The following is a 144,179-nucleotide window of genomic DNA, read 5'->3' on the forward strand; positions in this document are numbered from 1 at the left end:
ACGGGTGGCAGCGATGGCGAAATCCAGCAGACCCAGCCGGAAGCAATAAATAGTCACGGCATACGTGGAGCCAAGAGGACTCTTTTGTTCCCCGGATAAATGAGCTTCTTCTGATCAAACCAAAATATCACAGACATTCGCAAGCCGCTAGCCAACCACGAATCGCTTTGGAAACAAAAGGTGTCCCGTACCCCAGGTCTCATGCCTAAGGGTACTGGTATTGTACATGCAAAGTAAAAAAAAAACCGCAGCAATTCAATGCTTAAATACATACACGGCACACTTGTGCCGGCTTATTTTGAGAATCGCTACCAGACACACGGGCATGAAAGAGCGATATGGTTAGACTGGTACCAGCCTTTATCACCTCAGGTATAGCGTATAGTGCGCCATTCTTGAATTTCGCTTATACCGAGAAACACATGATTGACATAATAATAAGTAAAGTATTAAAACAAACATTACACCTTCCTCCAAGCACAGCAAATGAAAAGCTATCAATACTAGAATTACACAATACACTGGACGAAGTTATAGAAGCGCAGAGAACATCACACTATGAATACCTAACACATACGAAGACAGGATGGACAATGCTAAGCAAGCGCACAATACAATACCAGAGGCGAATTAAAGAAAAGAGAGCTATTCCATCGGACCTCAGGAACACCTTCGTAATCACCCCCCCCCCCCGCCACCATAAAGAACATGCACCCAAACCATAACGCTGAGCGACGGAAAGCAAGAGCTCAGACTCAGCAAAGTGATCAAAGACGCTGAGCATGGTGTCTATGTTGATGCTGCAATATATCCGTCACAACCAGCCATGACCTTGACAGTGACGATGCATGTCAGTGCACGATGCATGATGCAGTGGTTGATGCGTGTGCTAAACCTATTGGAGCCTCTTCGCCTTCTTATGGGTGTTTGGTGCGTACGGAGCTAACTGCTGCGATATCCATTTTTATACCCGTAACAACTGTCAAGGTCATCGCTTGTTGTGACGGGTACAAAAATGGATATCGTAACAGCTAGCTCCGTACGCACTAAACACCCACAAGAAGGCAAAGTGGCTCCAATAGGTTTAGCACACGCATCAACCACCGCATTATGCATCGTCACAAGCTCCAAAGCAGCTGTAAGTAATTTCATTACACCAAAGGACTTATATGACCTCAAGCATACTGAAATCTCATTGGAACACATCCTACCTGCACAAGAACTGCTCGACTGATCTGGATGCCAGGCCATGCAGGGGTAATTGGGAACAATGCTTCGCACTATGCTGCCCGAGCAAGTACCAGCCGGGAGAGCCACTTGCGTCGCCCATCTATCTCCGGACGGCAAATCCTCAAAGAGACCCAAATAGAACTTTGCTCCCCAGAACATAAACCAAGTCAAGAAAGAACAGTTTCCCAATAGAAACAAATGGAAGATGGAATGACTGCTTACGCCCAAATCCTCGAATTCTATCGAAACGATCACTACGAATACCTTCCTCCTGACAAATCATTAAACAGACGCCAATCAACTACATGGACACTTCTACAAAGAAGCACGTTCCCTACACCACTACTCATGCATCGAATACACCCAGAATCATACTCCCTGACACTGTAAAACGTGCGATGCACCACGTGCAGACTTTCATCACAATATATAGGCTGCCCGTCAGTTACAAACAATAGTAGATGCAGCATAAACCATAATTCCAAAATAAAGACCCCTGAGCAGTGGGATGCTACACTGATCAGCGAATGCCCAGAAGAACGGCTCTGGGCTGTCCGGCTGGTGGAGGACACCGCTACGGTTGAAGGCCTGGCCTGGATCTGACGGGAAGGGGAGCTTTGCGGGGCTAGCCGCCCGGTCCCTCCATTCCCCTTTCCAACCCAGCAGGGACTTTTCAAGAAATGTTTTATCTCTCTCTTTTGTGTATATAACGATGCAGGTGTATCATGAACAGTCACCGTTCATCGAGATGCGGCTTTCGTATGCTAGCGCATGCGCATCGTAACGCACAGATGCAACTGAACGCACAAACGGCCGTTGTAATTCGAAAGACAATGTCGCTGTGTAACCTCTTGAATTTTTGGTTTACCAGAGAGAGAGATAGAGAGAGAGAGAAAGAGAACTTTATTCCGGAAATTAAGATTATTGAGGCCGTAGAGTGGGTCCTCAGTTGAGGACTGCAGTGGCCACAGCCACGCACCGGACCTGGTCGAGGAGGCTCAGTTGAGTCTCCAGGTCAATCTAATCGAGGATGGCTGCGCAAGGCTCACGAAAATAATCTTGTGCTAATTGGGGCGAATTTGAATTTTGGGGCCGAAATTTGCACTTTCTTGTAATGTGGGGCAAGGAAGATCCTTGTATTACATTGTATATCTGTTGTGACTCGTATATCGAGCTGGTCTATAAGTATATCTCCGCTTGCAGCTTGTTGCGTTCTTCTGCTCTGAAGTTGCTTCTGGTGATGAGCATTGGCCTTCATTGTTCGAAGTTGGCAGCCATGTTTAGCGGAGTTTGGATACTGAAAGCTGTGTCGTGTGTGTGCGCGCTCCTACGATCCCGCTGCTGAGTCCTGCTGCTTGTCTGTTCGATGCACCGGCAAAAGACATTGCAAGCTGTGGCTTTGTAAATTTTAATGCGATTAATGCACTCTGGGAGCTTCACCGATATTGCATCGTGTGTTATATCTGTGCATATGTAGCCTGTTCCACGTTAATTAGGGCCACTACATTGGTGCAAATTCCGGTGCGTGTGCTACTGGATATGTGCCTGAAAAGGCAACTTGGGAATAGACAGCTTGGGCCTTTGATATGTCAAACTGGGCATGTAAACATTCTCATCCAATGCTCCAGAAAGAGTTTGTGCCACTGGTTAGGTGCACGGATACACAAGTTGAACAAAAGGCAAGCAGTGCAGAAGTCGGAAACAGAAAAAAATGCAGGAAACTACAGAGAAGCAAAAGAGTTGGCATTAGGAATAGCCGAGTGTGGCCAAGGAAGTGAAGTTAATCACATGGGACAAGAGCATGCATTGAGTGATGAGCATTGAGAAGGAAAATAATATCAGCAAAAGAAAATTGAAGAAGTTGGCTACGTGGAAGTGAAGAATTGCAATGCGGTGTGTCCCTACTTTACTTCAATGCTGGTGGCATTGAAGTAAAGTAGGGACACACCGTAGGGGGGATGACACACCGTAAAGTAGGGGGATGAAGACTGCCCGAAGTTTTGTTTACTGAGCTAAGCAGTTTGTCTGTTCAACAATCCGGCAAAAGACTTGGCAAGCGGTGCCTCTGTTGATATATTTCTGCGCTGAGCGATCACGCACACTGTATCCGGCTCTGTCCGTGCTATCTCAAAAGCGTCACATTCGAGCACTTCTGCAAAATAGTCAAACTATGAAAGAAATTCTCGTCATTAGTTGTGTTTATGGCCCTACCTCTCTGACAGAAGGAGAAAGAAAGGGAGGCTGACTAAAACTGTAGCATTAAATAAGATGAAAGTGACGAAGTAAACAGGGAAACACACAACACAATTTTCCTGAGGAGTTAGTGTGTCTTAGACACAGGCATAGCTGTTTTCTTTATTTCAAGACTTTTTCAACTTCACTTGAAGTGAACCGAGTATTCCACATTAAATTAGAACAGCAGGTGCTGGAATTGACTCTTTACGTACAGGTACTCAAGTATTCATACTCAAAATCCGTGCGCGCGCACATTCACCGGAAATGAAGCAAGCCTTTTTTTCCCGATCTTTTCTCCTGGGGAAGAAAACAGTAGGAAACGGACCTGCATGAGAAAGGGCAGGGACAAATTTCAACGACAGTCATTTCGTTTCGTGGCTTGCGTGGCATGGTAAATGCCTTTGACGGGGTTATACCAGCAGAACAACAATGCCTCCATGATCACATGAAGCGTAGGGAGACCGTGATATGCTGTATCGACGGCAATGTCTGTTATGACGAGCATGGTGCCCTTGGGAAAATCAAGTTTACGGGCAACCGATTACAATTAGTGTGAGGCGCCAAAGTTATTTTACTCATTTTTGGGCACTAAACTCGTTGCGACGTTTACTACGCTCGCCATCTACTCGAAAAAATCTGCATTTTATCAGAGTCACATAATACACTATTTGTCAGCAATTTTTCCCGCAGAGCATGTTAGGTACCATGCTTTCTTCTTTTAGGCAGCGTCGGGCTTTATATACTGTTTGCTTATTTTTGGAAGGAGTTGACTTGATGGCAAGAAATAGGAAATGTTTTATATTTATCTATCACTCATTGACTTACACGTCATGCCACATGTGGGCATTATGTCCCTTAATAGTTTGCTTTTTACTTTATTGACTCCATTTTTTTTTCAATGGCGTTTCCCTCACCACTCTTTTGCACAAGCCGAGTAACATCTACGTGGTCAGACAAACGCTGGCGCAGAAATTAGCTTTTTAATAGAAAGCTTTCTCTCTCTCGCTGTCCACCTTCTACTTTTTACTCGACATATATCAAAAATCAAGGAGTGCTTTATCTGCTTGAAAGCTTGAAGTTCTGGTACAAACGCTACACATGAACCTAATACCCATCATGGTACAAACGCTACACATGAACCTAATACCCATCAGTTATCAATGTGTTTGATGTGCACTGCTGCTTAACCGAAACCTGGAGTCGAACAGGTGCACATGGACTTCAGTGTGGTAGCAGTTCTCGTAAACCATGCGCATCGCTCATCGAATTTTAGTCTTATGGTGAATTACCCTGTCCTCTTCATGCAACCACTGACTTCGCATGGGCTAAATCACATTATCGTTTTGTACGAGTAAAGTAAGCTTTGCAGATCTTTCTTCATTATGAAGCAGCAAGTAATTTACAGATATATTTTGTCAAAGCTAGGCTTACTCGCTAGTGCATTGAATGACAAAGCGTATACTGCACTAGGAAGCCTTGACGAAAACAGGTACACTTTATAGTCATGGCTGGCTTGCTCATGCACTCAAGTGAACCTGATCACGGACCAAGCGCTAGTCTTGACATATACGCTGAAATGTCTGTCTTTGTCTATGCCGACATCGCTGAAAACACGTATCCTGTACAAGTGTACAAATAAATTCCCTCGTAGCTTCAAGTACTCTGCACACATTCCATTCACAAACCCGTACACGCTGCCTAGGTGTTAGTGCACAAATCCATTCGACACGTGGTACTGCTGCGCGTCCACAATGACACTGGCATATCCCGGTGCTTGTCTGTTTGAAGCACCGGCAAATGACGTTGCAGGTGGCGCGGGTGTATCATGCCGGTAGGCCATGTGCGCAACCTGTCCACGTTCGCACGAAGGCAGCAAAAAGCGTGCAGCGCTGTCGTAGTCTGCACCCACGAGTCTCTGACCATACAGAGCGAATACATCCACGGGAGGCTCGAGTGCCTCGTAGGCGTCGACGGAAGTCTTGAGCAGGTCACCACTCGGCGATGGTTGACCTTCGACCACTGCACTCTGGTAGCTCGTCGTGGGCTGGAGAGCCACGGCACCGCCCGAGTGGCCGGTGTCTTCTAGCGGGAGCACCACTGGCACAGGCGTTTCGGATCCCGACTTCGTGTTCGCCGCAACGGGAGAACCATCGAACGCACTCCTGCTGGAGCAGGGTGACCTCCTCGTAGAGGACGGCGGCTGGGAAACATGAGGCAGCGCTTGGATACCTTCCAGATCTGATTCTGACAGCGTAGAATCGGAGTGGGTGCTGTAAGGCCTGTGCTGAAAGAGGGATGAGCTCGCGGGGCTGGCGACCAGGTCGTGGGCCGATCCACTACTACGAGAACAGGACGACGACGACAGGGTGCCCTCCTTGACTGCGTAAAGGTCGGCGCATTGCAGTAAGGAACCCGGCCGTGACGAAGATCCATTCAAGCCATTGTCTTCACTCGTGTCTACTCCGAGGGTTCCACTGCAATCTGCATAGCCAGGATAGCTGTCCATGTCCGTTCTAGTCATGTAGCGTTCTTCTGGTATCGTTGCGTAGCCGGAAGTCGTTGCTGATGCGGACCTTGTCGGCTGAGAACAGCAGCCAGTGGTGGCGTCAGCTTGGGGCAAGCCGTACGGAGCTACCCAGCGGTCTTCGGCAAACGGAAGCACGTAGGCTGACAAGAACTCGCCACCATAGGGTGCAGCTGCTGCCGCTTCGTAGCAGGTCTGACTGCCGGGACCTGAAGTGCTACCGCCGTTTGAGCAGGCCTCAGCTGTAGCGACGTTGCAGTAGTAGGGCGACCTCCTACATTTTCCCTTGGAGGATTTTACTTTATTTGGCACAGGTTTGCTAGTAGATGGCGGCACTGATGTTGGAACGACCTCAGTGCTGGAATAGCTGGTGCAGGGTGATGGTTTTGTCCTGGTCTGATGTATCTGTAGTTGAATATCCTGCGCTTGAGGCTCACTGCATAGAGGAAAACAAAAAGTCACCGTTAACTCGGACTATTCTACACTCATACGCCGCGGAAGCTTAGTGGCTATGGAGTTCCGCTGCTGAGCTCGAGATCCTGGGTTCAATCCAATTAGGGCGGAATGCAAGAGCGCTAGTGCACTTTGATTTAAGTAGGCGTTAAGGAATCCCAGGGGCTCGAAATTAATCCGTGCACTATGGCCGACCTCATAATGAGTTTTGGCACGTGAAAATTCATAATTCAATTTATTGTTCTCCATTTCTTCAATATACCATCACAAAGGAACGCTCTGTGTTTTGTTTGGTAAGGTATTCAGAATGCGCCATTACGCGGACGCACTGTAACTATTTAAGGGCGTCACTCGTAAGGTAAAGAGTGAGAGAGAGAGGGAGAGAGAGAGGGGGGAGGGATATGGATATAAGGAAGGCAGGGACGTTAACCACACAAGAGTCCGTTTGGCTAGCCTACGCTAGGAGAACGGAGAAGGGGAAGAGAAAGAAGGGAGAGAGAGGGGTATAGGGACGTGAACAGACATGACTACAGAGTCAAAGGCGCTCGAACAAAGCACACGTTCTCAGAAAGCACAAAAGTGCTGTTACTGCTTTCTGAGCGATGATCGGTAGGAATGTGTTCGGGTATTGTCTGTTCCCTCAGAGGATGGTCATTTAGTTTCCTGAATGCGTTGGACATGGATTGTCTTTGTGCTTCGAATTGAGGACAGCGGCACAATAAGTGGTCAATGTTCTCCTCGCATCCACAAACATCACATGCAGGACCCTCAGCCATTCCAATTATTGCTGAATAAGGTTTTGTGACGGCTATTCCCAGCCACAACCGGCGCAGAAGAGACGCTTCGCGTCGGTGAAGTCCGACCTTAGTTCAGAGTTGCGGCGAAGGGTTGCACGGACTGCACGTCTGTGCAGGCTGTTGCGCTTTGTATTGGGTATTCGACTCAGATAACGACAGTGTGCGTGCTAGAATGTGAAGCTGTCTCGCAGCGTCGGTCCTTGAAAACTGAATGGGAACACAGTGGTCTTCTTGGATTGACGTCCGAGCTACCTTATCTGCGCCATCATTTCCAATGATACCGCAGCGACCTGGAGTCCATTGAAAAGAGATAAGATGGCATTTTCCTCTTAAGTGATGGATGAGTTCTAATATTTTGCATATCAGCTGATCATCAATTCCGTGCCGGAGAAACGACTGTACACGTTGAAAGGCCGGCGTTGAATCGCAGAAGACTGTCCATTTTCCAGGACTCTCTGTATTTATCACAGGAAACGCACCGCGGAGAGTCGCGAGTTTTGCAGCTGTGGACGTAGCGATATGGAAAGTCTTGAACCGTTGGCTTATTCTCATCGTTGGCTCCCGCTGTGGTTGTTTAGTGGCTATGGTGTTGGGGTGCTAAGCGCCAGGTGGCTGGATCGAATCCGCGCCACGGCGGCCGCATATAGACGGAGGCGAAATGCGAAAATAGCCGTGGACTGAGATTTAGGTGCACGTTAAAGACTCCCATGTGGTCAAAATCTCTAGAGTGTGCCACTACGGTGTGCCTCATAATCAGATTGTAGTTTCGGCACGTAAAAGCCCATAATTTCAACAATTTAATTAATTGTTGGTATAACTTCAGCGCCACAACTAAGGCTTAATATGCCAAACTTTCTACTCTATGCAGCTCAACATCACTTTGTTGAGCCGCTACTTAATCAGGGAAATATGCAATGCTATTTTTTGCTGCATTGCGCGACACATTAACCCTTACACGAGCTTTTATCTGCACGCAAGGAATAATGTCATTAACTACCTTAAAAATCATGTCCCGATTCATCAATCTTTATCCTATATTAGGTAGGTGAACTTCGATACATCGATTGTAGAAGTAGATCTTCGACCGAGAGCTGCGCTTAAAGCTGAAAGTGTTTCTGTCTTAATTTTGAATTAGTTGGCATTTTGCTTCACATATGCGGCTTCTATGATCATAACAACGAAGTAGCAATAAATTTAGCATGAAACTCGAGCTATAAAGTGCAGGAATTCTTGTAAAGTGTTCGAAATGGCTCAGGATGCCGGAACTCGTTTGATGTCAGAAGTATAGTAGAAGCAACGTTAAGTGGATGTCGTCTTGTTTGCTGAATGTGAGAGGATAACTCGGTGGTGCTGGGAAAGCAGAAGGGAAGGTCGTTAGCCTCCTGCATGTCTCGGAGATACCGGTCATGTTGTGTGCGAATAAAACGCATCCCGTTTCTCATGTGTAACTTAAAATTTGTATTTCTGACAAGCTGAAGACAATCTTCTTTTCCGCGAATTAATTCGCAACACAGAATTGGACTTTTTTGCGAACTTGAGGCGTTTTGAGTGTGTCTATCTATCCATCTAGCCTTCTACGCTGGTGGGGCTGGCGGTGCCTACCGACTTCAGCTGCTTAATATGTGCTCATGTTCGCGCTGTCGGCGTGGTCGCGGCAACGCCGTCATTCGAGCTCCGTCATTCAACTCTCGCCTTTGATTCTCGCATACAACCTGTGTTGAGCCACCTTGCGCGCGTAAGGAGATAAGGCTGGGCCGGCTGCGGAACACCGGAAGGTGGTTGTCTCCTCACGAGCAGCGATTCAAAGGCAACTTTCCCACCCCGTGCATGCCAACCCTACTCCTGACGCCCACAAAGAAGCTCTTGGAAGTCCGCAGCTTCGTCGAAAAATGCGTCAACTCGGACATTGTACTCCTCGGAGGTTTACTTGAGCAGCTCGAGGATGGTGCACTTCTGAGGCACTACTAGTAGCAGAGGAAGGGGAACGTGTGTTCGCAATAATCGAGCAGCTAGGCAAGCCTACATTCTCTCTGACCCTCAGTATGTTTGAGCTCCACAATGAGGGCCTGCTCGAAGTCATCGAGAGAGTCTAAGAGCAGCTCGACGCGCGCAGCCTCAGGGTCGATGCCATGGCCAGCTACTTGCAAAATTCTCTCAAGAAGTTCGATTCCCACTGTAAGTGGGATCTGAGTTTTTCTTTAAAAAACGGCATAACCATAAAAATTATAAAGAAAATGTCTAACTTCCGTGTAATGTGTTGGCGACACGCAATATACACGATGAATAGTGCGAATTCGAAGTACTGAATGATGGGTGAGTTGATATTCCATACTGACGAAGAATAGCGCCCAAAATAAGGGACAAGACAGACACACGCACAACACGAGCGTCTTTCCTGTTTCTTTTTTGTCCCTTGCTTTATGCGCTATCTGTCAGTATGAATGGTGTGTTGGCTATGAAACATGATAAGCAAAATGAACAAGGTAGTTCTAGACGGACCATTACGGAATTCCACTTGTTGCCTTTTGAAAACAACTGCCCCTATTCATCAAGATACTAGCGAAAGGAGCAAGCAGTACGAAAGAAAACCGTTGTGATAGACTGATGTTATTGCTACTGCACCACATGGATGCGATGGATTTAACTTCATTTAAGCCATTGGCGATGTGGTTTTCTTGAAGCGATACACCACAGCCATAACAACATCACTTATGCTGACAACAGTTGTGGGCCCTCCTCTCTCCATATGTGAACTCATTTGCGTTCATCATCGCTTTTGGCGTCATTTTGAGCTGCCGTTATTATTAGAAGTTATCTGAGCAGCAGGATTTTTTAATGAATCATTTCTCATTTATCTTTAGCTCTTCACATTAACTATGTTCGCTGTCTACAGCAGTAGAGATTTGAGACGCGAGCACACAAAAAGCATTCCCAAACAGGGATGAGGCTGCTACAATTAAAACCCAGCGAAGAAGTGGCGAACATACCTGAGGACGTAGTTGACGCTGACGATGCAGTGAGGCCTTGATGAGCGGCTGTTATGCACAATGGTTGCGTAGCTCTGCATCCATACCCAGCCGCCCTCTTTAGAGAGGAAACGGTAATACTTGGTGGTGACCTGGCCCTTGAGAAGCACTGCGTTTGAGATCAATTGATGGTTACAGTGGCTGCCACGTCAGACGCCTATGAGCATTAATCTGTTCATGGTGTCCACGAAGCAATATTAGTCGCATAAGAAACTCGGTGTATTTCGAAGCAACGGGGTCAATGTTGAACCAGTTGGTACACTACTCGAAAAGTGAAAATGTGAAATTGTACACACGCCGTCCGGGAGCCAGGTGACAACCATCATGACAGGCTTCAGTTGTTAGTTACAGCCTCGTCCCGTCGCCTTCATTTTTGTTTTATGTGGGCTCCCTCACTGGTTTTTACCTCTCAATCGATGGATTTTGAGCTATGGTGTATCCTTTTACAGGTTATTTGCTGCGTGAGTGGGTTCACTATATACGAACAGGAAAGTGCACGGAGGAAGTAGAATGCGCCGAGACCAAAACGGGGGCCAATAAGTTAGAAGCCATGTCATATTTACATAGTACACCGCACAACGTAAAGCACAGCGTAAAGCAACGTAAAGCTACACCGCTCGAGGAAGCCTTTGCAGACGTCTTGCACGAAAAGACAAACGTGCCAAGAGTATCTGTGTCAAGGAGGGAACTATCGCATTGGAAGAACTGTGCAGTGGATGTCAAACATTTGATTTTAATATTTTGTGCCAGTGTCTACGCCAACCGGACAGGCATGAATTAGATGCTGGTTGAGCACAGTAATCTGCTTCTGACGGGTACAGGTGTAAACTTTCTATTGTATTGCAGCAAGTGCAGTGCATCATTAAGGAGTGTGCAATAGAAGTCAGTGGTAACTCCGTTTGGCAGGACACCAGTAAGCTATCGCAGGAGACGAAAGATCTGATCAAGAAACGCCAATGTGTGAAAGCCTCTAAGCCTACAGCTAGAATAGAACTGGCAGAACTTTCGAAGTTAATCAACAAGCGTAAGACAGCTGACATAAGGAAGTATAATATGGATAGAATTTAACATGCTCTCAGGAACGGAGGAAGCCTAAAAGCAGTGAAGAAGAAATTAGGAATTGGCAAGAATCAGATGCATGCGTTAAGAGACAAAGCCGGCAACATCATTACTAATATGGATGAGATAGTTCAAGTGGCTGAGGAGTTCTATAGAGATTTATACAGTACCAGTGGCACCCACGACGATAGTGGAAGAGAGAATAGCCTAGAGGAATTCGAAATCCCACAGGTAACGCCAGAAGAAGTAAAGAAAGCCTTAGGAGCTATGCAAAGGGGGAAGGCAGCTGGGGAGGATCAGGTAACAGCAGAATTGTTGAAGGATGGTGGTCAGATTGTTCTAGAGAAACTGGCCACCCTGTATACGCAATGCCTCATAACCTCGAGCGTACCGGAATCTTGGAAGAACGCTAACATAATCCTGATCCATAAGAAAGGGGACGCCAAAGACTTGAAAAATTATAGACCGATCAGCTTACTGTCCGTTGCCTACAAAGTATTTGCTAAGGTAATTGCAAATAGAATCAGGAACTCCTTAGACTTCCGTCAACCAAAGGACCAGACAGGATTCCGTAAAGGCTACTTAATAATAGACCATATTCACACTATCAATCAGGTGACAGAAAAATGTGCGGAATATAACCAATCTTTATATATAGGTTTCATTGATTACGTGAAAGCATTTGATTCAGTCGATACCTCAGCAGTCATGGAGGCATTGCGGAATCAGGGTGTAGACGAGCCGTATGTAAAAATACTGAAAGATATCTATAGGGGCTCCACAGCCACCGTAGTCCTCCATAAAGAAAGCAGCAAATTCCCAATAAAGAAAGGCGTGAGGCAGGGTGATACTATCTCTCCAATGCTATTCACACCGTGTTTACAGGAGGTATTCAGAGACCTGGATTGGGAAGAATTGGGGATAAGAGTTAATGGAGAATACCTTAGTAACTTGCGATTTGCTGATGATATTGCCTTGCTTAGTAACTCAGGGGACCAACTGCAATGCATGCTCACTGACCTGGAGAGCAAAGCCGAAGGGTGGGTCTAAAAATTAACCTGCAGAAAACTAGAGTAATGTTTTACAGTCTCGGAAGATAACAACAGTTTACGATAGGTAGTGAGGCACTGGAAGTGGTAAGGGAATACATCTACTTAGGACAGGTCGTGACTGCGGATCCGGACCATGAGACTGAAATAATCAGAAGAATAAGAATGGGCAGGGGTGCGTTTGGCAGGCATTCTCAGGTCATGAACAGCAGGTTGCCATTATACCTCAAGAGAAAAGTTTATAACAGCTGTGTCTTACCAGTGCTCACGTACGGGGCAGAAACCTGGAGGCTTACGAAAAGGGTTCTACTTAAATTGAGGACGACGCAACGAGCTATGGAAAGAAGAATGATAGGTGTAATTTTAAGGTATAAGAAAAGAGCAGATTGGGTGAGGGAACAAACGCGAGTTAATGATATCTTTGTTGAAATCAAGAAAAAGAAATGGGGGGCATGGGCAGGACACGTAATGAGGAGGGAAGATAACCGATGGTCATTAAGAGTTACGCAATGAATTCCAAGGGAAGGGAAGCGTAGCAGAGGGCGGCAGAATGTTAGGTGGGCGGATGACATTAAGAAGTTTGCAGGGACAACATGGCCACAATTAGTACATGACCGGGGTAGTTGGAGAAGTATGGGAGAGGCCTTTGCCCTGCAGTGGGCGTAACCAGGATGATGATGATGATGATGATGAAGTGCAGTTGATAACCGAATTTCACGCGCGTGCCGATTCTGTCAAAGGAAGGAGCCAACCGTCGGAGAAAAATTTGTGAAGCCTTTCACGTAAAAAAAAAACTGCAGAATGATTCGCGCGTACCGAATTTCTCAATCCACTCAGAGATAACAAGTTGGTGTTTTTAGATAAACTACTGCAATCACCCTGCTGGTGTGTGGTAGGCTTTCGGTTGCCGAGTTGTTCGGTTGGCGCATGCACTGTAGTGTTGCATTTGTTAATCCGATGATTAAACTGCAGTTGTTTAGACAGGCGTTTGTCTGGCCTATATCTTCTATTTTGTGTTTTCATTTTAGCATTGCTCGTGCCTCCTCGCCTGTATAGTACATGTCACTAACTTTTCTTAACCTAGCTATTATTGTTTCTTATTGTTGTTATTATTCCCGCCTGAAGAAAAACGCTTAAAGCCTTCTTAAAAGTACTTTTATGAAAAGTTTGAACATCCATTTTCAGTTTCACACCATCCGCTACTACAAGCTGAACTTTGTGGGCTTCGTACGAGAAAGTGAATAGCACGTTTTGTACAAACTTATGTTAGCCTGTGAATCTTTGTTTTCAATGCGAATATTACTACCACACTGTATGCAGCCGCTGGAGTTTTTTTAATGCACAACTTCGTTAGGAGTTCCGTGTGCATAGCGTTGCTTTCTCTGTAAGATACGGTGACACGCCAACGTATTTTATATGCCGTGGGCCGACCATACACGACATCAGAATTTGTGAGGCTTTGGCGTCCCTTTTCTGTTTAAGAATTCAGAATTAGTATGTTGCAAAGTCGCGACAAGTGCGATAATAGACTAAGAGCTTTTGCAGGAGAACAAATTTTCGACGTGTCCCTAAGGGCAATGTATATATACATGTATATATATCAGTATATATACATGAATGATATTGTAAACATAGATTGTTCAGCCAAACTTATCGTTTTTGCTGATGATACGAGTGTATTTTTTGCACACGAAGATAGTGACCAGTTTATTCAAACAAAAAATCATTTATGAAAGAAGATATATGACTGGACCTGCTCCAACGAGCTAGTAATTAATGCAGAAAAATATACCAAGGCGGTTATTTTGCTAGCAAGAGGTACGCAACTGCATGTAACTCCTTCTCTATATCTTAAGAAACGAGGTACCCGGTGTCGATAGTCGCTAAAATTGACACGGCAGGAAAAGCGCCATGAAAGAAGATTTGCGAGGCCACAACATTCATACGCAGACAGATTACCAGCGAAGCTGTTTAGACTGCACACATGGGCTGCATAAATTATGAAATCATACATTTTTTTCGCATACGACACCACACTACACCGACACAAGCGCCACCGCAGTCACTGCACCTCGTGTACATCTGCCGCAACCGCTGCTGCAGCCGCGCCGGCACCTCCGCCTCGCGTGACGTCATAACCACAGAGTGCAGTCCACGTGCGCAGGCGCCGTCGCCACATTCTTTTCCCCTCTCCCCCTATCCGTCTCCATTGCTGCAGCACTATCGCCACACTCTTTCCCCCTCTCCCCTACGCTTCTTCATTACAGCATCACTGCCACCTCCAACCGCGGGACGTTATAACCACAGAAGCGCAAGCCACGTGCAGAGGCGCCATCGCCACGCTTTTTGCCCCCCTGCCCCAAATGGTCGACTGCGCGCGCATGCCTGTCCACGAATGTGACGCAAACCGCCCAGGCTACCCCCTCTGGGAACGTATGCGGGGGATGCATACGGGTGCTGCAGCTAAACAACTTCGCTGTAATAGCCTGCATTGACGGAACTTTTCATACGCTCGCGTGCTGCATGATTGGCCATCGCCACGGAGTTGTCACAATTAATCTGGGGCGATGCACTACCGCATCTCTAACAGACCCGGTGTTGCTTTCCCACATTAAGGTCAATCAATCAATCAATCAATCAATCAATCAATCAATCAATCAATCAATCAATCAATCAATGAAAAAAGGCGTCCACACTGGCTCACTCGCACCCATGCACAAGCAGTTTCAGGTTCTCTACACACAGGTAAGACGTGCTAGCGCGGTATGTATTGAGCACATACTATAAAAGCCAACATAAACATGTCAGCGCCACAGATGCTACTGCTAAATTAAGGAACAGCTGAACAGCAGAACATAGAGCATGCAACTGAAATAATCACCGTTAGAATCTTCACTAGTAATGTAGGTCACTTGTGTGAAAAAATACACTACTGGTTTACCTTTGGAGCAAAACTGTTTGCTCATTTTTGTTAATATTTACTTTATTTATTTAGCACTCTTATTTGTTCTTTTCTTCCTTTCTTAATTTCATTACAGTCATCCACACCTTAGTGGCAAGCTCTACAAGTGGTAGCGCTGGCTGTACGCATTAAGGTATGTCGTTCTCTGCTGCCGACGAAGTCGTATTCATTACCAGTAGCAATTGTTATACACTGTCAATAAAAGGAACTTTTTTCTTACGTGTGTGGTGCGAGTAACGTATGTGCAGACAGTCGAAGCCGTGTATGTAGTGGTAGAGTGTCTTTTCGATGAGGTCTTGAGGCTCGTAACCCGTCAATGGTGCCACTCTGTCGTACATGGGAGGATATGTTAAGACGTCAGTATATAATGCTATCGATGGAAACTAATACAGCATGGTATACTTAAGAGCTGACACTAAGAAAAAAAAAGCACGGGCAGCATCTATTAGACAAAATATTTGCCGTGATATAGTGTATTACGTCTGTGCGTTCTAGATTAATATTCAAGTGTGGTTCCTCAGCTCTACCCTGCCGCTACGTTTGTTTTGTTTGATTTTGCTGCTACTGTAGCTACAGCTATCCAGAGCCCTAGAGGACATATTCTCTTCTTATCTTCTGTTTTGTTTTCTCCTTATCTGTTTTATCCCTTTCCCATCAACTAGTACCACAGTACCCAAGTACCCAATCAGATGGTTAGTTAGGTTTACCCCTCTGCTTTTCATCTCTTAATTTCTTTTTCTCTCTCTTCATATACTTCCGGCGACAGGTTATCTTTTCGGCTACTTTAATTTGCGATATCGCCATTGTTTTTAACATTTCAATTCCAACCACAGCTAATTACCCGTGTGCTTTCCTTGGCTTCATTGCCTACGTGCTTTATATGGTCGTAATTAACGAAAATCGAGCCTCTCTGTTTGCTTTCTCCTCGTTCATTCATAGCTAGGGTCTCGAATCTGGCAGCATTGATGCCATCAGGTTGCATACGAGGCTTTATTAGACACATTCCTGCTGTCCTGAGTTCGAGTGTGACGTGACTCTATCGGGCAAAATAGGGTGTTCCACATTCGCCCGCCATGGCTCTGAGTGGCGCTGGCTAACGCTCGCAGGGCTAGATCTAGTACACATAAATACGCAAATTAGTGGATGGCTTGAAGGCTGTCGCAGTAACACAATTGTTAGTGCGTCGCACGCGTTATGCGATGGTTGCGGGTTCGTCTACTTCCATTTCCCCTTTTCTTTCTGCCTTTTCTTTTCAATTACAGCTCATTACCTGTAGGCTTTCCTTGGCGTCATTGCCTGCTTGCTTTATATGGTCTTAACAAAAATACAGTCCCTCTGTTTTCCTTTCCCGAGTGTTTGTGTATATATATATATATATATATATATATATATATATATATATATATATATATATATATATACTGTATTGAATTATGGGGTTTTACGGGCCAAAACCACTTTCTGATTATGAGGCACGCCGTAGTGGAGGACTCCGGAAATTTCGACCACCTGGGGTTCTTTAACGTGCACCTAAATCAAAGTACACGGGTGTTCTCGCATTTCGCCCCCATCGAAATGCTGCCGCCGTGGCCGGGATTCGATCCCGCGACCTTGTGCTCAGCAGCTTAACACCATAGCCACTGAGCAACCACGGCGGGTTATATACTGTATGGTGGGACAAAAGCGAGAAGTTGCATGCAGCGCAGACTTCAAACTGCTGAACTTTGCTTTGACAATTGCAAAATCTCCCCAAAAGTGGATCAGTGTCCAACTATATACGTTTCTTTGAGCACTTACAGATCAGGATCGTTCAAATTGTGAGTTTTCCTAAAGCGCGAATGCTAAAAAATAGCCTTCAAATATCGAATTAAATACAGGATATTATTGATTTCAAAACAAAGTAAAATACATAGCTCGTGTGGAATTCTTTTGGTTAATAAAATATGGTTTATTTAAATTGTTTGGTATATGCACGTAATGCCGCCCCGAAGTACATGACCGGCTAAGTGGGGGGTCTAAATGAGAAACAACAACCTTTTGTTGTCTGCTGCAACAAGACGATGACAGTAATGAAATAAAGGGAACAGCATGTAATCAAACGCGCACAGTGTTCAGCCGGTTGACTGACAGAAATGTGATACGATGGCAATGCAACATTGTTTTTAAAAGCCGTAAATTTGGCAATAAGGTTAAAAAAGAAGTTGTTTTACCTCCATCAAGACAATACCTTTATACTGTGTGTCACAGCTAACGTTAGCCAAGCGGTTCAACGAAAAAAAAAAAGAAGAATGAGAAAACACAATGCAAGGTACAATTATAAGACCTATGATGTTCGGTCATCAGTCTTCTCACAAACGAACACCGTAGGTCTTAACATTGTATCTTGCACCGTGTTTTTTTCTCCCTTTTTTCCGTTGAAGAGCTTGGATAACGACAGCTGGGACACCCCGTATAGGCTGCCTGAAAGATGGGCATTCTGATTGAATGACTGAAAATTGTTCAACAGAATTTATCTGACCCGTGCATTCGCTCAAGAACTGGTGTCTCTGCACGAAGGACCACTGGGCTTGCGCAGAAAATTAGTTCGAACAGTACCGGAAGACCAACTCAAGGCAATCCAGCAGGCCGAAGATGCCGCCAGGGCCCAAGGGCTCGAGGCCGTCATTTAGGTAGAGGCCTAGGTCTCAAATCTGCTGTGCACAAATGAAGTTCATTCCTCTTCCTCCAGCCCTGACTTGTACAGAACTCTCTCCTAGAGACTCTAACACATTTTGTGATTCCTGATATTCCAACAGAAATAACTTTTCGACGATTCCGAAAAGTTAATTCTCGAATTGAATAAGAACGGAATAGCAATTCGCATTCCAATATTCGCATAATTCTTTTAAACTAGATTTACGTGCTGATTTACGCGTTCTGTACGGACGCAAGGTGACAATAATTTTTTTACCTACCCACAAAAAATATCAGAACGCATGAAAAATGAACGTACTTGTTCTGTTGATTCTGTGTTGTGGACTCTATCACGGTGGCTCACGAGTAACAAAGGAAAGAAAGCATCCGAGCACTTCCTTGACCACTGATTATGCAAGCGAAAGAAAGAAGTGAAATTGGCTTCTGGTGGGAAACACGTATAACTTTCGCATACTCTTCCGATTAAATATGTGCGCTAGCAATTTATCTGGGATTAAAAGAACCAATCGGGATTAGGCGTGGGCGAGAGGTTGATCACGTCTGAGGACAACTTTCCGCGGGAATAATTGAAAAGCTACGGACGAAGAACTTGCAAAAAACTGCAAAAAACTGCTCGTGAAAAGAAGAAACGAAAAAAGAAACTGCTACGTTCTCCTTCGTGTTTCTATAGGCTGGAGAAAAGAAAACAAACATTTTGCTTACAACAGCAATAAAGAAAGAAGACGAAATACGACACTGGTTGTTCAGTTTAACCAATTTGTTCTCCTTTTCTCATCTGCGTTTAGGCAAATGCAAAACCACTGCTTGTGGCAGTTACGCTAGTTCAGTAGTTCAGAAACTGAGAACACTCTCACAACTCTCACAACTCTGCTGGGCTACTTTGCGCAGGAGACCTGCCCCTGTAGCTCTCCCTCTATTGTCACAGAAAGTTGTCCGCGAGTATAGCTCTGGGTCCTTTCACTCGCGATTGACAGTGCAGTGACGAGCGGAACCTGGCAACGCATGCGTCTTTTAGCAGCGCGGCTGCGGTACGGCGAGAAGAATAGAGCCAGACCTTGCGTCGAGGAAGATGAGCTTGAGGTCGAGCGACGCGCGGAACATGAACATATTGGCGTACATCTTGATCTCGGTGATGGCGGACGGCGGCAGGGAGTGTCCGACGGCGACGAGGCCGAGGTTCTGGTAGCATCCGTCGTAGGGCGCCGCGTCCATGGAGTAGTGGCGCACCTTGACGTAGCCGCTGCAGTGGATCACCTTGTAGCCGCCCGCCGTGAGACCCGCGTTGCGCTTGGCTAGCACGCACTTCATGCGCACGAAGAAGGAACGGTCCACTTCCAGCTCTGCACGTGGGTGTTTGCGGTGCATTTGAGGGTGAATTGGCAGCGAGAGAGAAAATTAAACAAGAGCGCGTTGATGTAGCACTTTTTGGCACGCGGCTGATCGTTGCAGCCATTCTTATTACACTGCAATGCGCAAGCGATGACATGGAAACACACACAGCGACATGACCGTCATGCGCGGGATCCGCGTCGAACATAGTTGACCTGAGTGAACCTGAGTCGAACATAGTCCTGTACTCGATATGTGCTAATGGTCGCTAAACACGAACAGCGTTCTTGGCAGACACCAATGCAAGCTTTGCTCAAGTCTATTCCAACCGCGCGTTATATCCGGTCAGTTCTTATTTCGTTTACTTCGAACAACCGCGTATGCTGGATACGGCTCCTCCATATTTGCAGGTGGCATGTCCTGTCTAATCTCCATCTGTATCCTACAAATGTAGCTCTACAGTATCCATTGTGCTACAAATGTGCTACCGAATACGTTAGGGTTCCTATTAACAGTTTCGAAAATGCGCCCTTGTAATAGTCCGGGACAAAATTGACTTTCGCGTGCCACCTCATCGAACAGGATCTAAAGGCCAGATAAAGCGTGATAGTTTCGGCCGAAGGCTGAAGCATTGGCCGCGATATGAATGCTTAGCGCTGCGCTTTGCTACCTTGTTTCAGTCCTCTACTCTAGCATTCACCCACAGGGCTGTTTGCACCGCGAAACATGCAAGGCGGTAGAATGAGCATGTGCCATGTAAAGAGGCAGTGCATAGTACAAAATATCCAACGAGAGGCTCCCTGGGTGTCGCCATATTGGTTTGTTGACTGTGGGTAGCTTACACGAGCTTGCTCAGAAGCATATTACAAAGAGTTCCGACAGTTAAGCTTTAAGATTATGCTTTTAAATATAGCATATGTTTTCGCGCACTGGTGGCGGGACGTATACTCGTAGACCGTACCCTGGGCGCTGTGCGGGTGCGGCAGTGCACTTTGTAACGTGAGCACGGCGGTCATTTCGTCGTGGTCGGCCGGGTGGATGTACTCGTAGATGCTGTTGCCCGTCAGTTCCACCTGCACGAACAATGAATGGCCCTTAAAAGGAATAAAGCTATTTCTTGTGCATAAGCTTTCTTAATGGCGCTGGATGAACCGTGGCCCCAAAGGCACCCTGTTCTTTGCCATTGAACGGTTGGACGTTAGTGTACGAGCTGCGCTTGGCGTAATGTTTTCACTCTGCAAGATTGTGCTTTGTTATTTTTTTAGCTGTTTACGTGGCGCTTTAGCAGTCGATTGCATCGCAAACTTGCACAAGTATTCATGTTGCGCAATTCGGAGACTTCTTATACATGCTCTCATTTGTTGTGCGGAAACCAACTGCATATCTTCTTGGAACTGTGTCCATCCATGCCTATAAAAGAACGTCTGCTTATTTTCCCGTTTTTTTTTCCGTGAGTGTACTCTCCTGCTCTTCTGCTGCCTTACGTAAGCTTTTGAGGTTTTGTGTAGCACATCGCCTTCACCGGAAGGGATGTGCGTTGAGCCCTTCGTGCCTGGCTTGGGTGCACAGCAACAAATGCTTGAGCACTTGGTTTTAGAACGGCCAACGTTCGGCATTAGTCGCTTTGTGGTACTGAGCAAGTTCCAGCAACTTGGGTCTTTCTTGAATTGTGCTTCATGAATTCCTATTTACGCAAGGCGTGGCGTGAGTCTCACAATGCTGTGCTAGGATTTTGCTCAACTACAGTACTCTACTCTTGTCACCGGTGCTCGAACTCTATGACGTGATGTGGTACGTGTATTCCCCTGGTATGTTATTTTTCTTTGCTAACTTCGTTCTTCTTTTCTCTCATTTCCAAGCATGGGGGCGTGGTGGCCCTTTCAAGAGACAATAGGCGGTCTGCTTTTCTCTGTTTATGCGTGATGTCGAAGCATATTTACATGGTCAAAATCAATAATATTTATGACCCAACGAAGTTACCCGCGAGCAAGGTTTTGCCTACGTTAGGTTTGTTCAGCATTTATATAAAATTAATTATTTCAATAAACATGACATTTATGGTAGACTATGTAACAATGCTAAATACCATAGAAAATAAATGACTTTACTGTGTTGCGCAACGAAACGTTACAGTGGGAATGTTTCATCACTTGCAAAATATGTGATAGCGTTACTAAAAAAAGTGGTTATCGCCTGGGAAGCGTGCTCACCTGCGAGAGACCAAGGTGCACCGATGCCGTCTCTGAGATGTACATGATCTTGCCATCGGGTGCCACCACGAACACGAAGCCATCAAGGGTCTGCTGCGGCAGCATCACAGATACCAGAACAATCGAGTCAGCATGTGAATGAAGCACACTTAGACGTCTACATCTATCCTGGCTTTTTTCGAAATAGTATATTATCCCGCGTGTACTTATACATTTCTTAAGTTCGTATTTTTATCATTCTGATGAATGTCGTACAACTAGAACAAAGTGTTCGTTTCAATTAGAGTAAGAAATATTGGGCTCCTTGGAAAGCTGTTCTATTAGGTTTCAGTAAGAGTGTCCAAAGCTCTCACAATGTTCCACCAAATTTTCAAACAGAATGCATTTGTTTTCTTCCTCCGTGATCGCTCGCGTGCTCGCCTTTCTTGAAAATTGCGCATTTCACGCCTCGACCTCAAAGCTTCACAGAGGTGTAAATGCCCCTATAATAATAGCCCCTACGATTCAGGTTTTTGAAGCCCAAGAGGATGACAGAAACAGAACTATATTATGCCCCAGCAACGTTGGCCAGGGACGCAGTTCTTGTTAAATATAACAAAAACAATACGGCTGTGCGCAGAAGCCAAATTATGTTGCAACAGAACTGCTTGTTCGACTAGTTGGTGCTTGGTAAAAGACATGTTTTTTGCCACAATTTAACACACACAAAAAGAAGACACACAAAGACGGCCCGTGTTGTCTTTATGTGTCTTCCTTTTGTGTGTGTTCAATTGCGGCAAAAAACATGTCTCTCAGAAGCCGAATGTCACTGCTCAAGAATGTTCCGGACATGCTTAACTTGAATGTTTTATCTAGTGGCTGGTAATGGCTAGTAATAACCGTTACACTTTGATACGTGCACTACAATACTTCGAAGTGACTTTGCTACGATCTTTGCATTTTAGCCTATTTCACTGCCACATTAGCTATTGTTGTGAATCGTGGGGCAAAACATACGCAGCTTACTTCACCACCATTACTCCATTTACAAAGGCCTGCGGTGTGTATGTAAGTGCTACTTCCTCTCCAACCAAGGATTGTTTTGAGCTCTTCCTGATGTACTTTTCATTTTGTCTACTACCCATAGTTCGTCTCCTCCTCCGCCCCTTTTTTTCCTTTCTTCTTGTGGGTGTTTTGTTGTTAATGCAGATGGTTGTTTATGTCGCAGAATATAGCTGGTTACTAATAAGTAGTTATGCATAGCAATTATCTGTATTTATTACCAGTAACAGTGTGTAAAAGCTCGCTAATCATTTGTATATTGGACCAGTGACTAGCTATTTAGGCTATCGGTTCATATATATCTGTATTACCTTTACCTAATTATATAATAATGTACTACTTTTTGATTGAGTGATTGATTGATTTTTCGAATTGTTACTGATATAGGTAAAATTTGCAAAGTTACAAAGCGGGGGAGGGGGGAGGGGAAGGGGTCACCTTTTTGTTCTACTCACGCGATTCTCCCACGTAAAGAAGTGCGCTAGTACAGACCTGAAGCAAATGCGATCCCAGCTCTTTTATGGCCCCCTCACGACTGGAGATGACCGGAGGACACGATCCCCAGCTGTCGCCCAGGCCTGCGAGCGAAAGTGCGCTTTGGCGTCATTCAATGTGCGGGAACTAATAGATGACAGTCTGATTGACTATAAGATGCCTCCAGCCAGAAACGGCTCAATTTCTTCCCCAGTCTTCAACGTAAGAGAAGGCGTCATTGGTATACTGGGAAAAGTGATGTGCAATTCGCATCTCATCGCGTGTGACAAACAAAAATCTATACCGTGAGAAGTAATGAAAGTGCAGAGCTTGAACACGTTACACGCAACACAAATGTGTTGTAGAACGAAATGTCTGTACAGCGCAATAAAACATGAAACTGGTCATGTGCCATATCATAAAATACAAAATCCAAAAAACAAGAACAACACAGGGAGCGTCGAGCACACTCAAAGCATTGCATGGTCCCGGGACTACTCGAAAGCGAGGGCACTGCGCCGCACCAGGTAACACGGTTTTGGTGGGTCTGTACCTGATGCCCTCGGATTTGAAGCCGTGGGCCAGGGCCGGGCCCGGGCCGGTTTACTGATGGGCTTAGGCCAGCTTTTAGAACACACGCAGACGTTAAGCCTGTAGAACCAAGGCATTCAGTACGAAGCTAAAACGACAAGTCGTAAAACCTGCTATGAAATACCTTAGAGTTGCATATACAAAAAGGAATACATTTCTTCGTCTTCTGTTTCTAAAAAAAAAGAAAACTTCCGTTCCTCGAAAGTAAAAAAAGAAACTTATATTAAAAGCCGTTCTTGATTCGTTTGAACTTCTGCCGCTTTCGATACGGTTATGTTATTGCTATTGCGCTATTTTACAGCTTTGAAAAACATTGTAGATTGTTTATTGCTAACCGCGGTGCACATCAATGATTTCCACTTAACTGCGTCAGGAATGTTCTTCGTGGGCCATAAAGGGAAGTGCTTCGTCGTAAGCGCGGCAAGGTAGTGTGGCAGCTTCCGTGCGTGTAACTGTGGGTCATCTTGATAAAGCTTGCTGCTTTTAATTTGAAATCAAAAAGAACAATATGCTTTTGGCTGTAACGTCCTGATTATATTGTGATAGCTTGATAATGAAGTACAAAATGATTTCCTCCTTTATGATTTTATTGCCAAAGTAAGAATTCCCGTGTTTGAAATTTCAGGTGCTTGATGAACAGGTAAATCATACAAATTTAAAATTTTCTTTATGCAAGTACTATTTATCGATCCAAAACAGCTTTACCTATGCTCACTGAACCCAATATTTGTTCAACGAAGTGTACGCAAATGCCTTGCCAGAAACTTCAACAGGACCTTCGCATTTTTAGGCTTTTTCACGATAGCTGTAAAGTTGCTCTCAGGAAAAAAGTTGTTACAATGCCACTGCCGTTTTGTTATAACATATTCTGCTATGGCACCTAAATAATGACGGGTTTATATCATGCGCACATAGAGCGCATTCGACGAGCCAAAGCCAGGTCCGGTCATGCCGGCGTGGGCCTGGGCCGAACGTCTTCACGCAGACGCGGGCCCGGGCCGTTCTCGGGCTCGAGAAGACGGACCTGTACCGGGCACCTGCCGAGAAATCGGGCCATGCATTTCTATGAGCTCTAGCTTTCGTGAAGAGGGGTTTTTAACATATAACTAAAAAAAAGGGCTCCGAGAAAAGCAGGCTGCTGTAGTGAGTGTGAAGCAATCTAAACTTTTTACACTTTTGACATTACAAATCGTGCAAATATTCAAGCTCGCAAACACATCATAGCCTCTCGTTCAGCACACGCCAGCTGTGCGACCTGTCTCCCAAACGCCTTTAGTCCATTTAGCTGAAATGACGGCTGAGAAAAGAAGAGAAAAGTGAGAAGGGAAGGACGTGAAGATTAATCTAGCTAAAGCCCGCTGGCTACTCTGCACTTGAAGGGGGAAAGTGGAATAAAAGATGAAAAGGCGAGGAGGAAAGTTCTCACAACGTCGCTCGCGATCAAGCGTTAATCGCTCAATCATTCTCAAATCGAAATCCTTTTACTTCTTCCTTTATTTGGTTCTTCTTATGCCCGCTTCCCTCTCCCCAACTGTAGGGTAGTAAACCAGGTACAATCTGGTTCACCTCCATGCCTTTTTTTTTATTTGTCTAGGTCTCTCTCAGTCACGAGCGGAAACATATGCTGGGTAAGCTTGAGAAACGCAGCAACGCTTTCATGGGTTGATACGTAGCAGACGCACGCCACCACGTTCAGAAATTGTCCCTTCTGTGACAGACCTGTGGTGTAATTGTCCCAAGGCGGTGGGAACAACAAGTCTGTCATGTTCGCATGATGAACAGTCACACAAATGTTATGGTTTCATCTGGACCGTGCTTTATAATTGACGATGTCGGCCGTTCCAATGTGTAAGGAATAAGGGCTCATAAAAGCAGCGCCTATTTCTGGACAACAGAGTAAGATTTCACGCAGTAGTTAAAAACAGCCGTTATTCCCTGATAAACACTGTAAGCTAAAATTGCATCGCAGTGTTGAATAAGCTGTGAATGTTTCACTGCCGTGTTCCGGAGCATATTCTGAGCAAATGGAGCATGTCTAATTCGTGTGTTTTTTCGAACACATTCTTTTGGCTAATGCAAAAGTATACTTTGGTTTTAGCTGGTCGATTGCTTATCACTTTTTATGTTATATAGTTTTCTATAGCAAGTGATCATTGACGACGGAGTCCCCTAATCTACGGCTTATTTTAGTGTATGTTTTGTGGAAACATGTACACATTACAAAATAAGTAAGGATAATTGTTTTTCAATGAGCAGCCAACGTATATTAAAACTTCATATCTGTGACTTTAAGCATGGGAGTGATCAGTGCATGATGTTAAAACAAAGCATTCAACGACTTAGTTACAGAAAGGTGTTACGTCTTACAACCCTAAAGCGAAGTGCACGGTTTCACATCAACATCAATATGCAAATACAACTGACGGACGTGTTAATGTTCAGTCAGTGTAGGTGCGTGCCTTACTTTTCGAAGAAATATCTCGAACCCATAAGTTTGAACGTAAAAATCAGCTTACTCAAATTTTTGTTTAAAGGACATTTGCGACTAGCTTGAGAATGGCGGCGCCAAAAGAGAGCTAAACATGCCAGATTTCTTTTTGTAAGCACTTTTGTGCGTGAAACGATATGTTCAACTACGTGTAGCACAAACTTTTACGTGTAATTTGCGCAGTAACGTTTTCGTAGGCGTTTCGACTTCTTTCGCTCTTAGCGTACAAAACGCGATTATCGTGTCGTATTATCTGGTATATGCATGTAAACGTGCACACAAAGAAGTCGAGGCAACTCTCCAGGGGCCGAATTCGCTGAATGCTTTGTTCGTAAGAGATTTTTATGACTGGACCAACTATTTTCGCTAATGTATTAAATGCCACGATTGGTGGACACTTGCTATTCCGCCCGGTAATGTCGGAATATGGGCCAAATGTTTTCGCTGACCCATGGAGCCACAGAAAAAGCCTTGTCGTTGGTGAGAAGCAATCACAGAAGTACAGCACGTGAACATGAACACGTACAGAGCAACGAACAACGTAAGTGGCATTGAACAGCAGCACGAATTTCCGAATATTTCAAAGCAGCATTCCACTGCATATCCCATTTATTGCTGGTGCATCTCACAAATCTGCGTTGCTTCACATGGGATAACAAAAGAATTGCGCTTGGATAAAACATAATGCCCGTGTGTAAAACAATTTTGAACGCGCTTAAATCATGCACGTAATGCATTTTTGTCTATTCATGCGATCAGTCTGCTCTTAGCCTTGCCTTTCAGATACACAAATACACGTCAGTTCATTGCTTAATTAACAAAGACGCGATGGATGAATAGCGAAATAGAAAGGCTTATGCGAATGCAGAAGATCGAAAGCGCCTCCCGGAGCGAAAAACAAACATATACAAGTGGGGACGAGTGCTAGATCGCATGCCAAGACAAACGTTTCGTTAGAATGCCGGTCCCCGCTATCGCGAGTTTGTGAAAATGCTTTATCGCAAGCGTTGCTGACGAGTCTCCAAGTTCCCGTCTGAACACCCACGAAAAGGATGCGGACGAGAAGGAGAGAGTGAAACGGTGTTTGAGGCGGGGATTCGTTCCAAAGACGTGAAACGTGCCCGCGCATCGAATGCGACTGTGCGAAACACTCCACAAATGAAGGTTAAAAAAAAGGAAAAAGAAACTACTCAACAGTGAAGAAGCACAAACACTCATTCTAGTTTGAACTCCGCTGAATGCGGGAGGGAAGAATTGAAGGCGGAAAGGTTTCTGGGAGAGAGGGCGGGCACTGTGAATAAGTACTGGGCGGATTAAACGCACTCTAGGCTAACCTCCTCCGCTAAATGATCCATTAGCGCGCCCCCTCTCCAGGACCGTCGCTCGCTCTGCATGGCCGTTGTCACCAAAGCCTGATGAGCAGCGCTACTGTAAAGGGCTCGTTTGAAGCGGACCGGAATCGACGAAAAGCTCGGAGCAGTTGGAGCTCGTCGTAATCCTTGATAATCCTTGTCCAAATGTGTGTTCACCTGCGAACTCATGGACGCTTTCCTTAGTGAGAAATGGCTTAACGGTGCAAGATGTAATGCATATGGCTTTAGCGACCGTAGCAGAAGTCGTAAATGTGCTAGCTGTGCTGCGCGAATGACATTATTCACCGTTAGGGGAAATGCCAACGGCTGAATTAGGTAACACTAATTACGTAATATAAACGAATTGTGCGACAAGGATGTTTAGAAGGTCGGCAAACAGTGGTGAGTATCTAGTGAACTTCGCGAAGAAAAGCTGAAGTCAAGAAAAATTAAAATGCAGATGGTAAGGTACAGTGAGGTAGTCAATCAGCCAGACATAATTTTTTTCCCGTTTTGCTTAATTCTAGCGGATAATGATAAGGGTCGAAGGCCGTGAGCGAGAAGGCTGACGTCTGTGAGCGCAAATTTATTTATTGTTTCGCTTTTGTGAAAACTTGCTGCACTTTCGTTTCTAGTACAACTGCTATATGTACAATTCTATGCAAATGCATCTCATTTACTAACCGATGTTTCTATGCAAATACGAGAAAGCTTCGAGCTTCGTACAATTATTACAAGAGGTAAATCTTTGCCGCACGATCGTAAAGCTAGCATGAGAATGATGCTTAGTGCGCGGATTTGTCTGATATTCGTTCTTGTGGCTTCAAACATTCCTGCGGCTGCACATACTGCGTTTTGTCTGCCTTTCTCGGCCTAAATTACAAAGCAATCACATATTTTTAAATGTGGAAGGCAATAAGACCATGTGAACATGCCGAATTACTGTGAATTGTATACCAGTGTAACGCAATAATATGTTGAAAATGAACAATTAGCAAAACCACGAAGCCGTTTGAAACCAGAAGGACGAAGTTTAGGCAGATGTGTATTAACCATCACTCCCATGCTTGCTAAAGCGCCATGCTTCTGGCTCCCGTAGGTACTAACACCAGTTTTCCGTTTGGTAACTTTGTAGAAAACTCTATAATAGAAGGTCTCCTCAAGCATTATGGCAATGCGGATTTGAGCATCGCGTGCTAAAATTGAGGTTCTGCTGAAATCAAACGTAACGATCTTAACTAATACCACATAATTTAACTTTTCGGCCCTACAAGCATACCCGCGTTCCCGGGGCACGCTTGCGTCCCGAGGAGATTTTGCGGAATGCGGAAGTAGGAGTTGGACCGGTATTTGATGCGAAGTCGTCTCTTATTTTGAATACACTTAACTCCTCCGACAGTCTGTCAAAGCGTGTCTTCTAGTCATTCTTGATACGAATATACCTTTAGTGAAGGCGGCCGAACAGTGGCAAATAGCAATTGCGAGCGAAATGCTTTGTTAATTGAGTTCCAGGATTTCCGACTGCCGTGAACAACATCTTGCAGCGCTCATACGATAAAAGTCTTGAATGTACGTTGGCTGTGACTGCCCATTTATATCGCTGTTGTCGTTATCGGGCCTGTTGATGCCATGAAGGAGGCATTGGTTTGCCAATATGGGCGCGTAAATTGTGCCTACATCAAGCGTAGAGTTTCAGTACGCGCTTCATGAGTGCTTAGGAATTCTATTACAAATAAAATTTCATGATAGCTCATTGCTTGTAAACTGCGTCACACCGGCGCTAGTCCTTCGCGCTACAATTTCTTTGCTGTTCTGTGAAAATGGCTGGAAAACCGGCCGCAAATTAAGGACTATTGCGTCAGCAACTTTTCAATTGAACACTAGTATAACTTATGAAGCATAAAGAAATCTGGAACGATACGTTTCAGTCAACCTTATGTAACCTCCACGAAGATAGCAGCATTCTTTCGAGTCGCAGGGTAAAGCATTATTGACTGCATATTAAAATAATAAGCTCCCTTCGATTCTATCAACATTTTTGTCGCCCGTCACGCCAAGTGGCCGATCCCGGCAATGACGGTTCAACAGCTGTGTGGGAGCCAATCTTGAGGAACGAGAACATTTACTACAAACAACGACCCAAGTTGTTTGTCTTTGATATTGTTTGAACTTATATGCAAGCTCTAATGGATTAAAGCCTTCCTGACTTGACGCGGCAACTGCGAAAGCCCGGCGTTTCACGTACAAGCCTTTCTGTTGTCATCGCGTTAACCTTTGACCGGAAGATACTTTCCGCACGCATGGTATTATTTTCATCGAAATCGTTCTTCTTTGTTTATTTCTGTCCGCGCTTATACAGCATGTCGCCCGCGTATCTTTCAATTCTCGACCGAGTCAGCAGGACGCTCAGCAAACGACCGCTGCCCGGGCGCTGTTATTTATCGGCTTCTCCATTTGGGCCCACTACGGAACTAATAGCTCCGTACCCTGGGCCCGAAGGTAAACAGCGTAACGAGCACCAGACCCGGAGGAATCCTCCCTTATAGCGACGCCATAACGAATGCCGCCAAAGACATGGGGCCGAAATTACTGTATGCGCTTGCCCCCGACGAATGACGAGGATTGTGTCGGTGATGATGGCCGCGCGGCCAGCAGGCGACCGATTCAGCGCGCGCTCGCTCTACGCGTAGCTGCGGTGGGCGCGAGCCAATGCAGGCAAGAACAAAATGGGGAAGCGAAAACGAAAGTAAGAAAGGTACTGAGCCAACTCAAATATATTATGTCCGCGCGCGAAAGCTTTGTTTGCGTTCCTTCTCCACCCCTCCTTCCCCCCAACTTGCTCACCCTCTCGGCATTTCGACGGCGGGATAGAAAAGGCCGATCGGGCCGCCCGGGCGCCGGCGTTGACGCAAAGCCTGAAATATCCGCTGTTTACTGAGAGAGAGGGAGAGAAAGAGAGACAGAGAGGAGAAGAGCGGGGAGGGAAAGTTAGGCGCCTCGCGATCTCGTGCGGCCGATTGCGTATACGAGATGAGCTCCGCTTTGTGCGGACAGACAGAGCTTTCCCGGATACAGTGACCAGATGCTTCGCCTCTGCACGGATTTACAGGATACTTTTTTTTTACGGAGACGCTGTTAAGGGCTAATTCCCCCAAGTTCTCATCCGGCGACCGCGTCAGACGCCACCATGCGTTCGTGCTGCCCAGTACGCGCAGCGATTGACGCGGCCCTACTATGATGAAACGTAATTGTTCCACACGTGGGCCGATCCCGAAGACAATGCGATGCCGGGCCGAACCGCGGCGGAGGTGCAGTTAACCACTAAGGGGCCCTTCGCTGGTCCTCCTTCTTCACACACTGGGAGGGCACTGAGTTTTCTGCATTAACCTTCATGTGCGGTATTAAATCCAAAGCTTTATTTTTTGGCTATCATTCCATGTTTTCGCCTTGGTCGGTTGGTCGCTGGTTGGGTTCTTGCAGAGTAGATTCGCATTTGCTTAAATATACAAAACAATAAAAGAAAAACAGTAGATTCGCATTTACTTAAAAAAAGAACACTAACAAAGTGTGTCCCACAGGATTCCACGCTCTGGCCCGTTGCTCTCATTATTAGGCCAAATCTGTATGTACGCTCTTGTGCAAACACCAACGAGCTGTTTACGATGATCCACCCGCGTTGCTAATTATGACTCCCATACTACGGTGCATAACCACAACGTGGTATGGGCCAAGAAAGGCGTGCGTTGGATCTGCCTCTGCAATGTGCGTTTGATCAACATAATTTGTCTTTGTGAATGTATGTCTGGGAATAAATCCACGTGCCGAATATAGAAATTGCTGTCAAAATGTCATCGTCGTCATTCTCGTTGTCGTCATCATCGTCATCACCATCATCCTCATTATTACCACCACCACCACCTATTAAGATATAGATGCTGCCTAGTGATATTCCCAAGAAGATGCAAGTGACACTACGAGACACGCTTAGAGAATGGCAGTGAGAGCTTCGCTGGGAGACTGGCTGATATCAGAAGTGTTTATTGCTTAAGAACGAATAGGCAAAGGACAGAGTTCCTCAACGATAAAATTATGATTTTGTGAATGCGCTCGTCGACCCCTACGTTAGACATCCCCAGCAGAGAACGGACATGCCTTCGTGACCTTCATGTGCATGGTACCATTTTATTATCTTTTCACTTGAATTTGGGAAGTAATTTGTCATAAGAAGTGGTTGCAAAAAAATATAATAATAATGAGAGGGAAGAAAAAAGAAGGAAGAAAATAGCAAGTGACGTAATGTGCGTCGTAGCCGTTGTGATCTGGTGCGATCGCAGCATTTGTTTTATATATGAAACTAAATGTTTTGTCGCGCGTCTCACCGGATGAAGAAGAAAACCACACTTCCGCGCGGCGAAACTCCGGCGATATTTTTTCAAGGACGTTGAGATAAGATAAGGTCCGCTCTCACGACACCCTCATCCGCGCTCAAAATGGCCGACGCATTATTGGCCGTGCATGCCCGCAATACTAGAATGCCACGCTAAGCGGCGTTCATGTGCGCGCGCTGGCCCCCATTGTCAACGCGCGTTTCCCGAAAATCTCGGTCGGCCTGCCGTATTTTTCTGCATACACAAACGCGATCGCCGCAGCCCTCAGATGAGGATGGAAGGGAGACCGTACGAAGGAAAGTCGGAGCAGTCGAAGGGAATTGGTTCTCCGTCGTGGCGCCGTCGGGAGAGGGACAGGGGGAGATGGTAAACGATGAGCAGAAAGGAGGGGGGGGGGGAGGCGGTGAGTGAGCTCGCGAGGGTGGATCGTCGGGACTCCATGGTCGGCGCACGCGGTCTGTTTGCGCTGCCAATTTGATGGGCTCCCGATGCAAATGAATCGCGCTCGCGGCGCTTCCATCTGGGCGCTGCCCCTTTTCTGGCGCGTCGGGGTTCGCCATCGGAGAACTCGGGACGGAGGGCAGCGCTCTGCCCGTTCGAGCACGGGATTCCTTTCCGCTGCGCGCACGCTCTATTCTCCGCGATGGCCAGTGAGATTCGGTGTATATACATGTCCTTGTTCAAAGCTGCCCCAATTTCTGCTGTGATAAATTTAAGTGATCGACGAATAAGCGTTATGAATTTGCTAGGAATAACAATTTCAATATTCTATTCGCTTTTAATTCTAGCATTACCCAGAAAAATACCGCTTACGGCTAGGTAGGTGGCCAAGAACTATTCTTATAGAGCCTACGTCGATAACAAAATAATAAAACGTTACTATACTATATTTTAATGCTAGTTTCTTACTGATTTCAAACAGAAAAAAGAAAGAACTGCAGAAAAGGAAATGACAGGAAACAATGAAGAAATGGTAAAGAACAACAGACACTTAATTCGTGCACGCAGCACCCGACTCCTCTGTGGGGCGAAGTCAGGGCTGTATCAAGCGTTTACCGACCCAGCGGAACCTATGGAACACATAATGAACGTTGGCCGAATAAATTGGCCCTTATTCTTTTTACTGTTTCTTTCACAGACAGACAGACAGACAGACAGACAGACAGACAGACAGACAGACAGACAGACAGACAGACAGACAGACAGACAGACAGACAGACAGATAGATAGATAGATAGATAGATAGATAGATAGATAGATAGATAGATAGATAGATAGATAGATAGATAGATAGATAGATAGATAGATAGATAGATAGATAGACAGGCTCAGAAAGGCTGAAAGCAAGAAATGCTCATTGCATTAATAATCAGCCACTCTTGCAACCGCTGTCCCCAAAAGGCTTCAGAATGTATTTTCAGTTCAGAATGTATTGTTGTTACGTACAGGATCCTGAGCTCACAAGTGGAGTAGCCAAGATTTTTCAACACGGTGTCTTGCAGTTACATCTATACAGGCCTTCCTGCAGATATATAATATCAATTTATGTGAGTGGCTTGCTTCCCACTTAAATGTCACTTTGTTTAAATCACTCTTTTCACTCACAATCACTCAGTCTTTTCCATGGTGCAAATTCATGCCATGTTTGTAGTTAACTTAAAAATGAAATTGTTTGAGCTTCCGTAACAAATATTTGTAGGTAGTTGGGATGGTCAATATCCAAACACTATCAAAACTGTGGCTTGAAAAATCTAGATATTTATTGGTGGACTTGTGCCCACAAAGACAACCAATTAACGCTCAAATGACAACGATAGCGGCGAGTTTGGTCATCGGTCGTTGAAATCGAAACTGACGGTCCCGGCCTATCCACTATTTACAGACGTATCACAGCATATTAAAGAGCGATCACTGGTGCTAGCGCAAGGGCATTAGAGAGTGTACAGCATTTTCTGATTAGGTAACACTTTTCATTTGTCGCTGCTCCGTTTCGGAGGGGCTGCCGATAGAAATGATCACCCTCGTCATCATAACCTACCAAGCCTTAGTAAAGTTGCCTTGGGATCGTTTTGGTACCGTGGCTTGTACGCGCGTATTTTAAGCATGCCAAGTGAAAGAAGAAGTCCCTAGTGTAGTCGACACCAAGTCGGCTCAGTTTAGTTCGTGTTCTAATTGCCAGGACTGCATGAATGGGCGGAATAGCAACGAGGACGTGTTCTTCCCTTGCGGAAGAAGTCGTTACCGAAGTGCGATTTATTGCAAGCTTTCTTTAGCGCACCCGAATGACTGCTCAGCGGATGGTCAATTACATCGCAATTATAGAAAGAAAATACGAGCAAGTCCGCCAGCCCAAATTGCAGTTCGAAACGAAGGACATGTTACTGTTGCGACTCGGGGTTCGAAGACGTGGGATCCACTTTTCTCGTGGAAGAATGAGGTGAACGTGAGGCTGGGTCCGATATTCAGGACGTTGGACAAACACGTATATGTTTACGACGTGCCCTCACGATTTTCAGAGGTGTTTCGCAGCGACCTTCCTGCCTTCAACGGACCACCAATTCACATCGAACTGAAACACGACGCCCAACCAGTGTTTCTCAAAAGTCGACCAGTTCCACTGGCCCTCAAGGACGACGTGGGCAAGGAAGTGGATAGCTTGGTGCAACAAGGGGTATGGGAACCCATCGCGTACTCCAACTGGGCCACATCACTGGTAGTGGTCAGAAAAAAAGACGGAACTTTACGCCTGTGCGGTGATTACCGTAGCTCCGTAAACAAAGCTATTAAAAGCAGCGGGTATCCTTTGCCCACTACCGCTGAAATGCTCGCAACTCTGGGTTCAAGCAATTTTTTTACAAAGCTGGATCTAGCTCAAGCTTATCAACAGCTAACGCTAGACGACGAATCGGCTGAAGTGCTCACAGGTAACACGATAAAGTGACTGTACAAAGTGAAACGGCTGCCGTTTGGAATTTCGGTGGCGCCGTGGCTATTTCAACGAGTCATTGATACGCTGTTAGCAGGCATTCCCGGCGTGAAAGCCTATCTTGATTTCTGGCCGTAACGCGGAAGACCACGCCGAGAGATTCGAAACCGTGCTATCGCGCCTGCAGAATGCGCAGTTAAGAGTAAACAGACAAGTGCGAATTCAACAAACCGAGCATTGAATTCTTGGGTCGCAGGATTGACGCCACGGGAATACAATCGAGCCGAAGTAAGACTGACGCCATCCATAAAGCGCCCGCACCAACAAGCAAAAAGGAGCTGCCAGCGTTCTTGGGGTTGCTAAATTTTTACAGCAGTTTCCTCAAGGGCAAGACTGAAGTGGCAGAACCTCTCTATCGGCTGCTCGACCATGACCACGAATGGAAGTGGACAGGTGAGCACCAACGTGCGTTTGAGAGACTAAAAAAAATTGCTTAGCTCCGACTCTGTACTTGTGCCCTATGACGTCAAGCGTCCTTTAATTTTCTGCTGTGATGCATCTCCTGTGGGAGTGGGGGCAGTGCTAGCCCATCGTACGACTGATGGGAAGGAACAGCCCATGGCTTATGCTTCCCGGACGCTTGGAGCCAGAGAACGTAACTATGCTCAGATTGATAAAGAGGGCTTAGCTGTTGTCTTTCGCGTGAAACGGTTCCACCAGTACCTTCCTGGGCGAGAATTTGTGGTCATAATGGACCACAAGCCGTTACTGGGCCTCTTTGTCTGCGTATAACTACAGCCTTCAGTGCAGGCGAGACCAAGAAAACTCCAACGCCGATGCACTCAGTCATCTGCCAGCTCCGGGAGACGAAGACGAGCCACAGCCACCTGGGGATGTGCTCCTGTTGGAAGCGGTCGAGTGTGCACCGCTTCAGGCGGCAGATATCGCTGCGCTGATCAAGGACAGTCTTATCCATGGCAAAGGAATGGATCCTTAGTGGCTGGCCGTCAACACAACTGGACAGCAAGTTCGCGCCTTACGAGGTGAGGAAGTCGGAGTTGTAGTTGCATCGTGATTGCATAGTGTGGGGGAATCGCGTTGTAATTCCTAACGCAGCAAAAGAAAGTGTGCTTGAACTCCTGCATGCAAATCACCCTGGGTTGAGTGCCATGAAAGCGTCAGCTGGAGGGCTCATGTCGTGGCCGAAAATGGGCCAAGAAATTGAAGAGTTTGTACGGCACTGTCAGCCATGTCAGAGTAACCGGCAAAGCGATCCCAAGGTTCCAGTGCATTTCTGGATCAAGCCAGATCAACATTGGAGTCGCCTACACATTGATTTCGCTGGTCCAGTTAATGGAGAAGTATTCTTAATCGTGGTAGACGCCTACAGCAACTGGGCCGAGGTCGAAGTCATGTCATCCATGAAAGCTACAGTTGTCGTCACCAGCTTAAGGAAGATGTTTGCGACACACGGTGTGCCAGACGTTATCGTTTCGGATAATGGCACAGCATTGGCTAGCTCGGAGTTGCAAACGTTTTTAAAGTGCAATGGTGTGCGTGCTATTTTCACTGCACCTTACAATCCCGCTAGTAATGGTAGGGCGGAGAGAATGGTAAGAGAAGTTAAAGAAGCGTTAAAGAAGCAACGCGAAGGTTCAACGCAGTGCAAGATTTCGCGGTTCCTGTTTAAACAGCACACGACGCCACATTCGGTCACGGGAAAATCTCCGGCAGAATTAATAATCGGACGAAGGCTGAGGACAGCCTTGGACAGACTTCATCCGGACCGACAACACGCGCCTGAACCACAACGACCGGAGATTAAGAGGTTCCGTGTCGGTGACGCGGTCTATGCTAAAAGCTTTCGTCTAGGTCCAAGGTGGAAGGCGGCCAGGGTTGTGGCAGTGCGAGGCCCGGTGTCGTGCGTCGTCCAGCTGAACAACGGCGAACGCCATCATAGGCACCGGAACCAGTTGAGGAGCGCCTGGACGAGGCTCGAAGCCAATCCAGTCTCAAGTGCAGACTACCACGTCAGGCTGCCTCCTACAGCCAGACGACCACAACAGCTGCCGGTCAGCACGGAAGCAGCCGCAGGGGCAAGTCCGGGCCAAGCTACCTAAGACCCGGTCGAGCCGCGAAGATCAACACGCGTTAGACGGCCTATCGCACGTTATGGCATTGATGACTAACCAGACATTTTGCAATTGTGTAACGAATCTTAGGAGAAAGGAATGTTGTATACTGATATCGCGTGTCACACTGCATTTTCATGATAATCGCTTATCGGCCACGCAAGCAGCAGTCGGCAGATCACATGTTCATCGCCCTATAAAAAGGGCACGGCATCATTAAACGTTGCCTGTTCCACCCTGGCGTCCGGCTGATACGCTACACTAACAGTCCCCGCATTCCGCCCTTTTCGGTAAAGTAATTTCGGTAAAGCATTCTGTAGCCGTGGTCGGCAAAAGCATTGAAGAAATTTCGATAAAGCATTCTGTGACCGCTGTCGTCAAAAACATTCGAAAATGTCGATAAAGTATTCTGTGACCGTGGTCGGCAAGAACATTCAAGAAATATCGGATACAGTAGGTGGGTATTGCGCCACGCGATGACTTGATAACGGTGATAATCTAGTTCAGAGCGCTCCCTGAAAAAAAAAAAAAAACAATGTACTCGTAGCAAAGAGATTCAGCTTTTGAGCGATACGTTACCGATGCGTTAGGCTCTCAGCTCGGAATCATGTTAAACATGCCAACGGAGGTCAATATTTTATATCATCTTCGTGTATTGTGCTTTAGAGTGTAGAGTCATATGTACATTGCAGAGAAGAATTAGGCTTCTCGCTAGAACGTTCCTCATCGCCAATGCGTCACCAAAGTTAACGGTGTGGTTCCATCTGGTACGTTAAAATAAGCTTGACCGGGTCTAGCAGCGGCAAAACAAACACTTGATCTCAACATTAACGACGAAGCAAGGCTAACACATCGTTCTGTGAGACGAAAGTAAGATATGGCTATTCTTACCATTTATTTATTTCTGTCGTGACTGCGAGCAAGTAAGGAGCAAGTATTCGGATCGAAGAGGGTAGTTCGGGATTGTCTGTGTGCTAACCCCAGACAGACATGTTTCCAGCTTTCCTAGTTTCCAATTTCCTAGGTACAGGTTACCGACACGAATTACGGTAACCTGCCGCTGTAGCCAGCGGTATAATATGCGCATGCGCAGTAAGACTTCCGTAACGTTGCATGAGCAACAAATAAAAAAATCCTGGTTAGTTCATAAATTTGTTTAGAATACCTTAAGGGCCCCCGGAGCGACATCACATGACGGGTGGATACACTCACGGCGAATAGAATAACACGAGCATAAAACACACGTCTCTATGCGTTACTGCTGGACTGCAGTAGACACGCACGATTTATTCGATGGTGGATTCGATGCCAGCAGGCTCTGTGATTGCGGCTGTAAGGGCAATGCCAGTCACGCACCGTAAGTATAAAAAAAGGCCAGTTGGGAAGCTGTGCTCCTGTGTGCGTGGGGGGATGACGGCATTCCGTTGGCTGGTGTTGGATGAGTTCCTTGTTAGATGGTAGCCAATGAAAAGCGCAAGTACGAAGATTCAGTCGAGATGTAGATAGGCCTCAAAAGAAAATGTAGTCGCAGCTCTCTCTCTCTCTCTCATTTCTTAGGCCGTGATACTGAAATTGTAAAAGTAATCATCGTTAGAATATTTTTCTGTTATTTTGGGCCTGGCATTTTTTCTTTAAGTCCTTAAAAGAGAAGCGCATCATAAAATAACAGTTGTAAGTCAGTGTTTGTCTCTCGTTTGTCACTGTTGTAGCGTTTCTATCTATTTGCATTTTCTAACTGCTCCTTTCCCAGAGAATTACGTTTCCTCTGAGAAGGTGTGGCAGCCAGTAAACGAGGTTGGCTCCCCGACACGGATGTCGCCGTATATGTAGTATACACGGCAAGCAACGACCAGGTGTGTGCGAGCGCAACGGTATGCCTAGTACACACTGCTCGCGTTTGTAGCAGGGATGGAGATATGCGTCCGACGGTCGCCAGTTTTGCTCAGCTTCGCGCGCGCATGAGAGAAATACACGCACATATGCCACAGGGTGGGCGTGATCGCGCATGGAGCGACGCGTCTTTGCGTCAGAATCGGGGCGCTAGGCCCCTCTCGCTTCCCGAAAAGAATCCCCCCCTCCCCCCTCCAACACCCGCGCGGAACCAAACTTTGCGGCTCGCCGAGCACCACGATCGGCAAACTGCTGTAGCTGGTGCGAAGCGATTGCGCGACAACCCCGAGCAGCAGCGTTAGCGCACTGTTTGCGGCGACGATCGGGATTGATGATTTATGCTGCGTACGTCTTCTGTTGCCGCATAATCTGCTAGACCGCGTGGAAGAGAGGCAAAGAAAGCGTTTTATTTGAATTTTGTATCGCTCGCTGTTCCCATCTTTTTCTGGTGGCTTCGCGTTGCTTCAATATCGCCAAGCACGCTATGGCAGGTCGCCGGAGCCAGGGAACTTAAGGAGCCCGTTCGGCTGGCCAGCTGTGGCTGTAACGTACGTATGTATACCCATTGTGTTGGGCTTTTTGGTTTGACACGTTTCGAACCGGCGCTCCAGCCCTCGTCACGTGTCTCCTAGCGCTGGCGTCATGCTGTTCATGCTGGTTTCATGCTGCAAATGGGTATCGGCGGGGACATTAATTCGTGCGTATGGCATGGCTGCGTCAGTTGCATCAGTTTTAGAGCGAAGGCTAGAGCTGGCCGTTAATTACATGTTAACCCGATTTTAAACGACAGCGCTTTATCCTATAGTAAATTAAACGGCAAATTCGTTTCGGACGGTGGTGTTTAGCCAGCGGCTCGGGTGCCCTGCTGCCATGTCTGTGGTCATGGGTTTGCCTCTGAGCCACGGCGGCCGCATTTCAATGCCTTTAGAAACGAGAAGTGTCGCACGCTGACATTTAGATGTATGCTGAAGAACTTTAGGTGGTCAACTTAAATAGAAAGCCATGTACTGCGATATCGATCCTAGCCATGATGTGTATATGAGCTATGTTCGATTAGGAGGCTGTCACTGTTATCGAAATGCTCTACTTGGCAAATCGTTTCTATTTTAATCTCATATGAATTTTGTCGAAGCATGATAATGTATAGTGCCTATACGTTACGATTAACAAATATCCACATGTTGCAGCGTTAGAGCCGGAACAAAAATTAAAAAGAAAAAAAAAAGCTCCCAATCGTCTGCGTGCGTCGGAGAACCCGTACTGCGACAGCTGACGTCCATTTTTGCGCTGACGAACATGACCTCTACGAAAGGGGAGCCACGTGCATTGTGGGAAATCTTAGCGCGCTCTGGAAACACTCGTGAAGAGTGCGCTGCGCGACGGGCAGTGATAGGCACGCGGTTACCTCCTCTACCTACGAAAATCTTATCGCAAATCATGTTACTAGAACGAACACTTGCACCTTTTCAACGCCGCACACTGTTTAGTCATGCTCAGTTAACGCGAACATCCACTTCAGCGCAGCTAGCGACTTTGCAGGAAGTGTGGACGCAGCGCGCCGGCCACTGAAGCCGAGTTCCCTTGCTAGTAAGATGGTCACAGCAGCATCTGCAGCCGAATCCTTCTCGAGTGGGCGTGGCCTCGCTGGGCTATCGATCGGAGTACGGCGCCCGCCCCAACCGATCGGGCCACTTGGCCAGCGTGGCTGTTTCGCTACAGGCGATACGTTGCGAAGCGGAGGTGTTGGTGCGGATACGGTCTTGATGTGGCACCACCTCCCGTGTCCCTCGACATTGCCGAAACATGTTTGCACGGTTTACATGCACGTAAATGTGTCCGTCGACGTGCCTGCTCTTGCGCATCCATCGCCGCACCTGGCGCACGTTGACGTAACTGCGCCTTCCAATGCACAGATGCAACGCGCCTATGTGAAGCCCGGCTGCGTTCTGCGTGGTGAGGTGTTGTCGCACCATGCGTAGCCTACACTCGGCCAAGTTCGGACATTTCTGTGCGTGACGCTGCGTCATTATTAGGGTTTCTTTCTTTCTTCCCTGTTTCTTATTTCACAATTATGCACGAAACACAAAAGGCTGCAAAACATATGAATATGAATGACATGAATATGAATGATATATGAATGACATGTGCCCTCGATTTCACTGTCACAATGTTACAAACATGTATTTCTTAGCCAGAAGATTGTATTTGTACTTGGTTATTTGTTTTGCATTGTATTTCCAACACTCATTGCTTCATGTCCTATTTAGGTTTGTAAGGTGTGTCCTTTTTTTACGCTATGTGCAAATTTGCTCTGCCCACCCTGTACGGCCAAGACGGCCAACAGTATTTCAAATAAAAAGAAAATCACACACCCAGACACACACACACACACACTGTTACGCAGTTTGTAGGAGGCGTTTATTTCAGGGAGCCGTACGGCAAGTGGGTGCCGGCACTGCATGTCGTCCTCTTTCTCGCTGCCCTCTTAATGTTGTTGCTGCTGATGTTGCTGCTCCCCTACCTTTGACGTGCACTGTAACTATATATATATATATATATATATATAAGGAGAGAACTAGGAAGAGACCGAAAAGCGCACGGACACCCACCACGTGCACGCAGGCGCAGGCTGCACTGCGCGGACCACTGCGGCCAGCCGACACAGCCGGGCGAGTTGTTCTTCGCTGCCCTCTGGGGTCTTATACGTACGCATCGCGAGCCGGCGTCAAATTTGCCGTGAAAACAGCCGGCCCCACGGACGCCACATCGGAGTTTGCTCGGCGAAGGCTGGCATCGCACGAGAGGCAGCAAATGATCGACGCGCTCGGGTCGCGGTACCCCGCGCAACAGAGCAAGGCCCAGTCCAAACGAGCATCCGTCCAGAGTATATTATCCCGCCTCTCGCAACTCTGACACCACTGCCTCTCTACGTTATATTAGGCATACGTATACGCTGGCCTTGTTTCCGTGCCATGCTCCCTCCCCCCCCCCCTTTTTTTTTTGCCTTATGCACCCCTGGTTGACTTTTGCGCGCCCACTCGTCTTCCTCGGCCACTGAAGGCGGATGTCGGTGGAGGGTCGTCCGCAGGTCGGCATGCCTGCTGGGGCTCCGTCCCGGTGTCAGATTGCGGATGGTCGCGCGAGTCACGTGACGTCGGGCGCCAAACGCTGGCACGCTGCCAGAGTTTGCAGAGGGTGTGCGCGTGTGCCTGTGCGTGCCCGTGCCAGTGGGGACATCTGGTTGCGTTAGTGTCCACGCAGAAAGGGTGGCGAGAAGGACGCTGACAAAGAAAAATACGGACGCTAAACTGTAGGAGAAGGGAAACCCACTGAGGCTCAATTTTATTTCTTCGTCATAAACATGGCCAAGTCAATACACAATGAAGCCTAGGAATACGTAGGGATATTTAAATTAAATAACGAATATAGTGTAAGTCATAATCGCTACCCCACTGAAATGTACAAATGATCCGGCACAGGCCGCATACGTACAGAATGGTGATGGGTGACATGCAGATAAATATATGCGCTTCAATATTGTTACGCTGCAAGATTATGGGTAGTGCATTGTGCGTAGAGTATATATGACATTGTGTTTGTTGCAAGAGGTAGAACGAACATTTACCATAGATAATTACAAAAAATATTATGTCTTTATACGCATTTATGAAATCATTATGAGTGATGTGTATCCGACGGGTACGGAAGGGATCTATCCTTGTATCCATCTGCCTAGTGCCAAACTCCGAATGTTTCGATATTCTATAGAACGAGAAGCAAATAACAATGTGTTTCGTCTTAAAGGCCAGAATTTTTAGCCTAAGTATTTACCAAAAAAAAAAAGCCATGCCAATCTTTCACTACGCGTGTGCTCGTGTACGACTTGTGTTGCAGAAACCAGCGGACACTATGCAGCTGGCAACGACTCAGAACAATAGCAGACTCTGAGGTTTACCCTAGTGACGTCAAGTGCACGACCCTGTTGGCATGACGACATGTGAAGGTGATGATGAAAACACGCCTATTGATAGGGAAAGGGAAATGGGGAAGATGCCCCCAGTCCGTGGCTCCTATGATGTTTTCGGCCATGGCCCGCTCCAGACAGATCAGTGGTGGCGGACCTTGGAGGCGTCGTCGCGAAGGATGCCTGCCCACTGCTCGGTAATGGGAGGGGCAAGATGGATGCGGGGGAAAGCAGCATATGTTGATAAAAATCGGCAAAGCTTGGAGAGGACAACGCGATTCTTGGCTGAATTTTCGGAGGTGGTTTAAGGGCTTTTTTTAACATGCTGCGCCCGCTGACGGTGCAGCATGCAGGAATGTTCGTTGCGAGAAAGCTTTCCATAGTTGACAACAGTGCGACAACAAGATGACTCTTTGTAGCGGTTGTCTCAAGCCAAGGGTGGCTCTCGAACGCGACGCCACGGACCTCAACAAGCTTATAGGCTTTCGATGACCGCAACTCAACGTTTAACAGACGGAGCAGCGTCTATTGGCGTTGGAAAATGTTCTTTCTTCCCTTTATTATTTCTTTCTTCCTTGTTCTTTTGTTTTTACAGGCGTAGCGGCTGGCGTCGTCGACACGGATACAACTTCCGCAAGGCGTGAGAGCTACATCCTCGCTGTCTTTTCCACATCTGCTTGCGCGACAAAACTCTGAAACGTATAGACAAAAAGGTTGTATAGTATTCCCGTAAGTGCATTCTCTGGAAGCTGTAGTGTGTCATTATCTACCTGCACAAATTAGTTGTAGAGTATAAAATTTGCTCTGGTATGTGGCGCACCTATTCAGGAAAGGAAAAGAGGTTTGTGACTCGAAAAAAAAAATGTTCCCAGGAATAAGTTTGTAATTTATAGCGTAGTGCAATCTTCTATTGTTGTGTACACTGGTGATATATCAGTATTTGCCTACATGGCCCGCTCAAACGATAAGTTGAAATGGACCACAATAACTTTATAACTTGCACTTGCGCGGGAGCACTGTATTACAATGATATAAAGTACAATAGCAACAAAGAAAGAAAAAAAATTGTCATAGGTCTGCGTGGCAGACGCAGCACAGTCACAGCGTAAGCTGGAGAAGCGGCTGCAATAGGAGCTCAGTTTTCGGCACCACGCAGTACAAGGTCTTCGCGGCAAAACCACTTTGCCTCGTTTTCACGAGAACGATCTGAACTGTGCGCCCGGCGTCGACGGCGCGCTGCGTCTTGTCCTCCTCTCTGCACAGCGGTCTGCTGAGCCCGATGTTGCCTGGTTGCAGCCGCGTGCGTAGCTCTACGATTCGGCTTCTTCAGCAGCGGTTCGTACCTTGCGAGGAGCCGCCATAACGTGTACCGAAGAGCAAACGCAGATATCCGGACGATGTGGCGCACACGTGCAATGCCTTGACACGTAGCGCGGTACGTTGCTGTTGTTGGTGACGATGTTAATGATGGTGTATTGGCATCCTCTTCGAAACGCGGGGGTGACATATAGTCACCTGGCCTGCTTGAGTTAGCCAGGTCCAGCTGCATTGCAGCACGCAACTGCTACGTGCAACTGCTGTATGTCGGGGCACCTGGCGGATTATAACGGAACTGCAATGCAAAGTTTGTATGTATCGACGCTACGCGGCGCGCATGTCACGTCGCATGTCAGAGGGCACGATACGATGATAATAAAGATGATGATGAGGATGATGATGATGATTATCATCATTTATTGGCATTCCCTTCGAAACGCGACGGTGAGAAATAGTCCCCTAGTCTGCTTGCATTAATCAGGTATGCTGTGCATTATTTTCATTACATCAACATTTCTGCATCTCTATAATCTTCTTTTTATTCCTCAAGACTTTTCTACCCTGTACCGCTACCTGTGAAACTGCTACATGGCATGTCGCCTGATGTAATAATATTTAACTGCAATGCAAAGGGCGCACGTATAAAGACGCTACGCGGCGCTTATGTCACATCGCCAGGCAAGTGGCACGATATGATGCTAATCACGGTGGTGATTATTTATTGGCATCTCCTTTGAAACGCGGCGCTGGCACAGTCACCAATACAGCTTGATTTAATTAGATATGCACACTATATATTTTCTCTAGCATTATTGCATCACCTACTTAAACTAATTTTTATTCCTCAAACCTAATTTAACTACATTGTACCGATAGCTGGGCATCTGCTAGATTGCGTTATACCTGATGTAATAATATGCAAATGCAACGCAAATTGTGCACGTATAGACGCTACGAGGCGCGTATGTCACATCGCATGTCTCCTCGCGCGCTATGACGTGCTTATAGGGCATTTTTGCACTGCATGCTGGCAAGGCGCTTTAGTATGGATTATATATTCATTGCCTCCGGCAAATAAATTTCTGCTGCACTCACAGTCATATTGTTTCCTTTTCCCCATTATCGTGTGCCTTATGTGGAATGTCGTTACCAAGATGTACTTTAGCGTCTCCGTCGAGTGATGACAGATACATAGGATGAGTTCAATCGTTTCCGTCAAGCGCGAAGCTCTCCGGACAGCACTGAACCAGGTGGACTCCAGTCCTTTTTCCCTAATGAAGAACCTTGGACCCTGGCCGTACGAGTCGATGGCACAGAAAGCCACGAAAGCGCTCTGGAAATACCTCAAGTCGACAGGTCTTGGAAACCGTGTGTAGACTCGGTGCGAACCTTCAACTGTGCACGAAAAGGTGCTCTCTCTCTCTCTCTCTCTCTCTTCTCACCATACCCGGCCCCTTCCCCCAGTGGAGGGTAGCAAACAGGATGTGAGTCTGGTTAACCTCCCTGCCTCTCCTGTCTTCTATTTCTTTCTCTCTCCGTCGAATGATCGTTCCTCAAGGGATCAATAATTTTTTTTCTTCAAGTTACATTCAGCAAGCCTTCCTGTCAAAACCTGATTAAAAAAAAAAAAGAGGCTGTTTCGGGCAGTGGTCGATAAACTGATGCTTGTGCCCACATGTTGAAACGATTGATCACTGTTTTGTAAATTGTAGGAATGCCGTGTTCTTCTGGTACCCTGTCCAAAGAACAAAAAGGATTTAGATGTCGCACCATACACAATACGTTTCCCACCTTTTAAAGATCCCTGTGATCCACCATGGGACATGTTCATGCTACTCGGCCTTTGGCGCAGTAGAATGTGTGACAGGCAAACTGAACCACCGCGATGCACTCGGTCGGTTGGTTTTTCACTAATATGTTGCGTACGTTCGTAGTGTGCACTCAGAAAAAGAAAGAGCACCGGACTGTATGCCTTGATTGGACGATTGCACATGCTTGGCCGACCTTTGAATGTGTTTTAAGTCAACTTAAGTTTCTGTATCGCATTAGCTTTCTTTTTTTATCTGAAAATTCTGCTCCGGGTGTAGGAAGGAGGAGGAGGAGGAGGAATAAACATTTATTTTTGAAACAGTATCCCGGGGTAAGCCCCGGTTCTACTCTCGGTGGGAGGTCAACTCATTCCAGGGCCAAGGAGGCAGCGAAGGCTGGTCTAGGGGAAAAAAAAAAAAACGCTGGCGTCGCTCAGTGGTAGAGTAGCTGACTCCCATGCAGCGGGCCCGGGTTCGATCGCGGCGAAAGCTGCTACGGACACCGGAGGCGGAGGCGGCGCACACCATCGCCAAGCGAAACGGTCATTGGAATGAGCACATATATCAGCTTACGCTGTAAAAACATACATAAAATCGCAAAGCATATTCAGCCTGGGGCTGTTTTGCTCTGTTCGTGCAACAGCAACGCAGTTGTACCGTACACCGTCCAAATCATGTCAGGCTTTACGGATAGGTTTATTTGCGAATAATCACCCAACGTATAGCGCTAAATTAAAAACACGTTAAACAAACGCCGCAATCGGGGATGCTTTGTTGGACTAATAGGTGCCGTAGCGCAGCCTTCGTGGTATTACAAGGGTATGCTTCCATAAAGAAGGCAGCTTCAAAAGTCCAGGAAATCCCTTGTGAGCGCCGTTCCCACGCCACGCGCCTAAGCGTACAACAACGCGTTCGCAGCGTGAGGTCCACAAGTCAAAAGAAGCGTGCCCAGGAGCATACGCATCGCGCGTATAATGGAGCCACCAAAATCCCATTCCAATTATCGCACAAGACTCCTCTGAACGCGTCCGCACTTGATCCGCGTATATAACGTTCGCATTTGCACTGTCGGCACCGACACGCACGTATGTCGCTGCATTTGGTGTACTCAGCGGCCCCCAACTGTTGCTCAGAAGTGCAGCTCTCTTTGCGAGTAGCAGCAGTTCGGTGCAACGCAATGGAAAGGGCGCAGAAAGCTTTTTATTACGAGACCCACTGACGTTCTAGGTCAATTTTCATTAGATACAAAGGCGAACTTTGTTCTCAGATTTAAGCTTAAAGAAAAAAAAATGCTGTCGCCTGGAAAGCCAAAAATGGTCTTGGTCGTTGACGTTGCCTAAAATCCGCACTCAAACGTAGATCGAAGACTGAGGGCACTGCAACTTACTTCGGGAAGCCTTTCCTGTTTCTGTACTAGACTCCAGCAAACATAAGCCTAGTGCTGCACATAGCATTTGCGTTACACGTAATGTAACACTGTCATGGCGATATAGTTTCACTGTGAGCACTAGAGTTTAGTGCGCGGGTTATTTATTTCTGCTCACCTGACTTTGAACAGTTCACAATCACAATGCGTTGAACGGGTACACATGTCCACCATACGGTATAGCCAGCATGCAGTTGCACCTAACTTTCGATAACCTAAATATTTTTGCGAATATTTCATTTGCAGCGCAACCGAGAGAGCGTCGCGGACTAAGGGACGCGGCTCAACACAGTGCAGCACGCAACTAAGCGCCGAAGGGCACAGGTCCACCGCCCCCACTGCACCTCTGCGGGAGACGAGCGAAAAGAAGCCAGGAAGGGCGACCGCGCCCCGCTGGGAGGGCGGCACGCAGTGTCTCCCCGCAGGGGTCGCTGCCGACGCGTGCCGCTTTGAGTTCCCACGTGGCTTCTAACCAGCCGTCGGCGCGCGCCCGCCCTTGTCGACACGCGGCGTCTGACATGCGAACAACAAGACGCACGGTCGCATGCCGCAGGCCCCACTTGCCGTGGTTCCTTCTACACACTTTGCTATAGCGGAGGGACGACGACGCTTATGAATTGAACGGCGCTCATTGAAAGCGCCACCCGCGGCGCTGGGAGTTCTTGCTCCTTCCTGCCCTTCACTGCAGCTACCGCTGGCTGGCATCCCTACATGTTCTCTTACACCTACGGCCGCACCTTGTAGTACCTCGTAGAGCTGCTTCCCCGGGTTGGTGTGCACACTTCCGCTGCCGTGATCGGCAGCGGGGATGCGTGAGAGCGTGCTGCCGTGGCCGGTGGCTTTTGTCGAGCAGTAGTGGGGCGAGGATATCGGGGGATGGACAACTCCTCGAGCAGCGCCGTATGGGGTTTCCTTCGGGGCTTCGTTCTTTTTTTATGTCCTTCCCAGTGGCCTCGGTTGGAAGCGTCGTAGCACGGGCTTCGCAGGAGACCCACATGGCTCCAAGCGTGGAAAGCGAGGCTAAACTCATTCGGAGCTGCAGTTGGGTGCTAGATACAAGTAGCGTCTCACGTGCTCAGAGAAATCTTAAATTATCAGTTATTTTTTACTTCGGGCTAATAGCACGCAATATGAGTTCAAGTTTATTCGACCTGACTGCAATTCTTGTCCCATTCTATGTCCTCACAATGTGTTCACCTCTTGTACGTGCCTGTCCCTCTCCAAGCTTTTCCCATCTAAAAAGATTATGTGCAACATCGAACATTCTTCAATAAGACAATTGCGCCGAAATCTTTCAGTGTTATAGGATCAACACGGCGTCCTTGACACAAACTCCTGACAGAAAGCATTCTGGAGCTAACGCTTGCGGACTGAATGCCACGTTAGTTCTTTTGGTAGGTGTAAGGATATTTTTCGCCAGCACCAATTAAGCCCAAAGCCTATTGCTATACCTTTAGAGTGGCATTATTTGTGAATATTCTTAAATATTCATACCCAGTTGCTTTCTAGCTCACGTAAACGCATAAAAAGAGATCATGAAGACGGGCACTGGGCAAGCTGCGTAGCCGGATGGCGGCTGCCGGTGACCTTGTTCCATGACTCCTGAAGATTGTGAGCAGACAAACATTGTTGTGATTACTGCAACATACCTAGTTACAAAGACATGAAAGCTACATTAATGGCGCAAAAAAAAAAAAGAAAGAAACAGTGTTATTTGTTCTATACGTGTTCAGTATCGTGCTCAGGCTTGCAAAGTGCAGCCCATTTCTATCATCCCACCAGAATTATCTTCTTTACTGAAACACTGCACTCAAAACTTCGTCCTGGTAACTGTGGCATACAGGCGTCCGTTCCACACTGCTGTCTTGCACAAGAAAATACACCTGCACATGCCACTCCTTCACAATGCTTCTTTGTAGCAAGTGTGCTGGAGTTGTAAATCATCACGCGAGGCCTTTCAGGCGCGTTTCCTTAAAACGCTGCGCCCACAACCCAGCGAGAACCGGGCATGGAGTGCCAAATTAAAGTTACTTCCTCCCTCAGTGCCTGTCACTCGCAACTTATACATCATGTGGGTGTGGCCCCAGCTTCCGCCACCACAGTCGCGGCTACCAGTTGTTTACTCTTGCGCTAAGCATCCGACTCACAAGGTGCTAATTGCATTTCTGAAGGTCATATCACTTTCTCACCTCAAAACTGGCCTGCCGGTCAGCTCTTAACCAAAATGCCAGGAACACCATTTTTCATCGAGTTCATAACTAGCCAGCAGCTGTACTTGGGTGTAATAAAGCACGTCAGCGGAAGAAATTTCGTGGTCACCCGCTGACTGCACAACTGCGCTTCCGTTCGCGCCGTCGCCCTCCAAGGAGGCGTGGGCTCCCAATGATACTGCAAACGGTAGCACGCGAATACCCAAAGAAAGAAAGCAGCACTGCGCCGTCCCGTCGCCCGAGAGCACAGACCACGGAATAAGATAGCGGAAAACACCCGCTGGATTCTTTAAGACCAGCCAACTAATGTCCAACTGACTGATTCTTCGCGGAGTAACGCACCAGGTGGCGTCGACATTCAGTACTCCAACCGGCAACCGCTGCGCAGAGTGGCGCGGGAGACCCCTCGCAATGTTGACAGTACCTCGAACTATATATATAGCCATAAAGCGCCATTTTCCAGCGTTGGAATACGGCGCGAGAGGCCCAATGCTCAGCTCTGACACATATTGACGAACCTCGTATTAGGCGGTCGCAATACAGTTTTGCCACTGGCACACAGTATGACTGGCCTACACGCACCACCCTTCTTTCTCATGTGCTGGCTTTACCTTGCTGCCTTGTTCAATACGGAGGCGGACACATAATTTGCTTACATATCTGGGACAAGGAAAGAGCAGAGAGCACTTTACAAAGGCACGAACAAGAGAGATGGCGACCGGTTGAAGAGACCGTAGCGTAAAAATTTGGCGGGACGCTTCTTGGGACAATAGTTGGACGTCGCAGGAGGATTGCGAGATAGGCAATGCGACGCTCGTGTCTATCATACTGCATGGCACACGAGCAGTTACCAAGATTGAAACGGTGGCACCGGCGGTCAAATTGGGCGGGACCGCGTTTCCTGTTCACCGTGGTGGTCAAAGCCGAGCGATGTGCTGCCGCGAGAAGACGGATCCGCGCACGCGGCCGACGCAGACGCAGCTGCGGGCGCGTGGACTCAAGAGTTTCGCAGTCATGTAGTCACCGCTGCTTACAGCCGAGGAGGGCCACCCGCGTAGCCAGGATACAGGGGTTGGAGAGGGGGAGGAGAGGGCTGTGCTTGAGGAAACGCTGAGGGAGAGAAAGGGAGAAGAGACCACCAGCCGCAAGATTCAAACCATAGGGCACCGGCCTCGACTGTATAAACCACGTGCGCGCTGCGCTGTTCCGACCCGAAAGAAGTCTGGCGAGCCCATTTAATGCTCGCCGTTCGCGCCGTCGTACTCGTCAGTCGCACATTTACCGCCAGCGGCACGGCGACCGCTTGCGCTGTCTTTCGCCTGGTTTCATGAAAGGACAAAACGGAAGGAAAGGACAAACAGCGGGCGCCGTCGAATTAGCTACGCAGCTCGTCTGGTCCCCCGCGCTAAGCCGGTGAAGAATGGCGCGGTCCGACACCGCCGGTGCGGGCGGTGATCGCTGCGTCCTCGCGGTGCCATACTCCCCCCCACCCCCCTTTCCCCCGCTTAATCCACAGTTCCCAGCTGAGGTTCCGATCGCCTGTTGACTCTGCGGTTTGAACGGCGGCAGCCGGCTATCTCGCGTCGGCATGCGTGGCATTTTGGCGCCCCCGCCTTCGCCGCGTTCCCCGTCGCCTACTGGGACAGATGAGAGGAACAGCAGGAGCGCGGTTTAAGCGAGACACCCGATCGGGCCACCACTGCTGACACTCTCCCTGTATACGGCGGAGCGTTGTGCGGGTGTGAGGGAAAATGTTGTAGTAGCGCACATGATTACGGAAGGTGTGTGTGCGTGCGTGCGTGTGTGCTCGTAAGAGGGTGCCAGTGAGCCCAGACAGGAGCAATTGCGCGCAGCGGGGCGACGTGATTGATTGCCCAGGCGGTGACCCGACGAGCACCGGATGCGGACGCTGCCCGGGCGCACTCTGGCGGTGGTGTTTGCAGTTGCCTTCTGTGCGGTTCGCGAGTCCACGCCACTCTGCGTAGGGGCGCGGCGCAGTTGTGCAGTCTGGCAAGGTTGGTGGCGTCAATGCAATAGGAATTTTGCATAGTATCGATTTCGGGAAGACTGGAAGCACATGTCGAATCGAGTCGATTCGTCGGAATGAAACATGTTAATTTCTCATCAAGAGTGAGATTAATGTCATCAAAACTGAGAGCTGGGCGAGTTGGTGTGGTTCCCCATCTTAACGAAAAACTGTTTCTATGCAAATAAAGTGTTAGTTGCGAGTAGCGCCCGTGTTTCTCGTTTCCCTCTTTCTCGTCTACGTCTTCTCGCACAGTTTTTCGTTAAGATTAATGTGATGTTGAAATGGGCATTCTTAGGCCGTTATGATGTTTGAACACTTGAAACAGCAATGTGTCATCGGGGTGTGAAGGGATGCTAAATAAGCTCTTATTAGGCGTCTGGGGTTAAATCCCACCAATATCACAAAAACTCACAAATTTAGAGGCAAGAAGAAACGTGTCCTTGGTGTTTGTTTTCTCGTAGTCGCCGCTTCATTGCGGTGCTGTAACACATTAGCCGAAATGGTTTAGTTTCTGTTGAAAAAGAATTTCAAAGCAGTGAGCGTGCTAGATGCCGCGCGCGAACTTTAGAATGGTTTTGTCTAGTTGCACATTCGTGTCGTCTACCCAGCGCTTACACGTCTCCATGCATTCCGAAACTTACGTGGGCCTCTTGCGCACATATTGTAGGAGCTCCACACCTTCAGTGTGGAGGTGCAGCTTTCAAAGCACGCGCCGTGAAGCATTGTTCCTTGTTATCGGTACGTATGTACGCTCAAGCCTTCCCTAGAGTTTCCGTGATTGATTTTTTTTTTGCCAGTTTCAACACCCACGCTATCGCATCAACGCTGTAGGTCTCCGGATCAATTATGCTCATCTGGGGCTTTTCGCCGCACACTCAACGCTCTGTGCCCGAGTGTTTTTGTACGCCGCTACGGTATGAATACAGGGGGGCAATAGAACCCGCGAATCCGTGCTCAGTTGCATGACGTCATAACGAATGACGCCTGCGCGACCACACTTGAGAGAACGTTCGCACTCTATACGAGCGCAGAAACAAAGGTGATGATGGCGGTTTTACAGGTACGGCATGCACCCACAAAAGAGGATAGAACAAGAATCGGGTGCGAGTGGGAAACACGAGTCAGAGCCCTGGCCTTGGGGTAAAGCATGTCCTCGTGTTCCATTTTCTAAATATTTTAACACGACAGCGTTAAGGGGCTCGTGTCGCAGAAAAGCCGGTGTCGTCGGCGTCGGTGTCGGCGGCGTTGGTCGTGAGCGATAAATCCCAGCAGGCACTTCATGAATAAAAAACAAGTCGCAAGATGGGCTGGGTGGGAATCGAACCAGGGTCTTCGGAGTGTGAGACGGAGACGTTACCACTGAGCCACGAGTTTTTTTTTCTTTCTTTCATGGTATTTATTATAGTTGCATTCAACCATTCAACCAGACGTTCACCAGTTCTGCATAGTCAGAGAATGGAGGGCACAATGAAAGTCACAAACAGAAAAGGTAGCGTTCACACTGTGAGTAGAAACGTTCGTGTCACTTTAGAAGGGTGGCAAGGATAAGCACCTCAACAAAATAGGGTACCAGTCCGGTTGTACACCGAGTCCATCATAAACCTGCTTTAGGTGTAGTGTCATTTGGATGAAATTTGCCCTTGTAGGTACAACCGTTTCGGCGTTGCGGTCCATCATTCGCGTTTTCCACAAACTGTGCATTCCCATTACAAAAAACATATCGAAAGGCGCACTATTATCACAGGTTGGTAGCAGGTATCGCACAGTATGAGCGTTAATCTCAAAGTCTTTCTTTAAAGTCCGATGGAGGACATCCCAAAATAGGATGGCGTCGGTGCAGCTAATAAAACAATGTTCAATTGTCTCTGGTACATCACAAAGGCGACAGTTAACAGAAGAGACAAAGATACCCTTTTTTTGTAGCCATCTTTTAACCGGTATGGTTTCACTATGAACTTTATAAAAGAATGTTTTGCAGCAAGGGGATAAATACATTTTACGAACTCGCTTTAGCACATCGCGGCCTGGCAATTTAATGTATATTGATCGGTAAAGTGGAGGCGGAAATAGCATGGATAGTAAGTCTTTGTACAACGTTTTGCGCGACACAGAAAACAAGTATTCAGTGGAAAACCGAACTGTCAGGAAACGAACCGCCAAGTAAACTTCTTGCATGAACCCCCACAAGCATAAGCGCGAAGAAAAACTTGAAGAAACAACTAAATCAGGTAACACATTAACAAGAGTGACTTGCATGTATGAACGAATTACAGGATGGGAAGTATCGCGAAAATAGAAGAAACGAGACACTATTTGCCGCACATAAAGATGTACTAAGCCCAGCCCACCTTCACTAACAGGCCTAAAAATATCGCGCCTCATGGGCTCAAAAGTTGAAGACCATACGAAGGTTGCAAAGATACGGTGAAAGCGTTGGATGTATAGCCTAGCACAATGGATAACTTGCAATACATAGAAAATTTTTGTTGCCAAGAACCTATTGCAGGCCACGAGTTTTTTTTTCTTTATTGCCGGAAGTTTCACCAAGCTAACAAAAAGGGCATCATTTCTTGAAATAAGGTAAGCAATACATAAATATACACTCACACACATTCAACTTTGTGCGCATGCATATTGTGCGGTCAGTCACATTGTGGCTGGCCATGTCAAGTTTAATATTCCTTTAGACTGAGCCACGAGTTCGATGCTTCAAAGCCGTACAAAAAGCGCCTCTAGTGAACGCGGTGTTGCCTTAGAAAACGAGCTGTTTCTAAGGCTCAGGCGTGCGTCGCTTGCTCAGGCGCACATTTCGTTGTCGCGCCGAATGGTGCGTTGCTCGACGCTCACCGCGTCCGATGCGGGGCGCGTAGTCGCTGCGCCGTAGCCCATTGTCTTACACCCCTTGGCGAGTCGACGGGAACGCTGTCGCGTTCCACTCTTGAAGGCGAAGCTTAAGCGTCCTCCAATTTTTTTGTTCGCTTCTTCTGCTTGGAGAGAGAGAGAGAGAGAGAAATAACGTTTATTTGCACCCGCAAAAAGAGCCCCGAGGAGGCAAGAGTCTTCCTGTCTCTTCGGTTTACTCCTCCCCTTTCAGCTGGCTGATGCTCCTTGGAGCTCAGCGGTGTCCAGGGCCATGCGGATGACTTCTCTTTGGTCATCTTCCTTCGAGCTGGTCATTAAAGTCTCCCAGGATTGTCTATCCCTATCTGGTTTATTGTATCTAGGACATGTCCATAGTATGTGGATCATGTCCGCCTTTGCCCCGCAGTGTTTGCAACTCATGTCCTCAATGCTATCGTGCCATCTCTTCAGAATGTAGGGGTTGCAGATCACCCCCGCTTGGAGTTGCCTCCATGTTATCTCTTCTTGCTTACTTAGTTTCTTATGCGCCTCTGGCAGTGTTTTCCTTCCCATTCTATAATAATCGAGAATTTCGCTGTAAGCGTTTATACCTTCCTCTTTTTGTAGGGGCTCCCTGGCTGTAGAGGCTGCATTGGTGGACCGGTAAATAAGCTCTCGGGCCAATGCATGCGCTTTCTCATTGCCGGGCAAGCCTTCGTGGGCAGGAGTCCATATAAGGTTCACTAATTCTTCTGGAATTGGTCCTTTCTCCAATATGTTGAGCGCCTCTTTGGAGATTCTCCCTGCGGTATAATTCCTGATAGCTGTTTTGGAATCTGACACTATGATTTTCACCCCTTTTTGAGTCAAAGCTAGGGCTATGGCCACCTCCTCTGCAACCTCCACACTGTTTTGCGGGGTACTGCAGCTCTTTGAGTTCTCACCGTTAGCCTGTGTCGTCACTGAGACAAAACCTGGTCTGCTTTCATATTCTGCTGCATCCGTGTAGAACACCCCTTGCTGTTTATCTAGTGATTTTTGTAACGCTTTAACCCTGTCTTTCCTCCTGTCCTGGTGGCGACTGGGATGCATATTCTTCGGGAGTGGTGGTATGCGTATCCTGTCTCTGATTTGTGACGGGATGGATCCCGTGTTTCTTACTTTGTTGTTAGTTTTGTATCCTAGTTTCGCTAGAATTCTCAGACCACCTCTGCTTCGCATTAGTCTCTGTTGCTGGGAGACTAGTGTGGCTTCGATCAACTCTTCTAGGGTGTTTGAAATGCCCATGTTTAGTATCCTCTGCGTAGATGTGCATGGTGGCAGGTTTAGGGCTGTTTTAACTCCTTTCCTAATGAGGATTTCTATTTTGTTTTTCTCGGCCCTTGTTAGTTTAAGGTACGGTGTTACGTATGTGATCTTGCTGATCGCGAAGGACTGTATTATCCTTAATAGGTTAGCCTCCCTCATGCCTGCCTTCTTGTTGGCTATTCTTCGGAGGAGTCGGCATGTTTGGCTTACGCTCATTTCAAGCTTTCTAATCGTTTCCGTATTTCTTTCATTGTCCTGAATGTGCATGCCTAGCACACGTATAGCTTTTACGTTTGGAATCGCGTCCCCATTAACAGTGAGTTTTATCCCGTGGTTAGGGATTTTCTTTCGCATTTTCTGTGGACTGATGAAGAGAGCCTCCGACTTCGTAGCTGAACATTTAAGTCCGGCTTTTTCTAAGTGCTCTTCAATTATATTGATGGCCTTTTGCAGCGTTTCTTCTATGTGGGTGTCACTGCCTCTATTTATCCATAGGGTGATATCGTCCGCATAGATCGTATGTTCTAGCCCCTGTAAGTCCTTAAGTTTGTGCGGGAGTCCAATCATTACTATGTTAAAGAGAGTGGGTGAGAGCACAGAGCCCTGCGGTGTCCCCTTATTATTGAGCACTATCCCTTTCTCCTCGTTACCCCCTAGACTGACCGTTACTGTTCTGTCAGTCAGAAAGTCCTTTATATACTCGTAGGTACGTCTCCCTACGTTTAGGCTATTCAATTGTTCTAAGATTGCCCTGTGGTCTACGTTGTCAAATGCTTTGGCCACGTCTAAGCCAACGATGGCTTTCTTGTCCTTCGTTTTGTGGTCGATAATTTGCTCTTTAAGCTGTAGCATGACATCGCACGCAGATAGGTGTGCTCTGAAGCCTATCATTGTGTCAGGGTATATGTCTTGGTCTTCCAAGTATCTGCTGATTCTAGATTGTATCACATGTTCCATTAGTTTCCCGACGCATGACGTGAGGGATATTGGTTTGAGGTTTTCGTGGCTGAGCTTTTTCCCCGGTTTTGGAATTAGGACTAATTTAGCCTCCTTCCATTCTTTGGGGATCTTACCTTTCTCCCAACACTCTTGCATAAAATTCGTTAGGTTTACTATTGACTTGTCGTCTAGGTTCCTCAACATCCGATTGCTGATTCTGTCCGGTCCTGCAGCTGTTTTCGTTCTGAGTCGATTCAACTCGGCCCTGATTTCTCCTACCGTGACGGGGCTGTCCAAGAGGGGGTTCTCTTCGCCTTTGTAGTCCGGCAGCGTTTGTTGCGGACCACATTTAAGATATCTATCCTTAACTTCAGCGAACAATTGCCCATTACTACCTTCGTATTTATACACTAGTTTGTGCATGTTGCTACGCGTCTCTGATTTGCTGTTTTGGGGATCTAGTAGGTGCCTCAATAGTTGCCATGTATTTGATTTACCAATTTTGTGATCCATCTGTTCGCATATGCTATTCCAATTTCGTTTCGTGAGTTCGAGTGCGTATTCTTGAATCTCTCCGTTCAGGTGCGCTAATGCCCTCCTAATGTTTCTATTGCTTCTATTCTCTTTAAATTTTTGCTCTAGCTGCCTCTTTTTCCGCCATAATCCGACCATTTTCCGGTCTACTACCTCTTGCGTTTCGTCCGCCTCCACCTTTTCGGTGGCCTCTTCAACCGCTTCCAAGAGGGCTTTGCTCCAACTGCCTAAATCATTGAGCTCCACTTTTTCGGCACATTTCTGCCTAAAGAGGTTCCAATTTACCGCTTCGAACTGCTTGGGTTTGGGTGTTGGTATGCCGTGTTCTACCACCGTCTCTATTATTCTGTGGTCGCTCCCCAAGTCCTCTCCCGTGTTACACCATCGTGCGGTTATGTGTCCCCCTATGAGAGTAAGGTCCGGTGTGGTGTCCCTGGAAACACTATTTCCCTTTCTAGTCGGGATTTGAGGATCTGTTAGTAGAGTTAGTTCATGCTTGGAGATAGTATCCCATAATTCTCTGCCTTTTTGTTGCGAGGTTTTGTACCCCCAAGCCGTGTGTTGCGCGTTAAAGTCTCCGACTGTGACTATGGGGCTGTTCCCTGCAATGTTTTTAGACCTTTCGATGAGCTGATCGAAGCCACAATTCTTTTTTTGCTTAGGAGAGCTGTATACGTTGAGAACGTATAGGCTTCTATCTTTTCTTTTCCTCGGTACTAGTTCAATTAGGACGTGATCAATCTTATTTGTGTCAGTCTCGTGTAGTACTGCTGCTAAGTTTCTTTTAACTAAAATAGCTGTCTGCCGATTCTCTCCTTGCCCAGTGTAGGCTGTGTAGCCGGCCAATTTTGCATTTTTCCCACACTCTTGCAACGCAATGACATCTGGTTTATCGATGTTAGTTAGGAATGTTTGTAGGACTGCTCTCTTTTTCAGGAAGCCCCTACAATTCCACTGCCAGATCGTGTTATTTTGCCAATGCATTTTGAATGTTAATTAATTGTGTTCTAAACCAATCGAATTCCGCTTTTAAAGCGAAGTCGCGTTTCTCAAATTGTGCTTTGAGGGCGATGTCGCGCTTTTCAAATTCCGCTCGAGTTTGTTCCATGAATTGCATCATAGCTCCGTTCATCAGGGTAATATCCTGAGTAACTTTGTCCATCTTGCTGTCTGAGTCTGTCTCTCCCGTTTTCTTCTTTTTGAGCGGGGGCCGATCTGTTTTAGGTTCTTTGTCCCCTACACTCTCTTCCTGTCTCGTACTGTTTCCGCCCTTCTCTCTTTTCATCTCCTCGATTATCTTTAAGGAATGATGCGTGGATGTGGGCAATGCGACTGTGGGGAAAAATTATAGAGTGTGTAGTATGTACTGCGCAAGAATTCACGGTTATTTCGCCGGGCACCATTCTATAGACTACTCTGTTGAAAAACGAGCTAATGCCTTTTCGCGATTAACGCGCAGCGTTTTGCCTAATTTTGCTACACATCGGCGACGACGTAAACGTTGTTATCCAGGTTAAAATAAATATATAAAAGAGAGGTTGAAAAATAAAAGAGAGACAGGACAGAATTACGCTATGCCGCAGCAGAGCTAACGGAGACACCTATATAGATAAGGCACGAGCATTGACATACCAAAAATACCGATTACGTATACAGGATTCGTACGCTAGGTGGCGACTCGGGCCTTGGAGAAAAGCGAATATTTGTGTAATCATGCCTTCACTCATTTGACGACCGCGCGAAAGAAATAGCTCGAAGGCCAAGATTGGTGGCAGGTGAACGTATGGTTTTGAATATCGTTGGGATTTAACGTGAGAGGACTGAACTGTCAATTGTACGAGGGACATGGCAGAGCCCTGCGGAAGAATTTCTATCAGCCAGAGTCCATCATAGTACTATTTAGTATGGGTACCGATGAATACTGACCCCTCTACTCCCCCCCTCCCCGCCCCCCGAGGAAGACACATTGCACTTAATGAGCAATCAATTGTCTAATTTATCCATATATCTCTCGCATTCCACCTAAGCCGGAAGCCAGCCCACGTGGTTGAGGTTTCGATTTCAGGCTCGGAAGCGAAAAGGCTGTGGTTAGGAAGACGCTGTGGTTGGTTGGTATGATCTTGCCCGCACATACGGCAGCAGAACACACTGCAGCCTAGCGTGCGTCTGGAGAGCAGCGTGTATGAAGCTTAAAAGCGAGAAGCTTTAAAAATGAATCCATCTCTGTTTTCGTGAACTACGGGACCTTTAGTTAATGTGGCAAAAATAATAAAGGTGTGCTTACACGCGAGAACTATAACTAGGACAACAAGAAAGCTACGCACGGAAGATATCCATTGTTTAAAATTTCAATAAGAGAACCGCGTGCTCAAGCGTCTCGCAAGTGTACCGTCATTTTTAGACTCGCCATCTATACTACTCGTGTAACGCGAGTTTCATTATATACGCCAGCTTATAAGGTAGCTGCCATTAGAAGGGCAAGCAAAGTAGGTTCACTGGAAGATGGAGCCTTGAAATGGCCAGCAGAGGTCGAACAGGAGTCAAGCTGGGGCCAACGTTTTGACAAGAGGAGCCGTGTTCGTCGTGGCCAACGCAAGCCTCCTGAGAAGTCCTCGACGAAGAAGAGACGCCTCGTCAAAACGTTGGATGCAGCTTGAAGCATCACGTGTGCGACCAATGCTGGTGGCTTTATGGAAGCGTGGAACAGCGCAGCAGGACGAATACAGACACGCAGTGAGACACCACGAATAGGCTGACTAGAAAGCGGTGTCGTTGTTGCAACAGGGCAATATATAAGCCTGCAGACGCTGATGCATGCGCACGAATTACATCGTCACGCCGTCACATCGTGACGGTATAGGATGAAGAATAATAACTAACAAAAGATTGCGGCAAAGTAAAACTGTCAACAAACCGCATATACGATGCAAACTGGATTAAGTAAGAGCGCTATCTGCCTGTCTGTATCAGACTAGTTGAGCTGTGTCGCACTTATGAAACAGTGCTGCTGCAAATGTCGCTCAACATCGTGCACTGCATGCTTGTTCTAGGTGTACTTATGCTCCTATATTGCGCATATTCTGGCCTTTGACATCCCACAGCGTCGGGACATGGTGCATGATGGTGATAAGCTTCGAATACATGTGGATATATGCATCTTTTGGAGTTACTGACCGGTCCCGCTTGATTTGAATTCTAGCATTTACTGGGTTCTATGTACTTTATTCACGCCCCTTTCTAGCATAAATAAATTGCACGTGCTCCTCTTTCCTTCCCTCACACAACTCGCTTCCTTTCCTCCCGAACCTTTCTTTCCATTAGAGATGCATTGGTGGCTTCAATAAAAAGTTGTACTGCCTCTCTCCCCGCCCTTTTGAACCCAAATAAGCTTACACATATCGGCTCGCTCTTCCTCATCTGTGGCTTCAACAGCGCAAACTTCGAAAAGTACATGTGTGCAAGTGCACAGATTGAATCTGCGCAACCGAAATACAAGCATAATGCCTCGAATGATTCTTCTCAGCTTCCTGTCCCAATTAGAGACTTTCCGACCATGCATGCAAAGCGTGGCCTCCTTCACGCACGCACATACGCATCCGATGGTACATTTAGGATTTTCCTTGCAAACCGCTCAGAGCATCATTAAGACCTGCAACACCGGGCTCTCTATTCCAGTTGCCCTGTTTAAAGGCTCGCAATTTACTGTGACCTTCTATATGTGACAGTGTAATCCAAGTTAACGAAGAGCAGGTGCTGCTGAGTGCGATAAATAATAGACCGCGACATTGATACGGGAGTGCAGTTGCAATATTAAACGGCTAAAGACTTATGAGACCTTGTTACTCTTTTTCTTTATGTGCCCACGTGTCATGTCACACACACGCACATAATCGAAAAATACAGGAGATCATATATCTTATTTTCTTTCCCAATAAGCTATATGGGAAGTGGAGCCTCGTTTTATATATTGCGCTTTCAACTCGTCTTATTCGCGCTTCCTCGACTAAAGTCACAGGCTAAATCAACATTCAGAGAAGGTAAAAAAATATAAACGTTTTATCAGCTGATCGCGACACAGACAGCGCACACGTCAGTGACGTAATTGTCGGCACGCCTCGCCACATTCATTTATCAATCATCAAAGCGCGCTTCCAGCAGGTGCCACAGACGCCTCTTACAATTGTTATCTCCCGACAAATCACGGCGCACGTAGATAAACAGAAAGAGCTTGCAGGTTTGCTGTTCCCCGATGTTATAAAGGGACAGGTCTGCCTAGTAGTCTGAAGCAGCACAAGGGCTCAGGCAAAAAGCAATGCGCGCGAACTCACGAGGGCATCTCCCGACTCCCGTTTTGCTCCACGCCACTTTAGAGAAAGAAAGCAGCAATTTCAGTTTTGCGCTGTGAAATTGTTTCGCGCACAAATGCACGTAGTTTGTCGAATCTCGGTCGCCATCGCCGAGCCCGGCTCGCACCCTCCTGTGTGGAGTCAGCCCCAGCAAGTGCGCTCGTTCTCTCGTTACGCGCGAGTGCGCGTAGCCCTGTCTGTAGTCCCAATTAGTGACACGGTCACGGGGAAAGCCTCCTCTGTCCTGCGCGCAAAACTCTGCCACAGAATCGGGACGGCGGGGGCATGCGGGAACATTGAAAAGGTAAAGGCCCCGTGGGGGTATACAGTTAGACGGCATTCTCAACGCCGTCGATTCGGCATTGACCGTGTCAGCGGGCGGGTGAAGAAGGGTCGACCCGACGGAGCAACCTCGGCCGCGGCGCGAGAGTCAATTCTAAGGGGAGGAAGAGGCGGCCGAAAAAGAAAAATCCCGGCGACGAGAGCACGCGGGCATTCTGCCCGCATCGACCTCACCTCCCTAGCTGCTTTCAGAACAGGGGAGGACGGGAGGAGAAGGCCTTCGGCGTGTCGCCGGGGGCGCCGCTAACGATGCGTCGATAGGCCGCACGCGACAGCGCCGGCGGCTGACGGCGAAAGCCAGGTCGGGTCTCTCGCCCTTCCCCAATCTCTCTCTCTCCATCCAGGCGCTTTGTAGTAGCGACAAGTGGCCGCCCGGGGTTTGAGGCACGCGCCGCAATCGATTGCCATCGCGCGCTCTGGCCGCGCGAGCGCTGGCTCAAACTGCCGAACCAACGCAGGAGTCCTGCTCCCCCCACCTCGCAACGTGGGATCCCCTCATACCCCCCCCCCCCTTTTTTTTTTCTCGCAAGAGTCCGCCATGGTCGCTGTCTGTGTTCCAGTGTTGCCAGCTGCCTGGAGAGGGCTCTTCCACCCGCTTTTCTTCTAACTTCATGCACTTTCTGCTCTTATTATCTTTTCTTACGCCGTAGCTGCCTGCTTTGATACCGCGGCGATGCGACGCAGAGAGTCGACGAGCAGTTCCGTTCTGTTCTGAGCGCACGGGTCTTTATTTTGCGTACACGTGGCCGATGACGTTAGGTTGACGCTGGAACGCGTGGCGCGCTCTGTATGACACACGGCTCTGTTGTCGTTTTCGCCTCGGAGCGCCGTCCGCGTGTTCGGTCGCGTGCGGCACGCAGCAGACCTTTCGGCTTCCTAATTGACTCTCGAGCCTGTATTGTGGGCGCCGGCATCGAGGAGTGACCGGCGGGGAAAATGAGAAGTGCATTGACGATGGTTCTAATGGCAATTGCCTCCAGCAATGGCCTCCGTAAAAGTAAGAGGAAAGAAACCTGTATAATAACTGGCTGTGGAACGATGAAGTCTCGCTTAGTAGCCGTGAGAAAAAAAAAAGGACTTACAGGAACGATTGAAACAGTCCCTTAGCGTGCATTAAGCTGGCTGAAACCGTGAACTATACGGGCATAATAAACTTTGATCGATTAGTTTAGAAAAAAAAGCAGATTTGCTTAATGTTACAGAAAGTATGAAGAAGTCATTTGGTCATCTGAAATTAGCGTAAAGCGGCGATCACGTGTGACAAATTTTCCATGGTCTTTCGGTGCTGCATTATCCAATGCGAGTGCATTAATTTTACGATTCGCGATGTACTGGCCTTGTTGAACTTTATGCTACAGTACGCATTCATGCCGCTGCGATGCGCCACTGTCATGTGCTTTGTCTCTTAATTAATACACGTAAATTTCGCCAAGCCCATCAGTATTATGAAGTCGCTTCAATCTGGGCGTTAACCGAGGAAACGTTAAAAACGTCGCAGTTTTACCGAAGTCGTGAAGTAGTTAGAGGAATAGCTGGCGCAATACGCAAAGTCATACCCACGCTGTGTTATCAGCAGCTGCACAAGAAAACGTTCGCAGTCGTGCGAAATTTCATGACGATGGCTCTGAAGCGTGGAATGTACCCATTGCGTGCGATGGGCAAAGAACTGGGCGTTCTCAAGAAGCCCAAATATAATAACTATATGCGAAAAAGAAATGTAGCGATATGAAATTGAAAAAAGAAAGACAAAGAAGAAGGAATATCGCGAAATAAATAATAGTGCGCCTAATTGAATTACCAGATTGGAGCAATGTAGGACAGAAATAGCTTTAAACCAATAAAAACTTCATATAAAGATTCACACCGTAAAGAAACTGGAAATTAATAGAGGCATAAACTAACCTAGCGGATGTCTTGCAGATTGAGTAAAGTCCAGCAGAACTGATAGTTGGGCGAGTTGGTACGAATTCATAGTGAAATATTTAGCGCACGCAATCGACAAGGACACAGTGAATGGGGACACACGAGCGCTTACTCACAACTGTTCATTTTCGGAAAGATACAGAACAGCGCTGCGCTGCTATCAGCGCTGAGCACGTTCAACAAGAGTCGTCAGCATAAACACTTACCGTCCGGGAACAGGTCCCTCATCTTCAGGTACGAACTGGTGAGCCTGATGACGGACGCCTTGTCGAGCTGGCTGGTGATGGCCGCCGGCAGCGGCAGGAGCTGGCCCAGCTCACCGAACTCCGCGTTCTCCTTCTCTCGTCGGGAGCGGGCCGCGTTCTTGGACTTTTCCTTCATCCCGCAGCCTGCGCCCATGAACGGTAAATAAGGCGATTGGTGTGTTCTGCGGCACCCCTTACGTGCATTGTACCCGATTGTCACTGTGGCCAACGTAGGACCGATGTTCAAGTAACCTAACCTGATGAAGCACTAATTTCGCCTCACAGTGGGCATCGGCCAATGTATGATATACGTTGACGTCCATATGCTCTAGTAATTCTAAACTTGTCACGTCCTAGTGTGCAAGAAATACTTCCAACAGAACGTAACGCAAGAAAGACGGAATCACATAGGAAGGAGAAAATGAAAACGTTTATTTCATTTGTGCCCCCTGTCACGGTTTACTGGGTGGTTCGGTGAGGGATAGAGCAGGCGGGAGACAGAGGCGAGGGACTTACGTTGATGGCGTCAACTGTTCAATCATCTTGGTCCGCTCATTTTGTTACGGTGATCCCGTGCGAAGATTGAGCGCTCATTCTTCGTATCCTCCCACCTGATTGTATCTTTTTATGCTACATTTTTCTGGAAACCTTGATGTTTCTAGCGGAGGACATAGGAGCATCTATAGTTGATGTTCCTGTCTGCTACCTCTAAAGTTTCGCCTTTTGTGCTGTAGCAAATGTCAGCATCAATGTAGAACAATAAGTAGCCCAGGAGGAAGTTCTTGTATACTACATTGGCCGTACCTTAATCTCGACTACTGCGCCAATTGACTATATGGCCAATTTAGTCTGCTAATAATTTTCTGTTTCAAAAAAAAATATTCTAACTATTATTTTTGCCTCTTCACTGTCATCAGAAAATAATATAGCGGCCATGAGTCGCGCGAGGCATTTTACCCCTTGATAATTTCACCCATGTTGAAAAGCTTCGCGTGAACGACAGTAAGTACACAGGAAGCTTTTGATTGACGAAGGTAACAAGTTTCTTGCAAGTGTCAGTACTTTGCACGGCGGCTAACTATTGCGAATTTTACAGTTATTTGCTCAAATCATTTCAACCGCGGGGAAATTTAACCACCGGTAAAAGTCTTACTAACAGTAACAGGCCCCGGTTGCTTGGTGGCTTTGGTGTTGCGCTGCTAATTACGAGGTCGCGGGACCAAATCCCGACCACGGCGGCCGCATTTCGATGGGGGCGAAATGCAAGAACGTCCATTAACTTAGATTTAGGTGCGTGTTCAAGAATCCCAGGTGTTCAAAATTAATCCGGAGTGTCCCACTACGGCGTGCCCCATAATCAGATAGTGGTTATGGAACGTAAGACTCAATAATCTAATCTAATCCGATAAACAGTACAAATAACTCCGGACGTCTAAAATACTGAACGACTTGGCTAGACGTAAGAGTGGTGTATTCAACTGAATACCTGAACGCAGTCAGGAAGAAAAGGAATGTTGAGTTGTAATGGAATACTCAGGAACATAACAGAGATTACGAGAGACAGCAAAGGCAGTAGTGAAGGGTAAAAAAAGTTAGAAACGCTGAGATGAAAGGCGGCAGAATTTAAATGAAAATATTATTTGCAAGCCAGATATGTTTGGACTCTTTCTCAAAACAGATACTTCAAAGGCGCCGGTACTTTCTAACGTTCTACTTGATTTCTTAGAAAAAAATCGCGCTTCGTCACTGGCTCGGCAGTGACTCGAGCGCTGCCGTGTCGCCGTTATCGCTAGTGTCTGCCGCCTGATAAGAAATCACGAAAGGGAAATGAAATGGAGGATTATTAAATATGGGTCCAGTTTTTTTCTTGTCCCAAATGAGATAATTATTTTTCTATTCGATGAGAATCTACTGCTATATTGTAGTCAGTTCGCGTAGAGTAAAAATAAATTCTTCTTGAAGTGGGCTAGAAGATCGGCCGTTGATTCTTAGGCAGCTGCATTCTTTCAGAACGTGACGCACTGGTTTACGCAAACTGTTGTGGAAGGCATACACAAAGTTTAAGAAATTTTGAATAAATGAATAATGTATTCACAGACAAAAGGGTTTCCTCAATGCACCCCTTCACCAACTATTTGAATAACCTCACCGAATATGCTAATAGCCTCACTGATTACATAATTTTGGTTGCCTGAAAGAAATCTAAAAAAGAAGGCTTACTTATTGAAGTAACTGTAAACGAAAAAACTGATTATACGAACGGCAAATTTTCGCGGTCTGTTGATAAAACAGGACACATGTGAAATCTGTGTATTCGTAAAGCCGGCTCTTACGTAGCCTATCTTCACCTGGTGTGTAGTTCCAAAATAAAAGGAAATCTTAGAATGAAATATTTATCGTCTTCGTGGCCCGGGCGGTGCTCGCCGTTTCGGGGAATGTGTGCTCGTAGTTCAGCAGTTGTGTAGGACAAAAATCTGAGTGATAACGAATCAGTGTTTATAGCGACACATTGACATCTGAGAATCAGGCATGCGTAGTGCAACAATGGCTTCCCGGAAGTCAGCCTTTCATCGAGACATGGTGAAATTTCCTCCGTATCGCAACGAGCCATCCACAGAAACGGTAACGGGGCAGCAGTGCTGAGGGAAAAATTAATGGGTTTCGTTTCTAATTATTTCCGAATTCTGCGCTTGCCTAGATATATACGTAGAATTATCGCTGGGGGAATGCTTATTCTGAATCGATAGCAGTAATTTTCATGTTCACCAGTCTACTTTATGCGAGCTTCCACGTCGAAGGCCTCTCACATTTACCCTATCTTACGTCTGGCGATTACGACTTCTGTCTCCAAGTTTCTTAAATTCATCGTACCACATTGTCAACTGCCGTCGTTGAAGGCATTTCGCCTATCCTAACACCCATTCGGTTACTCCTAAGAGATCACCAGTTATGTGCACTAAGTATTACGTGAAGTTACGTGGTGATATATTTAGATTGTTCTAAATTCTGTTCGACAGCACGCAAGGTAGATCCTTATCTTGTAAAAATGTGGTGCAGATGGAGAGGACAGATTACCTTAAGTGGAAAGTATTCACTGCAGAGAAAACTTTTAATAGCTTCAGCACAAGAAAAATGACTAGAACATATTAGCTGTGGAGGATGTCGTGATTTCTTCATTGCAGAAGTTAGAGCGACGGAAAGATATCTTCAGTAAACGACAATATGTATGCCTCTAACAAATATGATACGGCGAATGTGATTCCTTAGAGCTCTGTTCGCTCTCTTTTCCAGAGCTACTAACCTCTTGCTTCAAAAACAGACAATGAACAAGCAATAAACTTTGTTGTCCTTGCGTGACGATGCGTTGATGGTATGTGAATAACGTATGTTTTTACGCTGTTACTGTTTTTAGGCTGGTACACCTTGCAGCATGACACCAAAGGAGCTGAAAATGTCAGTCTTTTTTTATAGCTTTTAGTTACTTATGTCTTGCAGCTCATCATTTTTCACCATCTCCCGCATGCGTGACCAAAAAATTTTCACTTTATCTTTGCTTTTATTTTGGCTGCCTTGAAGTTCATGTCATCCCGACTCCTTCCACGATGCAATATTTCAGGTTAACGTTTTTTTTTTCAGAAAGTGGTGTGTGTGAGAACATGGTCTTAAGATACACGTACGATTTCACGTTGCTGTCACGACAGTGAATATATTGGCCTTGCTCTCGAAACACCCAGGATATATAAACACCTTTCGTCCATCCCGCACAGCCTGTGATGGCTCGAGTTTGTCGACGCCCTCTTGCCATTATGTGACCTCTCTGGCAAGTAAAGAACACTTCAGTATAGGACCACTTTTTACTTGCGTGGCAGCGAACATATAGCGCCCATAGCGCAGCAACGTCTTCTTTTTTTCATCGTAATTTTATGTTTCTAAGAAAGCAAGGAAACGTAAGGATACATTGTTACAGCTCATCATCCTCGACAGAGGTTTTCCGTTTCAAAATTACGATATCCACTACTTATGGCGGTCCTACATCGGCGCTTTATATAAGCATCATCACCGGACCACGACGAGCTCCAGTGATGCGCGAGGTAAGACAACAAACTAAGCTCAAGGAATTCCGACCAGTTCTAGAGAAAGAAAAGATATCCTCGTTTCTTCACAAATGATCCGCATGAAAACCGAACCAGGATGGTGAGAACGAATGGCTGTCAACGTCCATTTAAGTGTCTTGCACAGACACCTCGGCTGAGTTAGCAGCGGTTCAGGGTTCCTCGTGCCCGAGGTATCACGAGTCATTTTGCCTTCGGCTTCTGAGAATCGGAAACGCCATTACGGTACAGGATTTTGCTACAGGCGTGCATGCAACCACGCAAGTCACTCAGCCGTTGCACGTGATCCATGTGTGTATGGTTTAAATGGAAGTAAGGGGAGAACAAACATTAAAGAAAAATAGGAGGAGAGATGCGCTGTCGCTGCTTTCTACGCTGCTCTAGCACGGGGATCATACCGACCTCGGCATGAACTCCACGATTTACGGGACACTTGCCGGTGCGTAAGTGCAACCTCCTCCTGACGCGCGGCCACGGGGTCAGGGGTCAGCCACGGGCACCGTGCGCGCCGTCGCCTCGGCGAGATACACGGAATGGCCTCGTATCGTGGCTCCAATTTATTTATTTCTTCAACCATTCAGCCGAATTATTCTGAGAAAAGGTGCTCTATAGCTCAACAGGCGTTAGAGTTTGCGCGCCTGGGTGCGTAGGCTGTTGCTTTTCAGCCACCACTACCCGCTCTCGCGGGTCCAAGCTAAAGTCGAAGTTCGACGCAGGCTACGCATCTAACTAAAGGTGGCTTTGCGGTAGAATTGCTTTTATTGCAATCAAATGATTGTGATTTAGCTTTAAAAGAAACTTTAAAAGGAGGAAATAGAAAATAGATATTGGCCAGACATCGTTATCTCGTACTGCGCTGATACTGTAACCCTACTACGAGGCCCGCACGCGTTATCCAGTTATCCGGATAAAATATCAATATGTATATTGAGTAGAAGGCGCTTCTTTATTAGTTCGAACAGTGAAAAAAGGTATCGCATGGAGCACATGTCGCGATTCGGCCTCTTAAGTTGGATCACCTGTTGAGGTTCACATTACTTGCACGACAAATCAAAATGTGCAATTGACTAACAAAAAAATCACAAACGAACTTTTCAATTCATCACTTTAGGGCACATGTTGCAATCGCAATATTAAAGACTGGCAGCAGTAAATAATTTTTGCTCAGCAGAAGTTCCAAGACAGGCACAAACTTCGAAATACCCGTGCCCAGAACCTGCTAATTATTGAAGTGGCATTCCAGTCATGATTGCCTGGAGCTATATTACGAATGGTTTTTCAGAAGCTGTTAACTAGAATACCAATGTATTCCATATAGCTAATTTTAAAAGCTGATATCTCGAAGGTGGTGCGATATTCTGAAAATTTCTGCTGCAAACGTGTCATCACCACTGAATTGCGTTAATTTCGCGATTTCAACGTGAGCACTGAAGTGAAGATTGAACGCAACTTTGTTATATGTTTATATTATCTACCAGGGCAATTCGTTTTCTCGCGCTGATACTTTTGTCTCTCTCTAGGTAGATGGCACAGAATCATCGCTATTATTGGTGATAAAAAATTTTTTGAAGCAAATAAAAGTTCAGGTGTTGTATTACATTGCTGTACGCGTTCATGGTGGACAAGTAAAAATATTACTTTAGCAATGCCACAAGCATTCTGCTATTGCCCATCGAAGGAAGAAACCTTTCCAGAGTTCTTTAAATCTCTTTGAGTGAAGAATTATTAAATTTCTGGACCTGCATGCTTCTGTTAAAATTCTTTTTCATTCTAAGCTTCTCGTCTTTTACAGCGAAGCTGTATACCTCTACCGTCCAAGGAAATTTTCGTGTCGTTGGCGTGATAAGGAAAAAAATTTCTCCGTACATGGGCCAATCCCGGAGATAGTGCAATACTGGCCCGACCCGAGGTGGACGTGAAGCAGGCGTTAAGCACTCCCCTTACGTGGGCCGATACCGAAGATAGTGAAATGCCAGGCCATCGCGGCGGAGTTCAAGCAGGCTTTAAGGACTCCCCATATGTGGGCTGATCCCACAAAATAGTGCAATACCGGTCCGACCAGAGACGGAGGTGAAGCAGGCGTTAACCACTTCCCATACGTGGGCCGATTCCGAAGATAGTGCGATGCCGGGCCGATCCCCGGCGGAGGTGAAGCAGGCGTTAAGCACTCCCCATACGTGGGCCGATCCCGAAGATAGTGCAATGCCGGCCCGACCCGAGGCGGAGGCGAAGCAGGCGTTAACCACTTCCCATACGTGTGCCGATCCCGAAGATAGGGAAATGCCAAGCCGTCGCGGCGGAGGTGAAGCAGGCGTTAAGGACTCCCCATATGTGGGCCGATCCCGAAGATAGTACAATGCCAGCCCGACCCGAGGCGGAGGTGAAGCAGGCGTTAACCACTTCCTATACGTGGGCCGATCACGAATATAGTGCAATCCCAGGTCGATGCCCGGCGGAGGTGAAGCAGGCGTTAACCACTTCCCATACGTGGGCCGATCCCGAAGATAGTGCAATGCTGGGCCGACCCGCGGTGGAGGTGCAGTTCGCCATTAAGTGGCCCACATACACAGCTTCGCTGGTCATCCTTCTTCACAGAGTTGAAGGGCACTGAGAGTTTTTCCCATTTCCTCTTCAATTAGTCACCACTCACGCGGAGCCGAATTCACAAACGTTTTCGTTCGTAAGTGCTCTTTGCCACTGGCGGTCCGCCTTCCTTGATACTAGCTTGTCCAGCATCAAGATTGGCTGGAAATTGCTCTTATGAGAAATGCTAGAGCAGGAGATATTTGTCTGTACGGGCGCAGATGATTACGTTATTTTAGGTGTCGGATCTGAGAATCTCGGTATCTATTCACAAAAATGTTCTTAGGCTAACATTGAGTTAGAGCAAATTCCAGCCAATCCTGATGCAGGACATATTCTTATGTAAGACGTCCGGCCAATGACAAATAGCTGTGATGAAGGAAATGCTTGTTGATTTCTTTCCCTGGGCTCCAATTCGTAAAAATGCTCTTACGTTTAAATTCTTCTTATGACAAAATTTTAGTCAATCGTGATGCTGGACATATAATTAGGGAAGGGGGCAGGACAATGACAAATATTTCTTCCCAAAGAAAAACTTTGCGAGTTTGGCTCCGGATCTTCTGCCTGCGGCTGCATGTTCTTTTTCTTTATATGAGTTGGTTTTTTGGGACAAGTTTGCTCTTATGTGATCATTGCTCTTTCATTTTACCTTAACTTCTCACCTGTGGTGTTCCTTTCTGTCGTATTTATAGTGTTCTACGCTTTCTCTTGGGAAAAAAACAGGCCGAGCCTGAGCCAAAAACATTATATCGGCTATATCAGAGTGCCTTCCTACCCACATCACTCTTTACGGAGTTAATTAAGCTGCTATAATCACTATTTTCGGACGCTTGCCAAATGCATGTCACATAGTGATGATTTTATGACCACTAATTTTAATTTTCAGTCTCGTTCGTTGTAGAGAATAACACTGTGGTAATCTTGATACCGTTATATTCTCACATTGTTGTACAGTGTAGCCAGTGGCATACATAAACTGGCATAAAAATGTGCAATATAACTGTTTTGCTGATGTTGGATTTAGTTATTAATCAGATGATGAGATTTATTGATGATACTAAAACGCGGTTTCATGTTTACAATGTTCACTCTTCACTTATTCACGAGGCGATGCCGGTAGAACTTTAGTCACACAGTCTACAGTAGTATTTTGTAGACTGTCTTCAGATTTAAAATTGCTCTTTCTTTGGGGGCCCTATTGGATAGCTTGAAAAAGCTGCATCGCATTTCGCTCTGCTTTTTTAGCAGAGCGGTTCTTGAAATTTTGTGTGTGAATATTTAGAAAACACGTGCAACACACGTAAATATGCTACGAATGTCCACGCTTATCACAAATAGTCCGCTTCACAATGTTCTTGTACACGGAGAAATGACGGTACGTTTCTTAAAGGCAGCAAACTCTAGTTTAAAAAATGTGGCAACGCAGACTGTTGGTCTATAGAAAAGGACAATCTGACCAATTCGCGCGCTAACACGCAGAGAGGCACGCACGAAATGTGAATGAAGAAAAAGAAAAAGTCGAGACGCTGCTTACTCACAACTGAACTTGTTTCATTATCGTCACAAAGAAGATTTATGTAGCAAAAAACATGCATGTGCGGCAATGCATACGCAAACATAACTATCACATTCATTCACTGGTATGCTTAATTCTATAATACGAGAAAGAGCGGCAAATTGCAAGTCATCAGCCTAGTCCCACCTCGAGCTACCCTTCCTGACTTAGAATTACCATTCACCATCGAAGAACTCACGGCAGCCATCGGCGACGTAAACAAGGGATCATCACCTGGCCATGACGGTGTGTGTTAGGAACGCTCGCAAATCTATGCCACACATCTCGCCTACTCCTTCTGGAGTACTACAAAGCCTCGTGGGGGGGGGAGGCTAACTGGGGAGGTTCCTACGGAATGGAAGCTTGCGAAAGTTATCCCTATATTGAAGTCAGGGAAGCAGCCAACAAATTACGCCTCCTTCAGAGATATATCTCTGCTTAGCTGCGTAGGGAAGCTATTCGAAAAAGTGATCTACAAACGACTAAATTGGTTCCTGAAAACTACAAAAGTTTACGTGGAGGAAACGAATCGCTTCCGGCAAAATAGGTCCGAAATTGATAATGTCACTGCCTTGGCCTCATCAATTGAAGAGGAATTGGTCTCTGGAAACATACCTACTGCATTATTTTTACACATTAAGGCAGCATATTATTCGGTCTATGATAAAGCAATACTTGACACTTTGGAAACCTTTGGTCTTGGAGGACGGCTTTACGCTTGGATTTAAGACTATGGTCAAGGCCGCCAACTTTTCATGTGTACCCCGGATGGCCCAACGGCGCTTTATGCCGTCGAAAAGGGAGTGCCACATGGAGCTGTGTTAAGCCCGGTATTATTTAATTTAGTCCTCATCCATCTGAGAAGACACATGCCCCGTGGCGTCAAAATCACACTGCATGCGGACGACATCTGCATTTGGAGCGCGGCGCAATGCCGCAGTACCACCCAACAACGTCTCCAGAGACCGCTAGCAAATATATCGGCTTACCTAAATCCAAGGGATCTGAAATTGTCCCCCGACAAAAGCGTTGCCATGGCTGGAGGTGTAAGGAAAAATACCACTAGTGTTGGGTGGTCGTACCCTTCCATACGTCAAGACGCAAAGGTTTCTTGGAGTGACGATCGATATGAACCTCACATGGTTGCCTCAAGTGAAAAAACTGAGTGAAAAGATTTCCTCGGCGCCGCACGTATTCCGATTTTTAGCCGTATTACAGTCGGGCAGCAACTGTCGATCAATGGTGCTCCTCCATAAGGCCTACGTCGATGGAACACTACGATGTTACCTCCCGATCCTGCATAAATTGTTTCCCACAAGCAAGAGAGAACTTGAGGCAGCACGAAACAACTGCCTTCGCGTATGTCTTGAGCTTCCGAAGGGGTCGCCCCGCTCAGGAACTGTAGCAGAAGCTGGATGCCTGCCTCTTGAAGTGCTATCTTCGCAGGAGACACTTCGGATTCACCTCCGCCACGTCATTCATATGAAGGCTCACTTTTTAAAGGATATTTCTAGAACCCGTGCTATAGTTTTGGGCAGGCCGTCTGGAGCATATCTATTTCGATTCCTGCTCAGGCGTACCAAATTATGCCACAAAACATTTCACCATGGGCACTGTCCCCACTGGAAACCGTGCCATATATACCTGGCATCAGTGCGAAACAACATACCTCATGCAGCGACTCATCAGATAGCTTTTTAATATATGCACAAAGAATACGCAGCCGCAACGCGCATTTTCACAGATGGCTCTACAACTCCACATCGTTCATCGTGCGGACTTTTTGTTCCCTCTACAGTGTAGCGATTCTCGTTTAGGCTTGAGCGAGCGATATCATCTACTTCAGCAGAGCTATATGGCATTAAGGACGCCCTTGTGTATGTACTGCGACAGCAGCCGCCAAAGACATGGGTGATTTTCACGGATTCAAAAGCAGCCCTACAAAGTATGTGGAACAGGCACAAGCGTTGCAATAATCAACCTGCAGAATTCGACATTGCTTATCTTTACCACAAGGCTAAAATTGCTGGGTATTGCATAAAGTTCCAGTGGATACCTGGTCATGCCGGCATTTCAAGAAATTAAAGAGCGGATGAAGCTGCCAGAAATGGACTCCAATACCGCAAGTTCAAAAGAACATTTTTTTACAGATCCGACGATTCAAACATGGCAAAAAAATGTGCCTATCAAGAAAAAGACCGCATGTGGAATCTGCCGCTTCACCAAGAAAACTTCCTCCGTTACATTGACCCAGAAATGAGACCGAAAATTCCACGACCACTTCCTCGACACTTAGAGAAATTGTACCGTCGTCTTCGACTGAACGTGGCATACACGAACAATTATCTGTACCGCATAGGGCTTACTACTAACCCATACTGTGATAACCGTCGCAACCTAGAGACAATGGAGCACATATTACTAGAATGCCCCACGTACCGCGACGAGAGACAATTTTTTGAGCAACAAATGGACATGAGTTGCCACTGACCGTTAACGTTACCGAGCATATTATGTCCAATGCGCAGGCCTTCAGAACAGCGACGGGTTTGAATTTATTGTTCCAACACATGTCAGAAATTGGTCTAATAGGAAAACTTTAAGGGTTGCACACTTCATATACAAAAGCCTAAATTTAGCCACCATGTCACCTGTAAATATTAGTATCAGGTCCACTCGGAGATTTAATGTTTATTTTTATCCTCTTTTTCTCCCACTCTCCTCTGGAATCGTTTAATCCCATTCCCCATACCTATACAGAGTAGCATGCCAGCGGTTATATAAGCGCCAGCAGAATATCTGTTTTTCTAATAAAGAGCCTTATCTCTCTCTCTCTACGAGAAAGAGGGCTGATAGTTGTATTAGTGTAGCCACAGTAACAATACATAATCGAAAGTTTGGATACTTAGATAGTTGAGAGCTGCTTGTACTCGTTCCCGTTCATGTTATGTGTAACGGGCTTTTTTTTTTACAAACGAATAATATTATTGCCGATGTATCTGGAAAGCTCACGGACGCTCTGATTTACGTGTGCGATATTCTCTTTATAACTATATAGGGTAAGTGTGTAACATAAGACAGTTTTGCAGAGCGCGGGACTGACTTTTGTTCTTTGTCCTCTACCCCTCCTCCCCGCTCTTATTGTGTGTGCTTGTGCGCTTGTGTGCGTGCGGGTATGTGTACGTCAGCGGTGTCGATTTCTTAACCGTAAGAAAGAGTGACGAAAATCCTGAGAATTTCAGTTTTATTCTGAACATTGTTCGAATTGGATACGCTTTACTGAGATCGGTTTTAGCCTCTGTAGAATAAGTATAATTTCTAACAATCGCTGATTTTTATCGTTGTTGCTTTGATAAAAAAATTGTTCAATAGTCAGTTCTGACACAGAAATTTGATATGCAATCGCATTTTAGTGCTAAAGTTCTCATCGCGAGGCTTGGCGTTCGCAGTTTCGCAGGTTTGTAGTCCTCGAAGAATTTCTTTCTTTATAAGAAGACATTAATGTTAAATATACGCTTACTAATGCTTTGTACAAGCGCGTTTCCGCTTCTTGCAAAGTTTATCGAATAGTGGTAAAATTGATCAAAATCTTGTGCCGAGAGCTCTGCAGCCATAATAAAATGCATCTTAGTTGTCGTGATAACTGCGCTCTCTACCAGGCGGATAAGGCGACCACATAGCCAAGCATGGCCGGACTGCAAGAAATACCAATTGCAAATGAGGAACTGTAAAAGCGCAATGCTTGGCCCAAGATATATCATTCTGTCAGAAAGTACACTGCCCATAAACGCCGACCCCGTCGTTGTGCTTCCCTTCACTATGGTGTCGAAGCTTCCTTGTTGGCTGGGTCTTTCTTCCCAAGTTGGCAAAGCGGGGTGCCTGGGTGCATTCGGCACAGGTTTATCGCGGCCGGGTCACAAAATTGCGGACCGTATCATGACGCATGGCTCCACACGTGGCCTTAGAAGCCTTTTCTGCTCGTGTGCTGAGGCCTGTAGTCAACTGAACAGCAAGAAAACGGTTCGATGCACACGAAGAAAACACGAACTTCTCTCCCTGCAACGCTTACGGTCTGCGAATATGCACACAGTCAAGGCGGTCCCGAGTGCGCGACTCCGCGCCGTCCCTACGCTCCCTTCAAAGCCGGCCACGTTCCTTAAGACAGAGCGCAAATATTTGCGGCCTTTGGTGCCCGCGCCGTCCCGACCAGCAGTTCCCGCGGCCGCACCGATGGTGCGCGAAAAAGGCGGCGAGCAGCCGGGCGACTCGAACCGACCGCCATTGTCGGCGTCCCCCTTGCTCGTTTTGCGAATCCCGCGGCGGGCACCTGCCGGGTCCAGCTGACCCCGGGGCCCGAAAACACGTGCAAGCACGCCGACGCAGACATACACACAAACGTGGCTATCGTCGGCACCGAGGTCGGTCAGCCAAGTGAGTGCGATGACCCGCTTCCTGTTTGCTAGTACATTGGACAAGCGCAGCCGGTGCTTGGGACGAGGTGTCCAGCGAATTGTAAAATTAAGAAATGCGAGGGGTTCTGCCCTAACTTTCTCCCAGGCGTCATCCCAAGCTCGACTGACCGTAGTCCGACACTGCGTCTTCACTGGCAACGCACGCCGCTGTAAGCTGAGGCGGAAGCGGCAAAGGTCCGTGGAAACTTCTAACTAATGCATGCTGAGTAGGGATGGCCACTGATAACTTTAAAGTGAAACCTTATTTTCAAACTCTCCAGGACTTTGCTGAGCGTGGCTGCTGTTGTTGCTGCTACTGTCTCGTCCAATAACTGCCACAAAGAAAATAACAAAAATAATTACTTGTCCAACAGTGGGATCCATCCTCAGTCTCCGTATACAGTATACAGCTCGACACTCAGACCACCAGGATAGACCTATACAATCACACTTCTCTCATGTAAAGTGGCTCACAGAGAAGATTGGCGTGTCTGTGACGTCGCATAGCATACATGCGCGCTTGCCAGTTTGCATTAGGTCGACGTACTCAGAAATCAAGCGAGCAGATAATATCCAACCCCAGCGTTACCTTACTTGTTGTACTTCCTTTTCTATACACTTCTACTCACCATTATCTTCTCAGCAAGCATCAAACACCCCCTGCGACACCGTGACATCCCTTCGTCAACGTTTCACGGCGTGTTTTTCGCATGAGCTGCTGTGGGCATTTTGGAATATCGTGTGAACGCTGTCATCCACAAGCAAAAGCGTTGCATAACTAAACGCTGTGACTGGTGCCAATTGATTAAACATAGAGATTAAACAAGAGATTGCACGTTTGATAGTATGACAGCAAAGGCAGCCGTATGATCCGCATTTAGTTTTATCACATTAAATTAACTGCTTCACGAAGGCTTCGCTTGACATGAATTCGCACATGCATGTTTTATCTGCATAAATGTATTTATGGTTCTGCCAGAATTCGCGAGATCGAAAATCGCTAATTGAACTGAGCGCATATGGGACTTTCATTTTGGAACTGTAATGACCATAGTGGGGGGGGGGGATTCTAACAACTTTGAATTTACCACATCTCCAGATGAGCGCCGTCCGCGAACGCGGACGACACTGCCGCGTCGGCGTCAGCATGTTGATCATGCACTTTCATTTTTTGCAAGCACAGTTGCTGGAATCAAGCACTTTCGCGAACCGGCTGAACTTCCAGAATTCGCCGGCAGAAATCTTGACCGAACTCTACGGTGGTGGTCGAATGGTATTACCGGTGATAACGCAACAAAAGTCATCGTGCATAGCAGTGCACTCTCCGTATCTTCCCGCAGGAAAGTTAGTCCTAAACGAGCAGCCGCATAACAAGAACTAGTCAATGTACTAGATGCTGTATTCAGACGGCAGTATATTTCTTTTGAAGAGTGCTGACTTGAAATGTCTGCTGCAAAGAGTGAGATGCTAAAGAGTGACTTCTCCCCCATGAAATGTCAGGCAAAAATGTAAATAACGGAAAAGTGTTATCACTGGCAGCCCACGCCATCTTCAACGCTCACCGAGCGGAAGCGCCCAATACAGAACGAAGTGAAACTCTGTCCACCAGATAAATGAAATAAATATCCTGTTTGATTAAAGACGTTGTAGGCTCGACTCTGGATATATTGTAAGGCTAAACCACAACGTTTAGCTCACTAAAGCAAGCAAGTGCGTTAGATGAGGAATGATAAGGAAGGTGGGGACAAATTCACAAATTTGTTCTTTCGTAACTACTCTTTATTTGCGGTCCGCATCCGCTTATTCTATGTCAAGCATCAATGTTGGCGGGAATTTCGTCGTACAAACAATGGTTGTGCATAAACTTTCTGATGAATATGGTCTTTGAAGTGCCGGTGGAAACGAAGTGACACACTCTTTAACGTAGAACAAAAATTGTGTGAAAAGAACGACAGCAGCATTTGATAATAAACAATTGGTAGCTAAGAAAGAGGAACAAAAAGATGTCGGAGCCGAGTACTGCAGGAAAGTGATTTAATAATAGGCATTCAAATTTCTGAGCATGTATCGAGAATGCAAAGCATCCCGCGTATCCTGGGCTTTTGGCAAGTCAGATCTACTAGCACACGATGCACATTTCCAGGCACGGCGTTTCTTAATCGTAGGTAACGTGTTCAAATAGTAATGGTAGACCGCATGTGCTATAGAAGAATTAATCGCAGAAGTGCATTATGCTTCTTTCTATGCCCTTAAATTCAGGTGCCCAACTATTGGAACCTGCAACAATTTCCGAGTCCTCGGCCTGTTCATAGGAAACAATCCTAGCAAGAAGAAGTCGCCTATTTAAATTACTGTAACAACATCACCAGAAGATAAGTCTGGCATGTAATGTTTCATGAGAAGATGAAAAATATATCATTCCTCCTTAAAATTATTCAATTTGCTGAAACAGGGGCCGTATAACGTAAAACTATTTCAATATGTTTTTATTTCAATCTCCTGACGTAAAATTTGCGTAACCGCCGACGCAAGCATCGGGCGGTCACCCACAGGGTTGTCTGAACAAACCAATCAAATGCTCCTTTCATTCATACGAGGTCAGTTTTGTTTGCTTGAAAAACAAATAACACTGCCTGCACTGAGCAGCTTGTCTTATCTAATTGGCTCACAAGAGTCGAGGAGCATGCTCAAGTGGAGAGGGATTCGATGGGGCGAGCCACTGCAGGGAATATCGATAACCGGATGAAGAGGGTGGTGCCGGCGTCAGCGATTGGTCCGCTTTCTCTTACTTAGCTTGCGGTGGCTCGTTACCCGCCGTGGTTGCTCAGTGGCTATGGTGTTGGGCTGCTGAGCACGAGGTCGCGGGATCGAATCCCGGCCACGGCGGCCGCATTTCGATGGGGGCGAAATGCGAAAACACCCGTGTGCTTAGATTTAGGTGCACGTTAAAGAACCCCAGGTGGTCAAAATTTCCGGAGTCCTCCACTACGGCGTGCCTCATAATCAGAAAGTGGTTTTGGCACGTAAAACCCCAAATATTATTATTATTATTTGCGGTGGCTCGTTGACAATCGCGGCGGCATGCAACGGAAGCTTAAGAATGACGCTAAAACGGATCGTCGGCAAAGAAGAGTTGGCAGAACGAGGTCGTAAACGTGCCGAAAGTTCTCGAAAGCGTTACACGGCCGCGCAAAAAGTTTTATTACACGCAAATAAACCCATGCTCTCCGGCAGGGGCAAGTAGCCAGTGCCGGAGCGATCGGCGGCAGCCATCTTTTATTCCTTTCGGAACGGGGCAGCCTGCGGCTATTCAGAAGAAAATTCTATTTTGTTCGGCATATTAATGCATCTTTAACGCGTACGCGTCACTTTGACGCGGGAAGTTTTTACGGTTTTGTGACGTTGCGTGAGAGGCAGGTGAAGTGGGTGCAGCCCGAAAGCTTTTGACTAATAGCCGAGGGTTAATGATAAAAAGCCGCCGAATCAGAAATAACTATTTTCGTTTTGTTCGGTCAAATTATGCATAATCAGTGTGTACACGTCATATCAGATGGGGAGCTATCACGATAGCTATAGCTATCGAGATGGGGAGCTATCGCGGTTTTCGCGACGTCGCGTGACAGACAGGTGAATTGGGGGTGGTCCAAAAAAGTTTTTCACTAATCACGGTGGGTTGATTGCAGAATTGGAATAGAAAAGTTTGAAATACTTTTACGTTATAGCGCCCCAGATCACATGGAATCAGATGCCTACAGCAGACTTGATAGTGACGAAAATAATTTGCTATTATGATTTCCTAGTTTAGCTTCATCACGACCACTACATTTGCATTAGGTTCTTATGCTTTCTATGCTAAAGCTTGAGGTAATTTTCACTTTTGTGAACCTTATATTTGTTGATCTAGCTATTTCGTACGCCTTTAAAACGTTTGTGAGAACAGGTACTTTCTCATGCGAGTGGCGTGGCATTCACATCGATATCGATTTTCCCGATCCAAGTCATGACTTACCTTGGCAAGCCTTTCATTCCACAAAGTCCTAACGTCAGTTAATGTAGGGAAAAATGAATTATTTCGTAGTAGAAGATGAAACGTTTTGACGCTCTATGTGAGTAAACATCTGACGCGAGCTGCGTCTCACGAGGGGCGTGACATCAGCTACTGAGTAAGTGATAAGTTCCGTTATTATGACCTAATGGCAGGTCCTTACCTCGTTTCTAGAAGCTATGATTCAGTGAACGCACTCGTATGTATGTTATGTGTTAATATGACGCAGCGTGACTGACTGATCATAGGCCATTGGGCCCATTATTAAAGTTAACCAGGCCTTCTAAAGACGTAATTATTGCCATGGCTACTCAAGACCAACACGATGCTCCTGCTTCTCAAGGAGCGGTGAAGACGGCAATGATGCTTGCGCCACTGAATCTTCGAGCTGACGCGAATATTCCTGGCAGAGTTATTGGCAATCATTCCAGCTCTACGAAAACTTCCCGCATTTATTTCTGAAGCGGTATTCATAACCGGTTCTTTGTCTGTTTGTTCTACTCTATCAGTGCCAAATTCATCTACTAATCTCCAGCAATTTATTCTCCTATCTCCCAACATTTACGCTTGGCGCATTTGGTATGGGCCCCAGGGCACATGGGGCTAACTTTCACTTGTCAGCAGACGCACGTTCGGCGGCATCTCTTAAGGCCCGGTGCTGAGTACGATAGGACCTTTGGCACACATCCTTGCTGCAACATTTAAAAAAAAAAGATGCTGTCCACGAGAACTATGCCTAATCACGTGTATTGAATGACACCGACTTTCAGCATTTTAGATTACCTTGGCGCAGTAGGTGGTATTTGACAAGAAAATTTCAAATTTAGTTTACGAGAATGGCGCTGCCCAGTACCAATGCCTAATTCTTATTTTCACAGGGCTGGTTTGGCTCCTTTTGCTCAATGTTATAGTCGCAATGAACCAAAAACTATATAACATTTCTTTATAGAATTTCGTAGGCACGATGGTGGAAAGAAAACGACTTGTGGAAGGTTCCCAGCACCAACTTGTATTAGCCATCACGCTTCCTGCTATATCATATATTAGGGAGTCAGAAGTAGGATGCTGCGATAGGAACGTATGTGATACCATATTTAACTTTGTAAGTGCAACGAAAGAACTTATCAAATGATTTTATCAGGTTTTTTTTCGTCACCATGAAACCAATAATATTAAATTTAAGTTGTACATAATTTAGCATTAAAATTGATATTATTGATCACTATTCATCTAATACCTCATTCCTAATTTACAAATTTCAAGTTTTCTTCAATTTTTACCTGCTGCTCCCGATTCAGGGCTGATCCCCTGTAGTGGGCTGAGCCATACCTAAAGGCACCAAATCAAACTGAACCAACATACCTGAAGCCTGTGATTCTGTGCTGGTGGAGGAAGGCGTTTATGAAATAAAAAACAGAGGTATGGACATACTACGTGGAGTCCCTAGTTCGGGACCCCATTCGTCGAAGCCGCCAACCTGACCATCTTGACCGACTCCTTTTGGACCTGAAGGTTTGAGAAACCAAGCAGGGCCGCCTCCCAGTCCTCTCGGTAGGGTTCAGCTGGGGCGGGGGTGAGAGCTTAATTTTACTGGCAGGCTCACACCCTGTGATAAATGTCAGCCACCTCTCCACAATGTGGGCAGCTGCCAGTGATCGCAGTATCAAAATCTTTCATTACTGCCGGGAACAGCATTCTGTTAGTGAATAACCGAAGTAGGACACGCTCGTTCGCTTTCCCCAGTCCCTTAGCTTGTGGATTATTACCGGCGATGGCTTTCTTTAAAATAGGTAGCGGTGTCTTTGAAAGCTAAGAGAACACTGGCTTCTTGTTACAGGATCTCAGCAGCCAAAGGGGACGCCCGGTAAGTGAGTACTCGTGCTACCGCATCAGCAGCTTCATTCATTTGAAGGCCCTTAAGGCCACGAGTCCAAACTTTACGGGGGGGGGGGGAGGAGGATTTGCATCGCTGTTGCAGTCTCGCAGTCTTTGTTCGGCCAGAAGGGTGACCCAACCAGCCTCGTAATAATTGCACGCCCCACGCGTATCCGTAATGATATATTTAGAGTCCGAAGCAACTAGGGCGATCGCTACTTCCCTGCTTGCGTTGTACCTGGTGCACGAAAATGAGACCATCCACCTGTGTTCTCTAATTTGTCACTGCTGCCGTATACCATCCTCCGTGGTTTGGCCCAGCGACATCTACGTAGTGCACTCCATGTTTTTTGAGATAGTAACACTCCAAAGCTTCCGCCCCAGCTTGGGGGCGTCCACTACGGTCTTCTCTATCCATCTTGGTTGGAAGAGGTCGAACTAGAATGGCGCGTCTCCATATTTCTAGCACTCTAACTCCTTCTTCTATACGGAAATCGTGTTGGATGTGTATTTGAGCAAGGAGTAGTTGGCCCGATCGTGTTTGGGCTAACCTTGTGTATCGATTTGTTACATGGACTTCTTTGAGCTCATGGAAGGTTGACCATTCCAAGATCGAGAAGTCGTCCGTTGGAAGTAGATACCGGGAGCTCAAGAGCCCTTTTCATCATTTTTCGGAGTATAACCTCTACTCTGTGCTGCGCAGCTTCCCGACTGGCTTCCAGCTACTGCTGTGCAAATACTCCGCGTAGCATCTCTTCTTGGTGTAAGTGCGCGGTACGACTCAATACAACAAGGTCCTGGATATCCGCAGCGTAGTCCACGTTCATCCCGTCACGATGCCCGAAGACGGTGCGCAGGCAATGCCAAGTCCATCTACATCAATGATCATCATTTTGCATCCTCGCAACCCGGGCACATTCTGCGGGATGGACAGCACTGACGTCGAACATTGGCTCAAATTATAAGAGCGCACCAGCGAACGCAACGATTGGGACGAGGCGATGATGCTTGACAACGTCATTTCTTATCGAACATGTACCGCACGTGTTTGTTTCCATACGCACGAAGGACTGAGAAATGAATGTAAGCTGAAACTAAAAACGCGACTTGTTTGGCCGATTAGTTGGACAACAGTATACAGACTGCAAGGCGCGAACTGATGTCGAAAGGTCGAACGTTTATGCAGTCGTGCGTACCATATATCCAAGACATGTTAACCCTTGGCCCGCAAAGTTGATAAAGGCATGCCAGAGGCGGAAAATGTCGGGCATGTGTTGAAAGGCACCAGCTGGCGATGCCTTCAACTTACTCGATCCCCCGTAAGGGTTGTTCTGTTGTTGACGTCATCGTCACGGAATGTCAGCGATTCGAGAAGGCTTAAAATAGACGGATCATTCAACGCGTTGACCGGCTCCCTAATACCACTGCGACTTCCTCGTGAGACGATTCAGTGACGCTACAGCCACGCTCGGCTCCTGACAACCTTTGAATGACTGTTCGCAGAGAAATCTACGCGGTGTCTACCGCTTCTCATTAGGCCCCGGTGCACGACTGCCTGGCAACCACATCAGTTATTCAAGCCGTTGTACTTCAATAGGTTACAGATATGGGCGTCGTGCCTCCACACACCACTCACGCCCCTCAGCCTATGTGCGCTACGCCAATGTACGCCTATGTAGACTCTGTGCGATTTCAATAAATTTGTATTTATCTCGCACGCATTTCCCTTCCTCAGCTTGTTGGTTTTTTTTAACGTGGTGATGTAGGACTGTAGATAAAGTTTGGGCCATCTGTGTCAGAAGCATGTTTCTTGTGACCAGTGACTAACCAAGGATACAAACAAAAATAAAATAAATAAACAAAACATAGTCACACATAAAAGGTAACAGAAAACAGTAAAATAATATATTTGTGCATCACATGCAGATTTCAGAGAGGTTCGCTGCATACGCTCGCCGCAAGTTCACATCCCTACAGCCGCTTTCCTATACTTACGTGCTTGTGTATTAGCAAGGAGAAACCAGTGATATATTCAGCCAAGAATGTCTGTCTCAAAACGATCTATATTTAAAACGCACCACCACCCTGTTATTCTACCGTGCTTCTCCGTGTGCAGTTCAAAGATGAAGTCGCAGGCTTTGCGTATTCGTCCCAGCAACAACACGGGCTGGTGAGAGTTCAGCTATTTTCCCGCGTTGCGCTCCTTTCCAGATCGCATTCTCGATTCCTGGAAAACCTTCCTGATTTTTTCCTTCGTCCAGCGACGGGCTCAAAGAATGCCGTAACGAAGAGTGGGGCCTCGTTTTCGTTTCGTATGTGCTAACGATACAGTACAGGGTTTGTGAGAAGGAACGGAGGAAAGAGAGGGAGCGAGCTGCCTCGTCTCGAGGCGAAGTGAGAAGCACCCGCGAAACGCTATCCGAGAGCACAGGTTCTACCAACACTGAGGGAAGCCAAGATAAATGGCCAAACCCAAACCGGGCGAACAAGAAAAAAAGAAAGAGAAAGAAGCCTGAGCAGCCGCGAAGCGTGGGACACGCTGATGCGTTCCGTTCAAGCAGTCTGGTGCAGTACTTCGCCAGCTTGAGTCGTGGCTGACTGGATTGAAGGAATGCGTGTCCAACTGGAGGATCGCTTCTTCAAAATAGCGCAACGGGGACACATTTCGCAAGTTGGTCATGCGCGTGAATTTCTACGGTAGCAATGCACCTAGTTTTAAAGGCGGCCGTGTAATAATAGCGTTCTTTAGCCAAGCTGTTGAGAATGTATTATCAGCTGTCCAGTATGGGCTGCCGCCAGAGCGTACAGTGCGTAAGCAGCTACAGTGAAAGCATAGCACAATAGTGTCCCAGCTTTTCCCATGCTGCACGGAATTATGATATCTACGGTGTTATGGTCCGTTGTTCCAAGACCGGCTGGGCGTCTCTTGGTTTCCGAATAAAGCACTGTGCGCTCGCTTTGAAGCAGCATAAGGCCAGCGATGTTTGTATGCAAGGTGAAAGGAAAGAATTATTAAATTAAAAGATAATGTGAGATTTCTGGCGACGTTCGTAAGGAAGAAAGTGCCTCCAGCTTCTTTAACAATCTTTAAGTCTCTTCGCCACATCTTCAAACGGAGAGCCCAATTTAGTGGGCCGTCTTTTGTTTTAGATGCACGCTACCCCCTACATCACACCGCGCGGCCCACTCTCACCGAGAAGTGTAAGCACCAACAGGGCTCCGGCAATAAATCAGTCCTTACAGACAAAAGCCCTGAGTTCATGGCGGACCCCGCCTTGTGGTTGCACCTAAGCCTATCCTGCGAGGGCAGTCTATACGTATACAGCTGATCGCGTTGTGTGTTTATCTGTAGGACGTGCGGCTTCACGACGGAAAACCACTACAAGGCCTTCAGCATGCTGGGGCTGAACCGAGCAGTGAGGCAAATACGTATCGTCGTTGCGCGCCACAGGACTTCAAGAGAGAGAGAGAGAGTTGAAACATTGATTTCGTCCCGCTTTCCGGGGCTCCAAGGATGATGGCCCTGTAGCAAAAGAAGTTCTGCACGGAACGTAATCAAGATCGTGACAATCACTTCTCGATGAAATTTACGCGTGTCTGAATAAGGTAGGATAGGATATTCTTCTATGATGGCGCGTACCCACTGCGGGGTATTGGCCAAGATTTGGATGGTATTAGGAAGACTCTGTTGATAAAAAATTGGTAATAGTTTCAGGTAGAATGGGCCAAGTTTGGTGGAGTTTTCGTTTTCTTCCGTCTCTTGACATGCATTATATTAAGCGGTGACATAAACTAACTGAGTTAGTAATCCGCATTTTTTCCCCATATTCTCCGTTTATATGAGAAATAGAAGTTGAATACCGGGTTTTAAAGTTGATCCAAATATTTCCTTTGGATGTCTGCCTGTGACACAAAAACACCGTTATGCCGGCATGCCCAGATAAATTCTTCTGATTTTAGTCAAATTCGACAAATATATAACATCATTAGGTGTTTTTTAATCAAACTCCTGTAATATTCCGCTAGATCAATGAAGAAAGTATCAAGTGTACACCAAATTGATCCAGCCATATTTATCCAACGGCTGGTAATCAGGAGCCCCTCAGTAAAGGAAACCCATGTGTGAGCTTTTTTTGGCTTTGTAGCTTTGAAAGTGAGGCTAACCCTTTAATATACACGAATAAATCTGCGTGTAGTCTAAGGGAGCCGACAAGTCTCTGTAGCTCAACATTTTTGTAAAATGACCACATTCAGTATATATTGTTCACTAGAACTAACGTCATATATCAACATAGTCATGGCAGGTGTCAGTACGCTGGCTTTTACTCGTATTGCTCAATTTGAATAAACGCAACATTCAATTAAATTGGCGTTGATGACCTCGTCACTCGACATGCAATGCTAGTCAACGAATTTTAAACGTCATTTGCTCTCCAAATAGTATAAGCCAACGGCCGAGCTAGGACGTGCACACTTCCTACCATCGTCGGTCACTTCGACGAGGACGTTTTTCACGTTTTCACGTTTTCACGAGGACGTTGTTCATGTTCGGCCGAAAATACATACATGCATGGACACCAGAGTCTCTGAGGGATACTCCAAATCGGGCAAAGCGGCACGTGGCCATTCACTTTGCCTTCGCAATGAACGCCAACAAATTGATTTTGTTTGTTGATTTGGCAATCTATGTAGATGGCCACAAGCCTGAGCTGTACATCATCTGACGACATAATGAACGCGAGATAAAGAGTTCAAATGAAAAAAAAAAGCCATGGAGAGGTCAACCATATGCGCGCCTGGGGCGCTATAACGTAAAACTATTCCAAACTTTGCTATTCCAATTCTGCAATCAGCCCTGCACGATTGGTGAAAAACTTTTTCAGACCACCCCCGCTTAATCTGTCCGTCACGCGACGTCACGAAAGCCGTGATAGCTCCCCATCTGATACGACGTGTACACACTGATTATGCATGATTTGATTGAACGAAAGAAACATAGTTATTTCTTATTCGACTCCCTTTCGCCATTAGCCCTAGGATATTGGTGAAAAGTTTTCGCGCTGCACCCACTTCACCTGCCTGTCACGCGACGTCACCAAACCGCAAACGCTCACCTCGTCAAAGTGACGCGTACGCGATAAAGATGCATTAATATGCCGAACAAAACTGAATTTTCTTCGGAATAGCCGCAGGCTGCCCCGTCCCGAAAGGAATAAAAGATGGCTGCTGCCGATCGCTCAGGCACTGGCTACTCACACCTGCCGGAGAGCATGGGTTTAATCGCGTATAACAAAACTTTTTGCGTGGCCGTGTAACGTTTTCGAGCACTTTCGGCACGTTTACGACCTCGTTCTGCCAACCCTTCTTTGCTGAGTATCCGTTTTAGCGTCATTCTTAAGCTTCCGTTGCATACGGCCGCGATTTTTGACGAGCCACCGCAAGCTAAGTAAGGAAAAGCGGACCAACCGCAGACGCTGGCACCACCCTCTTGATCGGGTTATCAATTTTCTATGCAGTGGCTCGGTCCTATCGAATCCCTCTCCACTTGAGCATGCTCCTCGCCTCTTGTCAGCCAATAAGATAAGACAAGCCGCTCAGTGTAGGCAACATTATTCATTTTTCAAGCAAGCAAAAGTGACCTCCTATGAACGAGGGGAGCGTTTGATCGGTCTATTCAGGCAACCCTGTGGGTGACCGCCCGATCGTTGCTTCGGCGGTTACGGAAATTGGACGCCAGGAGATTGGAATAAAAACATATTGGAATAGTTTTACGTTATAGTGCCCCTGGTTTGCTATCCTGCACCAGAACGATGGGATAGAAAGGGAGAAATAGAGGGAACTGTGTGTACCCGCATGAAATCGGCGGGCTTCGAAGACTGCATTCACGAGTGATGGGTGCAGTCACAACTCTCAAAATGTGCACCTTTGAAAACTTTCTGCAGTCCCGCTCATTTATTACGTTCTGGCAAAAAGAGCTGGACTTTATGCATAGAAGAGGGGAACAAAAGGTGCTTCTGGTGCCTTCTTATCCACGAGAGCCACTCATTACTCTACCAGCCATTCCATCATGACAAGGATTGGCCTTTGAAAACACCGTTCTTAGCTACGCGTCTATGTTGCGCGATGGTGGCAGATGTCATTTCCCACCAGCAATCACAACAAAATGATTTAGGCTACACAACCATGTGCACTCTGGTATTCATATCTCTTACATCAAGGATCCCTTAGGTGTCACAGAGGGGGCGATTAGATAGCTAACAACAGTTATGAAAAAGAAGAAGAAAAAAGTAAAAAGAAAAAGAAAAAGAAAGCATAATACGTCTACTTTGCGGAACATCAAACAAGTGAAAAAAAGATAACGCACAGGAACTCTAGAAATTTCGAAAAATAAGTAGGCTCTCAAATGATCACTCGGTTGTCATTGCAAAACAGAAAAGTGAAGAACAATATTTAGCGATAAAATAACGCGGGAGTATGTGAGTGCGATATCGAGGAACAGCCGCATTGTATAACGGTTCGACAAGGTATGAAACTCATCACGCCTGCACAATAAATTGGTGCTTTGGTGAGTCCTGCTGGAAGACTGTGGAAATAAACAAAGGCGCCAGATGATTCGCTGATGATTGAAGTCAGGAAAGGTAATGGGGGATTCACATGGAGAAACGTTAGCTATACATAATAATACTTAGAATAAAACAAGCTGTTTATTCCAAAGAGATACGATGTATTCAATGGCAACCTATGGTGAGCTGAATCCCATGCTGCAGGAGAATATTTACGCATGACCAAGAACATATACATTCTGTTTATATCGTTGAAGATAATTCAGCCTCTCTCACCCAATTGCTTCAGCCCACCAGCTTTCATTTATATTGCATTATGGAATTTAACTAAGCGCAGTAAATTGCCTATGAAAAGCTATAGATGGCGTAGGAATAAAAAAAAATGTACCTGAAAAAGCTGAGTTCAGTCTCGGTGGCGTGCAATGCGATTAAGCGTGTTATCTACATAAGAAAATGAGTAAATAAATTTTGATTTGGTATTAAGAAAAAGAACCATCGCTCGTATTTGCGAATTTCCGATGTCACACATTAGCCAGATATTCAGGGCTTTTATTGACAAGACGTTCTTACGCTAGAATTGTTCGTAAGAGCAAGTTCTAGCCATTCCTTACGCTGATGAAGAGAACACCTTTACAGAACTGATCACAGCCATCTGATTCCTTACACATTCGTATGTTTGCCTTATTCCGTAGCGCCCTATCAATCCTCATCTCTTTCTGCACAACGCTTTTCGTTGTCACCTTATGGACCGCGAACCAGAAAAGGCAGTTTTACACGTTTTAGACACCGCGAGGTATGTTTCTAGAGGCTCATTATGTGACATTTCCTCCAGCATACCGCCGTCACCAAGCCCCCCCCCCCCCCCCCCCCCAGAATAAAAGAAAAGAAGAACGCGGGAAGTTCGCTCTTGTGAAGACAATGGCCATCCTTTCTTTTTTTTCTGCGTTTGCGCAATTGTGCAGCAGGAATTTGTTTCTCCTGTACAGTCTGTGAACGAGCAATTGCACTTGGGAGTATTGAGCTGATTGAGAAAGAATGTGGGAGGGAAGCGGCAGCATTAGGCAATGCGGATTATTGGTTTTTCTACTACGACACGCGCAGCAGTTCACAGTGCTGTGTTTGTGACGTGTTATTTTAGCCTCGGGATGACCAAGCGTGTACGTGCATCGTGTTGGTAGAATTGAGTTGTCTGTAATTTTTTTCTTCATCTTTGAATAAGCAAAATTGGTAAGGAACGGAGATTTACCACTTTGTACGAGGTAAAGACAACTCCGTGGGGGCCAGTTAACAGCCTTATGCTTGCGAAGTACTAGATTTGCTTCAAACAGCTGAGGAAAAAGTTGGACAAGTGCATTCACTTTTGGTAGAGATTGTTTTGAAGGTAACTATGGTTCTTGATTTTTGTTTATATTTTTCGTAAACCTATACAACACATTATTCTTGGGAAAAGACCGGTTGTTCTTGGGCGTCCCTCGCATGCACAGACACTACGTATTTCTATTATCTGTCGCGCAAGCAAGCAACAAATCCTCGCAAACTCGAAAGCTCATAAGTATACCAGGTGTCCCAGCGAACGTGGGTGAAGCTGTTCAACAAGAAATAATAAAATATAAAATAAAAAGAGGGTTTTATGAGGTACCAATGGTTTTTTTTTTTTTTACCAGTCTCTAGGCGCACGAGGGCGAATCTTTGTTATCATTGATTAGCAAACTAGTCCGAATAAACAGCGTAAGTAAATATTACTTGAGTAATTCCGTAATCTCCAATGTCTAATCTTATTCGTCAGTTTCCAAATCGCTGAACGTTCCGAAGTTATTTTTTGCCGCGCTTCAAGGTTGTGGCGCGAAACATGAAAAAATAACACGGACGAAGGCGGGCCCATGCGTTTCAAGCGCGTGACCGCAGCGTTTTCAAAACGGGTTTTAAAGAATCAACAATGCTCACTGGCGGACTTCTAGTATATTATGCAGTTTTACGTGCCGCCACTGCTGTTTGTTTGATAGTACTCAGAGCACACAGGAGGAGGCGTTCGCTTGAGGCATTGTTGTGTGCCATACTTCATAACCTATGAGAGTGTTGAGCATTCTCATTGCCTCACATGGCACGTCGCATCGTGGTGGAAGTGTTAAACTTTAATTGAATTATGGGGTTTTGCGTGCCAAAACCACGATCTGATTATGACGAACGCCGTAGCGGGGGACGGACTCCGGAAATTTGGGCCACCTGGGTTTCCTTAACGTGCACCTACATCTAAGTACCCGGGTGTTTTTGCGTTTTCCCCCATCGAGATGCGGACGCCGTAGCCAGGATTCGATACCGCGACCTCGTGCTTAGCAGCCTGACATCATCGCCACTAAGCAACAACGGCGGCTATTGGCTGAAGCGGAAAAATAGCAAGGTGATGGGATAACTGTTGGCTGCTGCTACTATAGCAAACAGCCTCGCGTAAATTTCTTTTTTCTTTCTTTTTTTCTTTACAGTGAATCTGTCAGCCTCTAGTTGCAATGGTGGGGATTTTTCGCATCCGTGTGCATGTCCTTGGCTTACATAAAAATGTGGGCCATTCACGGAGACATGCAAAGAAGGGGGAAGCGCGCAATGCACTGCTTCTCTAAGAGGCATGACATGATGTCATCAGCTGGCCTCTTCACTTGACGAAGACGTCATCACGTGAAGTCGCGTTGGACTACCGACCTCCACTAAGATTGCTGGATGGCGCATCGCGACTACCATATGCGCGAGATTGTGAAACCACCGGAAGTTACGCCGCTTGTCCCGGAAGCTGGCGTCAGGCTGCAAGTGTTTTTCTGATCGCATTTTCCCCCCATTTATTTTAAAATATCACTTGTTCCTGGTAGCTAGAGCAAGACGAGAGCATGGGGCAGTCACAGATGCAAATAAATTTTGGCAGAATGCACTTTTTAAGAGGAAAATGTACACACTACCCGGACATCGTTCTCGAAGTGCGCCTTTCTGCTAGATTCGTTTGCCCTTGTCATCGCGATTTGGCGGTGTGATTATGCTTTATTTTCCTTTCTTTTTTATTCAAAATATGCGCAGTCATCACATCTTTATAGTGACTAGATTTGTTTATTGCTGCTATTTCGCTTGTGGGCTAGCGTGCCGTTTCATTTTTGCCTATGGATGAAATGTTTTGGAAATGCCACCCTGTCTGTCCCCAAGTGCACAGACACACACACACACACACAATAACACACACACACACACACACACACACACACACACACACACACACACACACACACACACACACACACACACACACACACACACACACACACACACACACACACACACACACACACACACAAAATAATGAAAACCTCAGCGCCAAGTTTACCTTTAGCTCAGAACAACCCCCTTCACTGCCAAACAATGATTACTGTCCAATTTCTGCTGATTCCGAGGTGCGTAGAAGTTGAACCATTTACTTACGGCCTGTGCACTCGTCTGTAAAAGTGAACTTCATGTATCGAACTTTGCGTTCTCGGGCAATACGAAGCACATTTGTTTGCATGCGCAACTGTATACATGCTCACCTTCTGTGGGTCCCTGGACCCATGCATAGAACTTTTGGATATTGCTGACTGTTCTTGTGATTCTATTGTGTTGCATTTTTTTTACAAATTAAGAAACAATATTTTTCTTTCCCAAGCTACGCGGAGTAGCCGTGCCACTTGGAGGTGCCGATATATATTATATCATGCCAATAAAAAAAACCCACAGAAGTATTCTAGGCCTGCGAATGAAACCGGAAATAAAGTCCACAACAGAACAGCTAATTTAGTTATGTAGTAGTCATGAGAGGTCACTATGCACAATTTTTTTTACTGATGACTGAAAGGGATCAGTTTCGACAACTGCTTGCTAATGTTTCATCCCAATTTTCAGCATTCACTGTCTTCGCAGTGTGATATTGCATTCTAATCTTGATGTACGATGCGATTACATACCTAACAAGACGCACGAAATGCTTTGCCTCAGCGGCTGACTCAAATATGTGCTCATATGGATCCGTGTATGGCTTTTGATAGTCTCCAGAAAGCTCCGCCATAGCTGAAGCCATAAAGAAGACAGTGGTATTCCCCTTCTTTCGATTTCAGGGTATTGCCGCGTGAAACATCTTCCCCAAAGACTTTCTTGGCCGGCTTGTGCAGCCCGCAGCTGAGAAGCCTTGCTGAGTACTTGCAAGGCGAGATGAACTTTGTCTCAAGGGTAAGTAGGCACAGATTGTCTTGGTTTTTCTTACGAAACGACCTGCTGGTGAAGAAGAACTTTTCGCCAGCCCGCGCACACTACCTTCTCGTCGTGCCCTCAGCACTCCGGTCAGAAGTCCTGCATGCTCTACACACTGATAAGACAGCCGGGGACCTTGGGTTTTCCCGTACGCTCGCAAGAATACAAGAGAAGTACTACTGGCGTCACCTGACTGATGACATCGCCCGTTACGTGAAGACACGTCGAGACTGCCAGCGACGCAAGACACCACCGACAAGGCCGCCGGGATTATTACAGCCGATCGAGCCTCCTTGCCGACCGTTTCAGGAGATTAGGATGGATTTGTTGGAACCCTTTCCGACGTCAACATGTGGAAACAAGTGGACCGTCGTGGCCACCGAATGCCTTACCCGCTATGCCGAAACGAAAGCCCTGCCCAAAGGTAGTGCAGCGGACGTATATCCAAATTGTTCGTCGAGAGCATCCTGCTGCGACATGGTGCGCCAGAAGCCCTCATTACTGACAGAGGAACGGCTTTTACAGCTTAGCTTACTCAAGCCATCCTGCAGTATAGCCAGACAAGCGACCGGAGGACCACTTCCTACCAACCGCAGACGAATGTCCTAACCGAACGACTAAACAAGACGCTCGCTGACATGTTAGCGATGTACGTCGAGGTCGAACACAAGACTATGGTGATGCCGTGCTCCTGTTTGTCACATTTTCTTACAACGCGGCAGCGCAAGAAACAGCACATATCACGCCGTCCAAAGTGGTTTACGGTTGGAAACCGACGATGACTCTCGACGTCATGCTGCCGCACGTCATGGACGAAGAAAATGTCGATGTCGCCGCCCATCTCCAGCGCGTCGAAGAAGCCAGACAGCTCGCCCTCCTGCGCATCAAGAACCAGCAGAGGACCGACAGCCGGCACTACAATCTTCGACGACGCTATGTGGAGTACCAGTCCGGCGACTGTGTTTGGCTTTGGACCTGATACGCCGACGACGACTCAGTGACAAGCTATTGCGACGCTATTTCGTACCCTACAAGATTATCCGACGCATTGGCGCACTGCACTATGAGGTCGTGCCAGACGGTATTTCGCGATCACAGCGGCGCCGCTCGCGACCTGAAATAGTCCATGTTGTGCGCCTTAAGCCGTTCTACCAGCATTAACGAACTTTAGGACGTTGTTATTTTTTTTTACTACCTGTGCTATTGCTTTTCGCTCGTCTGTGAAGTTTGCAGCGTCGGGACGATGCTCTTTATGAAGGGGGCATTGACACGTGTACTTGTTTATATTTATTGTGTGACCGCGTTTCACCGTCTATGAAATGTCATCGCTCAGCGCAGGCCACGCCTGCGTGTATCGGAAGTTTCTCGAATGTTATCGAGGGTTCTATCCGCTGTCTATTGTCACTGAACCTTGTGTAGTCTGATTGCTTATATGCGGGACGCGAATTGTGTAGAACTTTCAGGAATGCACACGAGTACCAGCTATTATTCTGGAACCTTCGATGACTCTTCTATAAAAGCCGACGCGCTTACCACGCAGATGAGGTTGCGACGATCCCCTACCGTGTTCGCAGTTATCGCTGTGCTTTAAGTGTAACCTGCTTTTATTGGCACACCTTCGTCCAATGAAAGTTTCGTGAGTCATAGATTTGCCCGCTGTATTATTCACCTTCTCTACAGCGTGACAATTTTGTATTGCAATGCGTGTCATAAAATTCAAAATACATTCGCAGACTAACACTCTCCGACTTCACATATATAAGACTAGATATATCTAGGTTTAGTATGTAGCTTTATCGAACGTTATGTTTGCTGCTTTGATGCTAGCAGAAGCTTAATGAAGCAGTGAAGTTCCGTGAATAGCGTTACCCGCGCAAACGTTTAAGGTTAAAATTAAATCATTTTTTTCAATCGAAGTTCGCATTGGCTCACAAGTGGCGTTGTGGTGGTCACGGAAAAAAACAGTTGCTCCCAGAACAGAGCAGCTGCGGGAAAGGGCAGTTTGATGAGTTGGCCGCTGAGACAGTTGACAGCAAGGATTCCAGTTGCATAGGCGCGCGCTCACGCCACGCGCGCTGCCGATCAGAGCCGTTTCGCCTCAGCCGGGGAGGGAAAGGGCAGAAAAGGATTTCGCTCGCGCTGTGCCGGCTTCGTTTCCATACGGTTCAGTCTCGGAAAGCGGATGGGACGGCCACGCGTTGTGCGTTCCCCCGAGGAACGAGCAGCGTTCGACGAGCGGCGGCGAGAACTCGCCCGTGAAAGGGCCCGCTGTCGGCCCGCCGATATAGCCGTTAGAGCCGCACGAGCCCAGGGAATCCGACACCAAGAGAAGATCCAGAGCTGAGGGAGCGCGAGGCTGAAGCAATCTGGCGCTGTTACCTGCGGTTTTCTTAACCGTGACGAAGGTCAGGTACATGCAGCACAATCTTCTACCCCCATTTTCCCGTAAGAGCAGGGTGGGCATTTTTTTTATTAAGCGCCGAGAGCCAAACTTATGGGGAACGCATCGCCTTATACCTCATGCTACGTAAAGGAGGCGCTTCCGTCAGGTGGAGACTCCGTAAGTCCTCGCCGCCAATAAGGCTAGCCGATTCGCCCGTCCGTCCCTGTACGCCGAAAACTTCTCCGGCGCAACCCCATGCGCATGCGCGAAAAAAAAAAGAAAGAGGAAGAGAGGCGTGCGATTGGCTGCGACAGGGATGATGACGTCGTAGCTCTGCGTTGCAAATGAGCGCGCGCGCAGCAGGTTCTCTCCGGCTCCGAAATGGGTAGGCCATGCGTCATACGTACTCCTGACAAGCAGGCAGCTTTCAATAAGCAACGCCGCGAGCAGAATCGAGAGCGAAGTCGTCTATGCCTTATGCCGAGGCTGCAGCCCGTGCACAAGTACAGGCTTGTGCAGCCGAGCGCAAGGAGCAACTGCGTACGGAGGACCCGGCAACCTACAAAACAGTCGTTTAATGAAACGTCGGGATTAACCCAGCGATATGCACCGGGGCAGCACGTTCCAGCTTCGCTGGTAAACCATCTGTACGGAGTGCTTGGGTGGCGATTTTTTTAATAGACAGTTTAGTGAAGGCCATGATAACTTGAAGCACACTTTTAGAATGTCACGAAGAGTTTTGTACGCGTATCCACTCGAATATTAGTGGGAATTGGACTAACTTTCGTCGAATACGCATATACCTGCAGTATCGAAAGTTCGGGGAGTTGATGTTGCATTCTTGGAAGAGCGTGAATAGAAGCACAAGAGTGCTACATATCAACTCAAACTTTATTGAAGAGAGGAGGCAATTGCCGATTTGGTGGTGCCGCAACGCATGACTGCAAAATACAGCAGCTTATCTGTAAAGAAGTTGCTCCGTCTCTGATCCTGTCCCTATAAACAAACAGATGCTGTGAAAGCATTGCACGAATTTCTAGTAGACAGTGGCCTTCTTATTTCCCTGTCAGTAGTGCTGTTAATTTCTACTCTTCCGTAGCAGAACTCCCGATACTGTCACAGTTAATAAGCAGCAGTGTATTTAGGAAGGCTATTTCATGTCCGGAAAGAGTTTTTCCTTCTATGACACGCTTTTCTTTTTCGTGTCCCGTCTTTTAGCACTACTCCGTGAATGAAGCTTTCAATGCCCATTTGGTGAGTGAAGCGACCGTCGCATCGAATTGTAAGGCCGAGAAGTTTCAAGGGTATCAAATCACAAAATGAAATGAGAAACGGATAAGTGGCAACAATCACGTTATCTGAATCTGAACTTTTGTTTTTAGAGTTTTAGGGGCAGATTTCTGGTACACGTTGTGATTTAGTTCACACGTTTAACTTTGTTAGAAAGCTTTAAAGCATGGGCGAGTGACGACTTGCATGCATGTATATTTCTCGCCTGTTTCCCGGGATTTCGCTCGGCGTTCAAGGCACGCGCACACGCACACACACACACACACACATGCATGAGTAGGCGCGTTATTTACGTGTCTTATGCAAGCTCCAATAAACAGACATATATAGCCCTTCATGTTGACTGTCCTGCCCAGTAGTGCCAGTGAGTGCAGCTGTGTTCTGACTTATAAAACAAATCGTAATTAAAGCATGCAAATGTAAAGTTAGGCTCATAGATATGTCTCAGTTAGACATGCCTTTTAATGCAACGACATGGCATAGTGAACGAGTTCATTCATTTCTTTTCTTAGGCAACTAGTTATGTGGCCCCAGAGGCTCTGGTTTATACAGCAGGGAATTTTGATGGACAAATTAGTGTGTATGCATAACAAAACAATAAATCCCAAATAAAGCCTATCTATCTATCTATCTATCTATCTATCTATCTATCTATCTATCTATCTATCTATCTATCTATCTATCTATCTATCTATCTGTCTGTCTGTCTGTCTGTCTGTCTGTCTGTCTGTCTGTCTGTCTGTCTGTCTGTCTGTCTGTCTGTCTGTCTGTCTGTCTGTCTGTCTGTCTGTCTGTCTGTCTGTCTGTCTGTCTGTCTGTCTGTCTGTCTGTCTGTCTGTCTGTCTGTCTGTCTGTCTGTCTGTCTGTCTGTCTGTCTGTCTGTCTGTCTGTCTGTCTGTCTGTCTGTCTGTCTGTCTGTCTGTCTGTCTGTCTGTCTGTCTGTCTGTCTGTCTGTCTGTCTGTCTGTCTGTCTGTCTGTCTGTCTGTCTGTCTGTCTGTCTGTCTGTCTGTCTGTCTGTCTGTCTGTCTGTCTGTCTGTCTGTCTGTCTGTCTGTCTGTCTGTCTGTCTGTCTGTCTGTCTGTCTGTCTGTCTGTCTGTCTGTCTGTCTGTCTGTCTGTCTGTCTGTCTGTCTGTCTGTCTGTCTGTCTGTCTGTCTGTCTGTCTGTCTGTCTGTCTGTCTGTCTGTCTGTCTGTCTGTCTGTCTGTCTGTCTGTCTGTCTGTCTGTCTGTCTGTCTGTCTGTCTGTCTGTCTGTCTGTCTGTCTGTCTGTCTGTCTGTCTGTCTGTCTGTCTGTCTGTCTGTCTGTCTGTCTGTCTGTCTGTCTGTCTGTCTGTCTGTCTGTCTGTCTGTCTGTCTGTCTGTCTGTCTGTCTGTCTGTCTGTCTGTCTGTCTGTCTGTCTGTCTGTCTGTCTGTCTGTCTGTCTGTCTGTCTGTCTGTCTGTCTGTCTGTCTGTCTGTCTGTCTGTGGTTGCGTATCTGGTAGGTATATGTAAAGCACACATACCTCTCATGGAAGACCTCATGCTATTTCGCGACTTATTTTATTTTTAATGTTATTATAGCTGGACTATCAGTTTCATGGACAACTAAATGCGAGGCATAAGGATGCGCCCGCGCTTGCTTGGTCTTGTAAAATGGGCATGTGAAAGGGTATAGATTGCTTTAAAGTATATGGAACCGTTTCGTATTCGAACACGATAATCACGGCGCTACCCTTCCTGCATGGATACCTTTTTCGCTTTTTTTTTTTGCTCAAAGTCGGCACAATCCCTCTGTGCGTGGAGCGCCCGTCAATGGCAATCGCTTGAACCCATTTACTCGTACATTTGCCACTTGAGACTCTGTGCGCTGCAGCATTTGGTAAACGTATCTGCTCGGCATCTCAGCACCAAGCATTACACGCGGTGAACACTACTGGAGAATTCCATTACCGTTTCCTAGCAGCCGCTACAATAGCCACGACAAAGGGCTCAACAACCAAGTGTATTTCTAGAAAAGATAGATATGCAGCTGCGCCTTCGGGCTATGAACTGGTGCTTGATGTCACGCGACCTTGTTATTTAGACCAACCCTCTTGGCGCTGGCGCGGGCGTCGCTTGGTCGCCGTCACTCCTGACGTCAAGGGTGGCATATTACGTCACAAGATACGTATTTGTGCTTGCCCCTCTTGTCCCTATTCTTCATTCGACAAGCGCGACACGTTGTCTTGGCTATCGGGACGTCCACGCCTCGTAGTGTGCATCTGCATTTATCTGCATTTCGGCATAGCTTGCAAACAATGTGTGATCAGGGAATAAATATAAACGTTGCTTGATAATAAAGTTGTAACGTGTGCGCTGCAAGAACATGAACATTAGATGAGAATACTCGTTGCATAGGATGAAAGTGAATAATATGCATCGCGATTAGTTACAGCGCATTTAAGAACCACTTCAATAAACATTATCTTCACATAGATTGCAACATGTGCATTGCATCAGCACCTATTTTAATGCGTAATCATTATTTGGTGAGTGCCCCAGCAAAATCTGTTCGTCACGCGACAAGTGTAATGTCTTGAGTCTGCACAATAATACGTAGTTTGCGAAGATATTTAATCCTTATAATAGTGTAAATCCAGATGATTGGTCGCTTTAAAAGCGATAAGGAACTAGATATTCGGAGGTACGCTTACGCAAGCTCAGACAGCTTTAACGGAGAACTTTACACTTCAGGAGTCGGCATTCTAGTTGGTGCTGTTGAAGCCAGGTACTTAAGGGAGATTCTACCTATGGCTTTTCTTTTTGAGCCCCATGAGTGGGGCAAGCTGTTCACAAAACTTACACATAAATTCTAATTCAATATAGCGACAATCAGGATGTTCTTAAGAAAGGAGATAGTATTTCATTGCTAACGTTATCCCGTAATTCAAACTGCTTAATGTCAGAAGGTAAAGAGAAGTTGAACCATAAAACATATTAGATTCTACACAAACATTTCTGTGGTTAAGTAATTTCTCGGCGTCTTTTCGTGATGTCTCCAGAAACATGAAATTCGTTTATTCTTTCCTCTTCTTAAAGTCTTTTGCCTTACAAGCCCCAAACCTCTCGGTTTTGTTTTTGTTGCCGTTGCTTGCTTTCGTATGCGTGTTTGCGTTTTTATAATTTTTTCTTTGTTCCCATTTTCGTTGTGTCTGGCGTTTATAGTTATATTTGTTTGGATACTCTGCCCTGGGGCGCCTATTCTTCCGGCATCAATTAATTTAACAAACAGAAATTCTTTGATGTGCACGCTTTCGATTTTATGAGTTGAGTTGAGTTGAGTTGTTGTAGGCTACTGGTGGGATTAGCCTTGCAGTTGCTGCCGGCAGTTGCTCCACCGTAGCGACACTTAAAATAAATAAATCACATAATGAGACACAGACCTCCCAATTACAAATGGTCCCTCCTCAGTTCACCATGTGGAAGCCAAATCCGTGTCCTGTAGGTAATTTAACAGAAGGCGAGAGACCTCCTTCCTACACAATCGGTTCCCGCGCGGGAAAACAATGTCCTGAAGAGAGCTGTGAGGAAGTCCTGTGTTCTTGAGGGACCCGAATAACACCCTCCTTTCCGCGTTAGACACAATACAGCACATTAGGTAATGTTCTATGTCACCGCACACACCACACGTTGAACATAATGGTGATAACGCCAAGCCAGTTTTATACTGCCACGCAGGGGTACGAGCAGAGCCCGTGCGAATGCGGAGCAGTAAGGTGGCTTGGTTTCTTTTGAGACTTTTGATCACACATGGCTTGTGAAGTGAGCTCCACAAAGAACTGAAGTGGCACGACACCGCTTCTCTGAAGAGTCTGTTGTCCTCTTGAGGCACTTTTCTCAAAGGATTCCCAGACAGCGCTCTATGGGCGAGGCTGTCCGCCATCTCGTTGCCTATGATACCTATGTGCGAGGGCACCCATTGGAATCGTATGGAGAAGCCTTTGACACAGAGATTTTGAACCGAACGTAGGGAGCTTAGAGATAAGGCATCAGTAGGGAACCCGTGCTCTAACCTTTGAAGGGCGGATTTCGAATCTGTAAGAATGACAACAGGTTGAGGCGTACAAAACCGTAGCTTTTTGAGAGCTGCCTCAATGGCAACGCTTTCTGCCGTTGTGGAGGACCCGACTGCAGTGAAGCGAACGGACCAATCATACTTCAAAGAGGGAATGTGAAAAGCAGCTGCACTAGATCCTCTGACCTTGTCCACAGAGCCATCAGTAAAAATTTGAAGATGACGTGCATATTCAGTTTCAAGATGTTCCAGTACGAGCGAACGCGTTGCCGCCAAAGGAGAACTCCGCTTAGCACGAACGTGAGGAACTGCCAACGAACAATCGAGGCTCGCAAAAGACCAAGGTGGTTTCAACCGCTTAGTTCGACCTCTAGCGTCAAGACCCAGGTAACCAAGAGTATTAAGGGCCAAGTACGCTCGGGACTCGGATCTCTTTCGAAGGCGCTGTAGAAGGGTTCGGCCAGCTGCCGTCTGTTTGAGGCGGCCAATTTGCATCAATAACCTTTGTGAAGCGACTAAGGTAAGAGGTCTCGATAGAGATTCATAAAGTACTGCATTGTTAGGAGCAGTCTGCGGAACACCAAGAGCCCTTCTTAGGCCCTTTCTGTGCAGAACCTCAAGTCGTTCCAGCTGTGATATCGATGGGGAAATTAAAGGGAGCTGATGCATTATTCGACTCGTCACTAGTGCATCGTGCAACCTGATCATTGAAGAAGGGTGATTTCCCCATTGCTCACTTGCAACTCTACGGATCACATTGAGACGCGAAGATATCGATGTCACAACCGAGTCCACAGCTCGTCGCCACTGTAGGCGGTAGTCAATAATGACGCCCAAAAAGCGCTTGTGTTTCAATTGTCGAAGACAAGATAACGTCCTTCAGAGCTCAATACTAAATAGTTTGCAGGCCATGGGCGTACAGGGCTATCTACTGCGATTCATTCACTCATTTATCAGTCATCGGAAAATTCAAGTGCGATTAGGAAGTACCACAAGCACCGAAAGGGTGGTATCGCGAGGCGTACCTCAGGGAAGTGTTCTCTCCCCAACGCTCTTTAACGTTGCACTGGCTGGTCTTCCCGCTGAAGTGCAGAAGCATTGCAGGCTTGTCCATATGTCGATATACGCGGACGACATTTGTCTTTGGTTAACCGGATATCAACACAGGCGTTTAGCTCTGATAGCTCGACAGGCATTACTTTCAGTTCAAAATTACCTTCAAGGTGTTGGGTTGACTCTCTCGGTAGAAAAATCTGGCTTCATCATGTTTCCAGGTAGAGGAAGAAGGTATGCGAGGCTGAAGATAGACCTTAATAGATTTTATGAGGTTTTCTATTTAATGCGTGGTTTCGCAAAGCAGTGTGGACCTTCTTGTATATTTCGGTTTCTTTTTCTCATAGCTCAGTGGCAACGTTATTGGGCTGCTAAGCACGAGGACATTGGTTCGATTCCCTGCGGCAGCTGCCGCATTTCGATGGAGAAGAAATGGAAGAACCCTCGTGTAGCGTGCATTGGGTGCATGTTAAAGAACTCCGGGTGGTTGAAATGAATACGAAGACCCCTGACACGGGCGTGCCTCATAATCACATCGCCATTTTGGCACGTAAAATCCCAAAATTTAATCTTTTAGCTTCTTTTTTCTTCATCTTGAATATGACTATATGCGTATAATAAAAAAAGAACTGTGCTTCGGTACTTATGTCAGACTATGCAAGAAGTGTCAAATTCTTATTTCTCCCGCTTTTTTTTTAAATACTGCCAACTTATTATTTTTTGTGCGCCCCGCCGGGGCCAAGATTGATCGGCCAGCGACGGTTGCAGGGAACCAGGACAAGTTTGTTGATTAGTGTAGAAATCATTCATTAAAAGCGCTGTTTCTGGCTATTTGTTAAGTTCGTTTATTAAAGAGCTCTTTGTTCGGTTCAGCGTCAGCTGCCTATTCTTGGTAAGTACCACACTGGACTTTGGAAAGAAGCCACGGTGCTTCAATGTTCAGGTGGGTATCAAACAACGGTGACATCAAACGTGAACCAAGATTATGTATAATAATGCCTATTAACCAGGTATGTCTAGCACCACCGTAATACCACCGTTGTCATCTCTCTATAAAGGCTGTTTCAGCGAGCATTTCCGAAATTTAAAAAAAAATTATTGTGGCAAATAGCACAATTCTAGTCAATGAACTTGTCTACTCGAATAGGCGGACGTTATTTGCACAAAACAATTGAAATGTGTAATCGACTAACTAAAATAAATTCACTAATTCTGTGTTAATTACCATATGGCACGTATCCTATTTTACAAATTGCAGCAGGGGAGACCGCAAGGTATATTCAAATGAAAATAATTGCGTGGATGACACCATTTACGAGATAAGCGCCGTCAAACTTAAAGGTTAAAGTACACTGTCATCCCACTTACTTTCTTACCAAAACGTCGTTTTATGCAGCGAAGCACAAAAGTAACTGGAACGCCAATGAATTTCTCCGCGAAGCTCTGCAATTAACATCTCGAAACTGGTGTCATACTGAGAATACGTTCCAAGTGCATTCGCCTTGCGAACTCCCCGGCTAGAATTTGTGAATTCCAATATGGTACCGTAAGGTAATTCGTTAAAAACTTAATTAGTGAAATCTTGTTCATCTGTCGATTATGCATTTAATTTTTCTTTTTTTGTGCGAGTGATGTCCGCCTCTTCGAGTAGAGCAGCATATGGACTAGAATTGCTTCTATCGGCCTTAGGCAATTTAAGAAAAAAAAATAGGGGCAGTATATGGGGCATTTTAAACGATCCCGGCGTATACGGCGGCGCCCCTGTCGCACCGGCGGCTTTTGGGGAAAAGATCACGAGCACGACTCGGGGGCTTTAGGGGCTAGGATGGAAGAATGCCTTTTTTTCCTGACTCGTCACACACTACGCAAGCAAGCACACACATAAGGACGCACGCACGCACACTCCGTCAGCCCACAAAGGCAGCGCAGACTTGTAAACGCGCGAGATGTACAGCGCCCAAGAGGACGGCGGGGAATAGAACTGAGGTGGGGAGTAGGGGGGTGAGGGCACGGAGATGCGGCCAGGCCTATATCGTATATGGCGACTATTTACTCAAGAACCCCGATCACTGGCAGTCCGCAATGCGTCTATACGCCACTGTACCCTGAGCCCTCACTGAGGCCACTCAAAAGGACTTACGGGTTCCCGGATAAGTGTCGTTTAGCGTGGATCCAGTTTCCACGTCCTCAGTACGCAGGCGAACAGAGGGTAGTGGTGAAAGTGGTACAAAAAAAAAAAGACGAAACAATAACGAGGTTCGGGTAGAGAGGGACGAGAGGGGGGTGTTAGAAAAGCAATGTGTCCCTGCCGCCCAACAAAGTGCCGAACGCGGGCCGATAGTTTCTCGCCGGCGAGCAGCTGAACGCTCTCCCAGGGATCGCTTTACCCGGAAACACTCGTGCCTGTTTAAAAGGGCGCGGTGCGTTGTGTATGGTTTTGAAGATTTTGAGGGCTGCGCTAAGCTGGCCGTCTGCGTAAACTGTTTGCAGGGAACTCGTGGGGATTTGCGAGCAGTGCTTATGACTCGCGAGGTTTGTTTGCCTTTGGCTGAAAGGCGAGTGTTTCAATATTAATGTTGTTATTATTATTATTATTTGCATTCTTACGGCTCCCTGTGGCGCCCATCTTTTAACAGCGCACATATTAGTTGTGGAGATGTTTATGGTGACAAGTTTACCAGCAGTTTGCTGAGTTCTGCTGTGCTTTGGTCTCTTTTAAGCAACGTTGCATTACCCTTTTGTTGAGATTACGTGGTTTTCTGCATTTGGGACAGTGTGTCCTGTGTAAAATAAGTACCGGCAATAAAAGCGGTTCTGCATTCACGTTCTGTTCGCAATAATTCCAATTACGGGCTTTTTGTACTAGCCATGTAGTTGTGGCTGAGCCTTTCCAAATTAAACTTAAAGCTCAACAGAGGCTTTATACCAGAGATATTCGGTGTGAAAGTTGAAACGTGTGAGTGAGTGAGTGAGTGAGTGAGTGAGTGAGTGAGTGAGTGAGTGAGTGAGTGAGTGAGTGAGTGAGTGGGTGAGTGAGTGAGTGAGTGAGTGAGTGAGTGAGTGAGTGAGTGAGTGAGTGAGTGAGTGAGTGAGTGAGTGAGTGAGTGAGTGAGTGAGTGAGTGAGTGAGTGAGTGAGTGAGTGAGTGAGATTATGTTGTGCGCACATGCAGGTTTCACCTTAAATGTTGATGATGGCCTCGTGTACTTGGCCCACGTGATCGTTGTGCGGTTAGCTGTCCTCCATAAACATCAACAGTGAGTGCGATCCCTTTCTCCTCGCCCAGGTTTGGGCGCTTCGAATTTAAGTATCGATTCCACGTCAGATAGTACGCCCAGGCGCCCTTTACACTGCAGAATGTCCAGACGAGGCACTTTATCTGCTTCAACATGGTAAACTTCGGCATCCACGACAAAGACGGTGAGCCATAAGCTTGATAAAAGTCAAGCTGCCGCGAAAGCTCGAACCATGTGCGGAGGCAAAGGATAACCTCATCTCACCGCACTCACCTTCCACTACAATCTCATCATTATCCACCGAGATTACTATATACATATCTATACCTCCGAATGTGGTAGAGCGCACTAGGCGAGTTGCTATTGGTTAGTTTTGGAAAGTTAGTGTAGAACGAGGGACAAGTCGAAGAAAGATGGCCGATGACAAGTGCGTCGTGTCTTGCCAACATTCTTCGCCTTGCCCCTCCTTCTACGCGCCGTTTACGGAATTCTGTACCTACACTATGGATTTTAACGAGTTTCTTGTTTATTTCGTCCTACATAGCCGACGCTTTGTCCAGAATGACTAGCTTGCACATTGTATTGTTTGTAGAAAACGGCGTGGGGGAGGGGGGGGGCGAAGAAAGTTTTCTTCCCTCATCGACGTTGGCGTAAAAGTGCCGCCGGTATTATAATACCTGCCCACTCGTTCTTAGCAACGTGACGCTTAGGTGCACTGTAATATTCTTCTTTTCTGGGGAGAGAAAAGAGAGAGAAAAGTGTGGCAAATTTCGCTGCGCACATTTCCTGTTTCTCGCTATTTCTGTAGTTTCACTAACGCTTCTTGTCGATGGCCTTTTTCCGTTATTTTAATATTCCCCTCACGCTTGTAACTTTCCGGGATTACGAAAGATCCAAATATTGGGCGACGCGGTTGTAGGCAGGGAGATTGATAGTAAGACGTCACGAACATAGAGGTGACCACTCTACACAGAACATTTGTGAAGTGACAAATGCACGGGGTGCTATGCAACGCATCCAAGCATCAATTCTGGTATATATATCCATGCTCTTAGTGCCATAACTGGCCCATTGAGCAGTTGTACCTTTTTTTTTTTGAGAGATTAAGACTAAGTGGCTCTCACATATTTATTTATTTATTCGCGGCATCTTTACAGACCCTGGAATGAAGGAGTTACATAATAGGGGAGGGAGCAATAAAGAAAAGTATAATCTAGTTGCAAACAAAGTAAGATGAGAAATAGTGCAATGCAATATATATAAAGAAATAAATTCAAAATGCACATGAATAAAACAGAACTAATTGTAAACAATGCCGCTCAACAGAAACTATAATGCGAAAGGAAGGCGACGAAAAACTTCGGTTGTAGAACAAATGGTAAAACAATATTGCAAATTAGGCAACATATGAATTCAGTAAAAGAAAACAATGTTTCCCGCAAGCGATCGAATATTTATACGTTGAACAAAACAAGGCATATGGATGTTTCTACACTTACGCGAGTGGTGAAGATGCACACAAATGTTCACTGAGGATATTAAAGAAACGAACACGAGTAATTTCTCCGAGTATTCATGAGAAAATTTTCACTTTATCATATAGGAAGTAATTCTGTCAAAATCAAGAATAACTGCCTATCAACACAATTCTTTTGATACTAAAATATCCCTACCATTATCTTCCAAAGAAATTTTCTGCAGTAAAAAAAATAAAATTTTCGTTTCTTGTCTTTTGTTTACGTTTATTTTGTAGCGTGATTATTAAGCAACAGTAATTTAACTTCTCCGAAGCAACTATGTACCTGAAACTTCTGTTCAGTCAACTGGTCTCTGCAGAAGACTTATGACTTTTTTAACAGTCTTAAAATGAGCGTGTGTGGCCCTGTCAAAAATCCAACTCAACCTACAGCTGTTTTACCTATAGTGTTTACGCCCGATGCTGTTTAGCGGGCGCCTTGCCTAATGAAAGTCGAGATGAAGTGTGAGCGTTTCGACAGCTACATATAAAAAATGCCATGCTAAAATTAACTTTCTCGATTCTGATATTTCAAAGCGGGCACACAGGGCTTGAAGGACTATTCATACGGCAAACTTAGAAGTTTATATCACGTGTCGGAGACTAGCCACAATGCCTAATGCAATGTAGCGGACGAACGTGAGTGAAAGCGCTCTGTTCCTTAATTCCCTTAGTCGGCTCGGCTGTTTATTCCTTTCCTTGTTGCGCTGTACCAGTTTGATAATCAAATACCAACTCGCGCAGTCCTCGACAAGTGATTGATATTTCATGCCCCGCTTTTCCCGACCTCCCAGTCTCTGAATATATGAAAGTTCTTACACTGTCAAGAGAAAGGGTGGAAATATTGGCGAACGCCTCGACGACGAAGGAACTAAGCACAGTGGAAAAATTTGTGCATAAGGCATAGCTTCAGCGCCATCGGAGGAATGCGAGAAGGAACAGGAGCACTTCCCACCTGTATATACAATGCCTCCTCTAGAACATGACTGTCACTTGCGCTTGTGTGTGGGACAATTTCAAACTTCCATACAATAATAGTACGTTAGGTTATATGTCGTACAATGCAGTCTAAGAAATCAAGATTATTGTAACGAAGAGCTTCATAATGAATAATAGACGATGACGCACTAAGCCCTGTTTTTCACCACGACGCCGAAGTTTGCCAATTGAGTATACATTCGGATACGATGAGTAGGACGGCTTCAGTTCATTCAAGTTCTGTAGTCACACCACAAGCTTTTTTTTTGAGGTGGAGACTATGTACAATGAACTTAATGGATTAAATGTTTTAAAGTTGTACTGACATGATATATCATGATGACATGATACTGACTATTCACTTTTTGCATTAAGTGAAAGCCCGAGACCTGAAACCCATAGAAAACATTGTAACAATCCTCAGAGCGCCGGCCGTTAAAGGGACTAACTAGCTAGAATGTGATGTGAAACGTTGATGGAAATGAAATGACCATGATTTATAGTGATATAATCCAGCACGCTGTTCTGGATGTAAGTAGGAATTATTCTTTTAAATTGGCACGAAAAGTCTCAGGCACCAGTAGGTGGCGAGGCTAGGCGGTGAAATCTTGGTACTTCGGATGTAGTCTATGAGATTACTGTACATAAGTCGACTGTTATTAAGTACAGCATAATTATTGCTTAACATAGCAGTTGGTATATTATTACACACTTGCGCTTTATTCAATGCTTTGGAAACCGAAAGCACTCGCATGGCCACGGCAACATGCTGAACTGCGTATCACGTGTGAAAGCATCGTCTCGTTTTCCATCCGATTGATTTCGTTTTGACTGATTAAACACCAAATCAGTTGGACAGGAAACCACGAAAACATATTCTTTAACACTCAGAAAATATGAATAGCAGCAACACCGACTTGATAAGAAATATAATACTTTCTCACAGCTACGGGCGTACTCGTCGTCTGCCTCCCGCTAATGCCGGCGTATTATCGCTAGCGCGCTCACCTATGACAATTTTCAGCATGCTACCAGTGGACAACTACATCGTCACCGCAGAGACAAAAAATCTTATGAAATATGTTCCACGGCGTTTTCCGCGTTACCACTGCATGATTAGACATTCTGAACGGTAAGCTTATCATTGTACTAAGAAAATGGTACCATGAAAGTTGGTTGTCAGTCCGTTGAATAATTTAATGAAACAGGTCTTTCCACAGTCAGTTTCGGTTTCGTTTCCAGAATAATACAGTGTCGAGACTTCACGACTCAGTATGTGGAAGCAGGACATTGAGACCTCTTGACATTCGCTGCGGCTCACTCGGTCGCTTCGCTTGCTGCTACTCATTGTGAGGGCCGATGCAGCAGCGTAGCCGACGACCGAGCGAGCCGGAGAGACTGTCAGAACGTCACCAATGCACTGCTCCCACGTGGCCACATACTGTGTCTTGACGTCAGGATACGGTAGCTCTCTTAGAAACGAAACTGTAACTAGCTGAAGAAAAGCTATGATATATTGGGGTATTTACGGTGCTCTGAAGCTTGTCACTATTTTTTGTAGGGTCTAGCGCTCCTGTAACTCCATTTAATGCAAAAAGATATATTTGTCGAAAATATCAAGTCAGTACGCCTTTAAGAAAGCCTACTTCACAACACTTTTGTGTGTGTGTGTGTGTGTGTTGTGAGGAGCGTTCGTCGTTGACTTTAACTCCAACACTGGGCTCGAAAGTCTGTCAGCAGTTTCGTTGTCTGATGCGCTGCGATATGTGAGGCTGAGACACTGAAAAAGAATTGCAAAGCCGACCTATATGTCATGGGCTGCGAGACTTGGCCGGGTCGTGTACACTGCAACGTGTGAGACTGTTCTCATTGAAGCAGCCTTGCGGAAAGTGTCTCGCCAGCAGGAACCTGTTCCCTTTTCAAACAGCACCCATGCGCTTGAAAACTAAATAAAGCGTGCATTACATGCAGCAAAAGGTTGCTCGGAAGGAACTCTTAATGTGGACTGCTCACGCCATTATCAGAATACCTCTATCGGGTGTGCCAAAAATTCTGAAGGCGGCCCTCAGTATTTCAAATAAAGCTGCAGGAGTGCAGTTAGGCACGCTGTCAGCGCAGCTGATCTGTATTATTCGGCCAGTAAGACTTCACGCCATATGGTTCCTGTCAGGCTGGACACATGGCTGGTGCGTCGGCTTGCATAAAGTACATATGTCCATCAGCACAAGTTGAGGATATGACTTTTGTCTCGTTCACGAAGTTTTATGAGTCAATAAATGCTCCTGTGCATTTTGTGGCTTGGAATAGTGCACAGTAGGACATTGCAACTGAATTCAGGTGCCCAGGACCATATATCCGTGAAGTGGAAGTGAGAGGTCCCCAGATTAATCTCAATCGTGCGGTTGTCTGATCCATTGATCATACCGCTGCAACTCTGGCGCTATTGAATGTACCCGTTTGCAGACTGCTCCCGAATAATTTTTGGCGCCTTTGGCTCTTCTACGTGCATGCAAATTGCAGCACCGCAATTGTTTTTGCATTCCACCCCAGTTCAAATGCTTTGTGGTGACTGGAAATTGAACCCATGTCCCCATTCTCGGCTGCAGAACACAATAGTCTCGGTGTCACAGCCGCGTGACAAACGCAAGGTGATAACAGGCAAAGTATGAGGCATACATGGGACTACGTTAACGTGTTGTGGCGCTTGTAGTTTACTGCACATACTGACGCAAGTCGGACTGTTAGTTGCTTTTTGTCAATGCCAACCCGCACTGCACTCTGTTTTCATTGCTTTATCTTCGTCAATCAAGTTCATCCTAACTGCCAGTCTTGCTTTCAAGACGTCCTCGCAAAAAAAAAAAAAAAAGAAAAACTTGCTTTACACATTCGCTAAACCGTCCACCTTAATTTCAAGGTTTCTTCCACAGGGTCGCGAATTGTGTACAGCTATGCTTCTGCACATGGCTGTAAGCGAGCTTCCTTCAAATGCTGTTAAGTACCACGAACATAACTAATGAGCTAAGAAAATGTGTGTGGGGAAGGGAAAGTTGAAGAGATAACGATGTGCATTGGGAGAGACACGCCAAGTCACTTTTGTTCGGTATTTTTTCCCTGCAACAAGCATGCCTTCAAATAGAAACGCTCCGAAATACGACAGGACTATCCTTTAACTGCCGAGGGTGCTTCAACAAAAAAATTGCCACAGCAATTTCCATGTATTGCTTAAGATCCCGCAAATGTTGGCCTGAATTTCGCGATGAGGATCTAACTTACCTCAGTCGTGCTGTAGCCTCCTCATCGCCGACGCGCGTGGAATGTCCGGCAATGCCAGCGACACCAGAAATTCCTCAGAGGCGCCGTCATTCTCGTGCGGTAGCCGCCATTGCGCACAATTTGGTTCAGATCATGCTGACAGTTTTCCGCGTGGTTCGGTTCCCGCTGGCAGAAATGGCGGGTGGCAATGCAGTGCTTCAGTGAATGAGTGTATCACTTTCAATATCAAAGTGAGTAGGCGAAAACGCCACTTTTGCAAATTACCATCGTCGGTATCACACTAAAGGATCACCGTTCCCTTTGCGAATAACGTCTACTTCCGCGGAGAAACTTCGCATCGTGCGGGAACAGAAGTCAGTCGCTGTTCGGGACATGTCCAGGCCGCTGCCGAACGGAGGCGGTGCAGGTAGCGGGATTCAGTGGGGTGGAGAAAACGGGAGAGGGGGTTATGCGGAAAAGGCGAGTGAGAAGGAGAGTCATTGCGTTTTTCTATTGCGCGTTGTTACGCTACTGCGTTTCTCTCTCTCTATCGCTCTCTTTGTTGGCGACTACAAACAACGACAAACAAGCGCCGCATACCTGACACGCGTTACGTCCGGCCGAAGAGGTGCACAGCCGGGAAGCTGCACGATGCGGGAAAGGGGGCAGAGCTCTTTCGAGAGCCCCGCCCACATAGAAGAGAACCCCCGGTCTCCCGTTACCTACGCCGCCATCCCATTCGCCCAGCTGGGCTCAGGTTTGTAAAGGAGGAGAGGTGGGATCCCCTTCTTCAATCGAACCGCTTTGCGCCACGCGCGGCAACTACGGCGGTACGCTCCGCCCTAATGCCATTGTTCTCTCCTCCCACAAGCGCTGGCGCTACGCCGTCTCTCTCTCTCTCTCTCTCAGCCATATTTCGTTTAAAGCTCGTGCTTTACTGGGCCGATGCGCGACTATCGCGTATCGTGCACCTACCGAAACAGCTGTGGTAGCTCGCCGCCCTTAAAACTGCGCCGTTTTATGTGAACCTGAGACACGTGAACACAGAGTGAGTGTACTTTTTTAAGGAACTGTGTTTGAACGCCACGTGTCACCGCTCTTCAGGCGTGCGAAAAGTCCGCCCTCCTGCTCCTTATCTTAACGAGCGCAGTATTCCAGACGGATCTATAGCTTTTTTTGCATCGGCAGTATGTAGGCGGTCTTAACTGGGACTTATGGGAAATACAGGAGTTGGCGGGAGATAGTAGGTAAAAATAACGCCGATTTCCCTGAGACAGCGAGAGATAAAGAAAAGGAATTATTGTAACGCATGAAACAACGCGTCTTTCTGCAGATGCTGTATGCTCAACAAGTGGGCTGCCGATTTCCGTTGAACAAACGAGCTTTCTTGCGCGCATAATCTCCTTGGTGAAGTCTCACTTCTTTTACCCGGAGGGATCCCAGTTGGAGCCGGAGTAGGGGCTACACGTGGACGCAGTAGGTGCTTAGAGCCCTCTTGGAAATAAAGAAGAAAGCCATTGTAACAGTTGTAACCTGGGCACAATGTAAGGTTCTAGAAATTTTCATGTCAGCGAGTGCCTCCCTCATTTGCGCTCTTATTTGCCGAGTGGTGTTAAATCCACGGCCTCTGAAACGGGAAAAGCACGTTATTGCGAATGGTATATGTTGTGTAATCTCCCTTTTCTATTGAGACATGGCCTCAAATCGAGCGACTCAAGTTTTGTGGACAGGCATAACTGCTTTGTTGTAATCTGAGCATTCTCGTGAATTGAGTTATAGTAGGACAGAAGCGAAATTATGGACATCTGTAGTCAGTTTGTCGGTTTCCGCGTATAGAAAAGTTGATTGGGCCATGGAATACAGCACTAAATCAATCCTATTTAGAAGCCCTTATAAATAAACTCCGCTAATAAAATCGACAGTATAATTATGTATTACAACTTAGCGTGACCCTGTGTGTTTTTTAAAATTTTATTTCATAATATTCTATTCACATGATTGAACGATGTGTTCGACAAACATGCGGGCGTGGACTTGTGTCAGACTGCAAAAACTGCAAAAAGTGCCCTCTATTGCCGCTTTTTCATTTAGGTTGTCTCTCTATGCAAACTTGCAAAATGTACTCTAATGACATAAACTTTACAGCGATGCTGTTAACTGGAGTGTCGCAGCCGCTATCGTGCGGTGGTTTAAGCCAGTGGGAGGCGTCGCGTGCTTGATATGAAATGCCAAAGAACAGTCAACTGCAATAAGCATCAGAGACTGCAATTTTCGCTTTGAAGTTGTCATGATTATGATTATAATATATATATATATATATATATATATATATATATATATATTATGATATAAAATAAATAAAAGATGTCTTGCTTATACTTCACTCGTTTAGACAAACAGTTATTTGTGCGTTTCTTTCAACCAGTAATCCGTAATTATTGTTTCTCACGTCGAGTTTCACCGGCTACTCGTTGGAGTGCAGCTATAGTATAATTTCGATAGTACGGCCCTCGCGTTATTGCGATAGCGATTATACGGATCCTCGTGGCGCATTTCGCCCTTGCCACCGCCATTGAATGAATATAGCATGTGGGTACGACTGCGTGGTCTGCACGTACATGGGGGACCCTAAAGTTCTAATTAATAAAAGAAAGCACGGGTATCACTTAAATCAGAGCATGCACACGTAACCACTTGATGCACTCACTAACCGCTATCAGGCTAAAATAAGGCGGTATGTAAGTTATCATGCCCACTAACGTTGCGCTTGCGCTTTAACAGAAAGCGCAAAGCGAACGTCGTAGTGGTGGTACGCGAAGTGCGTTCGGCTGCAAAAGTGGTGAAGCATGGACGCGCTTTAATATATGTATATATATATATATATGCTCTGTCCGCTGAATCGGTTCATTCCGCAGTGAGGGCTGCAGTGCGGCCATTCTCCGAAGCTGTAGTTCTTCCCTATCGACTTTTGTAAAAGTACAGTTCTTCAGTATGTCAATATGGGTTTGTGTAAGTATATTCGTACGCGGATAGACTGCATACTTATATTCACATGGATGTCTAAGGTTGTTTTAAAATCTGAAATAATGAAGTCATTGAACTAAAGCTGAAACGGCGGCGTAGGACAAGTGGTTGTGCTAACAACACAACATTCTGTTTGAAGCCATATATGCACGGATAGCGTTCGCGCTTTTGTATTTTGCGCGCTCTTTATGTTAAACAAGTTTGGACAGCAGCAAACTGTTAAGGTTGACACGGAATCCTATTCGAATTGTACGAAAGGTGGGCACAGGACCACCCTTAAAAAGTGTAAGTATCAAATTAGTGGGTCACTTGAATATACCAAGGTAAAATATGTCCTCTTAATTTATTGCATACCTTAATGTGCTGACGTAGTACCACCACAGGTACACATCATTCCCAGCGCAGCCACACAAATTCGCCGCCAATTTCTTTCTTTCATCCATACCAAAACTCACTCAAACGCGTTACCATTGGGACTGTACAATGGGGCTCCGTTCAAGATTGCTCTGCCTAACCTGGGTCCTGGTTAAATTCGCGTAAATTCGTTAAATCCGCGTAAATATTCGGTGGTGCAGCGCCACGACCGCCTGTGGGGCCCAGCGCTTGGTATGTGTGTCGCTTATGCCGACATTTGCTTGTGCTGCTTTGCTTGCTGTTCCAGCATAGATTTGTTTCCCCGGTTACACATAAACATTTCTTTCAAAGGGTACACAAATCGAGAGCACAGCTAGAAGTACACACGGCAATAGCGTGGTATAGCTATGCTCTGCTAACGAGCCCAGGACATCTACACTTTGTCGTTCACATTGCGAGATGCGTTCACTGCGTTGCATTAGGATCATAGGTTGTACTTCGCTTGCTAATGCAGAAGTAATATGACGTGGCTGTAACCGTACGCGCCGTCATGTCCGCAGTTCCACGTATCGGTCCTCACGACGTCGCGGCAGTGGGTTCACACGACTCTGAGCTTTTCTTTCCCCACTACGCTTTATCGCGAAATTTCCCTAGATTTGGAGAAATTTTGACGCTTCCCTAAACGAGACCTATCCCCACATCCAGAAAAAACCTTTCCTAGGGTTGGCAGCACTGCGGGGCAGGGCTCTGGCTCCCGCACCTGGCACGAGGGATGTTCTCGCGCAGGGTAGCCTTATGCTGAGCAGGTGTGGGCGCACTAAAGCGTGGTGCGTACACTGGTTTGAGCGGAACTAACGCTAAACGTCAAGCTACGCCTATCTGGGGTCGAGCATCTCCTTGGCTGAGTGAACTCCTATAAGAGGCCGACTTCGGACGTCGAAATGGGTGCAGCAGCATCGGAGGTGCTCGATGGTCACCTAACGGTTACAGTGGTGGCATATACCAAAATGAGCAATTCGAATGAGGAATGAGTATGACTTTGAGAAAGCTACGCCCATCTTAGCCAGCACAGTAGCGTAGTGTCACATTAGGAAAGGCTTGATGACGATCGCAGTTGAAGTGAAGGATAAAGCATGCACAAACGCCGGTTGCGATTCTCGAGCAAAGAGCAAGCGAGATTTCCCGAGCAGTTCTCTGAAGTTCCCTAGCTGCGTCCGATCTTCATAGTTGTATGATCGTTGTCTGGGCTTTATCTGATGGGAGCTTTATCTGATAGCAGCCTTGTCAGCAAGCAGGTTGGCGGAAATGCCACAATGTCCAAGTAGCCACTGAAAAAAAAAAAAACACCGTGCCTTTTTTCAACTCTGTGATTGTAGATTTTTGTTATGTTTGACATCATCTGTTCATAGTTCGCATGGCACAGCGTCGCCTGCAAGCTTTCAAGTGCTGCTTTAATTACCATCACAGAACACTGCTCATTTGCATGGGAATTCTATAGTGCAACATATGCAACAGCGGCCTGAAGAGCGGCCATTTCTGGTCCTTTGGACGTGGCCACTCGCGACGTCTTAAATTTAGCTGTAAATGGACGGGCCGGAACAACGACAGCAGCCGTTCGATTGGTAGACATGACTGAACCGCCCATGTAGATGTGAACGCGGTCCGCATACACCGTGCAATAGCGACATAGCAAGCCGCTTTAAGATTGGTGAGGACATCGGTGCCTTCATTGCAATCGCCGGTATCTTTAGGCGTACTTGAGGCTTCTGCATACACCAGAGAGGGAAAGATCTTGCAGCTGATGCGAACCTCTTTTGAAAGTGTGGCTGGTGAGGAAAAACAAAAAGGAATGTTCTTGAAACTGTCGCCTGAAGTATCTACACTGGTAAATAAGTGAGGTGGTGTCTAGAGATACGGAAAAAATGCTAAATACTCGCATGTACTCTAAGCATCTCAGCAGATACGTAATCGAGATTGGGTGCTCTCTGACAATAGAAATCGTTGCAGCGGTTGATGCGCACTGAGAAAAACCTCAACATCAGGGAAAACCTTGTCCTTGTAAGCTCTGAAATGTCTCTATAGCGTACGTTTTCATAGGCAGAACCGCAGAGCTTATATGCGCTTTGGCGCTGTGTTTGCTGGTCGCTTGGTTTCAGTATTTCAGTTTCTATATACATGGCGAACGACTGCTCGCAGAAATTTTCTAAAGCGGATAAAGAAAGCTACACGGCGCCCGAAACTTTAACACATTTAGCGAGCGCATATAAAAGCATAATCGCTAATCAAATAAAAAGTTTGATAACGGGTGTCTGAGTAGTATACTTATACGCACGATCAGGAGTATTCATGATGCCACGTGCAATGCTATATCGTCGCATAACGGTAAGGACGAGGCCTGAGCGGCGCAGCGTTGAAAACACAATATTTTGGTTGTACAGCCAGAGTCCTTCCCTCCTGGACACTTCAGTTTCCTTCTTCGCTGCGAATAATAGTTGCGCTGCTACATATACGTACCCTCTCACTAGGGTGGGTGAGGGGGACACGCGCAATTGGGCATGCTGTAACACTCGATTCGGGAACATGCACGTGATAGCGGAAGGCGTATGTCAGTGAATGGGCAGCAGGCTCTCCGGCAACGGATCAATGTCGTGAGTGCTTTGTATATGAAGAAAAAAATCTGAGGGGAGGAAGGACTAGTATACGTGGGGCGCTGGATGGAGGCAAGAGTGCGGTAAGTGTGAGTGGGGTGGGATGGGGGCGAGGGTGGAGGTAATCTGCAGATGTCACGAGAGCAGGGTGCCAAAGCAAAGGTGGGTATTACGACCACACGAACAACTTCGCATGGCCAAGTGTTTTTGCAGTTGCGGGGCAGCGAATAAAGCGCGCAGCTGTGACAGTAGCGCGTGATTTCTGTTTCGCGGGGCAGAAAACCTATCGAATTTCTTTCTTTTCTTTCTTTTATTAAAGTAAGCTCATCGTACTTCTAGTAACAGCAAACGGGAAGGCATTCTTTCGCAGCATCAGAGCTTATAGCGACGACATAGACTTGGCTTCCCGCTTGAAACCACTTTCGACACAGGTGCAACGAAGAGCGCACATTGCGTTTCATCTTACGAAAGATAACACACTCGTGAGAAGGGTGACGGTGCATGGCACTATGCCAACTGCGACAATCGCGGGTCCATGAAAGCTATTGTCTCTGCCACAGTCTCTGCGCCTCGGGGCTCATTCTCAGAAACTACCGTGCAGCTGGCATCACTGTGATGTGAGTGGTTATCTTAACCATATTATTGTTGCGGTACTACCGCTATTGTTGCTCTAAACGTGAAATGTGGAGCTTGCCTCCAACTGACGTTCACTTTATATTGTATACAGGGCATAGCGTTGTACGCATTCATTACCGGGCGCTCTGAATAGCTCTAGAACAAGAAAGAGAAGTATAGGGTGCTTTGCTGGGCGAGTTGGTGCATCGTAAGGGGAAGATGGTTCCAGCAGCTCGAAAAACGTCGGCTCGAGTAAGATAATTAACGAGACGGGACAAGGAGAGACTTACAACGAAGTTTTTATGCGCAAAACAATCCCAGAGTTCACTGCCGCGTATGCGCAAAAAGAAAAAGAAAGAGTAAACAACAAGAAGGAAAATAGGGTAAAAACGAAAAACCTAAAAGAACGAAAAAAAAAGAAGAAATAGAAGACAGTAAAAAGGTTTCCGAAGCAAAACCTCTTTGCCTCTGCTAATAGCGGGGTCGTTGCACGCTTGCGTTTTAAAGCAAATAACTTTATTTGGCTCCTTGGGCCATACTCGCGAGGACAGACTACAACAACACGTGCTCTCACGCAACAGTGTCGCAGGAAGTGTTTTTCAACGAACGCAGTAGCTATACTCTATCTCAGTAGTTCCTTCTTGGCCGCACCGCAGCTTCGCTTGGACCGACTTATGCAATGCACGGCATCTGCGTGTTTATGAAGAGAGGGGTCGGAATAGCGTGCGGCCTCCATGGAGTAAACGAGCGAAGAAGTGGAGGTACGCAGCTTTTGTCCGTGTTCTCTTGATCACGCTGTCTTCATTCAGGTGCCATTATGCCATATCGGTCGTGGTACCCTCGTCGTCGCGCGATCATCCTCTCGATCGTCATCATTGGATTGGCGTCCCGCTGTCGGGCCGTCTAGGCCGAAACATGTCTACGACAACTTGCCCCGACATCGTACAGCACCGTTATCAACAAAAGCAGTATACAGGTTGTTTTGCGTAACTTGTACCGAACATAAAGAAAGTGGTTAGCCGCGGCTGAATGAAAGCAACGGCGTATGGTTTACCGACATGTCGTGCTCCTTAAGATATTTTGTACATTCTGCTTAATTAGTTAATTAATTAAGATGAACTATGCTAAATTTTCAATATTCACTTTAGGGCCAACTGCGTTTCCTTGTATTGCAGAGGGGGTTCAGAAACGACCTATTCAATTTTTTGTGGTAATGTACATGCCATGTGACGATTTTTTTCGGCCTTTAAAGAAAGCCCGTGAAATATGAAATCAAACCACATGATTGCGCTCGTGCGCTATCGTATTGCAGCGCTCTCAACCGTGCATCGAGCCTATCGCTTACCAGAGACGACGGCGCCTTGGCCGCCAACTTCTCCACAGTCCGCGCGCACGGTTCTTTGGCCCGAAAGTCCCTAGTGGGACTTGTCAGATATGTAGTGTGTAAGGAATTCCTTCCAATATATGTGTGTATATATATATATATATATATATATATATATATATATATATATATATATATATATATATATATATATATATATATATGCGTGAGCCGATACCAAAGATAGTGCAATGCCGGGCCGACCCGAAGCGGAAGTGCAGTTCGCCATTAAGGGGCCCACATACACAGCTTCTTCACAGAGTGGAAAGGCACACAGTTTTTTTCATTTCCATTCTTTACATCCAATTCGCTGTCTCTGTTTATTTCACTTTCTTACTCCTCGGTGTCTACATACACTTTCAATTACCCTGCATTTGGCTGCGAAATTTCTTGACCTCTTCCTCCATTCTGCTTTCACGCATTCAAGCACAGGTAGGTGTGCACTTTAGCCGCCCATTTATTTTGATGTATATTCCTGAGTCTTCCTTCATACCGAAGTTTGCTCTGCGCTTCTCTGAATTCAAAGGAGGCCCTAACCCATGTCGCCTTGCCCTGCCTATTATTTGTGGTTTTGCCGTGGGCTCCCATACTTAACCGGCCCACCGATCTTTCTTGTTCTCAAACATGTACGGGTAGGCGTGGCGAAAGAGTCGGGTCATCTCTTCTGTGTAGATTGAAATGTTCTTGCTTGGGAGCTGCGCACGACGTTCCAATATCGCTTCCGCTTTCTCTTTGCGGACGACGCTCGTGAGGGTGTTCGAGAAGGTGCTGCGAGATGTGTCCCACGCTGTCAGGGTGGACTCATGATTCTAGAATCGCGTCCTGGTGACGTCTTGTCGTCGTAGTTCCAGTTCTTGAGTGTATGCACTCTTTCCTATGTTTCCAGCCATGTTCTGAGTCTTCAAACGATGATCGGCCGAAGGTCGGTGGTTAGTGCGGTGGCTATCTTCTCGGTTCCTGTCCACCTCGTACTGATGGTGGACGCTTAGACTGCCATTGCGCTTGTTGACTTGGCCTTGATTTCACCAGCGTTCTCGGGAAGAGGTTTGCACGTAGGTAACAGTCCTTCCAGCCTAGGGCCAGCTGGCTGGCCCGTGGAGACGTTGGTGTTATCTTCTCGGTTCGGGATTGGATCATGGCTCTGAGGAGGTGTCCGATAGATGAAGCACCTCGTCCTTTCCACTCTCTTCGTTCTCGTCTGTGTGCTCTTTTACAGTTTCAAGATAAATGCACATGCACCTCCACCAGATGTCACGTTGTAGTGACCGTGAAGAACAGAATAGCGAAAACTGCGAATCACGAAAGTAACTCTTTATTGGGGGAACCTGTGCCCAGAAAAAAAAAAACAAGCAACAGGCGATAGCGGCTAGCACAGACGGCGATCATTGAAAATCTGTCCTGCAGGTCAAGCGCCCTGGCTTTTATACGCGACTCGTCGAACGTTCCAGATGCCTTACAGATGGTATACTACATGCGTACGTGCCTTCCAGATGGTACTGCATAATTTGTGTCGCGCGCAAATTATGATTACACAAGGTTCGGCGAAAAGATGCACAGCAGGCAGAATCAACGATAACATTCGAGCAAGTTCCAAATCATGCAGGCACGTCTTGCGCTGAGCGATAGCCTTAAGCTGTTAGCGGATGAAATGCACCGCCGAGGAAAGGACAAATAAGTGCAAGTGTCAATATGAGCTGCAGCGCTGTGATACAATTGAAGAACAGGAGCAGTTTAGCTACGCCGAGGACAGTCGAGGGCAGTTCGAGCTGCTCCCGCGCAAATAGCGGAGTGCGAAGGAAGTCACGGGAAGCAAATGCATGATATAGTTTAATTTTGGTTGTGTTACCGTCGTTTTAGTTCAGTGTCCAGAGGAGATGGGCCTGAGAAGGGAGGGTCACATAATCACCGCTGGAAAGTAAACAATCTCGATCTCTTGATGCACCTTGGCCCTCCAACCTTCCCTCCAACGTTGCAATGGGGGAGCAAGCAACCGCCCTCTCGCTGCGCTACTGCTCTGCTTCTCTCTGCTCTTTGCGTCCTCTCTTTTTCTGCCAATGGAAGGCGTTATTAGCGTGTTACTACCACTCTTACGTATCGGGTATATTTCTTGCCTTTTTCACGGACCGATCTTGGAGATAGTGTTGATTCTGGATAAGTGTGGGCAGCATTGGGCTACTGTGTGTGTTGCCCTTAACGACTGTTCACCGTGATATATATATATAAGATATATATGGTTATATATGTGTATATAAATTTTTAAATTAACACATAAGCATAAAAAATTGGTACGCAGACGGGATGCGATGATGGCATCACCAGCACAAAAGTCCGCTACTCTCATCATTATGCCACAGCGGCATATATACCTCAAGTGGCAGAATAGAACATACTTAAGAATTTCCCGCATGCAAACTTGCGCGCGGAGACGCTTGGCGTGTTTTTTTGTTTTCCGTCGGTCTCACCATGTGCACTGTTGATGGGCGACCTGTACAACAGCAATGATAGCTAAATATTGTTTTTCATAGCTAGATAGGACATACGACAAGAAGGACACACACACCCATATGCATATGCACACACGCACGTACACACACGTTTTGTGTGCGTGTAGTTCTTCCTTCCATATGTCCCATCTAGCACCGAAAGAGAATCTTTAGTAAACGCAGAAACATGCCCCAAAATAAAAGTTCTATTCACCATTGGTGGTGCACTTCTTCATGCCAGCTTTGTTAGACGTTTCGCAGTAGTCAGGATGGTGTTACATCTATCCAGAAGGAGTCTCCTTAAGGATTCCGTCGCGCAAGACGTCGCACCCACGTATACGTTGAACAACGTCTGAGGAGCTAGCCCAAGCACACAACGCAGAATCTTGCTATGGCTGTGAATGGTTCGCTCTTCGGACATAATTGCAGTTTTTAACATAAATAAATAAATAAATAAATAAATAAATATAATTGTCCGATGGCCGAATTCGAACGAAAGATGTCTAGCGCAGATTCCCGACACTGTGAATATTCCTCCGCGGTAGTTTTTAGCCCGCACCAGCATGCCTCGAATTCAAATCGTTGTTTGGACATGTAAAACCCCAGAAATATTTAAAATGATATAACATGTCCTCAGAAACAAATTGCCCTCAGTCCCCAGCAGCTGCGGAGCACCTGACCAACGCGGCGGTCATTGCTGGCTAACGGCCACGTCCTCTGCTACAAAGGACTCCCAGATAAGAAGCATAACAGGGCAGGATTCCTAATCCATAAGGACATAGCGGACAACATTGACGAATTCTACAGCTTAAATGAGAGGGTAGCAGTTGTGTAATAAAGGTAAATAGAAAGTATAGAATAAAGGCTGTACAAGTCTACGATCCAACCTCCAGTCGCGATAATGAAGGAATAGAACAGTTTTATGAAAATGTTGAATTTATGAAAAGAAAAGGTGCAAACTCAGTATACTGTAGTCAATGGTGACTACACAGAAGTGGGGAAAAGTAAGCTGGTGAACAAGCATTCGGCAACTACGGCATCGGTTCTAGGAACACTATAGGATAGGTATTGGTAGAATTGGCGGAAAGGAACAAGCTCTGAATAACGTATACTTTCTTCAGGAAACGTACAAATAGAAAGTGGAGCTGGAAAAGCGTTAATGGAGAAACGAGAAATGAAATAGATTTCATACTTTCTGCCAATCCCAGCATAGTGCAGGATCTAGAAGTGTTAGGTAGGGGTGCAGTGATAATAGGATAGTGAGGTCAAGCATTTACCTCAATATGAAGACAGAAAGAGTAAAATTAGTCAAGAAGGAACAGGCCAACCTAGACGCACTAAGAGTAAAAGCAGACCAATTCGGGCTGGTGCTTGCAAACAAATATGCAGTCTTAGAGCAGAGAGATGAACATGACATAGAGATAATGAATGAAAACGTAACTAGGCTGGGTTCAGAAGCAGAAATTGAAGTGGGAGGTCCTTACCTCCCACTTCACCAGTAGGTAATTTATCCCAAGTAACGAAGAACCTAATAAAGAAACGATAAAGAATGAAAATGCCCAACTCAAGAAATCACATGGAATTCGCGCAACTGTCAAAACGGGCAAACTAGTAGAAGGTAAGGGATGTTCGAAATTATAATACGAGAAAGACTGAAGAAGCAGTAAAATATATATATTGTTTACAATATGCAGCATGCAATCAGTGAGAAGAAAACTTGGCACAGGACAAACCAATATGTATATACTGGAACATAAGTAGGGTAATATGATCAGCAATTTCGAACATATAGTAAAAGCAGTGGAATAATTCTAACTGACCTGTACAGTACCCAGAGCAGCTACGCTACCTCCATTTGAAGTAATAATGAACAGGTTACAGAGGCTACTTCTATAACTAGCGATCGAGTTAGAAAGGCCTTGCAAGACATGAACCGAGGAAAAGCGACAGGGAAAGAGGGAATAACAGTTGATTTATTAGAAGATGGATGAGATATCATGCCTGAGAAACTAGCGGCTCTTTATACGAAATGTCTCATGACTTAAAGGGTTCCAGAGAACTGGAAGAACACGAACATTATACTTATCCACAAAACGGGAGGTGTTAAAGAATTTAAATATTATAAGACCATTAGTTGGGTTTCAGTATTGTATAAAATATTTACCAAGATAATTTCCGATAGAATATGGGCAGCACTTGACTGCAGCCGACCAAGGGAACAGGCTGGCCGCAGGAAGGGACCCTCTACAATGAATCACGTTTGGGGTATCAATCAGGTAATCGAGAAATCTGCAGAGCACAATCAACCTCTCTGTATGGCTTCCAGAGATCATGAAAAGAGATTCACTAGAGATGCCAGCAGTCATAGAGGCATTACGTAATCAAGGTGTACTCGAGGCATACGTGAATGTTTTGGAAAATATCTACAAAGATTCCACAACTACCTTGATTCTCCACAAGAAAAAAAGAACGATACCTATAAAGAGAAGGGTCAGGCAAGGAAATAAAATCTCTCCAATGCTATTCACTACATGTTTGCAAGAAGTATTCAAGTTATTAAGCTGGGATGGCTTAGGAATGAAGATCAACAGTGAATATCTCAGTAACCTTCGGTTCGCAGATGGCATTGTCATGTTCACCAACACTGGGGACAATTAGAAACTACTGATTGAGTACCTTGACAGAGAACGTGTAAGAGTGGGTTTGGGGATTAATCTGCACAAGAGAAAGATAATGCTCAATAGCCTGGCAAGGTAACAAGAGTTCAAGATGGTCAGTCAGCCTCTAGAGTTTCCATAGGAGTACGTTTACCTAGATCAATTACTCACAGGTGATCGACGCTGATCATGAGAAGGAAATTTACAGAATAATAGAAATGGGTTAGAGGGCATACGGCAGACATTGCCGCATCCTGACCGGAAGTTTATAATATTAGTAAAAAGGAAAGTGTACAATCAATGCATTCTACCGGTGCTGACGTATGGGGCAGAGACTTGGAGACTAACAAAGAAGCTTAAGAACAAGTTAAGGACCGCGCAAACAGCGATGGAACGAAAAATGCTAGGGATAACGTTAAAAGACAGAAAGAGAGCGGCTTGGATCAGGGAGCAAAATGATATGGACAATATTCTAATTGACATCAAGAGAAAAAATGGAGCTCAGCAGGCCATGTAATGCGTAGGTTAGATAACCGGTGGACCATTAGGGTTACAGAACGGGTACCAATAGAAGGGAAGCGCAGTCGAGGACGGCAGAAGACTAGGTGGGGCAATGAAATTAGGACATTCGCGGGCGCTGGTTGGAATCAGTTGGCGCAGGAGAGGGGAAATGGTAGTCGCAGACAGAGGCCTTCGACCTGCTGTGGACATAAAATAGGCTCATGATGATATGTCCCAATGTGGGCCGATAAAATTCTGCAGTCTAAAATATAACCCGATGCCAAAGGCGGTGCAGTCCAAAAATCGAATCCGATCCAGACGGCAGTGCAGTGAAAAAAAATTAAGAAGTCTGACACCTAGACCCCTCCCCCCCCCCCTACTTCCCTCACGCGGGAATCGGGTAACGTGATAAAGGGTCATGCGAGGTGACTCCACCTCAATCTCATCCCCCTCTCGCTCAGGAAGACTGAATACGTCCGGTATTCTGACACGATTCTGAAGAGCTTGGTTAACGCTAGCTTGGACACCCTACATATCCCATCATCACTAACGATACCCCTCTTTTATCCATCTTCCCCTTTCCTTTGAGGGAAGTAGCAGGCAAACGGATGATTATTCTTGGATTATTCTCAACCTTTTCTTGCAATAAATTACTTGCTCTTTATTTCCACGTGCTGCGCTCGAGTCGGTTTTATTTATACAAGAAGTTTAAAAAATGATAACTACGCGTTCCTGACACCCTAATTTGATATTGAACAGTAAAGCAGGACACGTGAAATCACTATAAATAAATTTCCTTCAGATTTTTTTGCTACTCGCTATTGCTCTAGAGCTCGCTCCTTCTTTATTGCTTCTAGCCTGTACAGTTACAGTCCCATGTCGCCTTCGCTTGTGACAGCGGCTTTTTCGATGAAGAGTTTTTTTCTTGGAACGGTATGCCCATTTTGTTACTTAAAGTCCATCACAGTCACCGACAGCCTGTTCAATCGATCTCTGTGCTCGGGCCAGCTTTTGCTAATTCGTTCAACTTACATTTGAGGGCGCTAAAAGCGCGGCGCGTTAGCCGGTAGTCACGTGGTATTTTTAAGATTTAGCGCACTTTAAAGAAAGGCTGGAAAAAAAATTAAACAGGGCAGTTATCTCAGCATAGATGAAATAATACGATTTTATAAGGAAGCGCTACAACTTTTATATCGAAGATATTTGGCTGGTGTTGCTACTGAAAAAGTTAAACAGTCTTTGTTAATTACCCAGCTTGGCGGATTGTAATGATATATGGAATGATATGTTAGCTTAAAAACCCTGTATACAAGAAAGAAGTGCTGGTCAGTGAAGTGCATTACCAGTGCTTTACGCACGCAGCTGGTTCTAAGTGTTCGCAAGGTTCTGACTTCCGCACCGAGTTCGACCTCTCGCTTCTTGCTTACCCTGTCAATAACGACCTAGACACTTATAAAAAGTTCACAAGGACCGAGCGCATGCCGTAAAAATTGATGACGTCACTTCGTGCTGGTGCGGAAAAATCGTCACCCTCATTTCGTTTTTGCGTCTGTCCCGGCTATAGCTGCACTGGCCGTAATAGTGGTTTTCTTGGTATTTTAGAAAGGAAATTTACCAATGCAGCTCAAACAATGTTTCTCTGTAGTGTTCATTTACCAACGTCTTCTGTAATACTGCGCGCACCATTGGGGTAATATTAACTCGCTGTAGTTTCCCACTTCTCTCTCTTCACTGTGAGTCAACATTTTTTCTAAATATGTACCCAAATAACCTAGCCGCCCATCGATTTTCATATACCGAGTCCACACTCGTCATTATAATAAGATTATTTTCTGAGCCTTTTCCACTTCTAAGGACGACACATCCATGTCTCCATTTGGTGCTTCCATTGTATGTTGGTGTTTTCACGTGCCCCCAGTACCAGCCTCAATGTCAGGGTTGCCAGATCGCCACAACAAAAAATAGCCAAATTACCTCAAAATGTAGTTCAAAAATAGTCAAAGCCAAATTTTTCGCTAGTGAGAACTAGCCAAAAACATAGTCAAAATGTTTGATGATGTTCTGCAGGTTTTTTATATGCTGGTGTCCAAATCTCGGGGTATATTTCTGGCTCCAAAATTATTTCCGCCGCATGCGACCAGCACAACACTAGCGTCAATACCTGCATACAAAAATACATTGAGAGCTGCCAGTCAGACCTGGATTTGGACACCACTTACTGTTACTATGAGCCGAAGGGTTTCTTTTCCGATTTACTCATGACGTTATTGGTATCTACTGAGCCACGTCCTGATTTACCTTTAGTTCACGCATCACTTTCCCTGAGGCATTCTGTAAGAGTCGGGTAAAATATTTCCAGCTCCAACCGCTTTGATGAACTCCAGCTGGTCACGATCGAGTGCCCAATGCTTTTTAGAAGCAATAGTTGCCTTCGAGTGCAAGATGAAACAGGGAAATTTTGGAATAGAGTAAGAAACGCGCCGAATTTTTTACTCCATTACAAAGCTACGCTGCTCTTTACGCATCTCAAAACAAAGACGCGCATAAAGTAAAATTTACCTTTGAAAGAGGGATGCTTCTCCCATTCCATCTTATACACACGGCGGTGGTCCCGGGCTCAAGTCCCGGACCAGGACGAATTTTTCTTCAATTGTGAGGCTTTTATTTCGAGGAAACCGTATGGGTTTCCTTTGTAGCAATTGCTACGATTGGGTGGGTGTCTCATTTTCCCTTAATTAATTACTTATCTGCAACTATTACGTCAAGTGCTTCACACAGCGCACTGCATGCTCTGCTGAGAGGAGCTTTCCCCATCAAAAGTTGTCAATGTTCTCACTGGAAGACCATGTTCATTCAGTGCTCTCGCCAACATGGAGATGACAAGTAGAGCGGAATATTTCGTTTTGATTGACAGATGAATTTACTGCGCTTCGCTGAGCATATACATAAAGCCTCGAAGCGTCGCGTATCTCGTTTAAAGCGACTTGCGGATGTTTTTGTAACGTTACTGGGTAAATAATAACGTGGTGATTTGCGCGAAAACCAAGCAATGGCTTCGAGGAACACTTCATAAACATTGAAGAACACCGGTCGAAAATTACGCGCCATGACATGCGTGCGAATACTAGAGCTGTGGTGTAAGTCAACATAAGGGTTTGCTGTATTGCAGCCGGCACAGAACATATGCTGCACTGCTGTCAGCCCCACAGTTCTTATTGCCATAGCAATTATATTGGCACTCCAAGCGCATTTCCGCCAGTAAGGTTTCGTACAAAGCCCAGGCGCGATAATACCGTCACCGTGCGCCCTATGCTGTGCGTGCGAGAGAAGGCATGCGAGGGGAGCCGATGATCGCGGCTCAATCTCGCCCGCGCGAGAGAGACGAAAGCGAGCGGGCAGGATGCGCGCCGTCTCCCATCGTGCGCGAGGCGCCAACGTTGCGAAATGCCAGGGGGGAAGGGTGAGGAGAGAGAGAGAGTGGTGGGGAGCGGCTTTCTACTCCGGCTGCATCTGCGCATGTGACGGGTTGGGGGCAGTCTAGGTGAGTCGGTGACTCGTAGCTTTTTGCGTGCTATTTGTTCTCGGCCCTCACTTTTTGTCGAAGCCGATAGACAGCATGAATGTCACTTCACTCTCTGCTCCTGCCGCGTTTCCTCACGACACCGTTTTGACAGCGAGTTTCCGCAGTCATCGAGTCAGATGTGCACATGTTTGCTTGTGCGCGCGTGACATGATGCTTGTTAATTTAGTTCGTGTGCCCATGTTTACAAGTTTATACGGCCAATAAAACTACTATCTTTACTTCATCTAGCTGTGCAACAATTTGCTATTCCAATGGATGGTTAGGCTTTCAGGTGAAACTGCGTGTTTTTTGCTGTACCATGTGTGAACCGGCAGCAGATGACGCCGAAATCAAAACAGAAAGAGGGCTTAGCGCTGGAATGATGTATAAACATGGCAGCCATGACTGAGCGCCATCCTCCTAGCACCGACATTGCCTGAAAACTCAGCCTTGGAGATTGCCTACATGTCTTTGTCACAACAATATATGAGCCAAGGATAAAACGGACGCCGTCCAAAAACATTATAAGAAAGGAATCCAACACGTTTCGGCTCCCGTGCAGGGGCCTTGTTCACAATGAAAGTAATGGATATACTTTCATTGTGAACAAGGCCCCCGTATGGGAGCCGGAACGTCTTGGTTTCTTTTCTTTTAATGTTTTTGGTCGGCGTTCGTTTTACCCTTGACTATGAGCAATCCCAACCAGAGGAGTTTTCGTCGAACTCTTGATTTCATCAATATATGAGCTTTGGGTTTGCATAAACTGGCGTTCCCGAATTTTATCATTGTTGACGTGGTCCACAGGACTAGGAACTCCTTCAGACAAAAAATAGCCCAAACATAGCCATGTAGTCAACTGAGAATTTTCGACGCCAATCCACATAAAAAATGGCCCAGTTTGGCTATTAGTAGCCCAGTGGTCGAAATTTCCGGAGTCCCCCACTAGGCGTGTCTCATAATCAGAAAGTGGTTTTGGCACGTAAAACCCCATAATTTAATTTTTTTTATTAGTCGCCCAATATGACAACCCTGCTCGATGCTGCCAGCCACGACCTACTGTAGGTCGTGCTGCTGTACAGTAAGTAGGTCGTGCTACCACAGAACACCTATACAAACTTACAGAAGGGAAACTGTACCTTCCACAGTGCTACAGAAATAAGCGTAGCGGTGGCGTCGTGAACTAAAGTATGCGACCACAGGTGGCGCTGTACAACAGGAAACGGAAACGGAGTTTTGCACAGTATGGCCGTTGGCTTTACCAGGTGTTCTGTGGCTTTACTGGGTTTCTGGCTGCTGCGCCTCGATCGTGCACCCGCTAGTTTAGTTGCTGTGTGGCAGACGTAGCGCCTACATATATATGTAGGCGCTACGTTTGCCACACAGCAACCAAACTGCCGGTAGCACGATCGAGGCGCAGCAGAATACATGTAGCGCTGAGTCATATCGAGTTGAGGCACACTCTGAACTGACTTTTAAGGGCATCCCGAGCGGGTTTTCGTTTATTACGCCGCCGTTACCCCGAGTTGTGCCGCCGCGCTCCAGCTGTTGCATTTCGTGTAGGGCTACTGACAGAATGCGGTTTCCAAGTGGCACGATGGCCTCGACTGGAATAAACGCACAGGACACCAAAGATTGAGTAAGCCTGAAAATATTTTATTTGCATTTTACAAGTACAACAAAGAGCACACGTCTACGCATCCACACAAACGCGGTTACATAGTCAAGAACATAGTCAAGAAATGGCTCATTAATAAGGGTAGCACAAGCGCACAAGAAAGAAGACCTAAGCTACAAAACGTACGGTCGGCTGCTAAGTATAATAATTTCCCTGTCACCGCGTGTCACTTTTGTACAGCATCTTTACAGCACTACCAGGCCGGGTAGTTTGGCGGAAAGAACGCAACAGCTTACGGCCGTCAGCTGCCTCTTCCTTACGGGTGTCATAATTATCCTAATCTCCGCATCAACGTCGTGCAAGTCCGCAAACAGGCATCTGTATCTGAACCATATGTGCCAGCTTAATACATGTGTAGTAAAATTATGATAACCACTGCGTCTTATCAAACGTATTGGTTTTGCAAATGCGCATTACAGCTGACGGAACGACATACTGTAAGTGAAGCACAAGAGAACAAGGACAAAAGGAGGGTACAACACTTGAAGAAGAAATGAAGAATTAGTAGGCGTACAGCAAACAAGCGATGACGGAGAACACACAATGATGCATCGGGTGTTCTGCGACATCGGTTTGCGTACTTACGGTGTTATGGAGATCAACGGCATGAAAACGTACCTTCAAGCGTACTCCCTGAACCTCCGCCGCATTCATTATGATAATCAACGCCCAAAACAAAACGAGGCACTATTTTTTGCCAAGAGTAGACCTCTTTACAGCAAGTCTATGTAATGACTCGCAGACGAAACCAGCATGCTTTCGAAAATGTTTTACCGCCGTAGTATTCGAACGCCAACGGCCAGGAAACACATTGATACCAATAGGCTGTCTGTGGTTAATCAAGTACAAAAACCTTGACGCTATGACTAAAAAGTAGCTTCAACAATCGAATTTAAAAAAAATCAACTGCCTATTTGTCTGAGGTAACAAAACATCCTTAGACACCTCGATTGTTTATGTCAATGGTTTGGGTAAAGTAAAAAATCCGGCATGTTCAGCGCCCCTAGCAGAGAAAGCACAAAGTAAAGTATTCGACCAAATTACAGTAGCTACACTTGCGCGCTTACGCTGAAACGCGCCTCGATTGACTTTTCGCCCTCTGTGGCCATTTGTTGAACTTGAGAGTGTGCGGGGCCTGGTGCTGCCAGCTACCATTCGCTCCAAGTAAAGCTACAAGATATGTGCCGCCATCTATCGCTATTGCGAAAAACGAATGGACGGAAAACGCAGCCTGACAGTTTCCTTTTCGTGCACTGCGTGGCGCAGGTAACGCTGCCGGAGCAACGTCGGAGGGAGGCCACGCTTTATTTTGGCGAGAGAGAGAGAGAGAATAAACATTTATGTCGCAAAGCAAGTAGAAAATTTCCTCGATGAGTGGGGCCCTCAGTCCAGGGCTCCATTGCCATGCGCGACTTCGCGAGCCCGCTGGATCAGCCGTTGCTGTTCCTGCTGGCCTGTGCTGAGCAGCGCAGACTCCCAAGAGGAAAGGCTAGGGTTGGGTATAGGAGGAACACCTGAAGGGTTAGGGCATTCCCTTATCGAGTGATACACCGTCGGTTTGGCCCCACAGTGGGGACAATAGGAAGGGTACAGGGTGGGATGAAAGATATGTAGCATGTGGAGACAAGGAAAGGAATGGACGTCAGACTGGGGACTCTGGAGTTTTGCAAGACGCGTAGCGCCAACTGCCGGTGCGAAGAGGCAGTAATTGAGTAGTGCGAAGCCCGACTCGCTTGCTAAGTTGCCTATGCAGATAGCGACGGCGAAACAACAATTTAACTAGATTTTGGTCCATATTGCGAGTGTTTTGCGCATTTAACACCCAGACAGAGAGCTATGGATTTCTACGCTAGTCGGACGCGCCGCTGAACTGCCATAAAGCGCTTGCTGGCTCACTGTTCTGACTGATGGCGGATGCGACGGCAACTGCGATAGCTCCGCGCGCTACGAAGAAACGCCGCAATCGACGCTACTGTTGTGTTGGAAATTGCCATGAACGTCAAGGACGGAATAACAACGTTAAGTTTTACCGATTTCCATCGCGATCGTATGAAGGGGAAAGGCGAGAGCGCTGGATACGGGCCGTTCAACCTGTTGGATAAACGGATTACTTGCATTCCCCACAACACAGCGGCTCGCATGAGAAAGTGCGACAATTTTGTTCTTCTGTAATTGTGTTGCGTAGCCCTGACGGAGGACCGTGGTAACCAAGCGAAAACTCAAGAATTTGCAGCCGCCACTTCGTTGGTAACAGAAAAAACAACGTTGCGAACCATCCTGCTTATGTGCCATCGATATCTCCACCTCTTAACAGACGTCCGCCTCCGCTTGACTCAACAAATGGAACGGAGAGATTTGGCAGGTCAGCTTAACCAAACATTTTGGTTCGTTTATGAATTCAAAATCCTGTTCTAGAGCATCGTTGTATCGCGAGCTCATTTCTACTTTCGGTATTTTGTATGTCCGGCGCCGATTACAAGCACGCTTCGCAATGTGCTGAGCCTGCTCGACTGCGTTTTTGAAATGTGAGCAATGAAGTTGCTGTAGGAGCACTGGACGAGTAATTGCGAAGTAACGCACCCTAGCAAAAATTCTAATACAAAACTAATAGCCTATGAGGTTATTGACACTAATACAGTCTATTATGTCTATTAGTGTATTAGTCTAATAGATCTATTGGTGTATTGGCCTATTAGTCTGATAGGTCTATTTAGTCTAATAGGTATATCGGCGTATTAGTCTAATAGGTCTATTGGTGTGAAAGAAAAGGTGTCAATGCACCAGTTACAGAATGAAAAACAGGCATAATTGCTAGGAGCATTTATTAGCACACAAATATTTTTACAGATTTCTCTTTCGAGATCTTCGTCAGGTCAGCAATCTTGATTGCCAGAGCTTTTACTCCACCACTTCGACCAGAGAACGTCCTTTTGGGGTGGTCAAATAAACCTGGGTAGAAACATACACACATATAGAAACATTTAAAAGCAGGGTGCTTGTTCTACCACTAAATGTTTAAGCTGGCAATATTTGCTTCTAAATTGGAATAATATGGCCCCGTAATTTCCAAACTAAATTTAGGACAAAGTGTGATATGCTTAGTTCGACATGTTTATCATAAAGAAAAATGACGCCATGTGATATGACAGAACAATTAGACAGCACATAAAATGCACCAAAGATGTTCTGTGTGTTACATCGAAACTGTAGGCAGATAAGGAACAACTCTAGACAGAAATCTTGCACAGCATTGTCGGAAACATGCATGTCACTGCTGCTATGCGCACAACAATCGACCCAATCACACTGTACTGAAGTGCATCCACCATTGGGATAAAAAGAAACAACTTTTTACTATATTATAGAAGCATAAATAAGTACAATAGTTACCTCCAAATGGAAAGAAATCGGTGCCGGCGAAAACACATCACATAGATGCACGCTGATAGATCCACGAAGCACAGGAGTAAAAACAGTTGCCTTCCGTTGTTTTGAAGTCACACAACACTCATATCCAAGTATTATACTGCAGGAATAAGATTGCGCAGACGCCAGCACCTCGGGTTCCTTAAAAACACATCGTTTATTCATTAAAAGTCGCGCACACCTCGCCTTGACATGGCTACAGTACACTGCAACATGGCAGCCGCCATTGCACACGTGCTGTGCGCAACTACGGCAGACTACGGCTGTACTTTTGCGATCTTCCCGCCTGCCGTGTTCCCTTCTCTGCGATACTGCTCATTGATGTCAATAAATATTACGGCCTTTTATATGCGGTATGAAGTTATCAATTTAGGTTACAAGTTTAACACTGCTTTATGCGCACTTCAACAGAAGATACGGGACTAACGAAACTTCAGTGGCAAACAACTAGGGTCTGCTATGGTTGCTGCGATTGCACCATCGTTCGTAAACCCACCGGGCACCGCGACTGTGCCTTGCAGGTCACGGCTGGTTGTTCGTAGTGCTTTATTTTTCGTGGCGAAGTATTTGCTGTGTTGTAAACACTAGCTGTTTCCTCACGACTCATCGCGACGAGGCTCAACAGAGGCCTAGTTTTGAGACGTCGCCAGTGAAACAAAATTGGCAAGACCATGTAGGCGCGCGTCCATCGCTTTCGTGTATATCGCTGGGAGATAAGCTTAGTGCGATGAAACTAATACAAACGTGCGAATGCTGTGTGCTGCACATTTTGTACAGCAAAATTCTTAATTATTCAGCGAATAATGAGAGACCTCTCTGCAAATGGTCCCCAATACGGACTTAATTTTTCATAAACTTTCACCCTCGCATTAAACAAGCAGCAGAAAGGGGCAACAGAATTCAACAATGCATGTTGCATAACAGACCAGCAACAATCTGTATAAAGTCAATAGGACGTATCAGTCTAATAACAAAACTAGCAGACATGTAACAATGTTTGTATAAGACTAATACGCCTAATACATAGGCTCTATTGGTCTTATAGGTCAATCAGTACAACTAATAGAAATTTCTATTGGTCTAATACAAAACTTATACAACTAATACAAAACTGTATTAGACTAATACAAACTTCTATTAGAATTTTTGCTAGGGCACGTGTGTAAAGAAAAAAAAATGTCGCGTGTATTTACATTTATCTGTGCGCGCTTATTGCTCGAAGCGTCTGCGAAAAGTTCAAATTAAGGTACGAGCGATGCTGTAGCCCCCGCGAGAAAGAAAGATGCAGCGCGTAGGCACTGTAGGAAGCTTCTTTCGCTATGATCTCACGCTGTTTGCTGCCTTGGAAAACGTTTTCTGTTTGCTGCCCTGGAAAAGGTTATGAAAGGATATACTGTCTGTGAGTAACTGCGAGACAAAACATTACCATAAAATACATAAAAATATAGGAGATACTTAAGTCTTGTGTTCAGGACATATTCAATATGAACCAATTTGAAATGCTTAGATTTTTATGCTGATATGCATACAGACAAACATGATGCTCTCTGTACTTGCGAGTTGCAGCACGCCGAAATAACACTTGAGACTTTATTTTATATTGTACACGTACTTCGCTCTGCTGAGCTTCCTTTCCGAAGCGTGGATGGGCGGAAGAAGCTTTCCAGGTCCTTGATTTTTAGGAAACCGTGCTTGAACACAAACGAAAGAGAGGGGCCCATTGTGGCCTATGCACCTTCGCTTGTGGACAGCTCTCCTTGCACTACTCAGCTCGCGCCAAGGCTCCGATGGGGGCGCTGGTGACGGCTTTTTCCGCAGCGCCGCCTGGGCAGAGTCTGAGGTCTATTGGTCTGCAGTTGCCGCCAGACATCGGCATCTGCCCTAACTTGTCTCATCTCAGTGAAGTTGGCGCAATAGAAGAAAAATAAGACGATTGGAATTTTTTAAATATACAACCAAAATTTTCGAATTTTGTGTAACACTGCCAGAAACAAAGGAATAAAGGTTAATCATGGACAGATTAACGAAAAGAGAGTTATCAGATATTATATCAGCAGAAAACGTCACAACGTTCTTGAGGTATACATGTATATGTAAACGGCCAAAAAGCATCGTTTTCCCCACTTCACAGGCTGTTGCTTCTTTCATCGATGTGCGTACGCATGGTAAGTATGCAAACGCCAACTACTTTAGTAAGAAAGTATACGCTTGAAAGAGCTGAAACACGGAATAATCAACCGAGGACTGGTTCTATGACCGTTACTCGGAGTATCAGAAACAAATTCCCGCAGTGTTACGACATGTCAAGCTTTGGCAGAATGGATCTTGGAGGCGCTGACAGTCTCCTGAGCCGGCGCCAGATGGCGATAGGAGACCCGTGGGTCGCACAATATGCCCACCTATATGAATTGAAGAGATCACCGAGAGACGTCGCGGTGGCCTTAGCAGCTAAGCGGACGGCATTTGCTCCGAAAAAAAAAAAAAAGATTTCGCAAAAAAAGAAAGGGCAAATCTATACGCGAAAGATAGTGCGGCAAAATTCCATTTTCAATTCGCACGACGCTTGGTGTTCCTGCCATTTCCTGTTCGCAGACAATCCGGCCACGAGCGCTTTCGTTTTGTTGAGAGCTTCCGCCCTGAGCCCATGCTCAATTTTTATTTTGACTATCATTGAAAGAGACCGATGGATATGCGCCACGAGATTTTTCCCTTTGTTTAACGTCAAGTACCGAAATAAAAATAAAAATTTACCCCTTTAAAAAAGAAATGCATATTCTCAAGGGAATAAAAATGCAAAGAAAAGACTGCGAACGTCCTAATCGGAGAAGGGACTTTAAGCTATTGTGTCCCTTTCAGGTTATTATTTGCGGGTATGTTGCATTCACTGTGAGTTGTCTATGGCAGCGCAAGTATACCTTACCACAAGAATGACACACTTCCTGTCTGTGTTAGTTCGTTAGTTTTAGCGGTGATCTGATTTGTGCGCATTGACAGGACGGCCGTTGCTCTACTAACACGTCGTGTTTGTTACGTCATGCGAGGGTCGGTCCTAAATGGGGGCAAGGAATGGGTCATTCCCAATATTTACTTCCTCCCTCCCATTGTCCCGCTTCTTACCACACTGTAGTTCCAACATAGTAAAAATCAATTTGAAGTAATTGGATAATTGGCCTCTCTTTCAAGTTGTTCCCATTTGTGTATTAGTACAGAATTGAGTCACTTGGACACGGGCTGATTAGTTGTTTGCCATTTGGGCCAAACGATGAGTTGGAATATAATCAATCCGACCAATCGGCTAAAATGCTGCAGCTGGCATGGAACGAATTTGGTTAATTTGCGTGGAACGAAATGTTTCAAATGGAAAAGGTCAGGGGACCAAATTATCTCGATCGTGCAAAGTCAGCGGTATATATATATATATATATATATATATATATATATATATATATATATATATATATATATATATACAAAACATAAGGGGAAGGCAGCGAAATTCGCACAAGATTCAGGAAGCACCTTACTATACTTGCTGCTGGTCTTGCTGGTTTTTGCTTGCTATGTTGTAATACGGCGAAAAACAATATGAACAGCATAGTAGTAGAAGTAGTAGTATTTATTTCGGCCATATTATACAATATGGCCCCGAGCAGAGGCTAAGGGTGGCAGATAAATCATGCCTCCTGACAAGGCTTTATCCCCGTATCACAAGTCGTAGCACCGGTGGCGAACATGTAAAGCTCGTTCTCAGGAACGCCGCTCACTAAAATTAATACCACAAAAAGACACTAAAATGTGCACCAACACTTATTATAAAGAACTGCACAAAATATTTAGCAGTAAACAAAAATCAGAAAACGCTGCGGCGAGAACAAAAACATCATTAGTAAATGAGTATAGAATAGAATAGAATTTATTCATAGGAAGGACACAGAGGTCGACCTGAGCTAGTGCGCTCTAGTCTGCTACTCTGTACTGGGGAAGAGGGAAGGGGAGTGAAAGTACTGGGATGGATAATGATGATAAGAGAAGTGGTGAGGGCTTGTGTGCGTGAGACAGCTGTCTTGCTAGATAGCAGTCACCACTTAATATGTAATAATAATAATAATAATAATAATAATAATAATAATAATAATAATAATAATAATAATAATAATAATAATAATAATAATAATAATAATAATAATAATAATAATAATAAGTGAATGAGTAAACACAGAAAAAACAATTCATGCGAATTTAGATGTTTCAAGATTATACAGTACGAAAAAGCATCTTCACTTTTTTCTTAAACATCGATACACTAGTACTTTCTACAGCTATTTCCACAGTCGATTGGTACGTATTACACAAGGTTGCGATTTGGTGATGTAAAAATTGTTTTCTATAATTGGTTCTAGATCTAGTGGTGGACAACGCGACACCACGTAAATCATATGTTATGTCCCTCGACAAATAAGTGTTACTGAAAGTATCAAAATCGATCCTGCTTGATATTATGGGAATTGTAAGCTGCGAATCTCAAGTTATAGGAATGAAAAAGATTACGAACATGACAAGTTTCGGAAACATTTGCTTCGACTGCTGGGTCTGCACACAACGCTCGTAGGGCTCTCTTTTGAAGGGAAAACAATTTAAAGGAATCAGTTTTATAGCACGTACCTCGTACTAGGTTACAGTATACAAGATGGGAATGAACGAGAGCAAAATATAATTGTTTCTCTACTTTTTGTGGATGATGCCTGATACGATAGATTACACAAATAGATCTGGCCATTTTCATTCTAATATAACTCACATGATCTCACACTCTCAACTCACATATCTCAACTCAACTGATGGGTAGTCAAAGATGGGTAGTTTCACAACAAACGACACAGGATTGCGACGGTAGTTCAAGAAGTGGAAACGGTTGTTTTGGCATTCATTGCTGCTAACGCTCACGGTAGTGTGCGCGACGCCAGTGCGGAGGCCGAAAATTCAAGGACACCAGTGTGAAGGATTTTAAAGAAAGGTCATGTGCTCCCATACCATGTACATCTTCACCAAAATTTGAAAACTAAGATTTTGAAAACTGACTTGACTTTGCCAATTGAATTTTCACGAAATGAGAAGAAGAACCGGACTTCCTTCCTCGCGTGCTTTGGACGAATGAGGCTAATTTATCCAGAAACACACAAGTTAATCTTTACAAGACGCACTACTGAAGTGACAGGAACCCCACTGGCTGACACGAACCTGACACCAATACCAGCGGCCGCTTAATGTTATTTTTGATGACAACATCGTCGGGCCCATCTTTTTTGACAAAACACTAATGATTCAGCGCTATGTCAACAACGTCCTCGAGGGCCCCGTGAACGACGTCTATCGCAATGTTCAACTTGCGCACCTTCTCAACAACTGGCTTCAACACAATGGTGCTCCTGCGCAAAGTAGTAGTCAATCTCGAGCGTGGCTCGACAAGCTTTTCCCTGGACAGTGGATTAACCTGCACGGACCAGTACCCTGGCCTGCAAGATCGCCGGACATGACACCGCTGGACTTCTTGTGGGGCTACGAGAAAGATCGCGTGTATAGCAGCGAAACTACCACATCGTACACCCTAAAGGCAAAAATAAGCAGTCTTCCGAGAGATTCCAACATCGTTGGTCAAAGCTGCAACAGCACCCGCGTTGGAAAGAAGCAAGTGCTGTATTGCTTCTGACGGTGAGCTGTTAGAGCACGTGCTATAAGTGGCAATGGAAAATAACCACTCAAAACCGGTGTAAACCGCGACTGTTTAACGCGCCTTCATGATGTCACTCTATTCTTAAACAAAAAAGCTTGCAACAAAGATAGAAAAAAAACTGCTTCGTTTTCCCTCTTTTCAGGAGTTCGAGAGACAGGAAGAGTAAATGGCTAAACCAGTTGAACCTTTGGATGTTTCTTGGTGGGCGGTTGAAACGCCTTACGTGGTTTTCGTTAATTTTTTTATTACCCCGCACCTCCAGCAGAAATGTTACGTGTGGAAAGACACAGACGAAAGATGCTATTTACACGCTATTTAAAATACTGGAGCCCGGCAGCCAGGCTGACACTCGCTCGTGCCAAGGGCACCGACCAACTTCTTCGTCATTCTCGCGGCTGGTCTCTTGAGCATCGCTCAATGATATCGTAATAATATACACTCCTGAGTAGCTCTTCTCCGTTCATCCGAGAGCTGCCTTCTTTCATTTTCGTGCTCTTTCGGGCACTGGTTTTTTTAAACATTGGTTGAATTTGTGTTGTAGTTTTGTTTCGTGATACGCGGAGGTTAAAGCTATCCCGAGTGCCTCATGATCGAGCACAACGTTCTTGCGTCCGCAGATGCTGACGCTTATCGCATCAGACTAGTTAGGTCGCGAAAGCTCCCGAGCCGTACCACAGGGAAGAAGCCTTGTACGATGCGGCGAAAAACGAATGCAGCCGTATATCTTTCAAAGGTTGCTTGGAGGCGCTTGAGTAGCGGCGGCGTGACCGAGCATCTACTTCATATTTCGCGTATTTCCGGGGTTTTGTTTTTTCTTGAAAAAGAAAAGAAAGCAACCAGGCACACTTCAGCACGACATAAATGCTTGCTTCGGAGGTTATTTAAGGTGCCATGCAACATTGTAATTTAAATGTTTGCGATTCAAGCAATAATTAAAGAGTCCAATAATTACAAGTGATTAATGTAATAATACTTCGTGATGAAAAAATACTGGCTGTAAGTACACACGACTGCCGCTACTATATAATTCGTACGAGTTCCCTAGAACTCTTGGTTTTTTTAAAATCTTGGTCCAATAAACGGGGGCACCCAGTACAACTTTATTTAATATTTCGTACGCCAATCTTTACTGAAGATTTGTACAACAAGGGCCCACTTAGGTACGTAGATGCATGCCTGCCACCAGTTTGTAATGTAGTGCAGGAAAATTTCTATACCCACATTCTCTGAATTTGTTGAGCACCTCTTCCTGAAGCCCTCTATTAAGAACTCGGAGATCTATGAACATGTGCCCTGACTCTTGATACTTTTCTGTAATTTCAGCAACTTTCTGAAACACCCCTTGGCGTGCTATTTCGTGACGAACATCACGCGATGACAGGGTGTTTCCAGCTTGTTTCTTTTTGACTGGTATCCTGAAGAGGTGCTCCTTTTTGTCTGCATGTTGTGTTTTTCTATTCAAGAAGTGAGTAACGAAACTTTCGCCACACATTTTAATCTATACTTGATCAATCAACTACAAACACGCATAGATAAAATCATGCATGTGATGGAACTTTGCACTCACTGCCCTCTTCACTTGGTGGACCGAAGGCGCGCTTAACTCTCAGCCTACATTTTCTCATTTCACAGCGAAGCTGTATATAGCTACCCTGCGGCGGTGATCCATGTCCGTCCATCTACGCTTCGCGTCGAAACGAAAAACTTTTCGCCTCCGATTTCTCGCAAATGCTCTGTATCACTTAATGCAATGTAGATATCTCGGGAACAAGATTATACTGAAATCGGCCACTAAGACGGCTGTATCATTACGCCAAGTTTCATTTACTTGTCATAGCTCGTTAGTTCACAGCAAAGTTGTAAACGTTACAGAATTCCCGTCTGCTGTCAATCCATGGCCGTCTTCGGAGGGAGTATGGTTACAGAAAACAGCTGTAACTATTGTTCTTTCGAAACTAGTCAGAAGCGAATTATATGACAAATAGCTGCTAAAACGACTCTAAGATTAGGCCAAGTTTCATCTACTTTTCACAATTAAGTAGCTCATAGTAAAGTTGGAAATAGTGTGGAATTCCCGTCTGCCGTAAATACATGGGCTTCCACGGGAGGGAAACAGACAGACCCATGTTTGCCCGCTAGAATGACACTCTAGACATTCCAAGTTTCACTCAGATAATTAAATAAGAAGTATTCTCAATCGCAAATTACAAACAAACTTGTTTTGTTTGGTGCGCTCCTTTACTGCATTCATGCGCCCCGGTCAACGCATATCATCGCTCGCGTCGAGGCTCCATTTAACGGCCAGCTGCGCACTACACATACTCTTCATACTACACATGCTCTCACCAGTCGGCGTTGTGTGTTGTGGTTACGCCATGGTCGCCTAGGCGACCTTATAGTAGTAATAATAATAATAATAATAATAATAATAATAATAATAATAATAATAATAATAATAATAATAATAATAATAATAATAATAATAATAATAATAATAATAATAATAATAATAATAATAATAATAATAATAATAATAATAATAATAATAATAATCATAATCTTTATTACAAATAATCATTTTGTAGATATAATTTTGCTAGGTCTGCCGAAGCCTTCTGTGGGCTTGTATGGCAGAAACCTGGCAGTCAGGCCATAATAATAATAATAATAATAATTTATTACAAATAGTCACTTTCTACATATCATTCTGCTAGGTCTGCCGAAGCCTTCTGTAGGCTTGTTTGGCAGAACCCTGGCAGTCAGGGCAATGAATTATGTACCTTATTACAGGCAAACTAAACATCAAACTAAAAAAAAAAGAAGAAAAACGTATGACAGTTTTTTTAGGTAAACATGCCCAGTAAACAGCACTTAATTTTCAAATGAAAACACGTAGCACACAACAAGCATTAAAACGGAGTAAACAAGGCACAATATGTAAACAAATTTACAACCTATTGAGAACAAAAATATTTTAAAAATCGTAAAAATAGCGGGAACAGTCTTACATTCATTTTGGTAAAGATCACACTACAATAAAAGAGACTTTATACATGTGAAAACTATTCTATCATTGCCTTGAGGGCCTTTCTTAATCCCGACAAATTTGTCTGATCCAATACAGCGCTGGGAAGGTTATTAAACAGGTGGGGGACATAGCACCTTCTTTGTCCTTTTCCATAATGAGTTCTTGTCCGAGGAGCTACATATCGGGGGTAACTACGCAAAGCCACACTTTTATGGACAGGTTCACGGAAAGCATTGCTCCAGAAATAACGCATCACAATTGTCGAACGAAACAAAGACTCGAAATCGGGCATTTACAAATCTCGAAATAAGTTATCTGTGGTTTGGTTGTACGCAACACTTTTTAGTAGGTTTTTAATAGGTTGTCAATTTCATGTTTCCAAAATCCGCTGCAATTAAAAAACAGCAAATGCCGTACCTTATATGCGAGTAGCCTAAACCATGCACTATCACTTTTTTAATCTTAGTAGGTACATAACTCCTTATACGGTAAAGGGCACATGCAACATTACGTAACCGCGCACAAATTCGAGCCATTTGAATGTTCCATGATAAGTCAGTCTCAATGTATGCCCCAAGGTACTTGACACCATCCACATATTGAACAGGGGTACAAACACAGCTTAAGCAATCGGAACCGTGAAGGAAGATATGTTTTCTAGATTTTCTCTAGTTTTCTAGATAGATTTCTAAAACATACTAATCGAGTTTTCGGAGCACTGACTTTTATACCAGTTCCAGTTTTATACCAGTTTTATACCAGTTTTTTAAAACCAGTTCATCAGATTTTTTATGTCGCTTTGAAGTAAAGCGACAGCTGCTTCATACTGCATGTGTTTAGAAACAAGCAACGTATCATCCGCATATTGAAAATCGTACATGACGTTGTTACCTGTGCCAAGTCACAAACGTACAAATTAAAGAGAAGCGGTGACAAAACGGAACCCTGTGGAACCCGTGCGATAAGAAACTGCAATGAACTCTTTTGGTCGCCAATACGTACAATCTGGTGCCGATTTAACAGGTAGTTTTGTATAAATGCATGGAAATGCTCCCGAAAACCGCAATTATGTAGTTTAGCACATAGAATACTGTGGCTTAGGGAATCGAAAGCCTTAGATATATCTCGAAAAAGCCCACAGGCTACCTGGTTAAGTTCAAAAGTTTGATATAGAAGATCCGACAGTTCATCAAAAAGCGCATGCGTGCTTCTACCAGACACGAAGCCATACTGGGAAGTTAATAAGATAGTATATTTTAAAACGAGCCCCTCAATCGTTTCAAGCACGTGTCTTTCCAACAGTTGCACTAAGAAAGGAAGAACAGAGATGAGGCGATAGTTCTCTGGCTTCGAAGCATCTCCGCCTTTAAATATCGGTATCACGCGTGCTCCCTTTAGCGCATCTGGTATTATGCAAGTATCAATAATTCTATTAAAGATAAGAAGAAGCGGATCGGCCAGAACTCTGACGTGCTATCTGACGTGAACTCTGAATGCTATCTGCTGATATGCCATCAAGTCCGACAGCACGGCTTTTTCTAGATCGATGCAACAATCGATACAAGTCTTCTTTAGTTATTGGCGGAAGAAATGCCGAATCTAGTATTGAATTTAGACAACAACAACAACAACAACAACAACAACAACAACAACAACAACAACAACAACAACAACAACAACAACAACAATTGTTGCCATCTTACAATAATCGTACATCAGAAGCTGAAGTACGATTATTCATCAAGGCATATGAGGTACGGCATTTGCTGTTTTTTTAATTGCAGCGGATTTTGGAAACATAAAATAGACAACCTATTAAAAAGCT

General features: G+C 45.9%; 1 protein-coding gene across 1 annotated transcript; it reads right to left on the reverse strand.

The window, feature by feature from the left end:
- Nucleotides 1-3,591: 3,591 nt before the first annotated feature.
- sim (bHLH transcription factor single-minded) lies at nt 3,592-111,516 on the reverse strand. Its single transcript, XM_075694405.1, has 10 exons — nt 111,288-111,516; nt 64,044-64,226; nt 23,102-23,187; nt 21,569-21,658; nt 20,320-20,431; nt 19,084-19,369; nt 15,556-15,662; nt 10,227-10,374; nt 4,606-6,425; nt 3,592-4,569 (listed from the first exon to the last, which is right to left on the reverse strand). Exons 2-9 carry the CDS (start codon nt 64,216-64,218, stop codon nt 5,171-5,173), a joined length of 2,259 nt encoding a protein of 752 aa, XP_075550520.1. The 5' UTR covers nt 64,219-64,226; nt 111,288-111,516; the 3' UTR covers nt 3,592-4,569; nt 4,606-5,170.
- Nucleotides 111,517-144,179: the final 32,663 nt, after the last annotated feature.

Source organism: Dermacentor variabilis, chromosome 6 (assembly GCF_050947875.1).
Source record: "Dermacentor variabilis isolate Ectoservices chromosome 6, ASM5094787v1, whole genome shotgun sequence".
NCBI lineage: Eukaryota > Metazoa > Arthropoda > Arachnida > Ixodida > Ixodidae > Dermacentor > Dermacentor variabilis.

Coding starts and splice junctions, on each gene's coding strand:
- sim (XM_075694405.1), bottom strand. CDS start 64,218: ATGAAGGAAAAGTCCAAGAACGCGGCCCGCTCCCGACGAGAGAAGGAG. Junction 23,188..64,043: donor GAGGGACCTGTTCCCGGACG/GTAAGTGTTTAT, acceptor TTTCGCTCGCAG/GCCTGGGCGACAGCTGGGGA. Junction 15,663..19,083: donor CTCATCTTCCTCGACGCAAG/GTCTGGCTCTAT, acceptor CATGTACGACAG/AGTGGCACCATTGACGGGTT.